Source organism: Mobula birostris, chromosome 30 (assembly GCF_030028105.1).
Source record: "Mobula birostris isolate sMobBir1 chromosome 30, sMobBir1.hap1, whole genome shotgun sequence".
Taxonomy (NCBI): Eukaryota; Metazoa; Chordata; class Chondrichthyes; order Myliobatiformes; family Myliobatidae; genus Mobula; species Mobula birostris.
Window position 1 is genome coordinate 22832 of NC_092399.1, and position 144179 is coordinate 167010.

Below are 144179 nucleotides of genomic sequence, written 5' to 3' on the forward strand. Positions count from 1 at the left end.
CTCATTCCGGGAAACAACTTCTCTGAATCTCATGCCCTGAATCTCACGCACTGAAACTCCTGCCCTGAAACTCCTTCCCTGAATCTCCTGCACTGAAACTCATGCCCTGAATCTCATGCCCTGAATCTCCTGCCCTGAAAATCATGCCCTCAATCTCATATCCTGAATCTCATGCCCTGAAAGTCCTGCCCTGAAACTCCTGTCCTGAAACTCATGCCCTGAATCTCATGCCCTGAAACTCCTGCCCTGAAACGCATGCCCTGAATCTCTTGCCCTGCAACTGCAGCCCTGCAACTGCAGCCCTGAAACCTCAGCCCTGAATCTCATGCCCTGAAACTAAAGCCCTGAATCTCATGCCTTGAAACTCCTGCCCTGAAGCTCCTGCCCTGAATCTCCTGCCCTGAAACTAATGCCCTGAATCACATGCTTGAAACTCCTGCCCTGAAACTCCTGTCCTGAATCTCCTGCCCTGAAACTCATGCCCTGAATCTCATGCCCTGAAACTCCTACCCTGAATCTCCTGCCCTTAAAATCATGCCCTGAATCTCATGCCCTGAAACTCATGCCCTGAATCTCATGCCCTGAAACTCCTACCCTGAATCTCCTGCCCTTAAAATCATGCCCTGAATCTCATGCCCTGAATCTCCTGCACTGAAACTCATGCCCTGAATCTGATGCCCTGAATCTCATGCCTTGAAACTCTTGCCCTGAATCTCATGCCCTGAATCTCCTGCCTTGAAACTCATGCCCTGAATCACATGCCCTGAAAATCCTGCCCAGAAACTACTGCCCTGAATCCTCTGCCCTGAAACTCCAGCCCTGAATCTCCTGCCCTGAAACTAATGCCCTGAATCTCATGCCCTGAAATAACTGCCCTGAATGTCAAGCCCTGAAACCACAGCCCTGAATCTCATGCCCTGAAACTAAAGCCCTGAATCTCATGCCCTGAAACTCCAGCCCTGAAGCTCCTGCCCTGAATCTCCTGCCCTGAAACTAATGCCCTGAATCACATGCACTGAAACTCCTGCCCTGAAACTCCTTCCCTGAATCTCAGGCCCTAATACTCCTGCTTGAAACTCCTGCCCTGAATCTCCTGCACTGAATCTCCCGCCCTGAATATCAGGCCCTGAAACACCTGCCCTGAATCTCATGCCCTGAAACACCTGCCCTGAATCTCATGCCCTGAAACTCCTGCCCTCAATCTTTTGCCCTGAAACTCCTGCCCAGAATTTCATGCCATGAAACTCCTGCCCTGAATCTCATGCTCTGAAACACCTGCCCTGAATCTCATGCCCTGAAACTCCTGCCCTGAATCTCATGCCCTGAAACACCTGCCCTGAATCTCATGCCCTAAAACTCCTGCCCTGAATCTCATGCCCTAAAAATTCTGTTCTGAATCACCTTACCTGAATCTCATGCCCTGAAGTTCCTGCTCTGAAACACCTGCCCTGAATCTCATGCCCTGAAACTCCCGCCCTGAATCTCATGCCCTGAAACTCCTGCCCTCAATCTTTTGCCCTGAAACTCCTGCCCAGAATTTCATGCCATGAAACTCCTGTCCTGAATCTCATGCCCTGAAACACCTGCCCTGAATCTCATGCCCTGAAACTCCTGCCCTGAATCTCATGCCCTGAAACACCTGCCCTGAATCTCATGCCCTAAAACTCCTGCCCTGAATCTCATGCCCTGAAAATTCTGCTCTGAATCACATTACCTGAATCTCATGCCCTGAAGTTCCCTGCTCTGAAATACCAGCCCTGAATCTAATGCCCTTAATCTCATGCCTGAAGCTCCTGCCCCGAATCTTCTGCCCTGAATTTACATGCCCTGAAACACCTGCCCTGAATCTCATGCCCTGAAAAAACTGCCCTGAATCTCCTTACTTGAATCTCATGCCCTGAAGCTCCTGCTCTGAAACTCCAAGCCCTGAATCTCTTGCCCTGAATCTCCTGCCTTGAAACTCATGCCCTGAATCTATTGCCCTAAATCTAATGCCCTTAATCTCATGCCCTGAAGCTCCTGCCCTGAATCTCCTGCCCTGAATTTACATGCCCTGAAACACCTGCCCCTGAATCTCATGCCCTGAAAAAACTGCCCTGAATCTCCTTACTTGAATCTCATGCCCTGAAGCTCCTGCTCTGAAACTCCAGCTCTGAATCTCTTGCCCTGAATCTCCTGCCTTGAAACTCATGCCCTGAATCTATTGCCCTGATTCTTATGCCCTGAATCGCCAGCCCTGAATCTCATTCCGGGAAACAACTTCTCTGAATCTCATGCCCTGAATCTCACGCACTGAAACTCCTGCCCTGAAACTCCTTCCCTGAATCTCCTGCACTGAAACTCATGCCCTGAATCTCATGCCCTGAATCTCCTGCCCTGAAAATCATGCCCTCATCTCATATCCTGAATCTCATGCCCTGAAACTCCTGCCCTGAAACTCCTGTCCTGAAACTCATGCCCTGAATCTCATGCCCTGAAACTCCTGCCCTGAAACGCATGCCCTGAATCTCTTGCCCTGCAACTGCAGCCCTGCAACTGCAGCCCTGAAACCCTCAGCCCTGAATCTCATGCCCTGAAACTAAAGCCTGAATCTCATGCCTTGAAACTCCTGCCCTGAAGCTCCTGCCCTGAATCTCCTGCCCTGAAACTAATGCCCTGAATCACATGCTTGAAACTCCTGCCCTGAAACTCCTGTCCTGAATCTCCTGCCCTGAAACTCATGCCCTGAATCTCATGCCCTGAAACTCCTACCCTGAATCTCCTGCCCTTAAAATCATGCCCTGAATCTCATGCCTGAAACTCAATGCCCTGAATCTCATGCCCTGAAACTCCTACCCTGAATCTCCTGCCCTTAAAATCATGCCCCTGAATCTCATGCCCTGAATCTCCTGCACTGAAACTCATGCCCTGAATCTGATGCCCTGAATCTCATGCCTTGAAACTCTTGCCCTGAATCTCATGCCCTGAATCTCCTGCCTTGAAACTCATGCCCTGAATCACATGCCCTGAAAATCCTGCCCAGAAACTACTGCCCTGAATCCTCTGCCCTGAAACTCCAGCCCTGAATCTCCTGCCCTGAAACTAATGCCCTGAATCTCATGCTCTGAAATAACTGCCCTGAATGTCAAGCCCTGAAACCACAGCCCCTGAATCTCATGCCCTGAAACTAAAGCCCTGAATCTCATGCCCTGAAACTCCAGCCCTGAAGCTCCTGCCCTGAATCTCCTGCCCTGAAACTAATGCCCTGAATCACATGCACTGAAACTCCTGCCCTGAAACTCCTTCCCTGAATCTCAGGCCCTAATACTCCTGCTTGAAACTCCTGCCCTGAATCTCCTGCACTGAATCTCCCGCCCTGAATATCAGGCCCTGAAACACCTGCCCTGAATCTCATGCCCTGAAACACCTGCCCTGAATCTCATGCCCTGAAACTCCTGCCCTCAATCTTTTTGCCCTGAAACTCCTGCCCAGAATTTCATGCCATGAAACTCCTGCCCTGAATCTCATGCTCTGAAACACCTGCCCTGAATCTCATGCCCTAAAACTCCTGCCCTGAATCTCATGCCCTGAAAATTCTGTTCTGAATCACCTTACCTGAATCTCATGCCCTGAAGTTCCTGCTCTGAAACACCTGCCCTGAATCTCATGCCCTGAACTCCCGCCCTGAATCTCATGCCCTGAAACTCCTGCCCTCAATCTTTTGCCCTGAAACTCCTGCCCAGAATTTCATGCCATGAAACTCCTGTCCTGAATCTCATGCCCTGAAACACCTGCCCTGAATCTCATGCCCTGAAACTCCTGCCCTGAATCTCATGCCCTGAAACACCTGCCCTGAATCTCATGCCCTGAAACTCCTGCCCTGAATCTCATGCCCTGAAACACCTGCCCTGAATCTCATGCCCTAAAACTCCTGCCTGAATCTCATGCCCTGAAAATTCTGCTCTGAATCACATTACCTGAATCTCATGCCCTGAAGTTCCTGCTCTGAAATACCAGCCCTGAATCTAATGCCCTTAATCTCATGCCCTGAAGCTCCTGCCCCGAATCTTCTGCCCTGAATTTACATGCCTGAAACACCTGCCCTGAATCTCATGCCCTGAAAAAACTGCCCTGAATCTCCTTATTTGAATCTCATGCCCTGAAGCTCCTGCTCTGAAACTCCAGCCCTGAATCTCTTGCCCTGAATCTCCTGCCTTGAAACTCATGCCCTGAATCTATTGCCCTGAATCTAATGCCCTTAATCTCATGCCCTGAAGCTCCTGCCCTGAATCTCCTGCCCTGAATTTACATGCCCTGAAACACCTGCCCTGAATCTCATGCCTGAAAAAACTGCCCTGAATCTCCTTACTTGAATCTCATGCCCTGAAGCCCCCTGCTCTGAAACTCCAGCTCTGAATCTCTTGCCCTGAATCTCCTGCCTTGAAACTCATGCCCTGAATCTATTGCCTGATTCTTATGCCCTGAATCGCCAGCCCTGAATCTCATTCCGGGAAACAACTTCTCTGAATCTCATGCCCTGAATCTCACGCACTGAAACATCTGCCCTGAAACTCCTACCCTGAATCTCAGGCCCTGAAACTCCTGCCCTGAAACTTCCTTCCCTGAATCTCCTGCACTGAAACTCATGCCCTGAATCTCATGCCCTGAATCTCCTGCCCTGAAAATCATGCCCTCAATCTCATAGCCTGAATCTCATGCCCTGAAAACTCCTGCCCTGAAACTGCTGTCCTGAAACTCATGCCCTGAATCTCATGCCCTGAAACTCCTGCCCTGAAACGCATGCGCTGAATCTCTTGCCCTGCAACTGCAGCCCTGAAACCTCAGCCCTGAATCTCATGCCCTGAAACTAAAGCCCTGAATCTCATGCCTTGAAACTTCTGCCCTGAAGCTCCTGCCCTGAATCTCCTGCCCTGAAACTAATGCCCTGAATCACATGCTTGAAACTCCTGCCCTGAAACTCCTGTCCTGAATCTCTTGCCCTGAAACTCATGCCCTGAATCTCATGCCCTGAAACTCCTACCCTGAATCTCCTGCCCTTAAAATCATGCCCTGAATCTCATGACCTGAATCTCCTGCACTGAAACTCATGCCCTGAATCTGATGCCCTGAAAATCATGCCCTGAATCTCATGCCTTGAAACTCTTGCCCTGAATCTCATGCCCTGAATCTCCTGCCCTGAAACTCATGCCCTGAATCACATGCCCTGAAAATCCTGCCCAGAAACTACTGCCCTGAATCCTCTGCCTGAAACTCCAGCCCTGAATCACCTGCCCTGAAACTAATGCCCTGAATCACATGCCCTGAATCTCATGCCTGAAACAACTGCCCTGAATGGTCAAGCCCTGAAACCACAGCCCTGAATCTCATGCCCTGAAAACTAAAGCCCTGAATCTCATGCCCTGAAACTCCAGCCCTGAAGCTCCTGCCCTGAATCTCCTGCCCTGAAACTAATGCCCTGAATCACATGCCCTGAATCTCATGCGCTGAAACAACTGCCCTGAATGTCAAGCACTGAAACCACAGCCCTGAATCTCATGCCCTGAAACTAAAGCCCTGAATCTCATGCCCTGAAACGCCAGCCCTGAAGCTCCTGCCCTGAATCTCCTGCCCTGAAACTAATGCCCTGAATTCACATGCACTGAAACTCCTGCCCTGAAACTCCTTCCCTGAATCTCAGGCCCTAATACTCCTGCTTGAAACTCTGCCCTGAATCTCCTGCACTGAAACTCCCGCCCTGAATCTCAGGCCTGAAACACCTGCCCTGAATCTCATGCCCTGAAACTCCTGCCCTGAATCTCATGCCCTGAAACACCTGTCCTGAATCTCATGCCCTGAAACTCCTGCCTCAATCTTTAGCCCTGAAACTCCTGCCAGAATTTCATGCCATGAATCTCCTGTCCTGAATCTCATGCCCTGAAACACCTGCCCAGAATCTCATGCCCTGAAACTCCTGCCCTGAATCTCATGCCCTGAAACACCTGCCCTGAATCTCATGCCCTAAAACTCCTGCCCTGAATCTCATGCCCTGAAATTTCTGTTCTGAATCACCTTACCTGAATCTCATACCCTGAAGTTCCTGCTCTGAAATACCAGCCCTGAATCTCATGCCCTGAATCTCCTGCCTTGAAGTTCATGCCCTGAATCTAATGCCCTTAATCTCATGCCCTGAAGCTCCTGCCCTGAATCTCCTGGCCTGAATTTACATGCCTGAAACACCTGCCCTGAATCTCATGCCCTGAAAATGCTGCCCTGAATCTCCTTACTTGAATCTCATGCCCTGAAGCTCCTGCTCTGAAACTCCAGCCCTGAATCTCTTGCCCTGAATCTCCTGCCTTGAAACTCATGCCCTGAATCTATTGCCCTGAATCTTATGCCCTGAATCGCCAGCCCTGAATCTCATTCCGGAAACAACTTCTCTGAATCTCATGCCCTGAATCTCACGCACTGAAACATCTGCCCTGAAACTCCTACCCTGAATCTCAGGCCCTGAAACTCCTGCCCTGAAACTCCTTCCCTGAATCTCCTGCCACTGAAACTCATGCCCTGAATCTCATGCCCTGAATCTCCTGCCCTGAAAATCATGCCCTGAATCTCATAGCCTGAATCTCATGCCCTGAAACTCCTGCCCTGAAACTCCTCTCCTGAAACACTCAGCCCTGAATCTCATGCCCTGAAACTAAAGCCCTGAATCTCATGCCTTGAAAACTCCTGCCCTGAAGCTCCTGCCCTGAATCTCCTGCCCTGAAACTAATGCCCTGAATCACATGCTTGAAACTCCTGCCCTGAAACTCCTGTCCTGAATCTCCTGCCCCGAAACTCATGCCCTGAATCTCATGCCCTGAAACTCCTACCCTGAATCTCCTGCCCTTAAAATCATGCCTGAATCTCATGCTCTGAATCTCCTGCACTGAAACTCATGCCCTGAATCTCATGCCCTGAATCTCCTGCCCCTGAAAATCATGCCCTCAATCTCATATCCTGAATCTCATGCCCTGAAACTCCTGCCCTGAAACTCCTGTCCTGAAACTCATGCCCTGAATCTCATGCCCTGAAACTCCTGCCCTGAAAACGCATGCCCTGAATCTCTTGCCCTGCAACTGCAGCCCTGCAACTGCAGCCCTGAAACCTCAGCCCTGAATCTCATGCCCTGAAACTAAAGCCCTGAATCTCATGCCTTGAAACTCCGGCCCTGAAGCTCCTGCGCTGAATCTCCTGCCCTGAAACTAATGCCCTGAACTCACATGCTTGAAACTCCTGCCCTGAAACTCCTGTCCTGAATCTCCTGCCCTGAAACTCATGCCCTGAATCTCATGCCCTGAAACTCCTACCCTGAATCTCCTGCCCTTAAAATCATGCCCTGAATCTCATGCCCTGAATCTCCTGCACTGAAACTCATGCCCTGAATCTGATGCCCTGAATCTCATGCCTTGAAACTCTTGCCCTGAATCTCATGCCCTGAATCTCCTGCCTTGAAACTCATGCCCTGAATCACATGCCCTGAAAATCCTGCCCAGAAACTACTGCCCTGAATCCTCTGCCCTGAAAACTCCAGCCTGAATCTCCTGCCCTCAAACTAATGCCCTGAATCTCATGCCCTGAAATAACTGCCCTGAATGTCAAGCCCTGAAACCACAGCCCTGAATCTCATGCCCTGAAACTAAAGCCCTGAATCTCATGCCCTGAAACTCCAGCCCTGAAGCTCCTGCCCTGAATCTCCTGCCCTGAAACTAATGCCCTGAATCACATGCACTGAAACTCCTGCCCTGAAACTCCTTCCCTGAATCTCAGGCCCTAATACTCCTGCTTGAAATTCCTGCCCTGAATCTCCTGCACTGAATCTCCCGCCCTGAATATCAGGCCCTGAAACACCTGCCCCTGAATTCTCATGCCCTGAAACTCCTGCCCTGAATCTCATGCCCTGAAACTCCTGCCCTCAATCTTTTGCCCTGAAACTCCTGCCCAGAATTTCATGCCATGAAACTCCTGCCCTGAATCTCATGCTCTGAAACACCTGCCCTGAATCTCATGCTCTGAAACTCCTGCCCTGAATCTCATGCCCTGAAACACCTGCCCTGAATCTCATGCCCTAAAACTCCTGCCCTGAATCTCATGCCCTGAAAATTCTGTTCTGAATCACCTTACCTGAATCTCATGCCCTGAAGTTCCTGCTCTGAAACACCTGCCCTGAATCTCATGCCCTGAAACTCCTGCCCTGAATCTCATGCCCTGAAACTCCTTCCCTCAATCTTTTGCCTGAAACTCCTGCCCAGAATTTCATGCCATGAAACTCCTGTCCTGAATCTCATGCCCTGAAACACCTGCCCTGAATCTCATGCCCTGAAACTCCTGCCCTGAATCTCATGCCCTGAAACACCTGCCCTGAATCTCATGCCCTAAAACTCCTGCCCTGAATCTCATGCCCTGAAAATTCTGCTCTGAATCACATTACCTGAATCTCATGCCCTGAAGTTCCTGCTCTGAAATACCAGCCCTGAATCTCATGCCCTGAATCTCCTGCCTTGAAGTCATGCCCTGAATCTAATGCCCTTAATCTCATGCCCTGAAGCTCCTGCCCCGAATCTCCTGCCCTGAATTTACATGCCCTGAAACACCTGCCCTGAATCTCATGCCCTGAAAAAACTGCCCTGAATCTCCTTACTTGAATCTCATGCCCTGAAGCTCCTGCTCTGAAACTCCAGCCCTGAATCTCTTGCCCTGAATCTCCTGCCTTGAAACTCATGCCCTGAATCTATTGCCCTGTATCTAATGCCCTTAATCTCATGCCCTGAAACTCCTGCCCTGAATCTCCTGCCCTGAATTTACATGCCCTGAAACACCTGCCCTGAATCTCATGCCCTGAAAAAACTGCCCTGAATCTCCTTACTTGAATCTCATGCCCTGAAGCTCCTGCTCTGAAACTCCAGCTCTGAATCTCTTGCCCTGAATCTCCTGCCTTGAAACTCATGCCCTGAATCTATTGCCCTGATTCTTATGCCCTGAATCGCCAGCCCTGAATCTCATTCCGGGAAACAACTTCTCTGAATCTCATGCCCTGAATCTCACGCACTGAAACATCTGCCCTGAAACTCCTACCCTGAATCTCAGGCCCTGAAACTCCTGCCCTGAAACTCCTTCCCTGAATCTCCTGCACTGAAACTCATGCCCTGAATCTCATGCCCTGAATCTCCTGCCCTGAAAATCATGCCCTCAATCTCACAGCCTGAATCTCATGCCCTGAAACTCCTGCCCTGAAACTCCTGTCCTGAAACTCATGCCCTGAATCTCATGCCCTGAAACTCCTGCCCTGAAACGCATGCCCTGAATCTCTTGCCCTGCAACTGCAGCCCTGCAACTGCAGCCCTGAAACCTCAGTCCTGAATCTCATACCCTGAAACTAAAGCCCTGAATCTCATGCCTTGAAACTCCTGCCCTGAAGCTCCTGCCCTGAATCTCCTGCCCTGAAACTAATGCCCTGAATCACATGCTTGAAACTCCTGCCCTGAAACTCCTGTCCTGAATCTCCTGCCCTGAAACTCATGCCCTGAATCTCATGCCCTGAAACTCCTACCCTGAATCTCATGCCCTGAATCTCATGCCCTGAATCTCCTGCCCTGAAACTCATGCCCTGAATCACATGCCCTGAAAATCCTGCCCAGAAACTACTGCCCTGAATCCTCTGCCCTGAAACTCCAGCCCTGAATCACCTGCCCTGAAACTAATGCCCTGAATCACATGCCCTGAATCTCATGCCCTGAAACAACTGCCCTGAATGTCAAGCCCTGAAACCACAGCCCTGAATCTCATGCCCTGAAACTAAAGCCCTGAATCTCATGCCCTGAAACTCCAGCCCTGAAGCTCCTGCCCTGAATCTCCTGCCCTGAAACTAATGCCCTGAATCACATGCACTGAAACTCCTGCCCTGAATCTCCTGCACTGAAACTCCCGCCCTGAATCTCAGGCCCTGAAACACCTGCCCTGAATCTCATGACCTGAAACTCCTGCCCTGAATCTCATGCCCTGAAACTCCTGCCCTCAATCTTTTGCCCTGAAACTCATGCCCAGAATTTCATGCCATGAAACTCCTGTCCTGAATCTCATGCCCTGAAACACCTGCCCTAAATCTCATGCCCTGAAACTCCTGCCCTGAAGCTCTTGCCCTGAATCTCCTGCCCTGAATTTACATGCCCTGAAACACCTGCCCTGAATCTCATGCCCTGAAAATGCTGCCCTGAATCTCCTTACTTGAATCTCATGCCCTGAAGCTCCTGCTCTGAAACTCCAGCCCTGAATCTCTTGCCCTGAATCTCCTGCCTTGAAACTCATGCCCTGAATCTATTGCCCTGAATCTTATGCCCTGAATCGCCAGCCCTGAATCTCATTCCGGGAAACAACTTCTCTGAATCTCATGCCCTGAATCTCACGCACTGAAACATCTGCCCTGAAACTCCTACCCTGAATCTCAGGCCCTGAAACTCCTGCCCTGAAACTCCTTCCCTGAATCTTCTGCCCTGAAACTCTTGCCCTGAATCTCATGCCCTTAAACATCTGCGCTGAATATCATGCCCTGAAAATCCTGCCCTGAATCTCATGCCCTGAAACTCCTTCCCTGAATCTCATGCCCTGAAACTCCTGACTTGAATCTCATGCACTGAAACTCCCGCCCTGAAATTCCTTCCCTGAATCTCAGGGCCTTATACTCCTGCTCTGTAACTCCTGCCCTGAATCTCATGCCCTGAAACTCCTGCCTTGAAACTCCTGCCATGAATCTCAAGCCCTGAAACTCCTGCCCTGAAACTCCTCCCCTGAAACTCCTGCCTTGAAACTCCTGCCTTGAATCCCAAGCCTTGAATCTCTTGCCCTGAACCTCCTGCCCTGATACTCCAGCCCTGAATCTCATGCCCTGAATCTCCTTCCCTGAATTTCATGCCCTGAAACTCTTGCCCTGAATCTCCTGTCCTGAATCGCCAGTGCAGATACTCTTCACTGAATCTCATGCCCTGAATCTCCTTCCCTGAATCGCATGCTCTGAAACTCCTGACCTGAATCACATGCACTGAAACTCCTGCACTGAAACTCCCGCCCTGAATCTCAGGCCCTGAAACCCCTGCCCTGAATAGCATGCCCTGAAACTCCTGCCCTGAATCTCATGCCCTGAAACTCCTGCCCTCAATCTCTTGCCCTGAAACTCCTGCGCAGAATTTCATGCCATGAAACTCCTGCCCTGAATCTAATGCCCTGAATCTCATGCCCTGAAACACCTGCCCTGAATCTCATGCCCTGAAAATTCTGCTCTGAATCACCTTACCTGAATCTCATTCCCTGAAGATCCTGCTCTGAAACACCAGCCCTGAATTTCATGCCCTGAATCTCATGCCTTGAAGTTCATGCCCTGAATCTAATGCCCTTAATCTCATGCCTTGAAGCTCCTGCCCTGAATCTCCTGCCCTGAATTTGCATGCCCTGAAACACCTGCCCTGAATCTCATGCCCTGAAAATGCTGACCTGAATCTTCTTACCTGAATCTCATACCCTGAAGCTCCTGCTCTGAAACTCCAGCCCTGAATCTCTTGCCCTGAATCTCCTGCCTTGAAACTCATGCCCTGAATCTATTGCCCTGAATCTCATGCCCTGAATCGCCAGCCCTGAATCTCATTCCGGGAAACAACTTCTCTGAATCTCATGCCCTGAATCTCATGCCCTGAATCTCATGCACTGAAACTTCTGCCCTGAAACTCCTACCCTGAATCTCAGGCCCTGAAACTCCTGCCCTGAAACTCCTTCCCTGAATCTCCTGCCCTGAAACTCCTGCCCTGAATCTCATGTCCTTAAACACCTGCGCTGTATATCATGCCCTGAAAATCCTGCCCTGAATCTCATGCCCTGAATCTCCTTCCCTGAATCTCATGCCCTGAAACTCCTACTTGAATCTCATGCACTGAAACTCCTGTCCTGAAACTCCTTCCCTGAATCTCAGGTCCTTATACTCCTGCTCTGTAACTCCTGCCCTGAATCTCATGCCCTGAATCTCCTGACCTGAATCTCATGCACTGAAACTCCTTCCCTGAATCTTAGGACCTGATACTCCTGCACTGTAACTCCTGACCTGAATCACATGTACTGAAACGCCTGCCCTGAATCTCCTTCCATGAATCTCAGGCCCTGATACTCCTGCACTGAAACTCCTGCCCTGAGTCTTCTGCACTGAAACTCCAGCCCTGAATCTCATGCCCTGAAACACCTACCCTTAATCTCATGCCCTGAATCTCCTGCCCTTAACCTCCTGCCCTGTATCTCCAGCGCTGAAACTCATGCCCTTAAACTCCTGCCCTAAAACTCCTGCCATGAATCTCATGCCCTGAAACTCCTGCCCTGAAACTCCTCCCCTGAAACTCCTGCCTTGAAACTCCTGCCTTGAATCTCAAGCCCTGAAATTCCTGCCCTGAACCTCCTGCCCTGATACTCCAGCCCTGAATCTCATGCCCTGGATCTCCTGCCCTTAATCTCCTACCCGGAAACTACTGCCCTGAAACACCTGCCCAGACTCTCTTGCCCTGAATCTCCTGCCCTGAAACTGCTGCTCTGAACTTCCAGCCCTATAATTCCTCCCCTGAAACTCCTGCCTTGAAACTCCTTCCTTGAATCTCAAGCCCTGAATCTCCTGCCCTGAACTTCCTGCCCTGAATTTCCTGCCCTGATATTCCGGCCCTGAATCTCATGCCCTGAAACTCCTGCCCTTAATCTCCTACCCGGAAACTACTGCCTTGAAACACCTGCCCAGACTCTCTTGCCCTGAATGTCCAGCCCTGAAACTCCTGCCCTGAATCTCCTACCCTTAACCTCCCGCGCTGAAACTCCAGCCCTGTATCTCCAGCGCTGAAACTCATGCCCTTAAACTCCTACTCTGAAACTCCTGCCATGAACCTTATGCCCTGAAACATCTGCCCAGAAACTCCTGCTGTGAAATTCTTCTACAGAATCTCTTGCCCTGAATCTCCAGCCCTGAAACTCCTGCCCTGAAACTCCTCCCCTGAAATTCCTGCCCTGGAACTGCTGCTCTGAATTTCCAGCCCTGAAACTCATGCCCTGAATGTCCTGCCCTGAAACTCCCGATCTGAATCTCCTGCCCTGAAACCCATGTCCTGAAAGTGCTGCCCTGAAACTCCCACCCTGAAACGCTGCCCTGAATCTCCTGCCCTTAACCTCCTGCCCTGAAACTCCTGCCCTGTATCTCCAGCGTTGAAGCTCATGCCCTGAAACTCCTGTCGTGAAATTCCTGGACTGAATCTCTTGCTCTGAATCTCCAGCCCTGAAACTCCTGCCTTGAAACTGCTGCTCTGAACTTCCAGCCCTGAAACTCCTGCCCTGAAACTCCTGCCCTGAAACTCCTGCCCTGAATCTCCTGCCCCGAACCTCCTGCCCTGAATCTCCTGACCTTGTACCCCGGCCCTGAATCTCATGCCCTGAAACTCCTTCCCTGAAACTCCTGCCCTTAATCTCCTACCCGGAAACTACTGCCCTGAAACACCTGCCCTGAAACTCCTGCCACGAATCTCCTTCCCTGAAACTCCTGCACTGAAACCCCTGCCCTGAACCTCCTGCCTTGAATCTCCAGCCCTGAAACTCCTGCCCTGAAACTGCTGCTCTGAATTTCCAGCGCTTGAACTCATGCCCTGAAACTCTTGCTCTGAATCTCCTGACCTGAAACTCCTGCCCTGATTCTCCTGCCCTGAAACACCTGAATATGGCAGTACTGCAATTGTTTGTTTGACTTGAATATAATGTATTCAGTATTATTCTAACTTTTTTTTGATTCATAATATATATCTTCATGTACTCTGTATTCTATGTGGAAATTAATTAATAAAAATATTGAAACAGAAAAAAAATCTCATTGCTCTCAGAATTGCATGCCTCTCATTATCTTGGTCCATGGGATAAACAGCAGCCCAGCCTGACCAACCCTGGTCGGGTCACCTCGGAGAAGGTGTCTAATGATTAAAGACACAAAACACCCAATGACCACAGCTTACATTACTGATGATGTTTCCCAGTGCACACCCAGTTCATTAAGCCAAGTGGTGTCGTACCACAATAATGAAAGGCTTGGGCCACATTAAAGTGGCTCTACTACGCTACCCTATACACTACAGCACGTCATACCTCACCACTTTCTCTCCCAGACCCACATATACATCCGCCAGGCCTACCATCAAATGTAATCCTAAGGTCCAAGGGGGTACACACTATTAATCAGAGACATACCCCGATTAACTTGGACACACTTCCACAAACCTGCAGCCACTACACTACACTATCCACCAGAGCCCCATATCCTCACCACACAAAACTCCACAACCTTAACTCTCCCAACCCCACATATACATCCACTAGCCCTAAACTCTAATGTAATCCAAAGGTCCAAGGGGGCACACACCCCTATTAACCCTAGGCACATCCCGATCCCGATTAACACTGGCCACACCCCTACAAACACGCTGACTTGTGTAAGGAGGAGCAAGATCCTATAAAGGCAAGAGTTGGACCTGGTTATCGAAGGTGTGGATCAAATCGAAGTGGCAGTGTTGCATGACACTGAATCTCAAGTGATGAGATCAAGAAGCACAAGAGGAATGGTATTCCCACTACCCAAATATTTTCACTCTAACCCTATTCCATGAGGAAGAATGCATCCCTACCCTACTCCTAAACATAACATCTTCATGCCTCTAACACACCCCATAATCCTGAGACCCCTCCGCACTCTTGGGGTTCAAGTTACATAACAGATTCCATTCTCCCCTCTCTCCCCTACGGGGCGGCCTGCAGCCTCAACTCCCAGCCCTACCCCTAAACCTAGCATCTGCACCCCTCCTATACACCCTCATGAAGCCAAGCCCTCTCCCCACCAGAGGCCATGCATTAGGGTTAAGGTTAGGATGACCTCCGCACTTTCCACTGGGATCGCTCCCTATATGGCTCCCTTCTCCATTCCTCCCTCCTGGTACTTATATTTGCACGTGGAACAAGTGTCACATATGTCTTTACAACTCTTCCCTCACTACCATTCAGTGCCCCAAACAGTCCTTGAAGGCAAGGCGACATTTTATCTGGCAGTCTACGGGGGTCATCTACTGCATCCGGTGCTCCCAGAGTGGTCTCTTGTATATTGGTGAGGCCTGATGTAAATTGGGAGACTGTTTCCCCGAGCTGCTATGTTACATCCACCAGAAAATTAGGGATCTCCTGGTGGCCATCCATTTCAATTCTGGTCCCCGTTCTATTCTGACATGTCAATCCATGGTCTCCTCTACTGCAGTGATGAATCCACATTCCGGTTGGAGAAGCAAAGCCTTCACAGCACGCTGGAGGAACTCAGCAGGTCGGGCACCGTCAATGGAAACGATGAGCCGACGTTTTGAAGGGTTCCGGCCCGAACGTCGACTCATCATTTCCATTGATGCTGCCCGACCTGCTGAGTTCCTCCAGCGTGCTGTGAGTGTTGCTTTGATCCCAGCATCTGCAGATTATTTTGTGTTTGTGAAGCAAAACCTTATATTGTCTGGGAAGCTTCCAACCCGATGGCATGAACATCTTTCTTGAACTGCTGGTAATTACACCCCCCCCCCCAAACTCTCCTTCACCATTCTGGTTCCTGTTTCACCTTATCTCCTTACCTCCCTCTTCCCCTTCTTCCATGGTCTACTACCTTCCCACTTCTCCAGCTTTTACCTCTTTCACCAGCTGTTTACTTCAGGCCCCATCCCAACCGCCCCCCTCCCCAATTTCTTCTTTTTTCCCCAGTCTCGATGAAGGGTCTCGGGCCGAAATGTCGACTGCTTACTCTTTTCCATAAGTTCTAAGTCCCTCCAGGATTTTGTGTGCGTTGCTTGGAATTCCAGCATCTGCAGATTTTCTCTTGCTGGACATTCTGCTGTCATTGCACTGAGTATGCGAACTTCAATGTCTTCCCCTCAGTATATTCCAATATAAAGGGCTTGATTTATGGTGTTTTTCCCGCCTTACACGGTGGAATATTCCATTTTTTCTATTTATTTAGTAGTGGGGATGTCTAAATATATGTGCGCATATATATACACATGCACACACAAATATTACATATGTATCTATTATTAAGTAAATGGAATATCCCACCGTATTCCTCCTGATTGTGGGGTGCATCATTCTGATTCATGTGTAGTCTTGTTAACTTTGTGGGAAATTAAAGATGGTGCCCAAAAAAACGGTGCAGTTCACTCCCAGTAGGGGAGAGAGATTAAATGATCAAACTGCCAAGAGTTCACACTGGTCAAAGTGTGGAACTGTTGTTGTATTTTCTGGTAGATATCTTCTAGTAAATAGTGGCAGTTCTTTTTTCATTATCTTCGCTCATTTTTGTAAGCTTGATTGTTTTCATGCGTGGAATAAACACCATTACAAGAAAGTACCATATGACTCAAGCCATCTTTCCTTTGATCATTAACCCACAATGTAACAGAATTAGCAGGTTAATTACCAATGTCTTTCACCGCCAAAGATTTGACAGATGAAGAACATGTCCGAAATAACTGCAGTCAACTTGCCTTCTTCTTCAGTCTGCAGAAAGTCATGCAGGAAATTCAAGGGAAATTCACCCAGAGTGGTAACTGCTTGGAATTCACTTACACAGGGAGAGCAAGGGGTGTACAGCAGGGATAGATTTTAAAGGGTTATCATGGGACAGAGAAACTGGCAAAGATCAGCTGGGCTGAGTTGACTCCCTACAGTATACCGGGTGTGTTACAGATTCACTAAGTACCCAAGACAGAGTTTAAAATAGAATCAATTTATTTGTCACAGATCTAAAATATTAAACTCCAGTCCCATTAAAGGTGAACATCAGCTGAAGAAGCTCTCCCCATGCCCAGTGACCAGGGGGCAGAACCGGGTGTGATGAGCAGCAGCAATAATTGCAGAGTTGCACACCAACAGTCACATTGAACTTGCCTCTGGATTCAACAACTGTCATGGTTAAATATCAACATGCAACTTATTTAAATTTTTTCCCCAGTATGAACTCGGTAGTGTGTCATAAGGTGAGATGACCGAGTGAATCCCTTTCCACATTCAGAGCAGGTGAACGGCCTCTCCCCAGTGTGAACTCGCTGATGTACCTTCAGCTGAAATGATTGAGTGAATCCCTTCCCACAGTCTGAGCAGGTGAACGGTTTCTCCCCAGTGTGAACTGACTGGTGTGCCAATAGGTGAGATGACCGAGTGAATCCTTTCCCACACTCAGAGCAGATGAACGGCCTCTCTCCAGTGTGAACTCGCTGATGCAGCTTCAGTTGAGATGACTGACTGAATCTCCGCCCACAGTCTAAGCAGGTGAATGGCCTCATTCCAGTGTGAATTGACTGGTGTGCCCGTAAGTGAGATGACTGAGGAAATCCCTTCCCACAGTCTGAGCAGGTGTACGGCCTCTCCCCAGTGTGAACTGACTGGTGTGCCAGTAGGTGAGATGACCGAGTGAATCCCTTCCCGCAGTCTGAGCAGATGAAAGGCCTCTCCCCAGTGTGAACTTGCTTATGTTCCTTCAGTTGAGATGACTGAGTGAATGCCTTCCCACAGTCTGAGCAGATGAAAGGCCTCTCCCCAGTGTGAACTCGCTGGTGTGTCTGCAGGTGGAATGAACGAGTGAATGCCTTCCCACAGTCTGAGCAGGTGAATGGTCTCTCCCCAGTGTGAACTAACTGGTGTGCCAGTAGGTCAGATGACCGAGTGAATCCTTTCCCACATTCTGAACAGGTGAATGGCCTCTCCCCAGTGTGAACTTGCTGGTGTGTCTGTAGGTGGGATAACCGAGTGAATGCCTTCCCACAGTCTGAGCAGGCGAACGGCCTCTCCCCAATGTGAACTGACTGGTGTACTAATAGGTGAGATGACCGAGTGAATCCCTTCCCACAGTCTGAGCAGATGAACGGCCTCTCACCAGTGTGAACTCGCTGATGTACCTTCAGCTGAGATGACTGAGTGAATCCCTTTCCACAGTCTAAGCAGATGAATGGCCTCTCGCCAGTGTGAACTCGCTGGTGTACTTTCAGTTGAAATGACCGAGGAAACCTCTTCCCGCAATCTGAGCAGACGAATGGCATCTCCCCAGTGTGAATTGACTGATGTGTCTGTAAGTGAGATGACCGAGTGAATCCCTTCCCACAGTCTGAGCAGATGAATGGCCTCTCCCCAGTGTGAATTCGCTGATGTACCTTCAGTTGAGATGATTGAGTGAATCCCTTCCCACAATCCGAGCAGATGAATGGCCTCTCCCCAGTGTGAACTCGCTGGTGTACCTTCAGTTGAAATGACCGAGGAAATCCCTTGCCGCAGTCTGAGCAGGTGAACGGCCTCTCCCCAGTGTGAATTTGCTTATGTTCCTTGAGTTGAGAAGACCGAGTGAATCCCTTCCCACAGTCTGAGCAGGTGAACGGCCTCTCCCCAGTGTGAATTCTCTGGTGTGTCTGCAGGTGAAATAGCCGAGTGAATGCCTTCCCACAGTCTGAGCAGGTGAACGGCTTCTCCCCAGTGTGAATTGACTGATGTGCCAATAGGTCAGATGACCGAGTGAATCCCTTCCCACAGTCTGAACAAGTGAATGGCCTCTCCCCAGTGTGAACTCGCTGGTGTGTCTGCAGGTGGGATGACCGAGTGAATCCCTTCCCACAGTCTGAGCAAGTGAATGGCCTCTCCCCAGTGTGAACTTGCTGGTGTGTCTGCAGGTAGGATGACTGAGTGAATGCCTTCCCACAGTCTGAACACATAAAAGATCTCTCCCCATTGTGATCTGATTGGTGTGCTTGTTGGTTGCATAACTGAGTGAATTGCTTCCCACACACAGAACAGGTTGATGGAGTCTGCTCAGTGTGAACTCGCTGGTGTGTCGTTAGGTGGGATGACAGAATAAATCCCTTCCCACGGTCTGAGCAGGTGAACGACATCTCCCCACTGTGAACTGACTAGTGTGCCAATAGGTCAGATGACTGAGTGAATCCCTTTCTAGTTTGAGCAGGTGAATGGCCTCTCCCCAGTGTGTACTCACTAATCAGTCAGCAAATCAGATGTCTGAGTGAATCACTTTCCACATTCTGAGCAAGTGAAATCACTGGTGTGTCTGTAGGTGGCACGACTGAGTGAATCCCTTCCTACTGTCTGAGCAGGTGAACGGCCTCTCCCCAGTGTGAAATTACTCATGCATCAGCAGATGCGATGACTGAATGGATCTCTTTCCATGCACGGAACAGTTGAATGGTCTCCCTCCTTTCAAATTCACTGGTGTGTCTGTAAGTGGGCTGAGTAAGTGACTCTTCCCTCACATGGAACAGGTGAACGGCCTCTCACTGTGAATTTTCTGATGTATCTCCAGCTTGGATGACAGAGTCGAACCACTCCTAGACACACAGTAGGTGAATGGCCTCTCCCCACTGTGAAGTCACTGGTGTACCTGCAGGTCTGCTGACTGAGTGAATTTCCTTCCACATTATGAGAATGATATCTCCCTGCTATCGATTCTCTAGCAAATCAAGTCAAGTGTATGACATAGTAAATCCCTTACACAGTCAATACAGTTGAAGAACTGATCTGAAGTGAACAAATGCTGGTGTGTTCTCAGCACCCCAGTTCCAGTGGGTTTCATTGAGTTACAACAGAAAACTTCATTTCAGACACAAAACACGTTTCCAGCTGGGATGAAATATTTCTTCATCTTCAAGGATTAACAACAGATATATTGGTGTTACACAGGAACATCTGGTCACTCCTTCAATAATTTGAAGACTAAAATGTTCAAAACAGGTGAGTACATCCAAACCTCACCACTATCCTGACCACAGATTCAGGTTCTCCTTGCTACGACTGCTGCGCTCTCTTCTTAAGCATCTCCTCTTCCACTCTCAAGGATTGGTGATATTCAAGTGCTGGTAAACTAACACACACTACAGAACTGACATGTTGTTATGTCTGAGATTTCCGTACATAAATTCTTTGCCGTTTCTAACCTTTAAAAAGAGTAATAAAAGACATACATGGGTGAAGGACTATATTGCAGATGAGATCATTTTAGTTTCTATGGTGAGCTTTGACTTCACACTGTTACAGTAAGGTTTAACCCCAGTTGGAGGAACAACTCCTCAATCTTCCATCTGGGTACAGTGCAGGCATCCAGACTAATCATCACATTCTCTAACTGTTTTCCAGTCTGTATCAGAATGGGCTATTTCTACCCAATATCAATCTGTGAATTTGCTCAGTTTGTCTCTCCCCCCATTAGTATTATTTCAAGTTCTGTTCATGTCCCACAGTGCTACAAAGAGCACTTGATATTACATGGCTGACCCTGGAGATTTTCTATTGACCTTGACCTCCTCCTCCACCCAGATGATTGATTCTGATCAACTCACCAATGGCAATGCCAATGAATACAAAGGGAAACTGATTAGACTTTCTCAATGGAGATTGGTAATCTGCATATCTTTGCAATTGAATGCTACAGGTCACTTGTTGTCCTGGACAAAGGTGCCTGATATGAATATGAAATTGGGACAAAACATGTTCTCACAGGTAGAAAGGTCCAGGACCAGCGGAGGTAGAGCAGAGTAACACACTCAAAATGTTGGAGGAACTCAACAGGTTAGGAAGCATCTATGGAAATACATAGAGAGTCAATGTTTCAGGCCAAGAACCTTCCTCAGGACTTGAAAGGAAAGGGGAAATAGCCTGAAAAAGAAGGTAGGAGTGGGAAACGAGTACAAGCTAGAAAGTGATAAGTGGACAAGAGCAAATCTGCTGAAGCTGGAAATCCAAGCAACACACACAAAATGCTGGAGGAACTCAGCAGGCCAGGCAGCATCTATGGAAAAGAGTACAGTTGACGTTTTGGGCCAAGACCCTTCAGCAGGACTGGAGAAAAAAAGCTGAGGAGTAGATTTAAAGGTTGGGAGGGGAGAGAGACACGGGTGATAGGTGAAACCTGAAGGGGAAGGGCTGAAGTAAAGAGCTGAGAAGTTGATTGGTGAAAGAGAGAGATAGATTGGTTGGAGAAGGGGGAGTCTGATAGAAGAGGACAGAAGGCCATGGAAAAAAGAAAAGGGGGGAGGAGCACCAGAGGAAGGTGACGGGCGGGCAAGGAGTTAAGGTAAGAGAGGGAAAAAGGAATGGGGAATGGTGAAGGAGGGAGGGGAGGCATCACCAGAAGTTTGAGAAGTCGATGTTCATGCCATCAGGTTAAAGGCTACCCAGACAGAATATAAGGTGTTGTTCTTCCAACAGTGTGGCCTCATCACGATAGTGTTGGAGGCCATGTATAGACATATTGGAACGGGAATGGGAAGTGGAATTAAAATGGGTGGCCACTGGGAGAACCTGGTGAAGCAGTCTCCCAATCTACATCGGATCTCACCGATATACAGGAACACTGGACACAGTCTATGACTACAACAGACTCAAAGATGAAGTGTCGCCTCACCTGGACAGACTGTTTGGGGCCCTGAATGGCAGTGACGGGCAGGAGTAGCATTTGTTCCGCTTGCAGGGATAAGTGCCAGGATAGAGTTCAGTGGGGAGGAGCAAATGCGACAAGGGAGTTGGGTAGGGAGCGATCCCTGCAGAAAGCAGAAAGTGATAGGAGGGAAAGATGTGTTTGGTGGTGGGATCCTGTTCATTAGAGGATAAGCAACCAGTGCAGAGTACTCCTGTGGCTATTCCCCTCAACAGCAATTTGGACACTGTTGGGTGGGGGAGGGGGGGTGACCTAGCAGAGGAAAGCCACAGTAGTCAGGTCTCTGGCACTGAGTCTAGTTCTTTGGCTCAGAAAGGAAGTGGGGAGAAGAGGTGAGTTGTAGTGATAGGAAATTTGTTGGTTAGGGGAACAGAAATGAGGTTCTGTGGACGAGAACCAGGGAGGTACAATAATATAGTAGCACAAAGCTTTGCAGTACCAGCAACCCGGGTTCCTTCCAGCTAGCTTTCTTCCCCTCCTCACACCATTTTATTCTGGTATCTTTTCTCTTTTCTCCACAGTCCTGAAGAAGGGTCTCAGCCCAAAATGTCGACTGTTTATTCATTTCCAAAGATGCTGCCTGACCTTCTGAGTTCCTCCAACATTTTGTGTATATTGGTTTGGATTTCCAGCAGCTGCAGACTTTTTTGTGTTTATCATCTCCTGGCACTGCCTATAAAGAGTTTATATATTCTCGCCATGACCACATGGGTTTCCTCTGGGTGCTCTAGTTTTCTCCCAAATTCCAAAGACGTACTGTTTAGTAGGTTAATTGGCCATTGTAAATCGTCCCACGATTAAACTAGGGTTAAATCAGGAGTTGCTGGGTGGCATGGCTTGAAGGACCAGAATAGTCTATTCTGTGCTGTATCTCAATAAATAAATGAGAATCCAGGATGGCTTGTTGCCTTCCGGATGCCAGGGTCAGGAACATCTCAGAGTGAGTCCACAGCATCAAGTCGGGAGTGAGCAGCCAGAGGTCATGGTACACGTTAATATCAATGTCATGTATAGGATTTGTGACGAGGTCCTGCAAAGTGAGATCAGGAAGTTATGCATTAAGTTAAAGGACAGAACCTCCAGAGTTGTGATCTCAGGACTGCTAACCATGCCTTGTGCTAGAGAGGGCATCAGATTTTTGGATTGCTGGGGTCTCTTCCAGGTAAGGTGGGACTTGTACAGAAGGGATGGTTTGCACCTGAACTGGATGGGGCAAATATCCTAGTGGAAATGTTTGCTGTTGCTGCATGGGGGAGGGGGTATGGAGGGAGATGATGTTAAGCCTACATACCAAGTTGGGAATCAAAAGGCTGAGCATAGCGGGGCTAATGTTTTGAGCTACGTATGCAAGGAGTATTTTAGGAAAGGCAATGAGCAACACCTGGAATAATGAGTTTGTAGCCCTTAGTAAGACTTGGTTGCAGGAGGGGCAAGACTGGCAGTTCTGTGTTCTGGGATTCCATTGTTTTAGATGTGATAGAGCAGAAGGGGTAGTATTACTAGTCATGGCAGTGCTTCATCAAAATGGACTGGGGAGCTCATCTAGTGAGGCCTTATGGGTAGAACTACGGAGTAAGAAAGGTATGATCATGTTTATGGGATTATGCTACAGACCACCCAACAGTCCACAGAATTTAGAGGAGCAAATTTATAGATATCGCAAACTATTGCAAGAAGCATAAAGTTCTGATAGTAGGCGATTCTAACTGACCACATATTGAATTGTATTGAGTATAGGAAACATTAATGAGCCCTAATTTGGAGTATTGTGGGCAGTTCTGGTCAACTAACTACAGGAAAGATGAAAATAATCCAAGAGGGACCAATATTCTTGTGGGCAGGTTTGCTGGAGCTGTTGGAAGTGGTTTAAACTAATATGGCGGGGGAATGGGAACCAGGATGACAGAGCTGAAGATGAACCAGCAGATTTACAAGCAGATGATGGGTGTAACATGAATCTAAGGAAGGACAAGCCAGTGATTAGGTACAAATGCAGGCAGAGCAAAGAGTTAAATCGTACACACAGGCAAAATTCAAAAGGGCGAAGAATGAAGGACTAAAGGTGCGGTATTTAAAGAAGCGTAACATTTGGAATAAGGTGGACGAACTTGTGGCGTAATTAGATATTGGTCGGTATGATGTTATGGGCATTATTGAGTTGTGGCTAAAAGAAGGCCATAGTTGGGAACTTAACATCAAAGGATATACTTTCTATCGAAAGGACAGGCAGAAAGGCATATGCGGTGGAGTGGCTCTATTGGTAAGAGATGGAGTTACATCTTTAGAAAGAGGTGACACAGGGTCACAGAATGTTGAATATTTGTGGGTGAGGTTAAGAAATTGCAAGGGTAAAGAAACCATATAGAGGCCTCCAAATAATAACCAAGATGTGGGGTTCAGATGGCAAAGGGACCTGGAAAAGGCATGTAATAAGGGTAGTGTCACAATTGTAATGGAGGACTTCAATATGCAAGGGGATTGGGAAAATCAGTTCGGTGTCGGATCGCAAGAGAGGGAATTTGCTGAATGCTTACAAGATAGATTTTTAAAGCAGTTTGTGCTTGAGCCTACTAGGGGAAAGACTGTCTTAGACTGGGTGTAGTGCAGTAACCCAGATTTATTAGGAGCTTAATGTAAAGGAGCTTTTAAGAGGCAGTGATCATAATATGATTGAATTCATACTACAATTTGAGAGGGAGAGGCATAAGTCATATGTATCAGTATTATAACGGAATAAAGGGAATTACAGAGGCACGAAAGAGGTGCTTGCCCAGGTGGATTGGAGGAGGATACTGGTGGGGATGACGGCAGAGCAGAGGTGGCTGAAATTTCTGGGAATAGTTCACAAGGCACAGGATAGATATGTCTCACAGAAGCAGTTCTCAAATGGCAGGGGTAGGCAACTGTGGCTGACAAGGGAAGTTAAGGACTGCAAAAAGCCAAAGAAAAGGCATATAAGGTATCAAAAGTGAGTGGGAAGTTGGATGATTAGGAAGGTTTTAAAATCCAACAAAAGGCAACTAAAAAAGCTGTAAGGGAAAAGATGAAATATGAGGGTAAACTAGCCAACAGTATAAAGCAGGATACGAAACTTTTTTTCAGTTATACAAAGAGTAAAAGGGAGGTGAGAGTTGATATTGGACGACTGGAAAATGATGCTGCTGAGGTAGTAATGAAGGACAAAGAAATGGCAGATGAACCTAACAATACTTTGCATCATTCTCCACTGTTTAAGACATTAGCAGTGTGTCAGATGTCTGTGCGTGTCAGGGAGCAGGAGTGTGTGCCATTGCTATTACAAAGGAAAAAGGGCTAGGCAAACTTGAAGCTCTTAAGGTGGATAAATCACCTCAACCAGGTGGACTACATCTCAAAGTCCTCAGAGAGGTTACTGAAGTCACGACTGGGCATGATCTTTCAAGAATCACTTGATTCTGGCATGATCCTGGAGGACTGGAAAATTGCAACTGTCAATCCACTCTTGAAGAAGGGAGGAAGGCAAAAGAAAGGAAATTACAGGCCAGTTAGCCTAACCACAGTGGTTGGGAAAGTGCCAGAGTCTATTACTAAGGATGAGGTTTCAAGGTACTTGGAGACTGGTGATAAAATAAGTCAAAGTCAGCATGGCTTCTGCAAAGGGAAATCTTGCCTGACAAATCTGTTGGAGTTCTTCAAGGAAGTAACATGCAGCATGGACAAAGGAGAGGTAGTAGATGTCATTTATTTGGATTTTCAGAAGGTGTTTGATAAGGTGTCATATGAGGCTGCTTAACCAGATAAAATCCTATGGCATTACAGGAAAGATACTGGCATGGATAGTGGAATAGCTGACAGGCAGGAGGCAGCGAGTGGGAATAAAGGGCTTTTTCTGGTTGGCTGCCAGTGACTAGTGGTGCTTCTCAGGGACCAGTGTTAGGACCGCTACTTTTCACATTGCTTGTCAATGATTTAGATAATGGAATTGTGGCAAAGTTTGTGGATGACATGAAGACAGGTGGAGGGGCAGGTAATGCTAAGGAAGCAATGCGATTACAGCAGGACAGACAAATTGGAAGAATGGGAAAAAAGTGGCAGATGGAATACAGTGTTGGGAAATGTATGACAATGCATTTTGGTAAAAGGAACAATAGTGCAGACTATTATCGAAATGGGGAGAAGGTTCGAACATCAGAGGTGCAGAGGGACTTAGAAGTCCTTGTGCAAGACTCCCAGAAGGTTAATTTACAGGTTGAGTCTCTGGTAAAGAAGGTAAATGCAATGTTGGCATTATTCCAAGGAGATAATGCTGAGGCTTTATAAGACACTAGTCAGGCTGCACTTAGAGTATTGTCAACAGTTTTGGGCCCCATATCTCAGAAAGGATGTGTTGTCAGTTGTCATTGGAGAGACTCCAGAGGAGATTCATGAGGATGATTCCGGGAATGAAGCAGTTAACATATGAGGAGTGTTTGGCAGCTTTGGGCCAGTACTCATTGGAATTTAGAAGAATGCAGGGGGATTTCATTGAAACCTACTGAATGTTGAAAGGACTAGATAAGGTGAAGGTGGAGAGGATATTGCATATAAGACCATAAGACATAGGAGAAGAATTACACCATTTGATCATTCAACCATGGCTGTTCCTATTTTCCCTTCCTCAGCCCTACTCCCCAGCCTTCTCAGCAAAACCTTTGATGTCGTATCTAATCAAGAAACTATCAAGCTTTGCTTTAAATACCCCCAATGACCTGGCCTCTATAGCTGCCTCTGGTAATAAATTCCACAAATTCACTACCCCCGGCTAAAGAAATTTCTCCGCATCTGTTTTAAATGGACACCCCTATATCCTGAGGCTGGGTGCCTTCTTGTCCTCGACTTCCCCAGCATGGGAAACTTCCTTTCCACATCTACTCTACCTTGGCCGTTCAACATTCAGAGACGCCTCCTCCCCCCAATTCCTTCTAAATTCCAGTGAGTACAGACCTACAGCTATCAAACATTCCTCGTATGATAACCCTTTCATCCCCGGAATCACCCTTGTGACCTTCCTCTGAACCCTCTCCAATGCCAGAACATCGTTTCTTAAATAAGGAACACAAAACTGTTCACAATACTCAAGGTGAGGCCTCATCACTGCCTTATAAAGCCTCAGCATCACATCTCTGTTCTTATATTCTAGGCCTCTTGAAATGAATGCTAACATTGCATTTGCCTTCCTCACCACCGACTCTACCTGCAAGTTAACCTTCAAGGTGTTGTGCACAAGGGCTCCCAAGTCCCTTTGTTTCTCAGATTTTTGGATTTTCTCCCCATTTAGAAAACAATCTGCACATTTATTTCTATTACCAAAATGCATGACCATTTGCCACTCTCTTGCCCATTCTCCTAAACTAAGTCCTTCTGCAACCTAGCACTACCTCAACACTACCTGCCTCTCCACCAATCTTTATATTGTCTGCAAACTTGGCAACAAAGCCATCTATTCCATAATCTAAATCACTGAAATACAACACCGACCTCTGCAGAACACCACTAGTCTCTGGTAGCCAACCAGAAAAGGATCCTTTTATTTCCCACTTGCTGCCTCCTACCAATTAGCCAAAGCTCCAACCATACCAGTAGCTTTCCTGTAATACCATGGCCTCAAAACTTGGTAAGAAGCCCAATGTGTGACATCTTGTCAAAGGCTTTCTGAAAGTCCCAATATACATCTGTTGCATCCCCTCAATCCTACATGTAATCTCCTCAAAGAATAACAACAGGTTCATCAGGGAAGATTTTCCCTTAAGGAAACCATGTTAACTTTGTCTTATCTTGTCCTGTGTCACCAAGTACTCCATTGCCTCATCCTTAACAATTGACTCCAATGTCTTCCCAACCACTGAGGTCAAACTAACTGGTCTATATTTTTCTTTCTGCTGCCTTCCTCCTTTCTTAGAGTGGAGTGACATTTGCATTAGGGTTTCTTATGGTGGGGGCACCCAGAACTAGAGGGCACAGAATCAAAATTGAAGGGTGACCTGTTAGAACTGAGGTAAGGAGAATTCTTATTAGCCAGAGGGTAGTGAATCTGTGAATGCTCTACCACAGACTGTGGAGGAGGCCAAGTATGGGTATATTTAAAGCGGAAGTTGATAGTTTCCTGATTGGTCAGGCATCAAAGTATATGGTGAGAAGACAGATCTATGGGGTTGAGTGGAATCCGTGATCAGCCATGATGAAATGATGGAGCATACTTGATGGGCTGAATGGACTAATTCAGCTCCTATGTCTTAGTGTCTAATATGATTGAAAGGGTGTAGAGAAAATTTGCAAGGATGTTGCCAAGACTTGAAGACTTGTGTTATAGGGAAATGTTGAATAGGTTAGGACTTTATTCTTTAGAATGGAGAAGACTGAAGGGACATTTAATAGAGGTATACAAAATTATGTAAGGTAAATGCAGGTAAGGTTTTTCCACTGAGGTTGAATGAGACTACAACTGGGGTTCATGTGTTAAAGGTGAATGGTGAAATGCTTTAAAGGAAATATGAAGGGGGATACCTTCATTTTGTGGTGAGAGTGTGGAACGAGCTTCTACTCATGGTGGATACAAATTCGATTTCACCATTTAAGTGAAATTTGGATAGGTACATTGACAAGAGTGGCATGGAAGCCTATGGTCCGATGCAGGTAAATGGGATGAGGCAGATTAATGGTTCAGCATATACCAGATGGGCCACAGAGTCTGTTTCAATGCTGCAGTACAAACACAAGAAAATCTGTAGATGCTAGAAATCTAAGCAACACAAACAAAATGCTGGAGGAACTCAGCAGGCCAGGTAGCATCTATGGAAAAGAATAAGCTGTCCACTTTTTGTACCCAGATCCTTCATCAGGAATAGAGAGAAAAAAAGAGGTCTGATCAATAAGGTGAGAGGCAGGGAAGGAAGAAATAACAAGGTGATAGGTGAAACCGAGAGGAGGGAGGGGTGAAGTAAAGAACTGGGAAGTTGATTCGTGAAAGAGATAAAGAACTGGGGAAGGGGAAATTTGATGAGAGGGCAGAAGACCATGGATAAAGGGAAGGAAGAAGAACACCAGAGGTGATGGGCAGGTAAGGAGATAAGTTGAGAGAGGAAAATGAGAATTGGGGAATGGGGAATACCGTAAATTTGAGAAATCGATGTTCATGCCATCATGTTAGAGGCTACCCATACAGAATACAAGGTGTTACTCCTCTAATCTGAGTTTGACTTTTTTGCGGCAGTAGAGGAGGCCATGGGCTGACAGGTCTTTCCAGGTGAGGCAACACTTCACCTGTGCATCTGTTGGGGTCACCAACTGTATCTGGTGCTCCCAGTATGGCCAACCCAACATAGATTGGGAGCACCTACGCTCTGTTTGCCAGAAAAAGCAGGATCTCCCAGTGGCCATCCATTTCAATTCTGACATGTCAGGCGATGGCCTCATCTACTGTCATGATGAGGCCACACTCATATTGGAGGAGCAACACCTTATATTCTGTCTGGGTAGCCTCCAACCTGATGGCATAAACATTGATTTCTCAAACTTCTGGTAATTGCCCCTCCCCTCTCCTTCACCATTCTCGTTTCCCCTCTCACCTTATCTCCTTACCTGCCCGTCACCTCTCTCTGGTGCTCTTCCCTCTTCCCCTTCTTCCATGGTCTTCTACCCTCTCCTATGAGAGTCCCCCTTCTCCAGTCCTTTATCTCTTTCACCAAACAACTTCCCAGCTCTTTACTTCACTCCCCCTCCCAGTTTCACCTAGTACTTCTTCCTCCCCTCCCCCACCTTCTTACTCTGATCTCACCTTTTTTTTCCCCAGTCCTGAGAAGGGTCTTGGCCCGAAACGTCGACTGTTTATTCTTTTCCATAGATGCTGCCTGACCTGCTGAGTTCTCCAGTATTGTGTGCGTTGTTCAGTGCCTGACTGATCTGCCGCGGCCCGAGCAACGCGCATGCGCTATTGAAATGGCGCCAGCACCATCCCTACTCAGGAAAAAACTCATTAGGCTAAGAGACCGCGGTGTGTCCGGAATCTGCAGCAGTTGTTCGTCATTCGCGGTGCGGCCGTGGATACTGATGAAACTCCCGCCCAGAGCCCCACTCATACCTGCTACCATCCTCCAGAGCCTTTTGTCCACTGAGCGCATGCGCGATCTCTGACCTTTGGCGTATGCGCACTTGTTCTGTGGGTTACCGACGGCGAGTTCTGATCTGCGAAGATTTCTGGGTAAACGAGGTGCCATTCTCTATTCGTACTCATTCCGCTATATATGTGTCTACATTCAAATGAAACATAGCTCCTCTGAGGCCTATGTGCAAAAACCAGTACATTAGGCCATTCAGACCATCGAACCTTCTCCAACTTTCCATCATGGCTGATCCCGGATCCCACTCAACCTGCCTTCTCGACATATCCTTTGATGCCCTGACCAATCAGGAAAACTATCAACTTCCGCTTTAAATAAAGCTACGGACTTGGCCTCCACTGCAGTCTGTGGCACAGCATTCCATAGGTTCACTGCTCCCTGACTTTAAAAAATCCTCCTTACCTCTGTTCTAAAAGCTTGCCCCTCAATTTTGAAACTGTGTCCTCCAGTTCTGGATACCCCCACCATAGGAAACATTCCCTCCGTATCTACCTTATCTAGTCCTTTCAACATTCAAGATTGTTTATTGTCATTTCCCGTACACAAGTGTAAAGGAGAAAGAACTATTTCTTACTCCAGTTCTGATACAGTGCCAAAAATCCAGTAAGATAAAGAACAAAATTAATATAAATACATAAAAGCACCAGTTCCTCTCTGCCACATCCCTCAAAACCAGGCAATGTTTTTATGTGTGAAACTCAACAGCTAACGCAGCAGACTCCCACACACAATCTACTCAATACTAACAGGCACTCTGTGTGTCAAAGGTCAAAGTCCAATACATTTGCAAGTGCAGGTATGAAACAAAAACAAGAGATGCTGCAGATACTCAAAATATAGAGAAATGCACATGCAAAATGCTGGAGAAATTAAGCAGGTCATGCAGCATCTGCAGATAAATAGCCAAGGCTTCACGTTGAACCCCTTCACCGGTTTCTAGATGCTGCGTGACCTGCTAAGTTTATCCAGCATTTTGCAAAAATAAAACAACAGTTTTTCAGTAAACTACTTTCCAAATTTTGCTGATCTTTCATTTGTAGCCACATCCTTCTGCTTTGCTTCCCTTTCCTTCCCCATAGACTCATCCCCACACCACTTTCTTGAGCCCCAAATTTCTGCCCAATGCGAAATGCCCAATTTGGTTTATAACCCTGCTCCACTGAAAATTTATCAAATGGCTGCCCATTCTGCTCTCATACTTTAGAGGAGAGTATAAACCAGCTGTGTAAGGTACAGTGATTGTGACCCAAAAACATTGAAAACAGCAGGAAGCAGGAGTTTCCTTGACCCGTAATATTCTTCCTTGGCCCAGAGCCCTAAGGAATGTGGAATATTTGGGACAAATAAACAGTGAGCTCATCTTCTGCAGTCTGCATAAAGTCACGGAGGAAATTCAAGGTAAAACCCTTCACCAACAGATTAGTGACCAGTTGCAACCTGTCATCACAGGGAGAACAAGGGGTGGACAGCAGGGGTGGATTTAAAAGCACTGATGTGGTACACAGGGACCAGATGGGATAAGTGGCCTCTCTACTGTATATTGGGCATGTGGCAGAGATAGTAAACATCTGAGACACAGGACTTCAACTAGAACTGATTTTTTTGTCACAGATTTACAGTATTAAACAGCAGTCTAATATAAGGCTAACATCAGCAGAACAAACCACTCCAATGCTTAGTAACCAGAGTTCTGTTCTGGATTTGACGAACAGCTGTAAGAACTGCAGAATCTGACATCAATAACCCCTTGTGAACTTGCAACTAGATACAGTCACCAAGGCTGTTAAAAATTTAACATGCCACTTATTTGAACTTCCTCCCTGAAATGAATTTGCTGATACTTCAGAAGTGTTGTTTCTACTTATTGCAAACTCATTGGAGTCTTCCAAGGTGCGTACACTGAGTGAATCCCTTCCCACACTTGGAAGAGGTGTAAGGCTATTCCCCTGCATGAACTGGCTGGTGTTTCAGGAGCTCAGGTAACTAAACGAATCCCTTCCCAAATAGAAACATAGAAAACCTAGAGCACAGTACAGGTCCTTCGGCCCACAATGATGTGCCGAACATGTACTTATTTTAGAAATTAGCTAGGGTTACCCATAGCCCTCTATTTTTCTAAGCTCCATGTACCTATTTGTCACGTACCCCGTGACGGGGATAAAGAAACCAGCAGAAATGGAAAACACTTTGGAGTCTCGTATTACTATAAACTACTAATATTTATTAGTAATTACGCAATACAGTAATATCAATGTAAATAAACAACACAGGTTAGCAATGAATATATATATATATGAGTACGTAAATCAGTAAGTGTGGAAATATATGTATGGAAACCAAGCTTCATTAAGTCTAGGGGTAAAAAGGTACAGTCTTACAATGTTGACTAAAGTTCAGTTCAGTGCAGTTCATGGTATTTAGTTGAATAGCGATGGGGAGAGAGAGAGAGAGAGAGAGAGAGAGAGAGGGGCAGTTGAGTCTTCAGGTGAGCTGTTGCCGTCGATCTTCTTGTCGTCCTCCGAAATCCTTCACAAGTCACCGACTGTGACTTTAATCAGGGGGACCGGTTTTCCTGTGGTGGAGCTATCACCCCGGCAAGGGTGGACACATAGACAACTCCCCACCAGTCAACCCCTTCTTCAGCGGTGGAATAGCAATTTGGATCGATCCACTTGATCGATCCTCCAAAACCCACTTTTTTCTGTGGGCACAACAATGCTCATTCAGTGTCCAGATCATGTGGCTGAGGTCTGTATCATCTGACCTCCCACTTATTTCACCAGGCTGAGCATCACCTGTCATTCAAAGAGTCCCTCCTTCCTTTGTCTGCAAACAAGTGCACAAGCAGGCAACAAGTCCTTGAAAGTAACATCAATAATGTCAATAAAATCAATAATCAATAATGTGGCCACACATTTTAATTCCACATCCCATTCCCATTCTGATATCGCAAACACGGGGAATTCTGCAAGTGCTGGAAATTCAAGCAACACACATCAAAGTTGCTGGTGAATGCAGCAGGCCAGGCAGCATCTCTAGGAAGAGGTACAGTCGACGTTTCGGGCCGAGACCCTTCGTCAGGACTAACTGAAAGAAGAGCTAGTAAGAGATTTGAAAGTGGGACGGGGAGGGGGAGATCAAAAATGATAGGAGAAGACAGGTGGGGGAGGGATGGAGCCAAGAGCTGGACACTTGATTGGCAAAAAGGGATATGAGAGGATCATGGGACAGGAAGCACAGGGAGAAAGAAAAGGGGGATGGGGGGAAAACCCAGAGGATGGACAAGGGGTATAGTCAGAGGGACAGAGGGAGAAAAAGGAGAGAGAGAGAGAGAGAGAGAGAGAGAAAGAATGTGTATATATAAATAAATAACAGATGGGGTACAAGGGGGAGGTGGGGCATTAGCGGAAGTTTGAGAAGTCAATTAAATGGGTGAGGTTGTGTTGGGGGCCTGACTGATAGAGACTGTTGTTAGGTGCCAGAGACCATTCCTGAACTAACTCCTGGAATCAGATTCACTTCTTTCACCTCCCTCTCCTTTCTCAATTGCCGGAGGCAAACTGTCAACAAACAAAATACTATTCCGGGGCACCAGCATTCTGGCAGGCAGGTTTGCCTCTGCAACACGGGTGTGTTTAAACTAAGTAGTAGGGGGGAGGGGACGAACTGGAAATATAAGGATGGTGATAAAGGGAAAGTGAGAATAAGAGAAGTTAAGAAAGACAGCAGAATCAACAGAGCAGAAAGCTCAAGAAGGGATCGTACAGTATGGCCAAGTGAAATAGGAATTGATATGGGGGGTGAGGGGAGTAATGAATTAAACTTATTATATATGAATGCACGGAGTATAAGAAATAAAGTGGATGGGCTTGAGGCGCAGTTGGAAATTGGGAAGTATGATGTTGTGGGAATAACAGAGACATGGCTTCAAGTAGACAGGGCCTGGGAAATGAATATTCAAGGGTATACGTCCAATCGAAAGGACAGACTGATGGGCAGAGGGGGTGGGGTGGCTCTGTTGGTGAGGAATGATATTCAGTCCCTTGCGAGGGGGGACATAGAATCAGGAGACTAGAGTCAGTATGGATAGAACTGAAAAATTCTAAGGGTAGAAAGACCCTAATGGGAGTTATCTACAGGCCCCCAAACAGTAGTCTGGATGTAAGGTGTAAGTTGAATCAAGAGTTAAAATTGGCATGTTGCAAAGGTAATGCTACAGTTGTTATGGGGGATTTCAACATGCAGGTAGACTGGAGGAATCAGGTTGGTACTGGACCCCAAGAAAGGGAGTTTGTGGAGTCCCTCCGAGATGGATTTTTAGAACAGCTTGTACTGGAGCCTACCAGAGAGAACGCAATTCTAGATTTAGTGTTGTGCAATGAACCGGATTTGATCAGGGACCTCGAGGTAAAGGAGCCATTAGGAGGTAGTGACCATAATTTGATAAGTTTTAATCTACAATTTGAGAGAGAGAAGGGAAACTTGGAAGCATCAGTATTACAGTTGAACAAAGGGAACTATGGTGCTATGAGGGAGGAGCTGGCCAAAGTTCAATGGAAAAAGACCCTAGCAGGGATGACAGTGGAACAGCAATGGCAAGTGTTTCTGGGAATAATGCGGAAGGTGCAGGATCAGTTTGTTCCAAAGAGGAAGAAAGATCCTAAGGGGAGTAAGGGGAGGCCGTGGCTGACAAGGGAAGTAATGGACAGTATAAAAATAAAAGAGAAGTAACATAGCAAAGACGAGTGGGAAGCCGAAGGATTGGGAAACTTTTAAAGAGCAACAGAAGGTAACTAAAAAGGCAATACACAGAGAAAAAATGAGGTATATGAAGGTAAACTAGCCAAGAATATAAAGGAGCATAGTAAAAGCTTCTTTAGCTATGTGAAAAGGGAAAAAATAGTTAAGACCAAAATTGGGCCCTTGAAGACAGAAACGGGTGAACTTATGGGGAACAAGGAAATGGCAGACGATTTGAACAGGTACTTTCGATCTGTCTTCACTAGAGAAGACACAAATAATCTCCCAGGTATAATAGTGGCCAAAGGACCTAGGGTAATGGATGAACTGAAGAAAATTTATATTAGGCAGGAAATGGTGTTGGATAGACTGTTGGGTCTGAAGGCTGGTAAGTCCCCGGGACCTGATGGTCTGCATCCCAGGGTACTTAAGGAGGTGGCTTTAGAAATCGTGGACGCATTGGTAATCATTTTCCAATGTTCTATAGATTCAGGATCAGTTCCTGTGGATTGGAGGGTGGCTAATGTTGTCCCTCTCTTCAAGAAGGGAGAAAGAGAGAAAACAGGGAATTATAGACCGGTTAGCCTGACGTCAGTGGTGGGAAAGATGCTGGAGTTAATTATAAAAGATGAAATTACGACACATCTGGATAACAGTAACAGGATCGGTCCGAGTCAGCATGGATTTACGAAGGGGAAATCGTGCTTGACTAATCTTCTGGAATTTTTTGAGGATGTAACTATGAAAATGGACAAGGGACAGCCAGTGGATGTAGTGTACCTGGACTTTCAGAAAGCTTTTGATAAAGTCCCACATAGGAGATTAGTGGACAAAATTAGGGCACATGGTATTGGGGACTGAGTAGTGACATGGATTGAAAATTGGCTGGCTGACAGAAAAGAAAGAGTAGCGATTAACGGGTCCCTTTCGGAATGGCAGGCAGTGACCAGTGGGGTACCGCAGGGTTCAGTGCTGGGACCGCAGCTGTTTACAATATATATTAATGATTTAGATGAGGAAATTAAAAGTAACATTAGCCAATTTGCCGATGACACAAAGCTGGGTGGAATGTGAAATGTGAGGAGGATGTTACAAGAATGCAGGGTGACTTGGACAGGCTGGGTGAGTGGGCAGATGCATGGCAGATGCAGTTTAATGTGGATAAATGTGAGGTTATCCACTTTGGTGGTAAGAACAGGAGAGCAGATTATTATCTAAATGGAGTCAAGTTAGGAAAAGGGGAAGCACAACGAGATCTAAGTGTTCTTGTACATCAGTCACTGAAAGCAAGCATGCAAGTACAGCAGGCAGTGAAGAAATCTAATGGCATGCTAGCCTTCATAACAAGGGGAATTGAGTATAAGAGCAAAGAGGTCCTTCTGCAGCTGTAGAGGGCCCTGGTGAGACCACACCTGGAGTACTGTGTGCTGTTCTGGTCTCCAGATTTGAGGAAGGACATTCTTGCTATTGAGGGAATGCAGCGTAGGTTCACAAGGTTAATTCCCGGGATGGCGGGACTGTCATATGTCGAAAGATTGGAGCGACTGGGCTTGTATACTCTGGAATTTAGAAGGCTGAGAGGGGATCTTATTGAAACATATATTATTAAGGGATTGGACATGCTGGAGGCAGGAAGCATGTTCCCGCTGATGGGTGAGTCCAGAACCAGAGGCCACAGTTTAGGAATAAGGGGTAGGCCATTTAGAATGGAGTTGAGGAAAAACTTTTTCACCCAGAGAGTGGTGGATATATGGAATACTCTGCCCCAGAAGGCTGTGGAGGCCAAGTCTCTGGATGCTTTCAAGAAAGAGACGGATAGAGATCTTAAAGATAGCGGAATCAAAGGTTATGGGGATAAGGCAGGAACTGGATACTGATTGTGGATGATCAGCCATAATCACAGTGAATGGCGGTGCTGGCTGGAAGGGCCGAATGGCCTACTCCTGCACCTATTGTCTATTGTCTATTCCCTATTCTCAGTTCCTTCACCTCCGCTGCATCTATTTCCAGGATATGGCTTTCCTTTCCAGGACATCAGAGATCCTCCTTCTTCAAAGAATGGAGTTTCCCTTCCTCCACCACAGATGCTGCCCTCACCTGCATCCCCTCCTTTTCCCGCTGCCTTAACAGTGATAGAATTCCTCTTGGTCTTATGCGTCTCTGCATCCAACACATCATTCTCCGCAGCTTCCGCCATCTCCAAAGGATCCTGCCACTATACAGATCTTCACCACCACCCCCTCCCTCAGTGCCCCTCCTTCTTCCCTTTCTCACACAGTCCACTTTCCTGGCCTAGCAAGTTCCTTTCTCTCCAGCTCTTTACTTTTCTCACCCACCTGGCTTCAACTATCACCTTCTGGCTATCCTCCTTCTCCTGTCCCCACCTTTTTTAAAATTCCGGCGTCTTTCTCCCTTCTTTCTCAATTCTGATGAAGGGCCTCAGTCGAAACGTTGACTGTTTATTCATTTCCATAGATACTGCCTGATATACTGAGTTCCTTCAGCATTTTGCGCGTATTACTCTGGATTTGCAGCATCCGCAGAATTTCTTGTGTTTGTGATTGCATCTTAAATTATGGCATTTGATGTTTAAAAATGAACTTTTGATTCAGAAATCCTAATTTCCCACCTTGAGGCTCTCCACCCGAAATGTCTCGTGTTCATTTCTCCGCAAGACCTGCTGAGTTCCTCCTGACTTTTGTGTTTTGCTTCAGATCCCAGCATCTGTCGCTTGCGTCTTTATTTTTCTACGTAATGTTCAAGATTAGTCAGCGCATGATTGGGGAGTTCTTAAAGGTAATAACTATAGGCGGCTCTTTTAGGGTATATTTCCAGTTCTTGCTGCAAACCCCACCATCCATGTTGTATCACCCCCACGAACCCTTTCAGCCGGGAAGCGACAGTGGAAACAGCGGATTGGCGGAAAGTGCCGAAGGTAAGGAGACACGGTCGGCGTTTGGCGGAAAGTGCCGAAGGTAAGCGAAGAGTGACCGGAAATTGACGGAAAGCACTGAACGGAAGAGAGGAGTTGAAGGAATCTTTCTGTGTCGACATCTAGAATCCGGGAGTCGCCGACAATGGGAGCTTGTCTGGGTATCTGCTCTCTGGCCAGCTGTGTGAGTACCGTAATCCCGGGAAAGCTCAAGGAATCTGTTTAGGGGGGAAGGGGCTAAAGGCTGTGGACTGGGATCGATGTACCTCCTTGTCCCTCAACCCCGGGCCTGCCTCTTTCCCTCTCACTCCCTACTTCTCTCATCCAAACCTGCTGGGCCTTTCTCTTTCCCCTCCTCTCCCCAGCCAACCCCAAACTACGGACCCATCGGTTTAAAGGTCCTTTCGCCATTTTCTGACCCCAGATCACAATCCACACAATCTTAACCCAGTATTCATCTTCTATTTTCATTTTAATCGTCAGTTTTCCGCAGGAATCGGGAACCTGCATCATACACTGCAGCTTTGTTGAAACTTTCACTTCCTGATCGAAGAAATTTTGTTTGAATTCCTTGTAAATAGTTTCAGTGTTTCTTTTTATGGAGAACACTTGTGGTGCCGCAGCGTTTTAGTTGGATGAGTATGAGCTTGCAATTTTCTTCATTCTCAGATCATGATGCCAAGTGTTGCATTAGACAGGTGACTATTTTTCCTTTATTGGGAGTTTTGGCCTTTTCAAGGAATGCTACTTTTCATTCCGTACTCGAGTGTAGATGGAGTGAATGCATCTCATTGTCATGTTACCAGTGTTATTCCTAGTGCAGCTCACCCAATCTCATTTTTTTCACCTCGATATCCCTAACTTCTTAGTTGAGTTACTGACCTGAAGTTACTTGTGCCCTGATGTTTTGAAAAATGTTTCTCCTTGCCCTGTCACAGATTTTAATCAATGGAAAATAAGGAACAAACTACTGGATGAACTCAACAGGCCAGGCTGCAAGAGGTAGTTGACGTTTCAGTTGAGGATGTCAACCTGAAACGGTGACCAGACTATTACCTTCACTGATGTTGGTTGACCTGCTGAGTTCCTCCAACGTTTTGTGCTTTGGCTCCAGATTCTAGCAGCTGTAGCCTTTTGTGTTGCTTATGGATATGTCAGTCTGTAAATGGTAAATCAAGGATTATATGGTAAATGTGTTAATTCAAGGAGTTGTGCAGCATTGAACAGACCTTTCAGCCCACCACATCTGTGCTGACCCTCATGTCTATCTGTGCTAGTCCCACTTGTCTCCACTAATTCCAAATCCCTCTATGCTCTGTTCATTGAAGTATCTGTCAAGATGCCTCTTAAGTGTTGTTACTGTTCCTGCCTCCTCCTCCACCACCACGTCATTACACCATGGTGGGAGAGTCTAGGACAAGAAGGCTCAGCCTCAGGATAGAGGGGCGCCCTTTCAAAACAGATGCAGGAAAAATTTCTTTCGCCAAAGGGTGGTGAATTTGTGGAATTTGTTGCCACATGCAGCTGTGGAAGCCAGGTCATTGGGTGTATTTAAGGCAGAGATTGATAGGTTCTTGATTGGACATGGCATCAAAGGTTACAGAGAGAAGGCTGGGACTGGGGTTGAGGAGGAAATAAAATCAAAAGGATCAGCCATGATTGAATGGCAGAGCAGACTCGATGGGGCAGTTGGCCTAATTCTGCTCCTATGTCTTATGGTCTGATTAATGATGATCAACTACTCTTAGTCTGAAAAACTTTTGCCTCTAAACTACTTCCCCTCTTATTTTCCATCACTTTAAGCCTGTGCCTTTAGCTTTGGACATACTATGGGAACTACACACTGACTATCAACCTATCTATGCCTATTTAGAATCAAAATCAGATCTATTATTACTGATATATGATGTGAAATTTGTTGTTAGCAGCAGCAGTAAAATCAAAAGACATATATAAATAACACAAAAAAGGGATAATGAGGTAGTGTTTATGGACTGTTCAGAAATCTGATAGTGAAGCAGATGAAGCTGTTCCTAAATCATTGAGTGTTGCTCTTCAGTAGCTTCTCCCTGATTGTAGCAATGTGAAGGGGGCATATCTCAGATGCTGAGGCTCCTTAATAATGGATGCCTCCTTGAGGCATGGCCTATTGAAGATATCCTTGACAATGTTAAGTTCACAACCCTCTGCACCCTCTTAAGATTGTGTGCACTGAGGGTCCATATCAGTCAGGATACTCTCTATCATGTATCTATAGAAATTTGTAAGTATCCATGGTGACATACTACATCTCAAATTCCTAACAAAGCAGAGCTGCTGATGTCTTCTTCATTATTGCATCAGTTTGTTGGGCTCAGGGTAGATTGTCACAGATGTAACTTCAGAAACTTAAAGTTGCTCAGCTTTTCCTTCACTGACCCCTCAATGAAGGCTGGTGTATGTTGTTTCTACTTCCCATTCTTGACATTCATAGTCACTTCCTTGGCCTTATTCTTATAATTTTGTCATGTCAACACTCAGCCCAAGCTTTTCCAATTTCTCCTGGTAACTCAAGCTCTCCAATCCAGGCAACTTCCTTGTGAATCATTTCTGCATCCTCTCTAACTTAATTAGATCCTTCCTTAAGTGTGTTGACCAGAACTGCACAGTAAGGGCAGCCCAACAAACATAAAATTTGATACATTGATCCATCATACTAAAATTACAATTTTAAAATAAAATCAATATTTGTGCTGATTTTAATTATTTAACCAAGTTATTTAAAAAAAAACCGTGCAGGTGACAGAAACCTATTTGAAGTAGCAAGCAAGATAGTGACATCTTGCAGATTAGGAACCATTTGAAAACTACAACTCTTGTTGGGAGTGAGTCACTGCTTGAGTCAATAAAAATAAAGGAGGTGTAAGTGGAGTGGGGCAGTGTTAGGAGGCCAGTATATAAATCCCATCAGGGTTTTTTTTACAGTTGCAATTTTTTAACTTTACCCACAAGGATTCTACATCTTTTGATTTTTAATTTTGCCCCATGTCACACTTCGACTCAACCCACTGACTGCAATTTTGCCCCACTGTCTGCCTGTCCTTCCTGATGGTCTCACTACACATGACATCTACTTGTATACCAATTGCTGCATCCTCAGCCCTATTATTCTGATTTCCATCTCCCTGTCAAATTAGTTTAAACCCTCTCTAGCAGCTCTAGCAAACCTGCCTGCAAGGATATTTGTCCCCATTGAGACAAATAACCCATCATTTTTGTACAAGCCATGTTGAAATACAATGTTGGAAAGTGTATGGTCATGGAGACTATTATTTAGATGGGGAGAGAATTCAAAATGCACAAATGCACAGGGACTTGGGAGTCCTTGTGCAGTATACCCTGAAGATTAACCTCCAGGTTGAGTCAGTGGTGAAGACGGCAAAGGCAATGTTGGCATTCATTTCTAGAGGTATAGAATATAAGAGCAGCAATGTGATGTTCAGGCTCTATAAGGCACGTGACACCACACTTGGGAATATTGTGGGCAGTTTTGGGTTCCTTATTTTGGAAAGGATATACTGACGTTGGAGAGGGTTCAGAGAAGATTCACAAGAATGATTCCAGGAGTGAAAGAGTTACCATATGGGGAACACACACAAAATGCTGGTGGAACGCAGCAGTCCAGGCAGCATCTACAGGAAGAGGTACAGTCGATGTTTCGGGCTGGGACCCTTCGGCAGGACTAACTGATAGAAGAGATAGTAAGAGATTTGAAAGTGGGAGGGGGAGATCCGAAATGATAAGAGAAGACAGGAGGGTGAGGGATGGAGCTAAGAGATGGAAAGTTGATTGTCAAAAGGGATACAAGGCTGCAGAAGGGAGAGAATCATGGGACAGGAGGCCTAGGGAGAAAGAAAGGGGGAGGGGAGCACCAGAGGAAGATATAGTAAGAGGGACAGAGGGAGAAAAAAGACAGAGAAAGGAAGGGGAAAAAAATAAATAAATAAGGGATGGGGTTAGAAGGGGATGAGGGACATTAATGGAAATTAGAGAAATCAATGTTCATGCCATCAGGTTGGAGGCTACCCAGATGGAATATAAGGTGTTGTTCCTCCAACCTGAGTGTGGCTTCATCTTGACAGTAGAGGAGGCCATGGATGGACATATCAGAATGGGAATGGGGAACGTCTGGCAGCTCTTAGGCTACATTCCCTGGAGTTCAGTAGAATGAGGGGGGATCTCATAGAAACATTCCAAATGTTAAAAGGTCTGAACAGATCAGATATGGCAAAGTTATTTCCCATGGTAGGGGTGTTCAGGACAAGAGGGCATGACTTCAGGATTGAAGATGTCCATTTAGAACAGAGATGTGGAAAAATTACTTTAGTCAGAGGGTGGTAAATCTGTGGAATTTGTTGCCACGAGTGGCTGTGAAGGCCGTCATTGAGTGCATTTAGGCAGAGATAGATAGGTTCTTGATTAACCAGGGCATTAAAGGGTATGGGGAGAAGGCAAGGGAGTGGGGATGACTGGGAGAATTGGATCAGCCCATGATTGAATGGCAGAGCAGACTCGATAAGCTGAATGGCCTACTTCTGCTCCTATATCTTATGGTTTTCTGCAGAATAGATCTCAATGATCTAGAAATCTGAAACCTTGACCCTTGCACCAATTCCTCAGCCGCACATTTATCTACCAAATTATCCTATTCTTATCCTCACTACTGGAGTGTCATCCTTTGTGTAAAAATAATGTTTCCCCTTAAGCTCAAATTAAACTTTCCCTTCTCACCTTAAACCTGCGCTCTCTAGTTCTTGATTCCTCAACTCTTGGGGGGGGGGGGAGGTAAAAAAAGGAGTACATTCATACTATCTATGCCCCAAGTGAATTTATACTTCTTAAGATCACTTGTCAGTTTCCTATGGTGTAAGGAATAAAGTCCAAGCCTCTCCCGAGAATGCAGAAGCTCAAATCTTGGCAATATCCTTGTAGATATTTTCTGCACTCTTTCCAGTTTAATAACATCTTTCTTATAGCAGGATAGCTGAAACTGAACACAAGTGTGACCTCACCTGTGTCCTGTATAATGGCACAGTCACCTCCCAACTGTTATACTTAGTGCCCTGATTTATAAAGGCTTGTGTGGAAAAAGCTTTCTTCACCACTCTGTGACTTCACTTTCAGTGAATTATTTACTTGTACTCCAAGGTTCCTCTGTTCTACAACACTCCCCAGGGCCCTGCCATTCACTGTGAAAGTCTTGCCTTCATTGGGCTTTTCAAAATGCACTTATCCAAAATAAACTCCATCCACCATTTCTCAGCTCAGTTACTCAGCCGATCAAGATCAGCTAACTTACTAACTATACCTCGTGTGATATTGTACCTCAAGATTTCGTTTAGCTGTAATATGGCAGTGGACAGTCAAGTCAGTGTGGAAATGTGAATTGGAACAGGGAGATCCTGGCTGGCTCAGCAGACAGTGAAGTTCCTCTCTGAAATAGTCTCCGAATTTGCATCTGGTGACACCGATGTAAAAGAGACTACATTAGGAGCATGACTACCTAACCTGCTGAGCTCCTCTAATGCTTCTTTTGAATAACAATAGCCTATAGTGTACAAGATAACGAGAGGCATTATCGTTTGGATAGTCAGAGACTTTTCCGCAGGGCTAAGATGGCTAGCACGAGAGGGCATAGTTTTAAGGTGCTTGGAAGTAGGTACGGAAGAGATGGCAGGGGTAAGTTTTTTATGCAGAGAGTGGTGAGTGCGTGGAATGGGCTACTGGTGGCGGCGGTGGAGGTGGGAACGATAGGGTCTTTCAAGGGACTCCTGGACGGCTGCATAGAGCTTAGAAAAATAGAGGGTATGTGTAAAGCCTAGGTAGTTCTTCAAGGGTTGATTGATAAGTTCGTGGCCGAAGGTAGAAGGAGTCAATTTCAGAAAATCTAGTACATCTATTTTTCAACAAAGGCCCCTCCTACATGTACACACTTAGTCCAGCGGTCGTGGAGCATACGGATCCCTTCTTTGTAGAAGTGGTCCACAGCAGGGGTGAATGATAAGTTTGTGGCCTAAGGTAGAAGGAGATGAGTTATTAACTTTTCTGCATTATCACTCAGAGAGTTGAACTGAACGTGCATGTGATGAGAGTGTCTTGGACCTCCAGGTGGTCCACAGCAGGGGTGATTGATAAGTTTGTGGCCTAAGGTAGGAGGAGACAGTTATACAGCTCTCGTTACATGCACGTGCAGTTCAACTCTTTGAGTGAAAATGCAGAAAGTTTGAAGTTAATAACTCATCTCCTCCTACCTTAGGCCACGAACTTAGCAATCACCCCTGCTGTGGACCACTTCTGGAGGTCCAAAACACCGATTTCTACAAAGAAGGGATCCGTGTGCTCCACGACCGCTGGACTAAGTGTGTAAAGGAAGGAGGGGACTATGTTGAAAAATAAATGTGCTATGTTTTCTAAAATTGACTCCTTCTACCTTAGGCCACGAACTTATCAATCACCCCTCGTAAGGCAGGGACATGTTCGGCACAGCTTTGTGAGCTGAAGGGCCTATATTGTGCTGTATGTTTTCTATGTTTCTGTACTGCTGTGTGATGGGTGTTGGACAGAGGCTGGTGGTTGATAGGTGGAACCATGTGGAGAGGGGATGATAGGCAGGTGAAACTAGGTGGGTGGAGGGGGATGGGAGCAGTGAGCAACAGCGGAAGAAATCTAGGTGGGTGGGGAGTGTGTGTGTGTGTATGTTAGTGTTAGAGGGGGAGAGGTGGAGAACACGAAGAACAGGCAAGTCAGGAATGGGGAAAAAAATTAAAGGACAAGCATCCTCTGGAAATGACTGCTGCCTAAATCTCAACCCACAACCCCCTCCCCACACCTCCATGTCCTCCTCCCACACATACTCGTCAACCACCTCAATTTCTTTTCCCTTTCTGTAGTATTTTCATTCCCATTCCCAGCCCTTTCTGGTCCCACTAATCAGCTAGCAGCATTGATCCCACCTCATTCGTTCTAGCAATCTTTTAAGGGTCAATTTTATTTGCCATATACATTTATGTATGTTTGTCTTGGTATGTTGGCACTATATGTAACAAAAAACAATGTTCAACAACTGTAAAGAATTAAAATATAAAGTTAGGGGTTGAAGTGCAGATAAGGAATAAAATGGACATAAATATAGAAATACTGGCATGCATTTATATTGTTCAAAGTTTAGAATGAATTTTATTATCAAAGTACATATATGTCACCACAAATCCCTGAGATTTATTTTCTTGCAGGCATACTCAGTAAATCTATAGATCAATGAAAGAGTGCCCAATAATGACTTTCAAATAGAGTGCAGAAGACAACAAACTATATAAATACAAAAAGAAGGGGAAAAAAAGCAATAAATAGTGAGAACTTGAGATGAAGAGTACTTGAAAATGAATCCATTGATTGTGGAACATTTCAATGATGGGGCAAGTGAAGTTATCACCTTTGGTTCAAGAGCCTGATGGTTGAGGAGTAGCAACTGTACCTGAACCTGGTGGTGTGAGGCCTGTACCACCTTCTTGATGGCACCAGCAAGATGACAGCATGTCCTGGGTTGTGGAAATCCCTGATGATGATGATAGTCATACTCATAGTCATAGTCATACTTTATTGCTCCCGAGGGAAGTTGGGTGCTGCTTCCCTGTGACAGCATTTCACATAGATGTACTCAATGGTTGTGAAACCCCTTGTAACGCGCTGTAATGTTTCACTGATAAGGCTAGTGTAATGGCTTCTCTGTATTGTTCACTGCTGAGGTAACAGTTTCTCTGTAGCAGCAGTGTTTGGGTTATGGTTGGTGATAACAGGACTGTGGTATGCATGTTAGCCAATCAGAGATTGCCAATCTTTGCTCTGTCTTGTGAATCTGGAAGGAAGTTTTTCACGGTCTTTGTTGAGGAGAGATGAAGAGGGAAGACGCGTGTGGAGAGAGCTGGTAGACCACCGGACTGAGTGGACTGGGGTCCGAGGGTCTGAAGGTTGATGGTGGTGGCAGAATGACGACTGAGTGAGCTCCAACGTGCACTTTTGACTTTTCCTTGAACTGGGCCCTTTTTTTATTATCATTACTAACCCTACATTCAGATTGAGATTTATAAAGTTCAGTCATTTAATTGCATATGGTGTACTGTCTGATATTTTCTGTTGTGGGTTGGGCGGTACATAACACAGCATCCACACAAACGTGATTTCTTAGTTTGGCAGGGCCAAAGGCTGTAATCCCCTAGAAGAACACGAGCTGGGCGATCCTGAGGTTTACATCCTTTTTACTGGGCATCTCTAGAAGTGGGAAGTGGATTCTTAAACCCTCTAATAGCCACTGGCCTCTGCACTTAGAAAACCAACTTTTCTCTGACTTTGTATGTCTAGAGTATTTATGACTTTGGTCCTGCCATGAGATTGGGATGTCACACTCACTCAAACCCTGGTTTGTGTGAATGCTGTGTGATTTACTGCCCTGCAATAAAATAACAGGTTGGTCAATGCATACAATTATAAAGAAGTATATTTATGAATGTTAACTGAAGAGTTAGTAAAGAAAAAAAACAAAAAGGGCCCATTACAAGTAAACAGTCAAATGTGCACGGGTGGAAGCTCACATTTTGCAAAAGCCATCTTTGCCAATCCTAATAGACCTCCGCGCCTTGGCTCCATCGAATCACGTTTTCCCACTGGATCGAATCCTACGACTGGTTCTCTCCAGCGTCTTCTCTTCATCTCCCACTGAACAAAGACAAAGTCCCACTCCAGTGTCAGTCACTGCTGCTCCCCCAGCCTTCTCTAGAACCTTCTGCCCATTCCACTCTCCTGATTGGATGACCCACATTCCTAAGCATCCCTTATCTTTAACAGTAACCCAAATACTGCTTCTATAGAAAGACCATTACATAACATACCATACAACATTAGCAGTAAAACCGTTACTAGGGCATTACACTCCCCCCCCCCCACCAAAATAACACAGTTTTGAAAGGAATTTTGTGATGTCAGAACTTCCAATCCATTTGTAAATGGTAGTGACATATCTCACTAGGGAGATGGACATAACACTCTGTTCCCCCAGTGCGACATAGGTTAGCCTATTTGGGGGTGTCCTGACTCTTGAGACCTCTTGATTCTATCATCTACTCCTTTAGTTTCAGATACTCCTTGGGATCTTTTCTGTCTATGTGGAGAGGCCTCCCCCTGTCCATTCCTCATGCCTTCCAGCAACTAAGGTTCCCCTGTAACTTGGCTGAGCTCAGCTCCATTCCCAGTTACTTTAGAGCCCAGTCTCCCTTCATTGTCTAGCTGCAAGCCTACCCACCCATTACTAATCCTCCTCGTTTCATCTGCATCAGCGTGGGGAGGTTTGGGTATCACTTCATCAATTATTGGGGAGTTTGCATATACCACACCCCCATTTCCTCATTCTCTGAGTCCATAGTCATAGTCATAGTCAGTCATACTTTATTGATCCCGAGAGAAACTGGGTTTTGTTACGGTTGCACCAACCAAGAATAGAGTATAAATATAGCAATATAAAACCATAAAAAATTAAATAATAATATGTAAATTATGCCAGGAAATGTCCAGGACCAGCCTATTGGCTCAGGGTGTCTGACCGTCCAAGGGAGAAGTTGTAAAGTTTGATGGCCACAGGCTGGGATGACTTCCTATGACGCTCAGTGTTGCATCTCGGTAGAATGAGTTTCTGGCTGAAAGTACTCCTGTGCCCAACCAGTACTTTATGTAGTGAATGGGAGACATTGTCCAAGATGGCATGCAACTTGGACAGCATCCTGTTTTCAGACACCACCGTCAGAGAGTCCAGTTCCATCCCCACAATATCACTGGCCTTACAAATGAGTTTGTACATCATTCAATGGTTAAGTCCCTTCCAGGCCTCCCCACTGCTTGTCCTTCTGTTCTCTCACATTGCTGCAGAGTCCTGTTTTAGGTGTAGGGTCCATGTCAGGCTCTGGGTCAACACATACCTCTTGTCCTAGAGGTAGAAGGTGGTTCCAGTGGAGAATCCTGACAGGTCCATTCCCAGAAAACTGACAAGTTTGGCATTTGAATCTCCACTATGCAAGGCGTAGCCACCCAGTGGTCAGCCAACTTATGCTTCCCAGGTAGCCCCAAATTCTTTATGTGAACTGTCTCCAGGCATCAGTTGGGAGAACCTAATCTTTTGATCATATCTCCTCTTATTTCCTTGATTCTGCCTGGTAGCAGAGGCCTCTGTTAGTTCATAAGCCTTTTGTAATTCCCTCCTCATGTCAGACACATAGTTAAGTTTAGTCTTCTGTAGCAAATATTCCCCACTAGTCCCAAAACAGAGGTCAATGCCCAAACATCCAATAATATGGCGAATATCCTGTAGTTTTATTCTGTGTAGAGTTGTAGTGGTGGATCAGATGCCCAATATGCTGACTCCATTATTCTTAATGATGATATCCAGGGTTCTGAGCATGACGAGCAATGTCTAGTTGGGGATTACCCTGCAGATGATGAGGCATAGTCCTGGGCTTCTCAACTCCAAGCACGTTCAGTAACTCATGTATGAGCCTACTCTCAAAATCCCTTCTTTGATTGCTATGCATCCATCTGGGAAGGCCATAATGAACGAAATACTTTTCCCGTAACACTTTGGCCACAGTGGGTACCCTCTGATCCTTTGTAAGGAAGGCTTGAGCATATCTGATGTAGTGATCAGTAATAACCAAGACATTTGCAGTGTTGCTGGAATCTGACTCTGTAGAGAGGAAATCCATACACACCAGATCAAGTGGCCCCGCACTCTGCAAATGGGATAAAGGATCAGCCCTCATAGGCACCGTCTTCCTCCAAATGCATTGAATGCACGATTACAGTACTCCTCTACCTCAGACTTCATTCGGGGCCAGTAGAACCAGTCTCTGACCAATCCATAGGTCTTGTTAAACCCCAAATGACCTGAGTCTTCATGAAATGCTTTCAACACATGCCTAGGCTTGTCTGGAGGCGACGTGACCTGGTATAGAATCTGGTTCCTTAACTCCAATCTGGGCCATTCTCTCAGTAGTAGAGACATTGTAGAGTGTCTAATCTTGTCCGCTGGGCCATCTTCCCTTTCACAACTGCTGACCAAACGGTACCTGTGCAAGCATGATCTCGCTGAGCAGTGGACACTTTCCCAGAACTCAATTCGGGCAACTGCTTTGTCTTCAGAACAATCAGGTTGCAGTAAGCTTGTGAACGGGCACCAGCAGAAACTCCCAAATGATCAAACGGTCGATTCTGCTCTTGCCTGTCCTCTGCCTTCTCTGTGATAGAAAACTGACACATTGCTTTGATTCTAGGGGCAGGAACGCTTTCCCACTCTCTGTCCCTGTCCAGCCCTTCACGTGCAAGTCGGGACAATGCATCTGCATCAATGTTCTGACTCCCTGGCCAGTACTTCAGGCAGAAATTATAGGAAGACAACGCTGCTAGCCATTGATGGCCTGTGGCATCCAATTTTGCTGTGGTCAGGATATAATTTAATAGGTTGTTGTCCGTCCTCACCTTGAACTTGACACCATATAGATAGTCACTTAGCTTATCCACCATAGCCCATTTCTATGCCAGGAACACCTACTTGTGTGTGGGGTAGCTTTGCTTAAGAGGGTGACAGATTCCAACTGACAAACACGACAGGTCTCAACCCTGTGCCCTGATCCTGATATAGAACACCCTTAAGCCCTCTCTGCTGGCATCTGTATGCAGTACATACAGCAACCGGGGTCTGCAAAAGCCAACGCGGCAGCACCTTCAGCAACTAAAAGGCCTCTTCACATTTCGCATACCATTTTGCTCCAAGAGGGTCTGAAGGGTTGAGATAATCTTTACCATCCTCTCCTTTCGTCCTCCTCCCTTTCTTCCCCAAAGGAGGGTAACCGCACAGAAACTGATTTAAAGGGTGACTCACTTCATTGTAGTCCTTCACGGACCTCCAATAGTACCCACAGAATCCAAAGAATGAGTGCAGGGTGCTCACAGTCTGAGGCTTTGGCCATGTGGTCATCACCTCTATCTTGTATCCTTAGCTACTCCAGACTGTGAGACTATGTGCCCAACATACTTGACAGACGTTTTGCAGAACTGGCACTTGTCCAGGAAAAGTTTTAACCCTTCAGCTTTCAGGTAGCCCAGCACCTTCAGTAGCCTTGCATCATGTTCCTCCAAGGTGGCCCGAACACCGAGATCATCCAGGTACACCAACACCTTAAGCGAATTCATATCCCCCACAGTTTTCTTCACAACACACTGAAAAGTTGCCGGTGCTCCCGATATGCCCTGGGGCATCCTTTCAAACTGGAAGTGTCCCAGTGGACATATGAATGCCACCTTCTCTTTGTCAGCCTCACTCATGGGTATCTGATAATACCCACTCCTCAAATCCGGCACACCGAATCACTTCGCACCACCCAGTCAGGCCAATGTGTCCTTGATTCTTGGGACCATATACTGGTCAGGGGCTGTGCACCTGTTCAGAGTCCGATAGGTCACACACATCCATACCTTCCCATTTTTCTTCCTGGCCACCACTATTGGAGACACATAGGGGTTTCTGGACTCAGTGATGATCCCAGCTTCTTTCAGCTTTTGTAGATGCTGCTGAATGTTCTCTACTTCTGCAGGTGCCAGTCGCTGTGACTTTCTCTGAACAGGGTGTTCTCTGTCACTTGGGTGGTGTCGTGAGTGTTCTTGGAACAACCTACATCAAATTTGTCAGTAGAAAAGACATCTTCTAGCTTCAACATCTCCTCTATCAGCCTCTTCTTCTGACCTTCACATACCAGGAAGTCCCCAAAGTTGAATGAGTCGGCAGTCAACTTTCCCTTTTCGGAGAGAGTTTCTCCCTGGCTTGTCTCACAGGGACATTAGACTTTGCAGTCACCCGCCTGAGGGTGACCTCTCTCTCTGAGGTCTTCCTGACAATCACTGTCATCCTGTTCACCTGTATAACCAAGGGCTTCTGCAGTTCGGGCCTCACCAGTACCCCAGCAGGTATGCATGACTCCTGTTTGTGGTCTTCTAGAGCATCCACCAAGAGCGCCTTGGCATCAGGCATTCCGGGAAATTTGGAGTTTCCCGTCATTCTAGCTACTTTCCCAGGCCATAACGTGACTGGTTTGGACTGGATATACCACACAGTCCCTCATTTATGCTCATCATGCGGCCACGCACTTCCTCAAAAGCAGCTTGGAAAACGGTGAGTGGACAGTGTTTTCAGAAAGCTCTCTCCAACCTTCTTGAAGGCTCCTGCCAGCCTCCTCACAATAGGAGTATTTGTCCCCACAAGAATTGAAGCTTTGCCCTTTTTGACCGGGTCAGGACAAACCAATTCTACTGTATCAAGGACCTCAGCTACTCCCACATCTGCCTCCGAAAACTAGCAAGTAACATCACTTGGGTGGTCATCCATACTAAGACCCCAGATCTCTAGCGCACTGAGTAGCATAAATGGTAAACGCGTCAAATACTGGTTGTAAAACGAATGGTAGAGCAGAGTAACCTGAGAGTCTGTCTCAGGTATGGCTCTGGCATTAATACCCTCGATCCGTAGCGATACACTGGAGCTTGGCCCCATTATTCTTTCAGGAATACGATTTTTTGCTTTTGGGTGTTCCTTCATATATTACTTGGAACGTGTTCGCCCTGAGACGTCAGGCCGTTCTCTCACTAAATCCTAGAATCATAGAAATCTATAGCACATTACAGGCCCTCTGGCCCACAATGTTGTGCCATCCATGTAACCTACTCTAGAAAATGCCTAGCATTTCCCTATGGCAGCGCCCTCTATTTTTCTAAGCTCCGTGTAACTACCTAAGAGTCTCTTAAAAGACCCTGTTGTATCCGCCTCTTCCACTGTGGCTGGCAGTACAATCCACACATCCACCACTCTCTATGTAAAAATAAAAACTTACCTCTGACATCCCCCTTGTACCTGCTTTAACATTACTTCATGGCTCTTGAGCTCAATCCCATGATTGATAAAGGCCATCACACCATACACTTTCTTAACACTGTCAACCCGCGCAGCAGCTTTGAGTGTCCTTTGGACATGGACCCCAAGATCTTGCTGATCCTCCACACTGCCAAGAGTCTTACCATTAATATTACATTCTGTCTTCACATTTGACCTACCCAAATGAACTACTTTACACTTACAACAGGAATTCTGCAGATGCTGGAAATTCAAGCAACACACATCAAAGTTGCTGGTGAACGCAGCAGGCCAGGCAGCATCTGTAGGAAGAGGTGCAGTCGACGTTTCAGGCCGAGACCCTTCGTCAGGACTAACTGAACGAAGAGTGAGTAAGGGATTTGAAAGTTGGAGGGGGAGGGGGAGATCCAAAATGATAGGAGAAGACAGGAGGGGGAGGGATAGAGCCAAGAGCTGGCCAAGAGGGGACCTTTTGCCTATCACCTGTCCAGCTCTTGGCTCTATCCCTCCCCCTCCTGTCTTCTCCTATCATTTTGGATCTACCCCTCCCCCTCCAACTTTCAAATCCCTTACTCACTCTTCTTTCAGTTAGTCTTGACGAAGGGTCTCGGCCTGAAGCGTCGACTGCACCTCTTCCTACAGATGCTGCCTGGCTTGCTGCATTCACCAGCAACTTTGATGTGTGTTACTTTACACTTATCTGGGTTGAACTCTATCTGCTACTTCTCAACCCAGTTCTGCATCGTATCAATGTCCCGCTGTAACCTCTGACAATCCTTCAGACTGTCCACAACAACCCCAACTTTTGTGTCATCAGCAAACTTATTAACCCACCCTTCTACTTCCTCATCCAGGTAATTTATAAAAATCACAAAGAGGAGGGGATCCCAGAACAGATTCCTTCGAAACACCACTGGTCGTTGTCTTCCATACAGAATACGAACTATCTACAACCACCTTCTGTGGGCAAGCCAATTTTGGATCCATAAAGCAAGGTCTCCTTGGATCCCATGCCTCATTACTTTCTGAATGAGCCTTGCATGGGGAACCTTATCAAATACCTTACTGAAATCATTATACACTACATCCACTGCTCTATCTTCATCAATGTGTTTTGTTACATTCTCAAAGAATTCAATTAGGTGCGAAAGGCACGACCTGCCCTTGATAATCAGGGTTGTGCCCTGACTATCCCTAATCAGATTATGTCTTTCCAAATGCTCATAAATCCTACCTCTCAGGATCTCCTCCAATAACTTGCCCATGATTGAAGTAAGACACACTGGTCTATAATTTCCTGGGTTATCTCTACTCTGTTTCTTGAACAAGGGATCGACATTTGCAACTTTCTAATCCTCTGATACTTCTCCCGCCCTATCAATGGTGCAAAGATTGTCGCCAGAGTCTTAGCAATCTCTCTCGCTTCCCACAGTAGCCTGGGGTATATCTCGTCCGGTCCCGGTGAATTATTTAACTTAATGCCTTTCAACAGCTCCAGCACGTCCTCTTTCTTAATGTCCGTGCACTCAAGCATTTCAGTCTGCTGTAAATCATCTCCACAATTGCCAAGGTCCTTTTCACTGGTGAATACTGAGTCAAGGTATTCATTAAGTACCGCCGGTATCTCCTCTGGCTCCATGCACGTTTCCACTATTGCACCTGATTGGTCCTATTCTCACACGGCTCCTCCTTTTACTCTCAACATACTTATAGAATGCTTTGGGGTTTTCCTTAATCCTGCTTGCCAAGGCCTTCTCATGGCCCCTTCTAGCTCTCCTAATTTCATTCTTGAGCTACTTCCTGACACTTCTAATTTTCTAGATCTCTAACAGTACCTAGTTTTTTGAACCTTTTCTAAGGTTTTCTTCTTAACTAGATTTTCTACATTCTTTGTACATCATGGTTCTTTTACCCTACCATCCTTTCCCTGCCTCAATGAAAACATGCCTATGCAGAGACCCTCACTGGGTCTCTTCTAAGTTTGTCAACATCTCTCTCCGCTTAGGTACCCGGAGGCTCACTTTCCGAAGGTTTTCCTGGCCTGAAGTGTCCCTCTTCCCCACGATTATAGCAGACAATACTGATCATTCCCCTTCTCCCGGGACCCCGTTCACTTGCAGCCCTCTGCTTAATCCGTCCCCTCAGGGGTTCCAACCCCCTTTTGGTTTTGTCATGTGGGGTGGCCGCACCTGCCGATGACAACCAGGGCATTTCAGTTCTAAACTCTGCAATAAGCTCCTTTACCACTTCTGGAGGTGGGCTACCAGGGGTCAATTCAGCAACGGGGGCTACCACTGAGGACTGTACCCTGCCGACGGAGGTCACCCACGCCTCCGTCACATTCTCCTCCTCTCTTACTTCTCTGATCAGCTTGACCAACAAGGGAGGGGGCGCATCTTACAAGACGTTCAGTGACCCCAAGTGATCACATCCTGTGATTGTGCACCTTTCCACCACTTGGTCCATTCTTAACTGATTCACCTCAGCAGTTGGAATGGCAGCCCCCCCCCCCCCCCCAATGCCACAAGCAACTCAACTGTCTCTATAGCCAAAAAATGTAGGTGGAAGTTTTCTCTCCCTGGTCCTGAAACATGTTCTGAATCCCTATTGGGCTTCCCACTGCGCCAAATACATTTTCTAGCGCTTGCATGTAGCCTGCGGACGTAGCCAAAGGTATTTGTGTCCTTAAGGATCTCACTATGTCAGCAGCCGAAGGACCACTCAGACTCTCTACCAGTTGCTGATTTTTCACATCATCATTGCAGTACCACTCATCCAGCATCTGAGAGGTCTGCTGCACCCAAGTCTCATACTCCTCTTCCCTGTTGGGGGTGGGCGTTATCCCCAAGAACATTCTGAGCCTACGATAACTGGGACTTTCCACCTGGGCACCGCCATTTATTTGCCAGGGAGGTAAGGACCGATACTAATTCAGAATGCTCACCTCGCATTGAAGGGCTCATTAAACCTTCCAAATCAGACCACTCCTTCCGATCACTCCGCGGCAGCAAGATCAACTTGTCTCTAAAGTCCAGCTAGGGGAAACTCGGCGTCCAATTTAGTGTGTGACATTGTTTGACATAGGTGATGTAGAATGCTAGTGTGTGACGGTCTTGTTTGATGAAGGTGATTTGGAATGCTAGTGTGTGACGGTGTTGTTTGATGAAGGTGATTTGGAATGCTAGTGTGTGACGGTGTTGTTTGATGAAGGTGATGTGGAATGCTAGTGTGTGACGGTGTTGTTTGATGAAGGTGATTTGGAATGCTAGTGTGTGACGGTGTTTGATGAAGGTGATGTAGAATGCGATTGTGTGACGGTGTTGTTTAATAACGATGAGTGCTGGTGTGTGACAAAGGTGACGCAGAGCTTTGTGCTCAAGTTTCATAAACATCAACAATAAGATTCAATACTTGCCTGACGAAGGGTCTCGGCCTGAAACGTCGACTGCACCTCTTCCTAGAGATGCTGCCTGGCCTGCTGCGTTCACCAGCAACTTTTATGTGTGTTGCTTGAATTTCCAGCATCTGCAGAATTCCTGTTGTTTTCAATACTTGCCTGCAAGTTTTGAGCTATAATTTATGTGAAATGCATTTTTGTTGTATCAGATTCTACTATAATGCAAATTATTATCTTAGAATCAGAAATTGGAAGTTTTTTGCAGTATAATTTTGTTTGCATTTTGTGTTTCAGGCTTCTTGTCTGTGTGGGAGTGCACCATGTCTACTTTCAGGATGCTGTCCTTCTACCAGGAACTCTGTGGTGACCCGCCTCATCTATGCATTTTTCTTACTCCTTGGAACAATTGTCTCTGTTATTATGATAGTGCCTGGGATGGAAACCCATCTGAGAAAGGTACACTTATGTAAAGTTTAACATTCATACATGTCCACCTCATCATATTTCATGTGACTGTGCTAAAATATACTTTGATGAAAGCCGGGAATCTATAAGTATCTCGCGATTAAAATTATCTTTCTTTTTGTTCTGTACCTAGAACCTTGATCCCAGATTTTCAAGTCATTTATTGATTTAATCTTTTTTTAATTTCATGCCATTTAGAAAAAAACATTTATTAGTGGCAACTGAGCAATATTGAATTTCATACCATGTTGAATTTCATGTCATAGTATCAATCTCTGCATCTACCATGAGGCATCACTGTAAAGGCTTAGCACTTCAAGCACTGTCCATTATTCTCTAAACAAGTGCTAGTTGTAATGTAGCACTTGCATTTTGAATTAGTCTGCCACAGATTAATATGCATTGCATGGGCTGACACTTGAGCAAACCTGTATGTTAGTCATATCTGCATGAAATATAGATTGAGGCCAGGTGCACAAGAAGAATATTCTCAAGAACACAGAATAATTCAGTACAGGTCCTTTGGCCTAACCTGTTCTGCTAACCTCTCAGTTTACCCAAAGATCAATCTAATCCTTTCTTACCACATAGCCTTCATTTCCTTTCATCCATGTGCCCATCTAAGAGTCTCATAAATGTCCCTAATTTATTTGCCTATACCACCACCCTTGGCAGTGAGTTCCACAACTCTTGGCAGTTAGTTCCACTACTCCCTGTATTTTGAAAGAAAAAGGTGAGGGATGTCATTTATAACATAAACCAACCCTGCCACCAACCAATACTGAAGTATGCTGTTTATATGAACTGGCTCTGAGTTTAGAACTGTTTCCTTCACTAAACTCCATCCATTAGCTAACGAGGAGCATTGGATACCTTCAAAATGTCAAAAGTGGTTCATGAAGGCAAGTTTGTTCATTCATGCTACTGAACCAGTTGAAATGAGATAGATCATGAACAGCCTCACTACCTATGGGCAACTCAGAAATGGTTTAGTTACAGTGACAGCAGTTCAACTTCACTCCTCACCTCTGGTTCTGTGTGTGTATAGTTTGTAAGTTCTTTGTGTGGGTTTCCTCCCACACCACTATAAATTGCCCCTAAAGGCAGACTGTGGGGGACATTAATGGGGATGGAGAAAGGGGGTATGAATAAAATGGTATATGTGTTCTTGATGGGCATGGTTTTGCCAGTTTGAAGAGTTTGTTTTAGTGAAGTAAAAGCTTATGCCTGAGAAAGAATATCAGTCTTGCTGCCTTCAGTGTAATAACTGATCCTTGCTGTTCAACTGATGTGTGATGACACAATGAGCACTTTTAGGAGCATGAAACAAATTGACTGAATCATTATTTTTGAGGAAAGGCCTCATGTTGAAGGGAAAATTTCATAACATCCATATTGTGATCTAATGCCTAAGTATACAGTTCCTCATTTTTTTTGAGGCATATACTGCCCTAAATTTCCTAGAGTAAATTAATTTCCTTTTGAAAACAAGATACTCGCATCATTCACAGTTCCAAGCACAGTCTTGTTTTTAGTATTAGAAGAGTGAGGTAAGCTTGTTTTGTTGTCTAATCAAATGCCATGGGGATGTTTTGCAACATTAATTAGTGTTAGTTAACACTAACATGTGGGACTGGCAGCTTAATTTTCCTGGGTTCTGTCGTTTTAGACATGATAGAGTGGAGGGATTAAAGGGGGAGGGGTGGCATTGCTAGTCAGTGAAAATTTTACTGCAGTGCTCAGTCAGGGCAGACTGGAGAGCTCATCTCGGGAGGCTTTATGTATAGAACTGAGGAATAAGAAAGTGATAACTACGTTAATGTGCTTATATTTTAGACCACTCACAGTCCACAGCATTTAGAGCAAATTTGTAGAGAGATCGCAGGCGGTTGCAAGAAACAAGGTTGTGATAGGTGATTTTACCTTTCCACATATTGACTGGGACCCCGCCCCCCCCCTCCCCCCCCCACCACCACCCATACAGTGAAATGGCTGGGTGGGAAAAAGTTCATCAAATGCGTTCAGTAAAGTTTCCTTAATCAGAATATAGATGTCTCAACTAGAGGACATGTGATACTGCATGTTACTCCACTTTTTAAGAAGGGAGGAAGGCAAAAGAAAGGCAATTATAGGCCAGTTAGCTTAACCTCAGTGGTTGGGAAGGTGTTGGAGTCTATTATTAAGGATGAGGTTTCGGGGTACTTGGAGACTAATGATAAAATAAGCCGAAGTCAGCATGATTTTTGTAAAGGGAAATCTAGCCTGACAAACCTGTTTGACTTCTTTGAGGAAGTAACAAGCAGGGTGGCCAAAGGAGAGGCAGTGGATGTCATTTACTTGGATTTTCAAAAGGTATTTGGTAAGATGCCACACATGAGGCTGCTTAACAAGATAAAATCCTTTAGCGTTACAGGAAAGATACTAACATGGGTAGAGGAATGGCTGACAGGCAGGAGGCAGCGAGTGGAAATAAAAGGGGCCTTTTCTAGTTGGCTGCCAGTGACTAGTGGTGTTCCTTGGGTCAGTATTGGGACCGCTACTTTTCACATTGTCAGTGATTTGTATAATGGAATCACTGCCTTGTGGTAAAGTTTGCAGATGATGCAAAGGTAGGTGGAGGGGTAGGTAGTGCTGAGGAAGCAATGTGACTGCAGCAGGACTTAGACGAATTGGAAGAATGGGCAAAAAAAGTGGCAGATGGCATACAGTGTTGGGAAATGTATGCTAATACATTTTGGTAAAAGGAACAATAGTGCAGACTATTATCTAAATGAGGAGAAAATTCAAACATCGGAGGTGCAGAGGGACTTGGCAGTCCTGGTATAAGACTCTCAAAAGGTTAATTTATAGGTCGAGTCTGTGGTAAAGAAGGCAAATGTGATGTTGGCATTTGTTTCAATGGGAATAGAATATGTTACGTACCCCGTAACTGGGTTGCCAAACCAGCAGAAATGGATCACTCAGTTGGAGTCTGGATTACTAGAACTAAGAAAGTTTTATTAAAGAAACAAGCAACACAGGACTCTAATCAAAAGGATAATGAATGCAACAGTTCAGCAATGATAAACATACATGTACACAGAATTAAGATAACAGGATCAATCAAGCTCTATCGTTGTCTAGGGGTAAATGACCAGTTTCAAAGTGACGCAAAGTTCAGTTCAATTTAGTTCAGTTCAGTTCGCAGTAATCGCTGCCGTGGCGATGGACAGTGGGGGGAAGGAGAGAGAGAGCAAAACGAATGAATATTCAAAAATGGCTTCCACACAGACCTTCGCAGTCAGCTTTCGGGCGAGTCCTTTGTGATGTCATCTGAGGTCACCGACCGTGACCCCTCCGTTTCCCAATACGATCGTTTCTCTGCAGTGAACCCGGCACCCAGGCAAGGGTGGACACACACCAGGTTCCCACCGATCGTGCCTTTCCACCCTGAGCGTCTATGGCCTGGTCCCGCAACTGGCCTTCCAGAACTTCCCACCGACTTGTGAGAGACGCACCGCTTCCAGGGTCTCGTTACCTTGGGGGTCGTGTGTGTCCTGCCTTAGCAAACCTGTCCCTTTTTATCCCCCTGCTGGGGTATCGCCTGTCCATCACTTCAAACAGTTCAGGGTTCAAAGGGGGAGCCGATCTTGACAGCTCTCTCCTTCCGTTACTCTCTCCCGTCCATTCATTAACATCTCCAAATGTTGCTTCATTGTTTCCTTATCTCTGTCTCTCCTGAAGACAGGTGGCAGACCAACTGCTGATCCCACTGGTGCCAGCACAGGACAGCTAACATCTTAATCTATGTGTATTCTTGTCACACTTCCCCCCTTTAAGGATTTTTACCGGGGTAAAAATTACAAACATGAATACATTATTTGATACACACAAATACACATCTTTATCAGCTATTTGGCTAACACAGCAAATTTGAAGTTGTCAACACCTGACAGACAGTCAGCCATCACATTTTCTGTTCCTTTTATATGTGTTATTAATAATCCCTTAGACCAGGCTCCAACTTAGCAAACTTCATAGTGGCCAAAAAGACTGATGAATTGCGATCAATGTAACCTCTCATTGGGTTTCATCCCGGACCACAATAACAAGGGTCGTCCCATTCCAACTTAGTTTTCTCTCGCAAGGGCTTAGTGGGAGGGGGAGGGATAGTAACCGCAGAGTTATTGCAAAACCTCCTACAGTACCCCACCATCTCCAAGAGCCTTCTGAGGGCCCTCTTGTCTGTCGGGGTTGGGATGTCTGAGATAGCCCACACTTTAGCTTGCATCGCTGCCAGCTGCCCCTGTGTCACCACAATTCCCAGGTAAGTGACCTTCGTGTGGCCAAACTCATTTTTTTCAAGGTTCACTATCAAGCTGGCTTCAGACAGCCGTATTACATCGCCAATACACACCTCTGTGTTTGTCAGCCCTTTAGTCACTGAAATACTCATTCTATAGGGGTGCTGCTCGCTGGGCTGGCCTAGTGTAACAAACACCACCCAACGTCCCAGTTCTTTGCATCGCCTCAGGACAATCAAACACACGTGTGCGAGTCGTTTAATTACTTCTCCTAAAGAGTCGCTTTGTTCGGGGATTAAGGGAGAGACCTTATCAGCAGAGCTGGTCAAAACAATAGCCTTCTCCCATCTGGTCGATACCATACTCATCTTTTCAAAATGGTTTTTTTCTCTTATCAGGGGGACCCTAGCTTCATTGATTTCCGCGCTAACACCGACTAGGTTTGTTAGCATATCAAAAGCCTGTGACCGTCTCAGTTCGCGTTGGCCATAATCAATAACATCCTTCCTCCGGTGCAGCCGGTAAACCTCTTTCATGATTCCACCAACTGTTTCCTCCAGCACCGCAAAATGTCCACCGGGGGGTACCTTGTGGGCCAGGTTAAAAATCTCATCCCCATAACTCTTTTGCACCACCCCCCATTCCTCATCTGCGGGTACGGTACTTGGTCTCCCTTTCTTTCTTAGCACTTCCTCCTCCACACAATAGCCTACTAGTTCCCTTGTTAATTCTGCGTCAGAGAGAACTGTCTCTGCCAAATCCATCAGCTCCTCGTCTCGCTCTTGTGCCTGTATAAAGTCCTTCCTGGCTAATGCTAGGTCTGTGTCAGCTCCCTCACTACCTCTTGCTTCAGTACACTCCTTCTTTTCACTTTCTACCTGCTTCTTGTACAAGGCTGGCAGAAACGCCTCAGCTAAATTTACTACCGCAGTCCCGTGATGAACCTGTGAGTCCATGGGCGGAGCCTCAATGCTGGCAGGCTGACCTGTCAATCTCATGGCTGGGAACACGATTCCCCCGGCGAGGTCATTACCGAGCAAGACTTCCACACCTTTCATCAGTAATTCGGGCCTCACCCCGATCATGACTAGTCCAGAGACCAGGTTGCTTCGTAAGTGTACCTGGTGCAAAGGGACGGCCTCTGTCCCTTCCCCAATACCTTTGACCTTGACCTCCCCAGTCTGGGTCTCTGAGCTAAACTCCTATACACCCTTCAGTATCAGTGACTGACACGCTCCCGTGTCTCTCCAGATCCGCACTGGAAGTGGTTTTAACCCCTCCTTCACTGACACCAATCCGGCCGAGATAAACTTCTCGCGCCCTTCCTGAACTTGGGCAGACCTGTCCTCTCCTAGCGGTTCGTTTACCAGCTCGATACAGCCAGTCAAAATCGCCGTTTTTCCTTTTCCCGTCTCCTTCTTTGGGGCAAAGCACCTGGACGCAAAGTGTCCGACTTTCCCGCAATTATAATAGACGACCCCAGGAGACTTCCTACGAGACTGCTCCCGGTCTACCTTATCCTTCTCACTAGTCCCCGGCTTACTTTCTGACCTTTCTGGTGGACTCTCCCCGCCGTCCTGACTACCCTTCTGGTAGCCTTTACTCAGGGCAAACCTCATTTTATGCATCAACGCATACTCATCCGCTAACTTAGCAGTTGCGGCTAATGTGGCTGCCTCTTTCTCATCTAGGTAGGGTCTCATACCCTCAGGAACACAACCTTTAAACTGCTCAATCAGGATCAGCTGTAGCAGTCTGTCATAATCCCCCTCTACCCCCTTCGAGGCGCACCAACGCTCACAATATGTCTGCATCTCACGAGCAAACTCTAAATACGTGCGGTCCCACTGCTTCCTCGCATTCCGGAACCTCTGCCGGTATGCCTCCGGGACCAACTCATAAATCCTGAGGATGGCCTCTTTCACCACCTCATTCCTCTGGGCATCTTCCGCGGACAAAGCTGAGTAAGCTTCTTGGGCTTTCCCTTTCAGTACACTCTGAGCAAAACAGCCCACTTATCCCTCGGCCAGTCCTGACTTGTAGCAACTTTTTCGAAATGGAGAAAGTACTGATCCACGCCGGTATCGTCAAATGGGGGAACCAGCCTAACCTCCTGGGTCGCCCGGAACTCTCCACCTTGGTTTGGCACGGGCCCCTGCTCTGCCTTTATCCTTAACTTGTCCAGCTCGAATTCCCTTTCCCTCTGCCTCTCTCTCTCTTCTCGCTCCCATTGCCTCTCTTTCTCTTCTCTCTCCAACTGTTTCTCTCTCTCTCTCTCTCTCTCTCTCTCTCTCTCTCTCTCTCTTGCCTTTCTAACTCTCTCTCTTTCTCCCGCCTTTCTAACTGCTTCTCTTCGTGTTCTAACTGCCGTACCCGGAACTCGTGCTTGAGTCTCAGTTTTTCAAGCTGCACCTGTACCGCGTCTCCAGCAGGTTTTTCAATAGACACCACCTCCAGCTCGCCTTGGGGAAACACACCTTTAGATACATAGTGCTCTACGATAGCTCTGTGTATCTCCTCTCTCCTCATTGTCGACTTCCCCTTAGCAAGATTCAACCGTTTGGCCACAGCTACCAATTCCGATTTCCTGGCATCCTGTAATGCCTCCAAGGTCGGCGCCTTTATAAATTCCTCAGCCTCCATTTCTGCTGTTTGTCTTTTCTTTCTTTCAGGAATTTTGACCCAATCAATTTACTCCGTCCCAAATTTAGCGTTCAAAATCGCGGATGAGAACCCCACTTATGTTACGTACCCCGTAACTGGGTTGCCAAACCAGCAGAAATGGATCACTCAGTTGGAGTCTGGATTACTAGAACTAGGAAAGTTTTATTAAAGAAACAAGCAACACAGTACTCTAATCAAAAGGATAATGAATGCAACAGTTCAGCAATGATAAACATACATGTACACAGAATTAAGATAACAGGATCAATCAAGCTCTATCGTTGTCTAGGGGTAAATGACCAGTTTCAAAGTGACGCAAAGTTCAGTTCAATTTAGTTCAGTTCAGTTCGCAGTAATCGTTGCCGTGGCGATGGACAGTGGGGGGAAGGAGAGAGAGAGCAAAACGAATGAATATTCAAAAATGGCTTCCACACAGACCTTCGCAGTCAGCTTTCGGGCGAGTCCTTTGTGATGTCATCTGAGGTCACCGACCGTGACCCCTCCGTTTCCCAATACGATCGTTTCTCTGCAGTGAACCCGGCACCCAGGCAAGGGTGGACACACACCAGGTTCCCACCGATCGTGCCTTTCCACCCTGAGCGTCTATGGCCTGGTCCCGCAACTGGCCTTCCAAAACTTCCCACCGACTTGTGAGAGACGCACCGCTTCCAGGGTCTCGTTACCTCGGGTGTCGTGTGTGTCCTGCCTAAGCGAACCTGTCCCTTTTTATCCCCCTGCTGGGGTATCGCCTGTCCATCACTTCAAACAGTTCAGGGTTCAAAGGGGGAGCCGATCTTGACAGCTCTCTCTCCCGTCCCTTCATTAACATCTCCAAATGTTGCTCCATTGTTTTCCTTATCTCTCTCTCTCTCCTGAAGACAGGTGGCAGACCAACTACTGATCCCACTGGTGCCAGCACAGGACAGCTAACATCTTAATCTATGTGTATTCTTGTCACAAATATAAATGGAAGGAGATAATGCTGAGGCTTTATAAGACACTAGTCAGGGTGCACCTGGAGTACTCTCAGCAGTTTTGGGCCCCAAATCTTAGAAAGGACGTGTTATCGTTGGAGAGAGTCCAAAGGAGGTTCATGAGGATGATTCTGGGAATGAAGGGGTTAACATATGAGGAACGTTTGGTAGCTTTGGCCTGTACTTACCGGAATGTAGAAGAATGTGGCCATATCTCATTGAAACCTATTGAATGTGGAGAGGATGTTTCCTGTGGTGGGGTATCCAGAATTAGAGGGCATAGCCTCAAAATTGAGGGGCAACCTTTTAGAACAGAGTTTTTTTAGCCAGAAAATAGTGAATCTGTTGAATGCTCTGCCACACACTGTGGTGGAGGCTAGTTCCGTGGGTATATTTAAAGTGGAAATTGATAGTTTCCTGATTGGTCAGGGTATCAAGGGATATGGTGAGAAGGCAGGTGTATTGGGTTGAGTGGGATCCGGGATCAGTCATGATGGAATGGTGGAGCAGACTCGAGGGGCTGAATGGCCTAATTTTGTTCCGATGTCTTATAGTCTTCTGGTCATGCATTTCTTATTAGGAGACAAGGCAGGTGACAGAAGTTCGTGTAGGGAAACACTTTGCATCTAGTGATGATAATGACATTAGTTTCAAGATAATTATGGAAAAGGATAGATCTAGTCCTTTTGTTGAGACTAAATTAGACAAAGGCTAACTTCGATGGTAACGGGTTGGATCTGGCAAGTGTGGATTGGGACAGGTTGTTTTCTGGCAAATACGTAGTTGGTAAGATGTAAGCCTTCAAAAGTGGAATTTTGAGAGTATAGAGTTTGTATGTTCCTGTCAAAATAAAAGGCAAGGATAACAGGTTTAAGGAACCTTGGTTTTTGAGAGATATTAAGCCCCTATTTAAGAAAAATGAGGTGCATAGCAGGTAGGAGCAATGAAGCTTGAGTGTAAGAAAACACTGAAGGAAATCAGGAGGGCTAAAAGAACACATGAGGTTGCTCTAGCAGACAAGGTGAAGGAGAATCCTCAGGGCTTCCAGATATGTCCACAGCAAGTAAAAACACACATCCCTTGGTACATTGTTATTCTTTGGGTTTTTTTGTATGTTACAGTGTGGCATCACTGTAACATTAAATAGACTATTAAATAGTTCCCGAGAATGTCCCTTGCTTTTACAATCTATCTGGTTATGATCTTTCACCTTGTTTACCTGTACTTCCTTTGTAGCTGTTACACTTAATTTTGCATTGTTATTATTTTACCTAGTTTTGCCTCAGTGCACTGTGTAACGATCATATCACTGTGTATAAACAGTATGCTTCTCACTGTATCTCGGTATATTTGACAATAATAAAACAATTTTTAATACATGCAAGGATAATAATGAGCAGCATTAATATGTGCATCGCCTTCATGTTTTTATATAGTGTAATAAAGAGTATGGGTGACAGGGTGGAGGTATGTCTCTACCAAAGGAGGTATAAGCTGCTTCTTCCCTCTGCCAGCTGCAGGTCACCCTTGGGCAAGGTGTAGCACCTGCTTAGCTCCCCTATCAGGGCCATGTGAAGCCATGGGAGCAGCTGCTGCGTATCACAAGTCCTGGTTATGCGACCACTGATGCCAAACAGACAGTTTCTGAAGAGTTGATAATGACTGGGGTCACCCATCTTGTAAAGACACTGCCCTGAGGAAGGCAATGGCAAACCACTTCTTGAAGCCAAATTTTCCAAGCACAGTCATGGTCATTGAGACCATGATTGCCTGCATCGTACGACATGGCGCATGATGATGATAATGAATAAAGATCCATCCTTATTAAAACTCATGTTTATTCTCTTTTTTTAAAATTTAGAGATATTTAGAGATAAAGTGCAGAAAAAGCGCTTCTGGACCAACGAGCTGCACCACCCAGCAACCCATGCATTTAACCCTAGCCTAATCATGGGACAATTTATAATGACTAATTAATCTACTGACTGGTGTGACTTTGGACTGTAGGAGGAAACTGGAGCACCAGGAGGAAACCCACACATTGGCAGGGAGGAAGATTCAAACTTGTTAAAGATGACTTTGAAATTGAACTCTGAGCTCTGCCCCAAGTTGAAATAACATTGTGCTTACCTCTTCACCACTGTGGCACCCAAATTGTTTTAAATTTATCCAGCTTTTATATTAATTTATTTGTTTTTAAAAACATTTTGATTTCTCTCCAGTATTAATGTAGTTGGCACTGATAAAACAAAGTTTCTACAGTTGCAGCACAGTCACTTTTGCAATAACCCAAATCTGTTTAAAGCTACTAAAATTCTTTGAATGTCATAAATTTTTTGCCTTGACCATATTTATTTGGTCACTCTCTCATTTGCTGGTTATGATTTTCTCAAGAATAGTTTGGCGCATTTTTCTTATTTTCTGTGTTAAATAGATTGCTCCCTGAATTTGTGTACCTTGTAATGTAAAAAAAATCTATTTCGGCACTGTTCTTGAAATTTGATCTGTGCAAGCATGAAATTCCTGAAATTTTGAGTTATTGAAGAGTGCCAAGAACATTTCACATGGGTCCTGGCAGCAGAATTGCACCCCAGCAGTAAAATGATTCTGAATCATGCATTATTGAAAATGCATGACTTTTTAATCTGATAGATGAAAGTCTCCTTTTTGAAGTTCAAAGTAAATTTATTATAGAAGTACATTCATGTTACTGTATACAACACTGAGATTTATTTTCTTACTGTCATTCACAGTAAGTACAAAGAAGCACATTAGAATCAGTGAAAGACCACACTCAACAAGATGGACAAGCAATCAAAGGTTCAAAGGTCCAACTTAATGTCAGAGAAATGTATACAATATACATCCTGAAATGCTTTTTCTTCGCAAACATCCACGAAAACAGAGAAGTGCCCCAAAGAATGAACAACAGATAAACATAAGAACCCCAAAGTCCCCACCAGTTCCCCTCCCTCCTGCGCGTAAATGTGAAAAAGACCAACGGTGCAAGAGAAAAAAGATAAAAGCGATAAATATCAAGAAAATGAGATGAAGAGTAGAAAGTAACAGGTTCAGCAGGTCAGGCAGCATCCATGGAAGTGAATGGACAGTCGCCATTTTGGGCAAGACCCTTCTACAGGACTGGAAAGGAAGGGGGAATATGCCCCCTTTTTATTCTGGCATCTCCTTTCCTGAAGAAGGGTTGGCCCAAAATGTTGACTGTTTCCATAGATCCTGCCTGACCTGCTGAGTATCTCCAGCATTTTTTGTATATTACTTAATGTTTTACTTCCTTCAATGAAATACAAAAAAAAATTCTCTAACATTTAATATTTTGGAAAATGAAGGTTTTGGAAATCTAAGATTTGCTCTTTTCTACTGACATACTAATGCAGGTGACATAAAATAAACATCAAAACAAAATTTATATAAAAAATCTAGGGTGCCCAAGACTTTTACAGAGTACTGTATGCTTCGGACTCAGTTATGTAGTTAAGTGGATATGATAACTTACCTAGCAAGAGACTGCTACTTAACTAGTTATTTTTTAAATCTCTTGTTACAGATTCCTGGATTTTGTGAAGGAAGTTCAAGCATTCCTTTCATTCAGGGCCGTGTCAACTGTAACATCATTGTGGGTTACAAATCTGTTTATCGCATATGCTTTGGTCTGGCTGCTTTCTTCTTCTTGTTTGCCTTACTGATGATTCAAGTGAAAAGCAGTAAAGGTCCAAGAGGTGTTCTACAGAATGGGTGAGCCACTTCAGATGAAAGAAACTTATTTCTTCAGAATCTTTAGTAATAGCATCAGATATGGAATTTGCCAGATCTTATGTACATCACAAAATCACATTCTGACCAGTGTACAGCAAAAGGTTAAAAGTTAAATATATTAAAGATAGGGACATTTCAAAATAGAGAAGGCCACGTTTGGGGTTCAATTGCATTAAAGTTCAAAGTAAATTTATTATCAAAGTACATGTTGTTGTTGTTGGGTGCCATCAAGTTGTTGTCGACTCATGACGACCTTATGGATAGTTGCCCTAAGTGAGTTTCAATCCTCGCAAAGGCGGCTCATTGTTGATAATGTTGCATTCGTAGCTCTGCTTATGGTGTCCGTCCATCTGATTGGCAGCCTTCCTCTCTTCTGTTGTCCTCCACCTTGCCCAGAATGATATCCTTTTTCAGGGAGCTGTTTCTTTGTATGATGTGCTGAAAGTACGATTGGCGGAGTCTTGTCATTTGAGTCTCCTGAGAGAGACGTGGTTTGATCTTGTTGAGGACCAATTTGTTTGTTCTTTGAGAGGTCCACGAGATGCATATGTCACATACACAACCCTGAGATTGATTTTCTTGTGGGCATACTTAATAAATTCATAATAGAATAATAACCATAATAGAATCAATGAAAGACTGCACCAATTTGTGCATTCAATCAGTGTGCAAAAGACAACAAACTGTACAAATACAAAACGAAAGAAATAATAAATAAGTAAGTAATAAATATCAAGAACATGAGATGAGGATTCCTTGAAAGTGAGTCTTTAGGTTGTGGGAACATTTCAATAATGGGTCAAGTGAATTTGAGTGAAGTTATCCCCTTTGATTAAGAGCCTGATGGTTGAAGATTGGCAAGTGTACCTGAACCTGGTAGTGTGAATACCATAGTGTGAAGACGCCTATACTATCTTCCTGATAGCAGCAGCGAGAAGAGAGCATGACCTGGGTGGTGGGAGGGTTGCTGATGGATGTTGCTTTCCTGCACCAATACTTAATGGTAGGGAGGGCTTTACCTTTGATGGACTGGGCCATATCCACTACTTTTTGTAAGATTATCCGTTCAAGGGCATTGCTGTTTCCACACCAGGCTGTGATGCAGCCAGCCAATATTCTCTCCATGACTCATTTATAGAAGTTTTTAGATGTCATGCTGAATCTTCGCAAACTCCTAGGAAGTAGAGCCACTGCTGTGCTTTCTTTGTAATTGCACTTGTGTGCTGCACCCAGGGCAGGTCCTCTGAAATGAGAATGCTGAGGAATTTAATGTTGTTGACCCTCTCCACCTCTAATCCTCTGATGTAGTCTAGTACATGGACCTCTGGTTTCCTCCTCCTGAAGTCAGTAATCAGTTCTTTGGCCTTGCTGACATGAGTAAGGGGTTGTTTTAGCACTATTCAGCCAGATTTTTAATCTTCTTCCTATGTGCTTATTTATCACCACCGTTGATTTGGCTTAATACAGTGCTGTTGTCAGCAAACTTGAATATGACATTGGAGCTGTGCTTAGCCACACAGTCATAAATGTAAAGTGAGTAGAGCAGATGTTTAGTCAAATCTGAATAAAACTTGGGAGACCAGCTTCTTATAGTTACCACAGTTTATTGCGCACCCCCCTGCAGGAGTTTGAGACCCAGTTGTCAGAGGGAAGGCACGTAAGTACTGCCACCATCCGACAAGTGGGCCCACTCTCTTCAGTTACAGACATATATTTATACATAGTAAGCCCCATACATTACTGTTGCAAGATGCTATCTGAACTAGTACGCCACCAAGTCTGTTGGTGCGAAACTTAGCTACAGATAAGAGAGTCTGCTAGATCAAGGCTCAATTACAGATGGATGTGCTGTCCAGTCCTTATCAGTTATTCCCTTTGCTAGGCCCTGACTTAATTACAGATGGATGTTCCTTCCTGTCCTTATCAGTGAGTCCTCCTCCTCCTACTCAAACGAGGGTATAATGTACAATGTTATCAAACTCTCAATGTCTCTCTGCAAGCTGAGGAGAACTGGTAATGAGCCTGTCTTAGCTGGCTCCTGAAGGCAGAGTTCACTTCAGTTCAAAAATTCCTATTCAGTCCCAATTATTGTTTTAGCCAGAGGTTACATAGATTCAAAATGATTTTGTTATATCCCTAATTCCTCACAGGGGCTGAGCACCAGCTTTGTGGTGCACCTGTGCTGATGGAGGTTGTGGAGGAGATGTTGTTGCCAATCCAAAATGACTGGGGTCTGCGAGTAAAGAAGTTGAGGATCCAATTGCACAAAGAGGTATTGAAGCCAAGGTCTTGAAGCTTATTGGTTAGTTTTGATGGGGTGATGGTATTGAAATCCAAGCTGTAGTCATTAAAGAGCATCCTGATGTATGCATCTTTTGCTGCCCAGATGCTTCAGGATTGAGTGAAGATAGTGTATGTTGTGGACCTGTTGCTCTGGTAGGCAAATTGGAGGGAATACAAGTCGCACCTCAGGCAGGAGTTGAAATGTTTCATCACCAGCCTCTCAAAACACTTCATCACTGTGGATGTAAGTACTACTGGATGATAGTTACTGAGGCAGGTTTCTGCGTTCTTCTGAAGCATTGGTATAATTGAAGCCTTTTTGAAGCAGGTTAGTACCTCAGACTGCAGAAGCAAGAGGTTAAAGATCTCTGAACACTCCAGCCAGTTGATCAGAATAGGTCTTTAGTACCCTGTCAGAACCAGATGCTTTTCGTGGGTTCACCCTTCTGAAGGCTGCTTGCACATCGGCCTCAAAGACTGAAATCACAAGATCATCGGGAACTGTGGGTGTTCGTGATGGTACCACCATGTTTTAATGGTCCAAGTGAGCATGGAGGGCATTCTGCTCATCCAGAAGCAAAGCCCTGTTGTTGCCTATGTTTCTTGATTTCACTTTATAACAGGTGACAGCATTCAAGCCCTGCCACAACAGTCAAGCGTCACTGGTTGATTCAAGTTTAGTCCAGAATTGCGAATTCATCCATGAGATGGCTTTCCAGAGATTGTACCTCGACCCCTTGTGACTTCAAGTCAAATCAAGTCACTTTTTATTGCCATTTCGACCATAACTGCTGGTACAGTACACAGTAAAAACGAGACAACGTTTTTCAGGACCATGGTGCTACATGAAACAATACAAAAACTGCACTGGACTACGTAAAACAACACAAAAACTACACTAGACTACAGACCTTTCTTGGTCATCAGATTTAAGTGCCTCTGATCTGGCCCTCGGTAGATTGCGGTTCTCATGGTTCATCCAGGGCTTTTGGTTAGGGATCAAAGATGCAAGTAAGATAGGTAATTTCACACTTCAGTGTGTCCAAATTTGTTTTCCAGCCAATAACATTGTCTGTGCTGTAACTTAGGCAACATGGTAGCCAATTCTCAACATCCTCAAATTGTGGTATGAGATAAGCAAAGTAATTTGATTTAGAATTTGTTTGAGAGAAGTATTGCTTGAGATGAAGAACATAGCTGCTGTAATGAAACTGTGGATCTAATAAACCATGAAGCATAGTCCTCCTGAATATGCTCTATCTATATGGGCATCTGATTATATCAACCTATGGAAATAACCCGACAGAACTAAGTCTGCTATACAAAAGGATAATATTGCACTTGCAGAATGCTTGAATTAAAGATCAAAGTGCTGAATTACTCAAAGGTGACAGCATAAGTAAAGTCCTAAACATTTATTACACCTACAGAACAAGGCCTTTGCCCAAGGACATTAACACCAATCTTCAAGTACCCATTTACACGAATTATGTACTATCTCTGTGTTGTTCTTCCCAGAGTACAACGTTCACCCACAGCCAAGGAGAAATTTTGTCATTAATCCACTAACCTGTATGTTTTTGGGATGTGGGAAGATCTTGGAGGAAACCCACGGAGTCACAAGGAGAACATGCAAACTCCTCAAAGGAATTTGGGATTGACCCTGAGTTGCTGGATCTGTAAGGCAGTGACTCAACTAGCTCTACCACTCTACATGAAAAGTTTAGAGATGAATATCTTTTCATTAAAAAAATGAGGAAAAAACAAGAAAGGTCTGCTTTTACATTGTGCTATTTTTTTCTAGAATGATGATTGAAAACTTTTGGATTTTGTGGCTTTTTTTCATCTCTCTATTCCTTATCTCTTGGGATATTTTTAGGGTATAATATCATTTGTCTCTGAAATCTGAGTTTAATAAGGAAATTATGGAAATTGAGTGATAGACATGTTTTACATGGACCTCAGTAAGGCTTTTCACAAGGTCCTGCATGGTAAAGTGTTCCAGAAATTCTAAATAGATGGATAAGGCACAAGGGATCTTAAGGCATTTTGACAAACTATATCCAAAATTGGCTAGGTGATAAGGAGGCAAATTATATTGGTGATGGATATTTCTCTGACTGGTAATCTATATCAAGTGATGTACCACGGGAGTTGGCACTGGGGCTTTTGTTGTTTGTAATGATGACCTAGATACAAATGTAGTGGGTATGAGTAATAATTTGGTTGACAACACAAAAAGTGGTGGAGTCTTTGATAAAAAGGCAGTTGTTTTAAAATACAGTGAGTCATGGGTTATAGAAACATAGAAAACCTATAGCACAATGCAGGTCCTTCAGCCCACAAAGCTGTGCCGAACATATCCCTACCTTAGAACTACCTAGGTTTTACTTATAGCCCTCTATTTTTCTAAGCTCCATGTAGCTGTCCAGGAGTCTCTTAAAAGACCCTATCGTTTCTGTCTCCACCACCGCCACCGGCAGCCCATTCCACACACTCACCACTCTCTGCGTAAAAAAACTTATCCCTGACATCTCCTCTGTACCTACGTCCAAGCACCATAAAACTGTGCCCTCTCGTGCTAGCCATTTCAGCCCTGGGAAAAAGCCTCTGACTATCCACATGATCAATGCCTCTCAATAGCTTGTACACGTCCATCAGGTCACCTGTCATCCTGCGTCGCTCCAAGGAGAAAAGGCCGAGTTCACTCAACCTATTCTCATAAGGTATGCTCCCAGTCTAGGCAACATCGTTGTAAGTCTCCTCTACACCCTTTCTATGGTTTCCACGTCCTCCCTGTAGTGAGGCGACCAAAATTGAGCACAGTACTCCAAGTCGAGTCTGACCAGCGCCCTATATAGCTGCAACATTACCTCTCGGCTACTAAACTCAATCCCACGATTGATGAAGGCCAATGCACTGTATGCCTTCTTAACCACAGAGTCAACCTGTATCACAGCTTTGAGTGTCCTGTGGACTCAGACCCCAGGATCCCTCTGATCCTCCACACTGCCAAAAGTCTTACCGTTAATAATATATCTGCCATCATATTTGACCTACCGAAATGAATCACCTCACACTTATCTGGGTTGAACTCCATCTGCCACTTCTCAGCCCAGCTTTGCATCCTATCAATGTCCCGTTGTAACCTCTGACAGCCCTCCACACTATCCGCAACACCCCCAACTTTTGTGTCATCAGCAAATTTACTAACCCATCCCTCCACTTCCTCATCCAGGTCATTTATAAAAATCACAAAGAGTAGGGGTCCCAGAACAGATCCCCGAGGCACACTACTGGTCACCGGCCTCCATGCAGAATATGACCTGTCTACAACCACTTTTTTGCCTTCTGTGGGCAAGCCAGTTCTGGATCCACAAAGCAATGTCGCCTTGGATCCCATGCCTCCTTACTTTCTCAATAAGCCTTGCATGGGGTACCTTATCATATGCCTTGCTAAAATCCTTATGCACTACATCTGTGGCTCTACCTTCATCAATGTGTTTAGTCACATCCTCAAAAAATTCAATCAGGCTCATAAGGCATGACCTGCCCTTGACAAAGCCATGCTGACTATTCCTAATCATATTATGCCTCTCCAAATGTTCATAAATCCTGCCACTCAGGATCTTCTCCATCAACTTACCAACCACTCAAGTAAGACTCACTGGCCCATAAATGGTATTTGTACAAGTACATAGGAGTAAAGAGATGTGGGCAAATGGAATTAATATAGACAGACATCATGATTGGTGTAGTTAAGATGGGCCTAGAGGGCTAGTTTCAGTGCCGTACATTTTTATAGAAAAGTTTTTTTCCAGAGAGTAGTGCATCTCTGGAATTCTCTGCCTTAGAATGTGGTGGTAGCCAAAGATATATTTAAGGTGGCAATAGATGATCCTTAATTCCTCAAGTTTTCCAATATTTGAAGCTGGCACGGAAGAGGAGATAAGGCCAGCATAGATGGACTATGATCATACTGAGTGACGGGGCAAGCTTGAGGGACAGATGGACTATTCCTGTTCCATTGTTGTTATGTGTACTCTTGCTATTTTAAATAAGCTTTACTATCCTCTTGGTGGTAATGAGCATATTTCATTTGTGAGCATAATGCCTCTAATGGCTCTTCTAGGTTCTGGTTCTTCAAATTCCTGGCCTTGGTGGGAATTACTGTTGGTGCTTTCTTCATTCCTGAGGGGACATTTACAACAGGTATTGTAAAAAATCATCTTTATGCAAAGAAATTCATATGAAAGTTCTTTGTAATGCATTAATATATAATATGGCTATGTTAAAATTAGTAAAAAGCAAGCAATCATCATTTGTTCTCTTCATGAGGTTCAGTCCATAAGTATGTAGACCAGCAATCAGTGGATCAGATATTTAATTTCTTCAGGTTTGTGAAAATAAGATGATGGCCAGAATGTCTGTTTATGTTTTCACCCCTAATGGAAGTGTTGGGTGAAATACGTTTAAAACTATAACCCTAATAGCCTATTTTTTTTCTCTCCCTCTGCAATCTATGGTGGAACAGGCTGGAACAACTGAATGATTAGTAAGTTTGCAGATGACATGAAAGTTGGTGGTGTTATGGATAGCAAGGAAGATTGTTTAAGCTACAACAAGACATAGATGGGATAGATAGTTGGGTGGAACATTTGCAGATATGATTTAATCTTAACAAATGAGAGGTGATGCACTTTTGAGAAATCAAATAGGGTTATGTCACACATATCTATATGGTAGGGGACCAAGGATAATTGATGAACAGAGGGACCTTGAGGTTCAAGTCTATTGTTCCTTGAAAGTGGCAGCACAGGTTGATAGAGAACTAAAGAAAGGATATTGCATGCTTGTTTTCAAGGGTTGGCACATAGAGTTTTAAGTTGGGATGTCATGTTGTAGTTGTACTAAACCTTGGTTAGGCCACACTTGGAATAATGTATGCAATTCTGGTTTTGGCACCATAGGAAGAGTATAATTGTACTGGAGCAAGTGCAGAGGAGATTCACTCAAGATATCTCCAGAATTGAAGGAGGTTAGTCATAGGGAAAGATTACGTAAATTGGGCATATTTTCCAAGCCCAAAAAAAAGGGAATGATTTCATAAATGTATATAAAATTGTAGGAGGTTTAGACAGGGTAGATAGAATCTTATCCCTTTGTAAGAAAATCAAAAGCAAGAGGGCATAAATTTAAAGTGAGAGAAATAAGGTTTAAAGGAGATTACAAGGGAAAGGTCTTTATTTCACAATCAGAATCAGGTTTATTATCACCAGCATGTGGTGTGAAATTTGTTAACTTAGCTGCAGCAGTTCAATGCAATACATAATCTAGCAGAGAGAAAAAAATAATTAATAAGATAAAACATAATAATAAAAAAACAAGTAAATCTATTACGTAGATTGAATAGATTTAAAAAAGTACAAAAACAGAAATACTGTATATTTAAAAAAAAAAGTGAGGTAGTGTCCAAAGCGTCAATGTCCATTTAGAAATCAGATGGCAGCGGAGAAGAAGCTGTTCCTGAATAATACAAAGAATGGCTGATTACTGCCAGAGTGGGCAGTGGAATTGGACACAATCGCTATGTTTATGAGACATACAGAGAGGCACTTGAGTAGGTGAGGAATAGATGGATTTGGCCCTAAGAGTTTTTCGAGAAAGTTACCAGGAAAGTGGATAAAGGCAAGGCAGTAGATGTTGTCCTCTTGGACTTTAGTCAGGCATTTGACAAGGTCCTATATGGGAAGCTGATCAAGAAGGTTCAGTCGCTCAAGGTTCAGGATGAGATAGTAAATTGGTGAGACATTAGCTTTGTGGGAGAAGCCAGAGAGAGGTAGCAGAGGTTTGCCTCTATGACTGGAGGTCTGTGACTAGTGGTGTGTACAGAGATCAGTGCTGGATTCTTTGTTGTTTGCATCTATATCAATAAACTGGATGATAATGTGTTTAACTGGCAGATGACACTAAGATTGGGGGTTAGTGGACAGTGAGGAAGGCTATCGTGGCTTGCAGAGGGATCTGCATCAGCTGGAAAAAAATGGGCTGAAAAATGGCAGATGGAACTTAATGCAGACAAGTATGAGATTTTGCACTTGGGTAGGCCCAACCAGGGTAGGTTTTACAGTGAATGGTAGGGCACTGAGGAGTGTGAAAGAACAAAGGCATCTGGGAATACAGATCCATAATTAGATGAAAATGGCGTCACAGGTAGATAGGGTTGTAAAGAAAGCTTTTGGCACATTAGCCTTCATAAATCAATGTACTGAGTACAGAAGATGGGATGGTATGTTGAAGTTGTGTAAGACGTTGGTGAGGCCTAATTTGGAGTATTGTGTGTAGTTTCGGTCTCCGACCTTCAGAAAAGATGTAAACAAGTTTAAAACAGTGCAGAGAAAATTTACGAAGATATTGCTGGATCTGGGGGGCTTGAAATATAAAGGAAGATTGAATATGTTAGGATTGTACTCTTTAGAAGGTAGAAGATTGAGAGGAAGTTTGATGGAGGTATGCAAAATTATGTGGGGTATAGTTAGGGTTAATGCAAGCAAGCTTTTTCCACTAAGTTTGGGTGGGACTACAACCAGAGGTCATGGATTAAGGGTGAAAGGTGAGAAGTTTAAGGGGAACATGAGGGGAAGTTTCTTCACTCAGAGGTGTGTGAGAGTGTGGAATGAGTTGCCAGCACAAGTGGTGCATGTGAGCTCAATTTGAACATTTAAGAGAAGTTTGGTAGGGCTATGGAGGGCTACGGTCCTGGTGCAGGTCGATGGGTCCTAGGCAGTTTAAATGGTTTTGGCTTGGACTAGATGGGCCAGAGGGTCTGTTTCTGCACTGTGCTTCTCTATAATTCCAAATGGGATTAGTGTAGATGAGTGTAAAAGTCAGTATTGACATGGTGGGTTGAAGGATCTTTTCTGTGCTGTACACCTCCATGATAATCCTATTACTATCCTCCACTCCTTTCCAAATCCATAGGCACTCAGTTTTCAAAATCAATTACCAAATCAGGAACAGGAATATGAAATGATTTTTTTTTAAAGATCCTGAATGCAACTTCACAAATCAGCTAACTCGGTGCAGGCTGAGAAGCATCCAGAGGTGACTATCAATGTTGCCTTAGGAACTCCAGCTCAAGATTTTTCCTTGAGGTTTACTCCCGAAGCCTTCCCCATCGTAACTATATATTTTTGTGAAGCGCTGCACATTCTTTTTAGTCATTGGTGAGACAATATTGTCTTTCTTCATCAGCTATTTCTTTATTTTTGTTTTCTTCAGTATGGTTCTACTTTGGTGTGGTTGGAGCTTTCTGCTTTATTCTCATCCAACTGATTCTTCTTATCGATTTTGCTCACTCCTGGAGTCAGTCGTGGGTTCAGAACATGGAAGATGGCAACAACAGATGCTGGTTTGCTGGTATGTTAAAATAAATAATTAATTTTATTCCCTGTTGTTTTCTTTATCTGTGTGTATGAAGGCAGAGCAGCATTTAATAAGAGGTTAGCCATTTGAACACAAATATAATTTCTGTTATTTTTGTTTTAATCCTCAGTGTACTAAAGCCAAATGCCTGCAAAAAATGGAGCTGAAGTTTAGCTCATTGTATTGGTAATTTATAATGTGGACCCAGTTAGACATGACTGTGAATACATATGTCAGGCTTATCCTTGTTGGGCATTGAGTACAAGAGGCGGCACATCGTGCTACAGGTGTACAAATTGTTGGTGAGACTGCACTTTGAATATTGTGTGCATCTCTGATTGTCATACTATAGGGAAGAAGTGTTTGAGCCATAGAGCATGCAGAAACCATCTACACTGATGTTACTGGGACTGGATGGTTTGAGAGTTAGGAGAGACCAGGTCAGTTAACTCCATTCAGGTTAGTGGTGAGGTATGACTGGTAGGGAGAGAGTTCACTTCCAGATCATTTACATTTTCTGTTAATTAGGTTACAAATACTTCTGAAATTACTACGTTCATTTATACATCTTCTCTGCTCTTCTGTTGCAGCTTTATTTATATGTACGGCCTTCAACTATCTTGTCTCACTGGCTGCAGTGGTGGTTTTCTATGTTTTTTACACTAAGCCTGATGACTGTGCAATAAATAAAGCCTTCATAAGTCTGAATCTCATCTTCTGCGTCATTGTCTCTGTTGTGTCCATCTTACCAAAGGTTCAGGTAAGAAAACAAAACATGGATTTGTAGTCATTGTGTGGATTACTTGTACAAATAATTCACCATCTGTTTCATGACAGCTTTTCTTAAGCTTCCTTCTCTGAAAGGTCTTGGGATGTTTTGCCAAATTAAAGTCACCATGTCGGTGTAAGCATGATGGTGTATTATATCAAAACATAAAGAGCTGTTCAAGCTTATTTTGTAGGTTCAATAGAATCAATTGCATGTCTTCCACCAGGTTTAAGTTCAATTTTTTTAAAGTTGGTTGAGGTTAGTCAGCATAGTCTATATAGTCTTTGCGTCCTTTAAATGCTTCAAGTGATTTCTACATTCTGGGGTTACTTGAAGAGAGATTTTACTCCTGAATGCCGCTCAACATTTTTGTCCATCTTTAAAATCTTTAGTTTGTTTGGTTACCTGCAGTTAATAGTTATAATCTTGTGCCATATACTGTATCCTGTCACTGGTCTTGAAGTGAGTAGTGAATTTAATTCTGAAGAGCAACGCTTGTCTCTATTCACCTCTGAACACGTGTATCCTTTGTCCTGAAATGTGCTATCCCTCCACCAAGTATAAGCAATTTTCACACATTATAAAGTTTTATTTTTCTTAACCAAGAGTTAGTAGTTGCCAGTGGAAACAACTCCCTGAGCGTGTGATTCACTACAGATTGAGGTTTATCATAAGGAAAATAAGCTATCACATTCAAAATGAAAATCATAAGCTGAAAGAAAAACTAGGATAAACAAGAGATTCTGCAGATGCTGGAAATTCAGAGGAACACACACAAAATGTTAGGATCGCAGCAGATCAAGCAACATCAACAGATGGGAATAAACAGGTTGATGTTTCAGGCCGAAGCCCTTCATCATCATGTCCTGCTTGAAGCATCTTGGTCCAAAATTTTTACTGTTTACTCCCGTCTATAGATGCCTAACCTGCTGAGTTCCTCCAGTATTTAGCGCAAGGAAGGATTTGGATTAAAGTTTCAAGTGCAATCAGTCCAACCCTCTTAATTCAATGGAGTGTCAATCTGAAGTATGAAAAAGTAAATTTGTATGGCACTATCGATAAGCTTGCAGATTCTTAGCACACTTTGTAGCCAATTGAGTACTAACAATATTTTTTATTTATTTGAGGTACAGCATGAAATAGGCCCTTCTGGCCCATCGAGCTGTGGCACCCAGCAACCCCTGATTTAACGCTAGCCAAATCACAGGACAATTTACAATGACCAATTAACCTATTATCCCGTATGTCTTTGGACTGTGGGAGGAAATCGGAGCACCCAGAGAAAATCCATGCATTCCACAGGGAGAATATAGAGACTCTCTACAGATGACATTGGAATTAAACTCCAAACTCTGATCCCCCAAGCTGTAATAGCATCATGCTTACAGTGGCACCTAATTGTTCTATTTTGTAATGTGGGGTATTTCACATTTTCTGCTCCAACATGCTTCATAGGAGCACCGTGAATAAGTGTTCTTCCACCAGCATTTGAGTGCTAAGAAGCTCAAATACTCACTGCTGTTCAAGTGCTGGCAGCGGTGTCATTCAGCTGATGACTGAATATTCAGAATTTCTTCTAAGTTTCTCAGCCAACCTTGGCAAGTGGCTGTGAGCTTTTAATGAAAAATGTAGTAACCCTGGGAAATATCCATTATAAAATCATGGGAAACTAAAATCTATTCCAGGTTAAACTGGTAACTCCAAACTGCACTATTGGCTACATTTAAGGATACATTTTGTTAGTCCTGACGAAGGGTCTCGGCCTGAAACGTCGACTGCACCTCTTCCTACAGATGCTGCCTGGCCTGCTGCGTTCACCAGCAACTTTGATGTGTGTTGCTTGAATTTCCAGCATCTGCAGAATTCCTGTTTGCATTTTGTAATTCTCTGGGTCAGTGATAGGTCTATCTGTACGGTACTGACAAATGTTCATAGGCTTTTTTGTTTGCTTGATAAAAAGCTAATCTCATAAACAGTGAACCTTTTAATTGAAGCATGGAGCTATAACAACTAATTAGTTTTTTTTAAGTTGATGCTGGGAGTGATAATGTACTTAAAAGAGTCTATTGTGCCATCGTGATTGCTTCAGGTCTTTGGTGGAGCCATTCAATTAATCCTATTCTCTGAATTTCCTCCACCTATTTCTTTTCAGTTCCCTTTCGATAGTTACTGTTGAAACTGCTTTCACCACATGTTCATCTATCATGTTCCCATTGACAGAGGATGCATCAGATTAGAGAAGTAAAGATAGGACTTAAAGGCTGTTGTGGGACAAAATGTGTTCCAATTCGTAGGGCACTGGCACTAGTAATAAGGGAGGAACAAGCTGTGTGGAGACAATTGTTCTGACAAGGAGCTTAAATAGGATTATAAACAGCTTGAAACAAGTTAGTGGGGGAGAGGATTCTAGTGACAGGAGGTTTAATAAATCAAAAGTGAGGTGCACAGGATATTAAATTGGAAATGAGAATTAAAGTATGACAGGAAGAGACCGAAAATATTAGTAACCTGGTTGTAGGGTGTCCAGAACTGTGAACTCAGTATTCTTAGTTATTCCATTTTGTAAAAGAGTAGGCAAAAAGGAAAAGGAGGGAGAATAACATTGTTAGAGCATTGCTAATCAAGGAAGGCATCAGTATGCGGGTAAATAATGATAGAGAGCAGTGGAACATGTTTGTGTGGAAATTAAAATGGACAAGTTGAAATTTATTAAGTTGGAAATGACAGATAAGTTAATCTAATACTTTGTATCAGCCTTCATGCTGGAGAACACTGTAAATATCCCATGGATAATTGCCTTGTTTCAAGTAACATGGGGTAATTTGTAACAATTCAGAATTATAAGGATATTGGAAAAAGTAATGTTTCTAAAAGTCTTCAGGGCTTGATGGCATGCAGAGAAGTGTTGCTGGCAAGATATTGGACTTTTAGGTTCAAGGAAGAAATAACTAATCATTTAGACAAACTTAGTGCAGTCAAATTAAATCAATGTAATTTTATGAAAGGAAAATCAGATTTGTCAGATTTAGTAGAGCCCTGTTTGGATAATACAAGTAGAGCTAATAGAGGAGAAACTGTAGATGCTAAATGCCTTTTAGAAATCCAGATATACTCTCAGGTACCACATAAATGGCTATTGGAGAAGATAAGAGTTCACTGTATTGGGGAGATTGTTAACATGAACTAAAACCTGGTTATCACGTGGAAAACAGAGTCAGAATAAGGTGGCCTTTTTCTCCTTTTTTCAAAGAAATTTCTCTGCATCTCTGTTTTGAAAGGTGCCCCTCTATCCTGAGGCTGTGCCCTCTTGTCCTGGACTCTCCCACAATGAGAAACATTCTTTTCACATCTACTCAACATTCGAAAGGTTTCAATGAGATCCGCCCCCCATCCTTCCAAATTCCAGTGAGTACAGACCCAGAGCCATCAAACGTTCCTCGTATGTTAACCCTTTCATTCCTGAAATCATCCTTGTGAACTTCCTCTGGACCCTCTCCAATGCCAGCACATCCTTTCTAAGGTGAGGAGCCCAAAACTGTTCACAATACTCAAGATGAGGCCTCTCCAGTGCCTTATAAAACCTCAGCATCACATTGTATTCTAGACCTCTTGAAATGAATGCTAACATGGCATTTGCCTTCCTCACCACCGACTCAACCTGCAAGTTAACCTTCAGGGTGATCTGCACGAGGACTCCCAAGTCCCTCTACGTCTCAGATTCCTGGATTTTCTCCCTGTTTAGAAAATAGTCTGCTCTTTTATTTCTACTACCAAAGTGCATAACCATGCATTTTCTAACATTGTATTTCATTTGCCACTTTCTTGCCAATTTTCCTAATCTGTCCAAATCCGTCTGCATCTTACCTGTTTCCTCAACACTACCTGCACCTCAACCAATCGTCGTATCATCTGCAAACTTGGCAATAAAGCCATCTATTCCATCATCTAAATCATTGATATACAGCATAAATAGAAGTGGTCCCAACACCAACCCCTGCGGAACACCACTAGTCACTGACAGCCAACCAAAACAGGATACTTTTATTCCCACTTGCTGCCTCTTACCAATCAGCCAATACTCTAACCATGGTAGTAATTTTCCTGTAATACCATGGGCTCTTAACTTAGTAAGCAGCCTCATGTGTGGCACCTTGTCAAAGGCCTTCTGAAAGTCAAAATATACAACATCCACTGCATCCCCTTTATCTATCCTACTTGTAATATCCTCAAAGAATTCCAACAGGTTCATCAGGCAGGATTTTCCCTTAAGGGAACTATGCTGGCTTTGTACTATCTTGTTCTGTGTCAGCAAGTACTCCATCACCTCATCCTTAACAATTGACGGCAGCATCTTCCCAACCACTGAGGTCAGGCTAACTGGTTTATAATTTCCTTTCTGCTGCCTTCCTCCTTTCTTAAAGAGTAGAGTAACATTTGCAATTTTCCAGTTAGAGATACAAGCAGTTTTTCAATGTCATGAAAACAGGTGGAAAGGTGTTCTGCATTGATTATATTTATGCAAACAGCATTCTGGCCTTTATTGCAAGTGGTAGGAGTTAAGAAATAAAAGTGGGCTTTAACTTGGACAAGTGTAAAATGTGGCAATTTGGTAAATTAAATCAAGGTAAGTCTTGCACAGCAGGTGGGCTGATTCCGGAGAGTTCTGTACAACAGAGAGATTTAGGACTATAGTAACATGGGTGACACAGACATTGTGGTAAAGGAAGTATTTGGCACATTTACCTTGATTGGTTAGGGTATTTGAGTACGAGAGTTGGTATGTCATATTTCAACTTCACCAAATGTCGGTGAGACCACACTTGGAGCATCATGTGTAGTTATGGCTGCTGAGCTATAGGACGGATACCATTAAGCTGGAAAGGGTGCAGAAAAGATTTGCAAGGATGTTACCAGAACAAGGAGGGCTTGAATAATAAGAAGAGACTGGATAGCTAGGTGTTTTTTCCCTCGCACATACTGTAGAAGGCTGAACAGTGACCTTATGGAGGTGTTATAAAATCGTACAGTCATTGAGTATTTTAATAAAAGTATAGCACAGAAACAGGCCCCTCAGCCCATCTAGTCCATGATGAACCACTTAAACTGTCTACTCCTATCGACCTGCACTGGGGCCATAGCCGTCCATACCTATCATCCATGTACCAATCCAAACCTCTTAAACATTGAAATCAAGTTTGCATGCACCACTTGCGCTGGCAACTTGTTCCACACTCTAACAATCCTTGGTGTGAAGAACTTTCCCCTCATGTTCCCCTTAAACTTTTCACCTTTTACCCTTAACCCATGACCTCTAGTTGTCGTCCCATCTAATCTCTTTGGAAAAAGCCTGCTTGCATATACCTTATCAATACCTCTCATAATTTTCTATACCTCTATCAAATCTCCTCTCAGTCTTCTATGTTACAAGGAATAAAATCCTAACCTATTCAATCTTTCCATATACAGTTGTAAGAAAAAGTTTGTGAACCCTTTGCGATTACCTGATTTTCTGGATTACTTACTCATAAAATGTGACCTGATCTGTCAGGCAAGATCAGGAAACAATGCGGACTTTGACTTATTTTGTAATTAGTCTCCAAGTACCTCAAAACCTCAGCCGTAACAATAGACTCCAGGACTCTCCCAACCACTGAGGTTAGGCTAACTGTCCCATAATTTCCTTTCTTTTGCCTTCCTCCCTTCTTAAAGAGTGGATTGATATTTGCAATCTTCCAGTCCTCCAGGGCCAAGCCAGAATCAAATGAAAGATCATGATCAATGTATCTGTTATCTCTTCAGCAACCTCTTTCAGCACTCTGGGATGTAATCCATCTGGCCCAGGTGACTTATCCACCTTTGAGTTTGCCTGGCAATTTTTTCCTTTAAGATAGCAATGGCACTCAGTCCTTCTCCCTGACACTCATGGACCTCTGGCACATTGCTCGTGTCTTCCACAGTGAAGACAGATGCAAATTACCCATTAAGTTTTACCTGCCATTTCTTTGTCCCCCATTACTGCCTCACCAGCATCATTTTCAAGTGGTCCAATATCAACTCTCAACCTCCCTGTTACTCTTTATATAACTGAAAAAACTTTTGGTATCCTGCTTTATGTTATTGGCTAGTCTGCCCTTATATTTCATCTTTTCCCTCCTTATAGCTTTTTTACTTGCCTTTTATTGGATTTTAAAAGCTTCCCAATTATTCAACTTCCCACTCGCTTTTGCTACCTATATGGTCCTTTCCTTGGCTTTTATGCGGTCCTGAACTTCCTTTGTCAGCCACGGTTGCTTACCACTGCCATTTGAGAACCATCTCTGTGGGACGTATCTGTCCTGCGCCTTGTGAACATATCTCAGAATCTTCATGTGCTGCCGTCACCCCTGTCCAGTATTCTCCTCCAATCCACCTAGGCAAGCTCCTCTCTCATACCTCTGTAATTCCCTTTATTCCATTGCGATACTGATGCATGTGAGTTATGTTTTTCCCTCTCAAACTGCAGTATGAATTCTATCATAGTATGACCACTGCTTCCTAAGGGTTCTTTTACGTTAAGCTTCATAATAAAATCTGGGTTATTACACAACACCCAATCTGAGATAGCCTTTCAAAGGTTTCAAATGTACATTTAATGTCAGAGAAATGTATACAACATACACCCTGAAATTCTTATTCTTCGCAAACATCCATGAAGACAGAAGAGTGTTCCAAAGAATGAATGACAGTTAAATGTTAGAACCCCAAAGTTCCCCCCCATTACCCCCACCCATGCATATGCAGCAGCAAAGCAATGATGACCCCCCCACACCAGCAAAGAAGCATCATTGCCCTCCACCGAGCACTCAAGTGTGCAGCAGAGCATCAAAAAAGACACAGACTTGCAGTACCCCAAAGACTACTTGTTCACCCAGTATTCGACATACCACAGGCTCTATCTCTCCCTAATAAGGGAAAAAGAGGTGTCCCTGTTTCATAGCGAGAGGGGAGACGTAACGAACAACTCGCTAATTTACGATGTTAAAAGTCCGTTGCGTTGTTTTTTCCGAGCTCTGTGCCCAAAGGACACAGAGCTGTTTTCGACCTTCCATCTCCCAGGACACACCAGTTTCCTGTGCCGGTACTGACCTCGAGTCCGCCCACCTCCAGAGCCACGAAATCCCAGCACCCTGAAGGTGCCCTAGTCTTCTAGGTTATATCTTTGGCATAGCAAAAGGACCAAATTCAGCATGTAACTCCAGGTCAGGGTCTTCAAAAGAACCCTGAAAGGGAAAAATAGAGATATTAAAGATAGAAATAGAGCTGTTTCTGAGGATACAAGCAAAGGAGTCGCTGTTGGGCGCAATGGTTCTCCTAAGTTCCTCCCTATGTATGCTCAAGCACAAGCTGATCTAAAAAGTCATCTTGTAGGCATTCAACAAATTCCCTCATTTGCGATCCTACAACAACCTGATTTTCCCAATTCCCTTGCATATTGAAGTCACCCATTACAATTGTGTCACTACCCCTTTTACATGCCTTTTCCAGCTCCCATTGCAATCTCAACCTCACATCTTGGCTACTATTTGGAGGCCCATATATGATTCCCATCATAAGACCATAAAATATAAGAGCAGAAGTCAGCCGTTCGGCCCATTGAGTCTGCTCCGCCATTCAATCAAGGGCTGATCCAATTCTTCCAGTCATCCCCACTCCCCTTCCTTCACCCCATACCCTTTCATGCCCTGGCTAATCAAGAACCTATCTATCTCTGCCTTAAATGCATCCAATAACTTGGCCTCCACAGTCACTCGTGGCAGCAAATTCCACAGATTTACCACCCTCTAACTAGAGTAATTTCTCTGCATCTCTGTTCTAAATTTATGTCCTTCAATCCTGAAGTCATGCCCTCTTGTCCTAGACTCCCCTACTATCAGAAATAACTTTGCTATATCTAATCTGTTCAGGCCTTTTAACATTCGGAATGTTTCTGTGAGATTCACCCCCCCCCCCCCCCCCAATTCTCCTGAACGCCAGGGAATACAGCCCAAGAACTGCCAGACGTTCCTCATATGGAAACAACAGGAATTCTGCAGATGCTGGAAATTTAAGCAACACACATCAAAGTTGCTGGTGAACGCAGCAGGCCACGCAGCATCTCTAGGAAGAGGTACAGTCGATGTTTCAGGCCGAGACCCTTCGTCAGGACTAACTGAAGGAAGAGTTAGTAAGAGATTTGAGAGGGGCAGGGGGAGATCCAAAATGATAGGAGAAGACAGGAGGGGGAGGGATGGAGCCAGGAGCTGGACAGGTGATTGGCAAAGGGGATATGAGAGGATCATGGGACTTCCCGTTTCTACCTCCTACCCAAAATCCACAAACCTACCTGTCCTGGCAGACCTATTGTCTCAGCTTGCTCCTGCCCCACCGAACTCTTTTCTGCATACCTTGACATGGTTTCTGGTGTCTGTCCACCACTTTTTCTTCGCTACATCGACGACTGCATTGGCGCTGCTTCCTGCACGAATGCTGAGCTTGTTGACTTTCTTAACTTTGCCTCCAATTTTCACCTGCCCTCAAGTTTACCTGGTCCATTTCCGACACCTCCCTCCCCTTTCTAGATCTTTCTGTCTATATCTCTGGAGACAGCTTATCCACTGATGTCTACTATAAGCCTACTGACTCTCACAGCTATCTGGACTATTCCTCTTCTCACCGTGTCTCTTGCAAAAATGCCATCCCCTTCTCGCAATTCCTCCGTCTCTGCCGCATCTGCTCTCAGGATGAGGCTTTTCATTCCAGGATGAGGGAGATGTCCTCCTTTTTTAAAGAAAGGGGCTTCCCTTCCTCCACCATCAACTCTGCTCTCAAACGCATCTCCCCCATTTCACGCACATCTGCTCTCACTCCATCCTCCCACCACCCCACTAGGAATAGGGTTCTCCTGGTCCTCACCTACCACCCCACCAGCCTCCGGGTCCAACATATTATTCTCCGTAACTTCCGCCACCTCCAACAGGATCCCACCACTAAACACATCTTTCCCTCCCCCCCCCCCCCACTTTCCGCAGGGATCGCTCCTTACGCGACTCCCTTGTCCATCCATCCCCCCCTCCATCCCTCCCCACGGATCTCCCTCCTGGCACTTATCCTTGTAAGCGGAACAAGTACTACACATGCCCTTACATTTCCTCCCTTACCACCATTCAGGGCCCCAGACAGTCCTTCCAGGTGAGGCGACACTTCACCTGTGAGTCGGCTGGGGTGATATACTGCATCCGGTGCTCCCAGTGTGGCCTTCTATATATTGGCGAGACCCGATGCAGACTGGGAGATCGTTTTGCTGAACACCTACGCTCTGTCCGCCAGAGAAAGCAGGATCTCCCAGTGGCCACACATTTTAATTCCACATCCCATTCCCATTCTGACATGTCTATCCATAGCCTCCTCTACTGTAAAGATAAGCCACACTCAGGTTGGAGAAACAACACCTTATAGATAGATAGATAGATATACTTTATTAATCCCGAGGGAAATTTGGTTTCGTTACAGCCGCACCAACCAAGAATAGAGCATAAATATAGCGATACAAAGACCACCAACAATCAAACAACAAAATGCAAACTATGCCAGATGGAAAATAAGTCCAGGACCAGTCTATTGGCTCAGGGTGTCTGACCCTCCACGGGAGAAGCTGCACGTTCAATGGCCACAGGCAGGAACAACCTCCCGTGCCGCCAAGTGTTGTATCACGGTGGAATATGGCCGAAGTCCAACAGTAAAAAGTTCAATATCCAGTCTGCAAACACATTCTTCGATTGTAATATACCCCGGATTGCACCATCCGTTGTTAGCCAGAACAGTAAGCACCGAACTCCTTCACGCTTACCGCTCTCAGTGCACTTCTGGTCAGCTGGAACGGTATTACCCACCGAACTCCCCATCTTCAAAGGTCTCTGTTGTCTCGACCCAGTCCTCTTTCCTCGGCTTTGTGATCCTCCTCTGTGTGTTTTCCTCCGAATTTCAGCGGGGGTGTCCACCGCTCTGTTCGCTAAGCTGGCCGGTCTTTGCTGATCCGTGAAATACACAATGTGACCTTGCTTCAGTCCCGCGTGTCAGGATGTAACCATTTCCAGTGCTAAAGAAAACCCAAATAAAACTCTCTCTACCAGCATGTTAGAGAGGGTGCAGCTTGACGTGTTACCGTGAGAAAAAAATTCAAAAAATAATGTAAATTAAAAAGTAAGAAGAAAGTAAGAATAGATCGGAATGGCTGTACCAGGCTGCATGCACGACCAGTGCAAGTGCACTCCGTCTGGGTAGCCTCCAACCTGATGGCATGAACATTGACTTCTCTAACTTCCGCTAATGCCCCACCTCCCCCTCGTATCCCATCCGTTATTTATTTATATACACACATTCTTTCTCTCTCTCCTTTTTCTCCCTCTGTCCCTCTGACTATACCCCTTGCCCATCCTCTGGGCTTTTCCCCCCTTTTCCTTCTCCCTGGGCCTCCTGTCCCATGATCCTCTCATATCCCTTTTGCCAATCACCTGTCCAGCTCTTGGCTCCATCCCTCCCCCTCCTGTCTTCTCCTATCATTTTGGATCTCCCCCTCCCCCTCCCACTTTCAAATCCCTTACTCACTCTTCCTTCAGTTAGTCCTGACGAAGGGTCTCGGCCTGAAACGTCGACTATACCTCTTCCTAGAGATGCTGCCTGGCCTGCTGCGTTCACCAGCAACTTCGAGGTGTGTTCCTCATATAGTAATTCTTTCATTCCTGGAATCATTCTCGTGGTAACCCTTTCATTCCTGAGATCATTTTCGTAATGGTTTTTTTACCCTTGCAATCTCTTAACACCATCCACAAAGATTCAACACCCCATGTCACCTCTTTCATTGCCACTCCACTGCCTATGCCTTCTTGCCTGTCCTTTCAACAGAAAATATATCCTTTGATGTTAAGCTCACAACTAGGGCCTTCTTACAGCCATGACTCAGTAATGCCCACAACGTCATACCGACCAATCTCTAATTACGCCATGAGTTTGTCCACCTTATTCCAAATGCTATGTGCCTTGAAATACAACACCTTCAGTCCTGCATTCTTCACCCTTTTGAATTTTGCCTGTGTGATACAATTTAACTCTTTGTTCTGTCTACATTTATACCTAATCATTGGCTTGTCCTTCCTTTCATCAATGTTACTCTCATCATCTGCTTGTTAACCTGCTGGCTCATATTCAGCTCTATCATACTCATTCCCATCCCCCTGCCATATTAGTTTAAATCTCTCCCAAAACTCTGGTAAACTTGCCCGCAATATTGGTTCCCCTCGGATTCAAGTGCAACCCGTCCCTTTTGTACAAGTCATACCTGCCCCAGAAGAGGTTCCTATTATCCAGAAATCTGAATCCCTGCCCCCTGCTCCAATTCTTCAGCCATGCATTTATCTGCCACCTCATTCTATTCCTATCCTCACCCATTTATCTGTCTTCTGTAGCTTTTCCTACGATACTTGTTACATTAAAATATACTCAGCGTAGGATATTAGTTGCACAATGCTCAACCTTTTGATTCCTGACTTTCTCTGAGATCTTAATATCTGTGTCCACAACCTCTCCACTATCTGTTCTGACATTCTGGTTCCCAACCCCCTGCAACTCTCATTTAAAACACCGTGCAGCACGAGCAAGCCCTCCCGCTGGGGTATTAGACCCTTCCAGTTCAGGTGAGAACTGTCTTCTGTACAGGTCCCACCTTCCCTGGAAGAGAGCCCAATGATCCAAAAATCTTATGCCTTCCCTCATACACCAACACTTTAGCCACATGTTAAACTGTATAATATCCTTATTCTGGCCTCACAAGCACATGGCATGGATAGTAACCCTGAGATCATAACTCTGGAGGTCCTGCCCTTTAAATTAACATCTAACTCCTTGAACTCACTTTTCAGAACATCATGAAAGTTATAGGAAGGGTGATTGGTCAGTTTTTCTCTCATGGGAGGAAGTCTAAAACTAAAGGACAAAGATTCCAAGTACAAAGTAAACTTATTATCAAGTGCATATATGTCACATATATAACTGAGAGCTTCATTTTCTTGAGGGCATACTCAATAAATCCAGACTGTAGTTATAACCATAATAGAATCAATGAAAGACTGCACCAATCTGGTTATCCAACCAATGTGCAGAGAACAGCAAACTGTGCAAATACAAAAAGAAATAATAATAAAAGGCAGCCGTTAGTCTTGTGAGACCATGGATCTGTGCCTGGAAAGTCTTCACTCTCCAGGGCGCAGGCCTGGGCAAGGTTGTATGGAAGACCAGCAGTTGCCCATGCTGCAAGTCTCCCCTCTCCATGACACCAATGTTGTCCAAGGGAAGGGCATTAGGACCCATACAGCTTGGTACCAGTGTCGTCGCAGAGCAATGTGTGTTTAAGTGCCTTGCTCAAGGACACAACGCGTTGCCTGAGCTGGTGCTCGAACTCACAACCTTCAGGTCGCTAGTCCAATGCCCTAACCACTTGGCCACGTGCCCACATAAAAAGAAATAATAATAGAAAATAAATAAGCAATAAATATTGAGAACATGAGATGAAGAGTCCTTGAAAGTGAGTCCATAGGTTTTCTGAACATTTCAATAATGGAGAAGTGAATCTGAGTGATTCAAGAGCCTTTGGTTCAAGAGTCTGATGGTTGAGAGGTAATAACTGTTCCTGAACCTGGTGGTCTGAGTCCTGAGGCTCCTGTACCACTTTCCTGATGGCGGTAGTGAGAAGAGAGCATGACCTGGGTGGTGGGGGTCCCTAGTGATGGATGCTGCTTTCTATTATAACGCTTTGTGTAGATATGCTCAATGGTGAGGATGGATTGACCCATGATGGACTGGGCCATATCCACTACTTTTTTTTTTAAAGATTTTCCACTCAAGAGCATGGGTACTTCCATACTAGGCTGTGAGGCAGCCAGTCAATATACTCTTCACCACACATCTATAGGAGTTTGTCAAAGTTTTAGATGTCATGCTGGATCTTCACAAACTCCTAAAGAAGTAGAATTTTCTATTTTATACCTTTTCAGAGTATTTAATAGCATGTTCTTTACCCAAAGTATTGCTTCATATTAGTATAGAATCGGTATGAAATTAGATATCTGCACTATTTACAGAACATTGTTTACCAGTGCATTGCTTTGTTCTTGTTGTATTGCTGCAGGAAGCTCAACCTCATTCAGGTTTGCTCCAAGCTTCTGTCATTACTCTTTATACCATGTATGTGACCTGGTCAGCCATGACCAATGAACCGGGTAAGTTTAGCTTCTGTCATTACTCTTTACACCATGTATGTATAACACCTGGGTGCCAGGGTCTGCTCAGATCAGGTCCTCAGCATTCTTAAGTAGGAGGGTGAGCTGGCAGAGGTAGTGGTCCATATAGGTACCAATGACATGGGTAGGAAGAAGGACGAGGTTCTGCAAAGTAAGTTTAGGGAATTAGTTGCTAAGTTAAATTTCAATGAGTACAGACCCAGAGTCATCAAATATTCCTTGTATGATAACCCTTTCATTCCTGGAATCATCTTTGTGAACCTCCTCTAGACCCTCTCCAATGTCAGCACATCTTTTCTAAGATGAGGGGCCCAAAACTGTTCACGATACTCAAGGTGAAGCATCACCACGTATTGACTAGGACTCCCATACGGTAAAGGGACTAGATGGGATAGAGTTTGTCAAATGAGTTCAGGAAAATTTCCTTAATCAGTACATAAAACTCTCAACTAGAGAGAGTGCGATAATAGATCTCTGATTAGGAGACGGGGCAGGTAACCGATGTTTGTGTAGGGGAACACTTTGCATCTAATGATCATGATGTCATTAGTTTCAAGATAATTGTGGAAAAGGACAGGTCTGGTCCTTGGGTTGAGATTCTAAATTGGAGAAAGACTAATTTTGATGGTATCAGAAAGGATGTAACAAGTGCGAATTGGGACAGGCTGTTTTTTGTTCTTAGTAAGTGGGAGGCTTTCAAAAGTGCAATTTTGAGAGTATAAAGCCTATATGTGCCTATCAGAACAAAAGGCAAGATATCATCATCATCATCACCATCATTAATGATCACTCGTAGTCATGTATGATTCTTCTGGTGGTTGATCTGGTCACTTGTGGAGCACGGATCAGCCTCTTCAGTCATCTCAGGACCCACAAGTCCTATTGCAGTGTTGTCATTGAAGTGGTGGTGGATGTAGTTGGTTGCGCCTTTCCCAGTCTCTCCTTACGTTGAAGCCACTTAGTCACAGCAGCATAGTGGAGGTATTCTTCGAAATGTGTAGTCCCCTAGCAGATAGTCCTTCTCCAGCTTTTCCTATCCGATACTAATTTCTCCCATCCATTCAGGTTAATGTGGCACTTCCTCAGGTGGAACTTTGATATTGTCCTTGAACTGCTTTTTCTGCCCTCCAGGAGTGTACTTTGCATCCTTGAGTTGTCGAACAGGAGTTGTTTAGGGAGGCGGGTGTCAGGCATATGGATGATGTGGCCAACCCATTGCATTTGATGTTGAGTCACGATTGTGGCTGTGGAGTTAATGTTAGCTTCCTCCAGGATTCTGGAGTTAGTACACCTGTTCTTTCAGCTAACTCTCAGAATCTTTCAGAGGCATCTTTGATGGTAAGTTTCTAGGGATTTTATGTGCCTGCTGTATGTTGTCCATGACTCTGCTCCATACAGGAATGAGGGGTGGACTATAGCTTTACAGACCAGAAGCTTAGTGTTGGTCTTGCTATATAGATCTTCAAAAACCCTCTTTCTAAACCTGGCAAAAGCTCCACTCGCACAACCTAATCTGTGATTTATTTCAAGTTCAATGTTGGCTCTTGAAGAAAGAAGGCTACCAAGATATGGGAAATGATCTGTGTTCTCCAGAGGGATGTTGTCAACTTTAATAGTTGGAGGTTTAGGAGCTTGATCTGGATGTTTTAAATCAAGTCCCAGGAGCTTGTATGCTCTGGAAAAAGCATCCGTTATGCACTGTAGACCCTCTTCAGAGTGGGCTACAGTGGCATTGTCGTCCGTGTATTGGAGCTCCATGATGGAAGTAGATGACACCTTGCTCTTTTCCTTGAACTTGTTCATGTTAAAGAGCCCCCCATCTGTCCTATAGAGAATCTGGGCTTCTTGTGGGAGGTCTTGTTTTCTGAAGTGAAGAATGGTTGCAATGAAAATGGTAAACAGAATTGGGGCAATGATGCACCCCTGTTTGACCCTGGTCTCAACCTTGAAAGGTGCTGTTTCAGAGCCGCTGCTGCTGATAACTGTTGCACTCATATCATTGTATAAGAACTGCAGATTCTTGAGATATTTCTGTGGGCGCCCAATTTTAGACATTACCTGTCAAAGGGCAGGACGATTTCCAGAGTCAAGTGCTTTTGTAAAGTCTATGAAGGCCATATAAAGTGCTTTCTCCTGCAATTAATGTGCTGTAAAAATCATGTCAGATGTTCCTCTGGCTGGATAGAAACCACACTGAGACTCAGGCAGGAGATCTTCTGCCAGAGGTGAAAGCTGGTCACATAAAATTTGGATGAGTATCTTTCCTGTTGAGGAGAGGAGAGAGATCCCCCTATAATTACTGCAGTCAGTTTTGTCACCCTTTTTAAAGAGTATGACAATCAGGATGTCCCTGAGTTCAGCTGGAATTTTCTCCTTGTCGCAGATCTTGACAAGTAGGTCATGGATATGATTTAAAAGTTCTTTACCACTTCCCTTAAGGATTTCTGCTGGAATTCCATCAGACCCTGTGGCCTTGTTGTTCCTAAACTTCTTGCAAGCTGTCTGCACCTCTTTAATACTAGGAAGCTTACTCATGTCATCCTTCATGGGTCGTTGTGGGAGCTGGTTGATGACTTGAATATCAACAGTGATGTTACAATTAAGTAGCTCCTGAAATGATAATGACAATGAAATAGAAGAGCTAATCAACAACAAAAGGAAAGCTTTCTGTGCCTGGCAGAAGGACATCAACTGCAAGGCAAAAAGAAAAGCCCACTCCAAAGCTAAGGCCGTAGTCCAGCATAGAGTAAGGGAAATAGAGAATTAGTGCTGGACTGAGAGGACCCTAGAAATACAGCAGCTTGCTGACTCTGGTGAGTATCAGGGGTTTCTTTATTGCCATTGAGGCAGTGTATGGCCCAAACCATCGTGGCCTAAACCTTCTTCACTCTAAAGATGGAGAAGGCAAGATAACAGGTTTAGGGACCCTTGGTTTTCGAGCGACATTGAGACCCTGATTAAGGAAAAGAGGTGCATAGCAGGTATAGGCATGAATATAAGAAATTCCAACGAGCATTTAAGAAAGAAAACAGGAAGACTGAATGAAAGCGTGAGATTGTTTTAGCAGACAAAGTAAAGGACAATTTACATATATGCTAAGAGCAAAATGATTGCAAGGGGGAAAATTTGTACTTTGGAAGATCAGGATGGTAATCCATGTGTGGAGTCAAAAGAAATGGGGGAGATCTTAAATGGACTTTTGCACCTGTATTTGCTCAGGAGACAGACACTGAGTCTATAGAAGTGAGGCAAAGCAACAGCGAGATCATGAACCCTGTACAGATTACAGAGATGGAGGTGTTTGCTGTCTTGAGGCAAATCAGGGTGGACAACTCCCCAGGGTTTGAAAAGGTGTTCCGTTGGACCCTGTGGGAGACAAGTGCAGAAATTGCAAGAGCCCTAGCTGAGATATTTAAATCATACTTAGCAACAGGTAAGGTACTGGAGGATTGGAGGATAGCTAATATTTGCTGTTTAAGAAAGGTTCTGAGGACGTCCAAGAAATTATAGGCCGGTAAGCCTGACATCAGTAGTGGGAAAGTTATTAGAAGGTTTTCTAAGGGACCAGATATATAAGTATTTTGACAGACTGGGAATAGGGATAGTCAGCATGGCTTTATGCATGGTAGTTCATGTCTAAACAATGTTATAAAGTTTTTTGAAGATGTTACCAAAAATGCTGATGAAGGGAAGGCAGTGGTTGTTGTCCGGCAGGTACTTGACAATATCCCACATGGAAGGTCAGTCAAGAAGCATCAGTTGATTGGCATTCAATGAGGTAGTAAATTGGATTAGAAATTGAGATGGTCCTGAACCTGGAAGACCAGTGGACCACTCTTAGTCTGGCCTGTACCCTTTGATCTATTTGGCATGGATGACCCTATCAAGAGCCAAAGCATAAAGCCCTGACTCCAGCCATAATAGCTTTCTGGACCCAACGACAAGGGAGTAATATGGTTAACTAGATCAGCAAGTTAGTGGATGACACTAGGATTAGAGGTGTGGTAGACAGCAAGGAAGACTATGAAAGCTTGCGGGATCTGGAGCTGGATAAAATGGCTGAACAAGTGGCAGATAGAACTTAATGTGAACAAGCGTGGGGTGTAGCATTCTGGGAGAACCAACCAAAGTAGGTCTTACACATTAGGGTTAGGGTTGGGGCCTATCTTTACACAACTCCTTAGTGGTAGGGCACTGAGGAGTGCAGTAGAACAAAGGAATCTGGGAATACAGGTGCATGATTCACTGAAAGTGGTGTCAGAGCTAGATAGGGTTGTAATGAAAGCTTTGGGCACATTGGCCTTCATAGTTCAAATATTGAATACAGAATTGGAATGATATGCTGAAGTTGTACAAGGTGTTAGTGAGGCCTAATTTGGAGTATGGTGTGCAGCTTTGGTCACCTACCTGCAGGAATGATGTAAGTAAGGTTGAAAGAGTTCAGAGAAAATTTACAAGGACGTTGCCAGTCCTAGAGAACCTGAGTGAATAGGTTAGAAATTTGTTTCATAAGACCATAAGGTATAGGAGCAGAATTAGGCCATTTGGCCTATCAAGTCTGCTGTGCCATTTCATCATGGCTGATCCAGTTTTCCTCTCGGCCCCAGTCTTCCGCCTTCTCCCTGTATCCCTTCATGCCCTAACCAATCAAGAATCTATTAACCTCTGCCTTAAAAACTTGGCCTCCATAGCTGCCCATGGTAAAGAATTCCACAGATTTGTCAAATTGCTCCTCATCTCCATTCTAAAAGGACACCCATCTATTCTGAGGCTGTGTCCTCTAGCCTTAGACTCACCCACCACAGGAAATATCCTCTCCACATACACTCTATCATTTCGTAGAACGTAGAGGATTGAGGGGAGATTTGATCGAGGTATACAAAATTGAGTGGTAAGCAGGCATTATCATCCCACTGACATTGAGTGAGACTAGAACTAGAGGTTATGGGTTAAGTGTGAAAGGTGAAATGTTTAAGGGGAACATGAGGGGACCCTCTTCACTCAGAGTGGTGAGAGTGTGGAATGAGCTGCCAGCGCAGGTGGTGAATGCGATTTTGATTTTAATGTTTGAGAAGCTTGGATAAGTACATGGATGGGAGGGGTATGGAGGGCTTTGGACCGTCAGCCGGTCAATGGCACTAGGAAGTTTAAATATTTGGCATGTACTAGATGGGCTGAAGGACCTGTTTCTGTGAGGTAGTTTTTTATGACTGAATCTATGTGACCCAATCAGCCCTGACCAATGAACCAGGTAAGTTTAACAGAGCATTATAGCAGTGTTTCTATATCAGGGAGAACACAACTATTTTTAAATATATAGCTGCTGTTTTTTTTCTTTTTACCCCTGATTCAGCATTTCTCAGATTTTTAATTTCTTTGTTATGGAATGATGTAATGAAAACCTGGAACAAACCTGTTTGATCTATCTTAACATTGTGCAATGGATTACATTACTACACCACCTTCAGTTCTAAAAGAAAGTTAGAGGTGGAACAAGGTTTTAAATAAAATGGAATAAAAGGAAGATTGAAGCTTAATCTCTCCTTTATCCCATTTTACTTAGAAATCAAAGAAAGCAATGAGAAAACATTTTGCACAGATGTATTTCAATTTTTGAAACATATTAAATCATTAGTTCATTAAAACTGATTCATTGAATTTCTACTGTGGTTCAGTGCAAGACTGTATTTATGAAGTTAGGTCAACAACTTAAACAAAATAAAACACAAAGCCATTTCAAGACTTGCCGGCACTGGGGTATTCTGGTAGACTGAATTCAACTGGAGTCTGAAATAAGGTTGGGCAGTCTTAATCCAATTCCTATTTAAAGAAGTCTACATGATAAATATTACTTGCAATTTCACTTTGGTGGAGACAATCATGTCAGCTTGGTAAGAACTGAAAGTATTCTCCATGTCAGCTTGGTAAGAACTAAAAGTATTTTTTGTGTATAATTTTATGGAGTATTTTCTGCAGATTCGGTGTAACATTGTTAAACTTTTTTTTAAAAAAGGGCAATGGTCACTGTTCACTTTTGTTTATCAGTGTATTAAGAAATAATCCTGTTCTAACACTATTTACTGTTTATCCTATAGACAGAAATTGCAACCCTAGTTTGCTGAGTATTGTCCATCAAATTACCAGCAATTCAACAGTTGCACCACCCTCCAGTCAAGTGGTCCAGTGGTGGGATGCCCAGAGCATCGTTGGATTGGTCATCTTTCTTAGCTGTGTGCTTTATTCAAGGTCAGGTTCTCCATGCCTTTTGTTTTATTCTCCAAGTAAAAGGGTCCTCATATATCTTAACACTTTCACTGGTTCAGGTCTGTAAAATATTTCATCACCTAATAAATAATAATCAGTAGATACATATTAATCTAGGCATCTACTAATTGTTGTTTATTTGGTGATGAAATATTATTCCCAGATCATAGTTCAAACTTAACCTCCTTTGTTACTCTGGGGTCAGACTTGTCAGTGAGTTGTGTAGTGTATGTACCAATGTCACAGGTAGTGGTCTCCTTTGATACTCTGGGGTCAGGCACATCAGTGGGTTGTGCATTTACATTCTGTTGAATCTCCATCTATTTTCTGATCCTTAGGGTTCTTCCAGGATTCAAAAATGGCGAGCAGTCTTAATTCCAATATTTCAGTGTTTTAGAGTACAACCAAATACTAAGCAAACTAAATAAAGAGTTGAGAAATGATACTAATAGGGGAATTAATGCTAAGGCAAAAGAATAAAGATGGCACTTCTGAAAAAGATATCACTTCTATAGATAAGATAAAGAAATTCCTTAGATAGGAATAAATAAATTAATATGCTACATAATTAAAACAATTACATCACATGGGTAATATGCTAATATTTAGCCAATGAAAAATGAAAAATGGTGCTAAACTGTTATTTAGCTGCTGTACCACTTTCTGCCAATGAGTGTGAAAAAATACGAATTTGTTTAAAAAGTACAAACCCGGATGAAGGGTCTCTGCTCGAAATGTTGAATGTACTTTTTTCCATTGATGCTGCCTGGCCTGCTGAGTCCCTCCAACACTTTATGTGTATTGCCTGGTTTTCTGCATCTACAAATTTTCTCTTGTTTGTTATTAAAAAACACAGTGGTTTCCAACAATACCATTGTTGGAGGTAGTGGTCTCCTTTGTTACTCTGGGGACAGGTGTATCAGTGAGTTGTGCAATGTACGTTTCTGTCAGTAGTAACAGAACGGTGTAGATAGTATGAAAAATATGGTATTTCTAGCTTGCTATGTCTTTACCTTAATATATAGTGGCATTGAAGATAAACAGTCTAAATACATTTTTTAAGTAAAATGTGTTAATTAGCTTAAATATATTTATTCAGCGCTGGATTTGCAAAGTAACTTTCTTTCTCTTTAGTACTTCGCCAATCTTCCTCAGTATTTTTCATATCCCAATGTAACCAAAACATAATATTTCCCAGGAAAAACAACTTATTGTGGATTATTCTTTTAGTTTCTTTTGTACATTTTAAATATGAACTTGTTTTCAGTATACTGGAAATTGAGGGTGACTTGATGTGAAGCAAAGGACAGATCAATTATTGACAATCAATTCAGCTACCTTGTCTAGCTTTTTCTGGGCAGCTTTATATCTGAACTCCTCAATCCAGACTTTGACAACTCATTCCTTTCGTTATCATTAGAAGTCAAACGTAACTTTTACATTTTGAATTACTCTGGTGGTCTTTAAATTTTAACAGTAGAGAAAAAAATGGCCAGAGAATGAGAAATGAAGCAAAATTAAATTTTAAGTACTACATGGCACAATAATATAGTGGTTATTATAATGCTTTACAGTGCCAGCTGTAAGATTGGAGTTCAAGTACCACTGCTATCTAACAGGAGTTTATATGTTCTCTTTATAACCATATGTGCTTCTGGGTGCTTCAGTTTTCTCCCACGTTCAAAAAATGTATTGGTTAGGGATAGTAAATGGCACCAGAAGCATAATGACACTTGCGGGCTGCCCCCAGTACATCATTGACTGTGTGGGTTGTTGACACAAGCGACGTGTTTCACTGTATGTTTGAATGTACATGTGACAAATAAGGCTAATCTTTTATCTTTTAGCAGGTAAAAGTTTATAGATTGAGATTTTTTTAAAAATGTCACATGAAATGTTCTTTTTTCAATTGCATTCTTTGATGGTATAAACCTTTTTTGTATGTCTGCAGTATCCGATCTTCCAGCAATACTCAAGTTAACAAGCTGATGATGACTGAAGAAGGTGAAGGACCACTGACAGACACCTCTTCTCCCCATGAAGAGGGTGTTCATCGAGCCGTGGATAATGAACAGGATGCAGTCACTTACAGCTACTCCTTCTTTCACTTCTGCCTTTTCCTGGCATCTCTGTACATTATGATGACGCTTACTAATTGGTACAGGCAAGTGTCATTGTTAGCATTAATAACTGTGCCTTCTGCCCTGCTGTAAACTGCATAAAACTGAAGCTCATGATGCTGTTTTCAGAAGAGCTTTAAAATGTAATTTCCATGGTTTTGTTTTGTAATTCTTTGAAGGAAGATCCTACTACTTCTGGTAGATTGTTCTGTGAAGCCAGAGAACTTCCTGGAGGAAAGACTGAAATTGAAAGAGTAAAGCACATCCCAGGGAGAGCACAAAGCTGGTGTTGTTATCTCCTGACCATTCAGTACAGCAGTGAACCACATTCACTTGAAGAATGGACTAGTGGTTCATTTATTATGGCTAGGTTAACTGGTTCAAAATTCAGGATTGTTTAATGAATTTTTCAGTGCACAGGTATAAAGGGGAATGAAATAATTGTTACTCCAGATCTGATGCAGCCCAGAAAAAAGCACAATAAGATAAAGAAAACAATAATTAAACACAGTAAATTTAAATGCATAAGGTAGTTTATATAAACTGAGTATGTGTATGTAATGACACTCCATACAGGAGTGTCTGTACATGACAGGAATGATGAAGTAGTGAAGAGTAATTGGTCTTAGCAGGGGAACATTTAAAAAAAAATTTCCAGGGTTGTTGCTCCTCATTGTTCTTTAATGACTCACCTCGAGAGTGTGAGTATGCATGTCAAATCAGAACCAAATACAGTAGGTCCTGGCTGAGCAGTCTGAATTTTGCAATTTCCTGTCGGCAGTGGAGGTGGAACGATCGCTGCTCCCTAGGTGAGCACCTTTCATATTTCCTGTTCTTTTGTTTATCTTCCGATGTACCTGTAGTTATTTAAGTTATAAAAATCAATTGTTTGAGGTAAATTTATAGAAATCACTGTTGTTAGACAGTTTTATTTCTTGCTCAGATTATTTTCCAGCATGTGCATGAATTTAATTTATTTAGACAATAGACAATAGGTGCAGGAGTGGGCCACTTGGCCCTTTGAGCCAGCACCGCCATTCACTGTGATCATGGCTGATCATCCACTATCAGTATCCAGTTCCTGCCTTATCCCCATAACCTTTGATTCTGCTATCTTTAAGAGCTCTATCCATCTCTTTTTTGAAAACATCCAGAGACTTGGCCTCCACAGCCTTCTGGGGCAGAGCATTCCATATATCCACCACTCTCTGGGTGAAAAAGTTTTTCCTGAACTCCGTTCTAAATGGCCTACCCCTAATTCTTAAACTGTGGCCTCTAGTTCTGGACTCACCCATCAGCGGGAACGTGTTTCCTGCCTGCAGCATGTCCAATCCCTTAATAATCTTTTATGTTTCAATAAAACCCCCTCTCAGCCTTCTAAATTCCAGAGCATACAAGCCCAGACGCTCCAATCTTTCGACATATGACAGTTCCGCCATTCCGGGAATTAACCTTGTGAACCTACGCTGCACTCCCTCAATAGCAAGGATGTCCTTCCTCAAATTTGTAGATCAAAACTGCACATAGTACTCCAGGTGTGGTCTGACCAGGGCCCTGTACAGCTGCAGAAGGACCTCTTTGCTCTTATATTCCCCTTGTTATGAAGGCCAGCATGCCATTAGCTTTCTTCACTGCCTGCTGTACTTGCATGCTTGCTTTCAGTGACTGATGTACAAGAACACCTAGATCTCGTTGTGCTTCCCCTTTTCCTAACTTGACTCCATTTAGATAATAATCTGCCTTCCTGTTCTTACCACCAAAGTGGATAACCTCACATTTATCCACATTAAACTGCATCTGCCCACTCACCCAGCCTGTCCAAGTCACCCTGCATTCTCATAACATCCTCCTCACATTTCACACTACCACCCAGCTTTGTGTCATCGGCAAATTTGCTAATGTTACTTTTAATTCCCTCATCTAAATCATTAATATATATTGTTAGATTGTTAATATATATTGTTAGAGGGAGTTAGATATGGCCCTTGTGGCTAAGGGGATCGGGGGTATGGAGGGAAGGCTGGTGCAGGGTTCTGAGTTGGATGATCAGCCATGATCATACTGAATGGCGGTGCAGGCTCGAAGGGCCGAATGGCCTACTCCTGCACCTATTTTCTATGTTTCTATTGTAAACAGCTGCGGTCCCAGCACTGAACCCTGCGGTACCCAACTGGTCCCCGCCTGCCATTCCGAAAGGGACCCGTTAATCGCTACTCTTTGTTTTCTGTCAGCCAGCCAATTTTCAATTTTTATTCCTTGTGCTTATTTTTTTCCAGTCCCAACTCTGATTACTCAACACTGCAGAGTACCTGGCCGGCTGTTTGGGTGAAGATCTCTTCAAGTTGGGTTGGACTCCTGTTGTACCTGTGGACGCTGGTTGCTCCTGTCACACTGCCAGATCGTGATTTCACTTAAACAGAAGAGTACTGGTTGGAACTACTTCCCTTTTGTTGATTTGTACCTTTGCCTTTCAGCTGAGTTCACTTAGTGTATTCACTATAGATAAACCTCATGGTAACTTTATTATCTTAATACTGAACTTTAAGTAATCCTTGCAGAATTGAAGTTCCATGTCAAACTAAGTTAGTAATTTTTTTCTTGGGCATTTGCAGTGCAATTTTTTGTTACCTTTTTGCTGCTTTCAAATCTCTGTAATGGGATTTCTGCACGTTTTATGGATAATTGCTTCCCCTCCCACCACATTTTCTTGATAATAATAGTCATGTTTGAAGCAGATAGGCATAATAATATATTGAAATTTCTTGCACTTTTTGCAAATCACGCCTTTTTACATTATTGAATCCTGTGCCCACATGATAACTGCCTGTGGAATATGATCATGTTCTAATTACACCCATCTGCCCTTGGATATGCTGCCACCAGCAGGGAGATCCATTTACTACATGGAGATTTGTAAATATGCAGCAGCACTTAAAATGGAATTATAAAGGTAAGGTGAATTGTATGGTGCTTTAAGGAGTTGTGTGCTCTAACAAGACACCTGTTAACATAACTCTGCTTCTTCTCAAGAATACACCTGTACTTCTCTCCCAGGGACAATACCACAGCCTTTAAAAGTAAAATATTCTTATTTTGCTTACCCCCAAATGGCAGATATAATTTTATCTCCAAAATTGTATCAAATATCTACATGTTATTAATTAAAATGGATGGTTATTGGTATTTTTTCAGTATTTATTTGAAGGATTTCCATGAACCGAATTTTGAGGAATGTCCTGTGATGAAGGAAACATGTTACTTTTTGGCAGACTGTGTAGAGATATGTCAAAGCATGAATTTATTTATCCATAAGATGAATGGAATGAAATGGTATGCAGAAAGCTGAAGTGTTTACTGTGTGGTTTAGAAAGAACAAATTGCTGGAAATAACATAGGATGGAAAGTTTTAAAGGATTTTTTTAGTAATTCATAGAAATTGCTTTAAATTATGCATTATATACATGCATTATAGAATACAAATAGGTAAAAAAGGAGAATCCTCACTGACAGTACTTTAAACTGAATAAATAACTGATCTCTGATATGTTCAAATTTGCACTTATTTTGTTAGAGGTAATGACAGTACTGAGAAGATAAGATTCAGTTAGTCTGGCTCCTAGCGTAACTGATTTCTATAGGAGTGAACAGTGGAATGGTGCATGGGTATTTAATGTTGGTGATTTAATTCCCTCCACATTGGACTCCTTAAGCAAGAATGTTTTTTTTTCAGATAATTCTAATGTTGGAAAGGAAATGTTTTCTACGCAGTGTTTAGCTTTCTTTCATAATGGGTATCTTGGAAGATGGGAAACTTAAATATTTTTGTGTATGTAGATATAACAACAGTGTTCCTGATCTCATGTGTCGATGGAATTTTGGATAATCTTGTGCAAGCAACTCTGTAGGAAGTTGCTGTTTACTTTTGAACCCTCCTCTGCATATGAAATCATTTGAAAAATGGAAAATCTTTTGCTTTTATTTTCCCTTGTGCATTGTAAGAGGAAAGTATCAGAAGTAGTTACATTGTACGTATTGCACCAATTATTATGTAGTAATCTAATACAATTCACTGAATTTATGCAACATGGTATCTACCGATACTTGTAGTGAACTCAAAAAATGCTGGATTGATTATGTCTACCACATTTAAATATTCCTTATTGTGGCAAATGCCTAAATGATTTTGTTATATAACATAGAATGATCTTGACATTTTGTATCAAACATGGTATCTTTGTAGCTATCATGATTTTTCTGTATCTAATTAAACAGGAATTATTAAAGTCAGTTATAAAGTAATCTTTATTTGACACCATTTACGATTGGCTTCCAATGCTTTAAAATGTGGCTATTTCAGAAGAGCCATGACTGGTGCAGGTCATTTGTTGAGGACAATGAATTATTGGAGTCTTAGAAAACATACAAATTGCAATGTCAAAAGGCCATTTTTACATACATGTAACTTGTATGCAGTGCATTGCTACGGCCAATTACGGTTGACTTTTGAAGGAAGCCTATCATAAACAGAAGGAATAATTTTTTTTTGTAATTTTCTTTATATTTACTTATTTGTAGGTCTCATCATTCTCCCATTTTAGAGATGATTTTACTGTGTGTATTATTTTGTATAATAAAATCTTTACAGTGATGGTATAACTCCAAGCAGAGAAGTGAAGTGTCTTTGAATGGACATAATCAGCAGTTCATGTACAAACCCCATTTCCAGAAAAGTTGGGATATTTTCCAAAATGCAATAAAAACAAAAATCTGTGATATGTTAATTCACGTGAACCTTTATTTAACTGACAAAAGTACAAAGAAAAGATTTCCAATAGTTTTACTGACCAACTTAATTGTATTTTGTAAATATACACAAATTTAGAATTTGATGGCTGCAATACACTCAACCAAAGTTGGGACAGAGGCATGTTTACCATTGTGTTACATCACCTTTCCTTTTAATAACACTTTTTAATCGTTTTGGAACTGAGGATACTAATTGTAGTAGATTTGCAACTGAAAATTTTGTCCATTCTTGCTTGATATAAGACTTCAGCTACTCAACAGTCCATGGTCTCCGTTGTCTGACATACATTTTCAATAGGAGATAGATCTGGACTGGCAGCAGGCCAGTCAATCTACAAAGCCACACTGTTGTAGCCCGTGCAGAATGTGGTCTGGCATTGTCCTGCTGAAATAAACATGGACGTCCCAGGAAGAGATGTTGCCTTGATGGCAACATATGTCTCTCTAAAATCCTAATATACGCCTCAGAGTCAATGGTACCTTCACATGCATGCAACTCACCCATGTTGTGGGCACTGATGCACCCCCATACCATCACAGATGCTGGCTTTTGCACCTTTCGCTGATAACAATTTGGATGGTCATTTTCATCTTTGGCACAGAGAACTCGATGCCCATTTTTTTCCGAAAACTAGCTGAAATGTGGACTCATCTGACCACAGCACACAGATCCACAGTCTTTCAATCCATCTGAGGTGAGCTCGGGCCCAGAGAACTCGCCGGCGTTTCTGCATAGAGTTGATGTATGGCTTCCTCCTTGCGTAATACAGTTTCAAGTTGCATTTCTGGATGCAGCGAGGGACTGTGTTGAGTGACAATGGTTTTCCGAAGTACTCCCAAGCCCAGGTGGCTATAATTGTCACAGTAGCATGACTTTTCTGTGTACTTTTCAATCTTATTTTAACTCTGTCCCAACTTTTGTTGAGTGTGTTGCAGACATCAAATTCTAAATTTGTGTATATTTACAAAATACAATTAAGTTGGTCAGTATTTTGTCAGTTAAATAAAGGTTCACGTGAATTAACATATCACAGATTTTTGTTTTTATTACATTTTGGAAAATATCCTAACTTTTCTGGAAATGGGGTTTGTAGAAGGATGTTGTCATTTCAATATGATCATGAATGCCAGTACAAAGCATTTCTGATCTGAAATCTATCCACTTCCTAAAATTATCTCTCTAGATCCTCCCTTCTTTTCATCCTTCTTAATTATCTTGCTTGAATCCACATCAACTGTGACTGAGGTGCAATGAAATGATTGTCTGCCTTCCACATTTTATTATGGGTACGATGGATTTTTTACTTCAGATTTTTTAGATAAGGCAGTTTACTTTTCACCTCATTAAATAGTCTATTCTAACTAGCAACAGGTTTGAAATGTCTGCTCATGAATATCTGAAACTCTCAAGGTATAAAGCTTAATTTTCTTACTGAACAGAGGGCTGTCTGGCTTTTGGTTCAGTTTTATTTGGCAGCATCTGCTAAGTGCTTTGATCTTCTAAAGTGAGTTCTTCTGATCTAACAATGACACAGATTGGAAATTCACCAGCTGATGATACCTCAGTACCTATATGTCAGCCATGGCTCAGTTGGTAAAACCATTGCTTCAGTACTACTGCTTCCTGTGCTTTCTTTCTGGATTGAGGATGATATAGTGTACTTCAATTCATTTTTTAAAAATTTGAGGTGCTGAAGCTAGTATTCTAAAGCTAGGATGATGCAACTGTGGCTGACAAGGGAAGACGAATCCAACATAAAAGCAAAAGAGAGGGCATAAAATAGAGCAAAAAGTAGTGAAAAGTTAAAGGATTGGGAAACTTATTAAAAACCAACCCTAACCCTAAGCAACTGAAAAGCCATGGAGAGATGAAATATGAAGGTAAGCTAGTCAACAGTATCAAAGAGCATACCGAAAGTTATTTTCATACATAGTAAAAGAAGTGACAGTAGGTATTCGACCAATGGAAAATGACACTGGAGGGGTAGTAATGGGGCACAAGGAAATGGCGGATGAACTGTATAAGTATTTTGCATTATTCTTTATTGTGGAAAATGCTAGCAGTATGCTGAAAGTTCAAGAGTATCAGGAGGTAGAAGTGAGTGCTATTACTCGGTTGGGAAGCTGAAAGGTCTGAAGGTAGATAAGTCACCTGGACCAGGTGGACTACACCCTAAGATTCTGAAAGAGGTAGCCGTGAAGAGATTGTAGAGACATTAGTAATGATCTTTCAAGAATCACTTGATTCTGGAATGTTTCCGGAGGACTGGAAAATTACATATGTCATTCAATTCTTCAAAAAGAGGAGGGATAGAAGACAGGAAATTAAAGGCCAGTTAGCCTTATCTCAGTGATTATGAAGGTGTTTGAGTTGATTGTTAAGGATGTGGTTTTGACGTACTTGGAGGCACATGGTAAAATAGGCCAATGTCAACATGGTTTCCATAAGACCGTAAGACATAGCAGCAAAATTAGGTCATTTGGCCCACTGAGTCTACTCCGCCATTCAATCATGGCTGATCCCTTTTATCCCCTTCTCAGCCCCACTCCCCAGCCTTCTCCCCATAATCTTTGATGCCGTGTCCAATCAAGAACCTATCAACCTATCTACCCGGAAACCTGGCCTCCACAGCTGTGGTTGGTAGTGAATTCCACAAATTCACCACCCTCTGACTGAAGAAATTTCTCTGCATCTTTGTTTTAAATGGACTCCCCTCTATCCTGAGGCTGTGCCCTCTTGTTGTAGATACCCCCACCATGGGAAACATCCTTTCCACATCTACTCTGTTTAGGCCTTTCAACATTCAAAAGGTTTCAGCGAGTACAAGCCCAGAGTCATCAAACATTTCTCATATGATAACCCTTTCATTCCCGGAATCATCCTTGTCAACCTCCTCTGAGCCCTCTCCAATGCCAGCACATGCCTTCTTAGATAAAGAGTCCAAAATTGTTCACAATGCTCGTGATGAGACCTCATGAGTACCTGTTAAAGCCTCAGCATCACATTCTTGCTCTTATATTCTAGACCTCTTGAAATGAATGCTAACATTGCATATGCCTTCCTCACCACGGACCTTACCTGCAAGATAACTTTTGGGAGACCTTGTACAGAACACCCTAAGTCCCTTTACATCTCAGATTTTTGGCTTTTCTCCCTGCTTTGAAAATTGTCTGCATATTTATTTCTACTACCAAAGTGCATGACCATGTATTTTCCAACATTATATTTTGTTTGCCACTTTCTCACCCATTCTCCTAATCTGTCTAAGTCTTTCTGTGGCCTATCTCTTTCCTCAACACTACCTGCACCTCCTCCAATCTTTGTATCATCTTCAAACTTGGCAACAAAGCCATCTATTCCATCATCTAAATCATTGATATGCAGCATAAAAAGAAGCAGTCCCAACAGCAACCCCTGCATAACACCACTAGTCACTGGCAGACAACCAGAAAAGGATTCTTTTATTCCCACTTGCTGCCTCCTACCAATCAGCCAATGCTTTAACCATGTTAGTAACTTTCCTGTGACACCATGGGCTCTTAACTTGGTAAGAAGCTTCATACGTGGCACCTTGTCAAAGGCCTTCTGAAAATCAAAATATACAACATCCACTACATCCCCTTTATTTATCCTGCTTGTAACTTCCTCATAGAATTCCAACAGGTTCGTCAGGCAAGATTTTCCCTTAAGGAAACCATGCTGACTTTGTCTTATCTTGTCCTGTGTCACCAAGTACTCCATAACCTCATCCTTAACAATTGACTCCCAACCACTGAAGTCAGGCTAACTGGTTATAATTTTCTTTCTGCTGCCTCCCTCCTTTCTTAAAGAATGGAGTGACATTTGCAATTTTCCAGTCCTCGGGAACCATGCCAGAGATCTTAAGGGAAAATCTTGCATGACAAATCTGTTGGAATTCTTTGAAGAAATAGCAAGCAGGATAGACAAAGGTGAATCAGTGGATGTTGTGCATTTGGGATTTTCAGAAGGCCTTTGACAGGTTGCCACACATGAAGTTGCTTCACAAGTTAGAGCCAATGGTATTACAGGAAATATACTAACATGAATGGAGCAGTGGCTGATTGGCATGAGGCAAAGAATGGGAATATAGGGAGTTTTTTCTGACTATTGAGGTTCCACAGCAGTAGATATTAGGACCACTTCTTTTTACTTTGTATGTCAATGATCTGGATGATGAAATTGATACCGTTGTAGCCAAGTTGTGAATGATATTAAGATAAATGGAGGTGCAGGTAGTGTTGAGGAAGCAGGGAGGTTGCCAAAGGAATTGGACAGATTAGGAAAATGGGCAAGACGTGGCAAATATGATACAGTATCAGGAATTCTATGGTCATGCAATTTTGGTAGAAGGAATAAAAGCATAGACGATTTTCTAAACAGGGAAAAATTCAAAAATCTGATGTGTAAAGGGAGTCCTCGTGCAAGATTCCATAAAGATTAATTTGTAGGTTGAATCTGTGGTGAGGAACGCAACTGCAAAGTTAGCATTTATTTCAAGAGGACTAGAATATAAAAGCAAGAATGTGATGCTCAAGTTTTTAAAGCATTAGTGAAGTCTCAGTTGGAGTATTGTGAGCAGCTTTGGGCTCCTTATTTAAGAAAGGATGAGCTGACAGTGGAGAGAGTTCAGAAGAGGTTCACCAGACTGATTCCAGGATTTAAAGGCTTATTGTATGAGGGGTGATTGATGGCTCTGGGCCTTTACTTGCAAGAATTTGGAAGAATGGGGGGGGGGGGAATCTCATTGAAATCAATTGAATGTTGACAGGCCTAGATAGAATGGATGCGGAGAGGATGTTTCCTATGGGGTGGGAGTCTAGAACCAGAAGTCATGACCTCAGAATAAAGGGACATCACATTAGAACAGAGATGATGAAGGATTTCTGTAGCCAAAGCGTGGTGAATATGTGGAATTCGTTGTCACAGGCAGCTGTGGAGGCCAAGTCATTGGGAGTATTTAGTGCGGAGGTTAATAGATTTTTGATTAATCGGTGTGAAAGGTTACAGGTAGAAGGCAGGAGAATGATATTGAGAGGGAAATGGATCAGCCATAATGGTCAAGCAGACTTAATGGGCCAAATGACCTAATTCTGCTCTTCTGTCTTATGGTTTTATGAAATGGTAAAAGTATATGGTGGTGCACTCTATCCATCTGCCATTTACATAGACGGATAAGTCCCCGGGGCCTGATGGAATATTCTCCAGGCTGCTCCACGAGGTGAGGGAAGAGATTGCTGAGCCTCTGGCTAGGATCTTTATGTCTTCGTTGTCCACGGGAATGGTATCGGAGGATTGGAGGGAGGCGAATGTTGTCCCCTTGTTCAAAAAAGGTAGTAGGGATAGTCCGGGTAATTATAGACCAATGAGCCTTACATCTGTGGTGGGAAAGCTGTTGGAAAAGATTCTTAGAGATAGGATCTATGGGCATTTAGGGAATCATGGTCTGATCAGGGACAATCAGCATGGCTTTGTGAAGGGTAGATCGTGTCTAACAAGCCTGATATTTGAGGAGGTGACCAGGCATATAGGTGAGGGTAGTGCAGTGAATATGATCTACATGGATTTTAGTAAGGCATTTGACAAGGTTCCACACGGTAGGCTTATTCAGAAAGTCGGAAGGCATGGGATCCAGGGAAGTTTGGCCAGGTGGATTCAGAATTGGCTTGCCTGCAGAAGGCAGAGGGTTATGGTGGAGGGAGTACATTCAGACTGGAGGATTGTGACTAGTGGTGTCCCACAGGGATCTGTTCTGGGACCTCTTCATGATTTTCATTAATGACCCGGATGTGGGGGTAGAAGGGTGGGTAGGCCAGTTTGCAGACGACACAAAGGTTGGTGGTGGTGTAGATAGTGTAGAGTATTGTCGAAGATTGCAGAGAGATACTGATAGGATGCAGAAGTGGGCAGAGAAGTGGCAGATGGAGTTCAACTCGGAAAAGTGTGAGGTGGTACACTTTGGAAAGACAAACTCCAAGGCAGAGTACAAAGTAAATGGCAGGATACTTGGTAGTGTGGAGGAGCAGAGGGATCTGGGGTTACATGTCCACAGATCGCTGAAAGTTGCCTCATGGGTAGATAGGGTAGTTAAGAAAGCTTATGGGGTGTTAGCTTCCATAAGTCAAGGGATAGAGTTTAAGAGTTGTGATGTCATGATGCAGCTCTATAAAACTCTGGTTAGGCCACACTTGGAGTATTGTGTCCAGTTCTGGTCACCTCACTATAGGAAGGATGTGGAAACATTGGAAAGGGTACAGAGGAGATTTACCAGGATGCTGCCTTGTTTAGAGCTATGATCAGAGATTAAGGGAGCTAGGGCTTTACTCTTTGGAGAGAAGGAGGATGAGAGGAGACATGATAGAGGTGTACAAGATATTAAGAGGAATAGGTAGAGTGGATAGCCAGCGCCTCTTCCCCAGGGCACCACTGCTCAATACAAGAGGACATGGGGTTGAGAGGGTGAACAGCTTTAAGTTTCTTGGCATAAACATCACCAAAGATCTCACATGGTCTGTACATACCAGCTGTGTGGTTTAAAAGGTGCAACAGCGCCTCTTTCACCTCAGACAGTTGAAGAAGTTTGGTATGGGCCCTCAAATTCTAAGAACTTTCTATAGGGGCACAATTGAGAGTATTCTGCCTGATATGGGAAGTGTACTTCCCTCAATCATAGGACTCTGCAGAGAGTGGTGCGGACAGCCCAGCACATCTGTAGATGTGAACTTCCCACTATTCAGGACATTGATAAAGACAGGTATGTAAAAAGGGTCCAAAGGATCATTGGAGACCCGATTCACCACAGCCACAAATTGTCCCAACTGCTACCATCCGGGAAGCAGTACAGCAGCACAAAAGCCAGGACCTACAGGCTCTGGGACAGCTTCTTCCACCAAACCATCAGACTGCTTAATTCATGCTGACGCAATTGTATTTCTATGTTATACTGACTATCCTGTTGTACATAATATTATAAATTGCTATAATTGCACATTGCACATTTAAATGGAGACGTAACATAAATATTTTAACTTCTCATTTATATGAAGGATGTAAGTAATAAAATCAATTCAATTCAATTCAATTTCCTTTGAACTTTGATCATCAATCTCGTTGGCTTTTGTTGTAATAGACACTGACTACCAGAAGGGGTCACTATTGTCTGCATTATTTAATCTACAGTAGCTTTTCTGTTTGAAAAAAAATCCTTTTGTCAAATAAAAACAAATTCATCCATGGTGTAAGATTACATTAGAAAGCACAATACTCAGCCCTTCATTTACCTTGGTTCTTCAGATCCTATTCAAAATACTTCTGTTCCTTTTTCCCTATCCAACTTTCCCTTAAACTAGTCACAGCTGTTTTCCCCAGCCGTTCCCTCTGACAGTGAATTCCACATTCTCAGTACACTACCTAAAAGCCGGTTCACCTAAATTCTTAATGCATTTTATGGATACTGTAAAACCAAGGCCCATGGTTTTATCACTAGACAAAGTTCTTTTATATATCTACTTAACAAAACCTGCATAATTTAAAAACCCTGGTTTTGGTCACTAGATGGCTTAGTCTTCTCCATAACAAAGATCCAAACTCTGTTCAGTCATTTTAGTGTGAAGCAAGAAAAAGTGCAACTGACCAAGATCCTCATTCCATTGTCCATGTGTCATCCAATACATCTGTGTTAGCACTTTTTGTTTGATGTGTAATTCAATCTATTATTGATAACACTGCCAACATTTTCAAGTATAATCCAATCTTTTTGTGGTTCATTCTATCCACAGAACATGCGTAATTGAATTATCATTGGTTCATTCACAGTCTGAGTCATTCAATTTATTATCATCATCTTTAATTCTTGATCAAACCATCCTTCTGTGGTCATAACATGAGCAACATTGTTCACATCTCCATCATTCACCTGGGCTCAGTGACTTACATGTGAGTTATTTCCTTTGGCATAGATCTCATACCTGTGCCTTTTATTACTCAGTCCCTCTGTCTCTATGGTATTATAAGGACATAAGAGCAGCAGGTCACTTGTCATCATTTGCAGAGTCACAGAGCACCACAGCACAGGCCCTTCAGCCCATCCAGTCTGTGATAGCCTGGTTTTCTGCCTAGTCCCATCTACCTGCACCAGGACCATAGCCCTCCATACCTCTCTCATCCATGTAACTATCCAAATTTCTGAATGTTACAACTGGACCTGTATCTATTTCTTCCACTGGCAACTTATTCTACACTTGCACCACCCTCTGGGTGAAGAAGATCCCCCTCAGATTCCCCTTCAATATTTCACCTTTCACACTTAACTTATGACCTCTAGTGGAAAACAGCCTGCAAGCATTTACCCTAGCTATGCCTCTCATAATTTTATATACTTCCTCTCATTCTCCTATACTCCTAACCTATTCAACCTACCCTGATCTCTCTATAAATCAATACTGCCAAGGTCCACAAACCAAATGTCCACGAGGTAATGGAGTAGAATTAGGCTATTTGGTCCAGCAAGCCTGCTCCATCAGTCCATCACGGCTGATTTATTGTCCCTTTCAACCCCATTCTCCTGCCTTCTCCTTGCAAACTTTGATGTCCTTGCCAATGAAGGAACTATCAACCTCCGCTTTAAATATACCTAATGATTTGGTCTCCTCATCCATGTATGGCAATGAATTCCATAGAAACACCACCCTCTGGCTAACTTTTCTGTTCTGCTGAAGGAACTTTGATCTGAAACATTAACTATACTGGTCTTTCCACAGATCTGCCTGACCTGCAGAGTGAAGCTTTTTCTGTTTTTACTACCATTTCTACCTGTACAACCAATTTCCTGAGGCAGAGTCTTCCAGCATACTAACTATCAAGGATGCTTTCACACAAATCTCATTTCTTTCTCCCCAATTCCCATCAATTTCCCATAGCCTCACCTACACACCAGGGGTAGTGTACAGTGGCCAATTAACTTACGAAACGATACCATGTTAGGATGAGCAAACCAGAGCACCTGGATGAAACCCATGGGGTCACAGAAGGAACATACAAGCTCCACACAGAATGCACTGAATGTCAGGACTGAAGCTGGCTATAGGACACTGAGAGAACATATTCAAGTCATAACTTTAAAGTGAACTCCATCTATAAGATATAGGAGCAGAATTAGGCCAGTTGGCCCAGCGAGTCTGCTCTGCCATTTGATCATACCTGATCCATTTCTCTCTCAGCCCCAAGCTCGTTTGTGCTTCCCATATCCCTTCATGCCTGGACTAATCAAGAATCCATCAACTTCTGCCTTAAATACACCCAATGATACAGTCTAGTCTCCACAGCCGCCTGTGCTAATAAATTCCACATATTCACCATACTTTGGCTAAAGGAAATCCTCCTCTTTGCTCTAAATGGATGTCCCTCTATCATGAGGCTGTGCCCTCTGGCCTTAGGCTCCCCTACCATAGGAAACCTCCACTCCAAGTCTACTGTATCAAGGCTTTTCAACATTCTATAGGCTTTAATGAGATCCCCCCTCATTCTTCTGAATTTCTGTTAATAGATGGCCAGAGCCATCAAATGCTTCTCATATGACAAGCGTTTCAATCTTGGAATCAATTTCATGAACGTCCTTTGAAATCTCTCCAATGTTAGCACATCCTTTCTTACATAAGGGGCCCAAAACTGCTCACAATACTCCAAATGAGGCCTTACCAGTGCCTTATAAACCCTTAACATTACGTCCTTGCTTTCATATACTCGTCCTGTTGAAATGAATGCTAACATTGCATTTGTCTTCCTCACCATCAACTCAACCTGTAAATTATCCTTTAGTAAACCCTACATGAGGACTCCCAAGTCCCATTGCACCTCAGATCTTGGAATTTTATCTCCATTTAGAAAATAGTCTGTGCTTTTAATTCTTCTACCAAAGTGCATGAACATACACTTTTTGACACTGTATTCTGTCTGCCACTTCTTAGCCCATTCTCCTAATCTGTTTAAGTCCTTTTGTAGCTTCTCTGCTTCTGCAGCACTAACTGCCCCTCCATCTGTCTACATATCATCCACAAACTTGGCCTTAAAGCCATCAATTTCTTCACCGAAATCATTGACATATAACATAAAAAGAAGCGGCCCTAACACTGACCCATACTGAACACCACTAGTCACCAGCAGTCAACCAAAAAAGGTTCCCTTTATTCCCACACTTTGCCTCCTGCCAATCACACCAATGTTCTATTTATTCTAGTGTCTTTCCTATAATATCATGGGCTGTTAACTTTTAAGCAGCTTCATGTGTGGCACCTTGTCAAATGCCTTCTGAAAATCCAAGTGCACAATATCCACTGACTCTCCTTTGTCTGTTGTTGCTTGTTATTTCTTCAAAGAAATCCAACAGATTTGTCAGGCAAGATTTTCCTTTGAGGAAACTATGCTGACTATGGCCTATTTTATCATGCACCTCCAAATACCCCTAAACCACATTGATTCCAACATTTTCCCTACCACTGAAGTCAGACTAGCTGTCCTGTGATTTCCTTTCATCTGCCTCTCTCCCTTCTTGAAGTGTAGATTGACACTTGAAATTTTCTGGTCCTCCAGACCATGCCAGAATCCACTGATTCTTGAAAGATCGTTACTAGTGCCTCCACAATCTCCTTAGCCATCTCCTTCGGAATTCGGGATCTAGAAGTCATAGCTTAGAAGTGGGCTCTTCAGCCATGATGTCTGTGCAGGATGGATCTTGGCTTCATGACTCTGAGAGATCTGCATGGTGCCTCTTTGCATTTTTAAGTCATACCTTTAAAGTAAGCTCTTCAGCCCATCACATCTGACATTTCGCCCATCAACATCAACCTCATTTTCTCACATTAGGGAAATACCTTCACTTTGCCGATGTAACTGTTTATCTAAGTGTCTCTTGAACATAGGTGTAGGAGCCATGTTTCTGTTTATTATATTTATTAGGTTAACTAGCCTCATTAGTGGGGGTGTGGTAAAAGCAAAGGGGATAAATTACCTACTCTTGCTTATTTCATGGCAGTTTGTAGCTTGGAAACTGTAGAGGTCATATCTATGTTGACCACTTAATGCTGCTTCAAGGTTATATATTTGCTAATTGCTAATAAAGGATCAGAATAAGGAATTTGACTCTTTGGAACAATCATTTCATTGGAGATGAGGGTATATCACACAAGTATAGCAACCCCATTGAGGCTGCACGTTAGTGACAGTTGTTCTGATTTTGGATTAGCTTTTGCCACTACATTTTGTCAGCAAAGATTTCGGCATTTATATCAAATGAACATCAGCACTTGGATGTGTCTGAGAAATTACCAGCTTGGAGCAGCTTGTGGCAAGTAATGACTTTTTTTTTTGTTGTTTTACGCTGTGTTTGGGTTTGAAATACAGTTTTGAAGTGGTCACCGTTGCTGTGTGCAACTGGGTTGGACTGGAAAGCTCTATAGTGATGTTTGCCTGAAGTGTTCGACCCTTGATTCTGTTAAAATAAATTGAAAATAATGTTTCCATTGTTGAAAAGCAATTGTTTAGTCTCGTTTGCGCACTTGGAAGACAAAATGAGGTCAGCTAGAAGCAATGACCTTGAAGTTAAGAGCGAAATTAAGCAGTCATGTGATGTTGAAGGTCAGTTCCTTGGGGGAGATGAAAATATTTACAAAGACTAGGAACAACTGGTGGAACAGCTTCGGAGAGATCAAGATAACAGGCAGAACAGCTTCAAAGGAAGATGGAGGAGCTTAAGTTGCAAGAAGAAATTGCAGCCAAGATGACCAGAGTTAAAGTGCTAAGGGCTTCATCTGCCACGGGTGCTAAATGTGGTCCAGCAGAGCAGTTCTCCGGTGACAATTCCTATGTTGACATGGAATAGAAACAATCCAGCATACTCATTCTCAAGGTAGATACAACTGAGAACTAAAAGTCCATGCGCCATGGGTTTGAACCCCAAGGGATAGTTCAGGATGCTCACTGTCAGCCTGCATCAAGGAGGCACTTTGAAACTATGCCATATCCCGTAGTATGGAGTGCTTCTGAGAACATTGATTGACAGTATGATGACTCTGGTGTTTCAGATGATGAAGATCTAAATGCCACATTGGAAGCGATAGGGACAGGAAAGGAATTAGCAAACATAGTGATGCAACAATGCATTGCATCTCTGCCTGAAAGAGAGACCCACATCTTCGATGGAGATCCACTGCAATATCATTCATTTATGAGAGCTTCCAAGAATACCACTGAAGGCAAGACTGAAGACTATGGCGACCGTGCCTATTTTCTCAAACAGGTCACTGGAGATTACCCTAGAGGACTTGTCAAAAGTTGCGATTAAGCCAGCTGGAAGAAGGATAACTGAGGGCCAAACCTTTATTGCAGGAATGTTCTGGTAGTGAGTAGATAATTACCATGGCCTATATGGAAAAGGCTCTTTCTTGGCCACATATCAAATCAAAAGATGTGAAATCTCTTCAAGATTACAGCCTTTTTCTTAGAAGTTGTTGCAATGCTGTGGAAGACGTGCAGGCCATTCATGAGTTGAACGTACCTGCTAATTGGAAGATTGTCAAAAATAAATTGCCTGATGAACTTAGAAAAGAATGGAGTTTGGCAGCGTATGAACTGCAAGAAAGGCACAGCAGTAAAGTTACTTTCACTGACGTTGTTGATTTTATTGAAAGGCAAGTGAAGATTGTTACATACCAGTGTTTGGGAACGTATACAAGGCTATATTGTCAGCAGTAAGCAAAGGTGTGGACAAAACTGAATCACAGATTCATTCCCGAGCTAAAGGAAGTAGCTTTGCCACTACTGTGGCTACGGTGGAAAGAGAAGCTGAAACTGAGCCCAGAACTGATGAAAAGATGCAGATTCACAACAGGTCATGAATGAAACGAACACAGCAGGGAGTACTGCCCTAGTATTTAGTGGCCTTATGGGCACTGATGATCATGATCGTAAACTTCCTGTAATTCCAGTTCAAGTGAAGGCTAGGAAGAGTAACAAGACAGTGGTTACTTAGATCAAAGAAGTACAGCAATGTTCTGCACACCCAGCCTCATGAACATGCTCAACCTGACAGAAAAAGGAGCACACATTCTCTTATACAATAGGTCAAGAGAAGGTCAAGTGTAGCTATGTAGTTTCAGGATTGGAAGTGGCTGGTTTAGACAATGAAAACTAGTGTGAACTACCTAACATCTATACACAGGAATGTATGCCTGTGTACAAAGCGAACATTCCTTGTCATAGCCGCTGTGGAGGCCAAGCCATTGGGTGCATTTAAGGCAGAGATAGATAGGTTCTTGATTAGCCAGGGCATCAAAGGGTATGGGGAGAAGGCAGGGGAGTTGGGATGACTGGAAGAATTGAATCAGCTATGATTGAATGGTAGAGAAGACTCGATGGGCCAAATGGCCTACTTCTGCTCCTATATCTTATGGTCTTAAGGTCTTATGATCTTCAAGAATGGTTTCACCTGAAGCATCTTTATTTGCCAGACATTGAGCTGAATGTCCCTAAGGCACTGGAGCCATTGCAAGTGATTTGCAGTGTTAGTGATGGACCCTAAGCAACCCTATGCAATGCTGGGTTAACTGTTAATGGCCTGTTGAAAGGAGACCATGATGGTGGAGGAGACCGCTCTCGGCCAGAGCCCACAGCTAATGAGACTTCAGCTTTGCGCTTAGGTGAGCTATTCAAGACAGATCAAGAGGAACAACCTGATTTGGCAGGAGAAGATCACAATCCAGCATAGACTGCTTAGCAAAAGAGGACATTTGTGTAAATGTTGACATTTCATTTTCCTGCGTCTTAGGAGCATGTAGTTGTAATTGTTATAGAATAATAATTAGGGGCTGGAATGTAGCAGCAGCCAACTATTCTCTATTTGCTTGGTATTCTTTGTTGTGCATTTATTGTGTTTTTTATGGTAACTAGTCACATTAATGGGGGCGTGGTAAATATGAAGGGAATAAATTATGCAATCCTGCTTATTTCATGGCAGTTTGTGGGGGGAATGGCGGAGATCATGTCTTTGTTGACAACTTAATATGGCTTCAGGATTGTATGTTTGCTAAGTGCTAATTAAGGATTGAAATAAGAAATTCACCTCTTTGAAACAATCATTTCAACCCTGAGATTCATTTCAGGTGATGGTAGTTAATTAGAATGGAACAGGAATTTTAAAGACCCATTCATATAAAAAAAAGGGCTTGTGTTTATACTACGACTTTCACCTCCTCAGGATTTCCTGTGTGGATCCGAATCATCAATAAATTACATTGGAATTTTAGTCCCTATTTTTCTGTTGGTAGTCTGTACACAACAAGGTTCGACAAATGTTTGTATTTGAACATAGAACATAGAACATAGAATAGTACAGCACAGTACAGGCGCTTCGGCCCACAGTGTTGTGCTGATCCTTAATTCTGCCTCCCATATAACCCTCCACCTTAAATTCCTCAATATACCTGTCTAGTAGTCTCTTAAATTTCACTAGTGTATCTGCTTCCACCACTGACTCAGGCAGTGCATTCCACGCACCAACCACTCTCTGAGTAAAAAACCTTTCTCTAATATCCCCCTTGAACTTCCCACCCCTTACCTTAAAGCCATGTCCTCTTGTACTGAGCAGTGGTGCCCTGGGGAAGAGGCGCTGGCTATCCACTCTATCTATTCCTCTTAGTATCTTGTAGACCTCTATCATGTCTCCTCTCATCCTCCTTCTCTCCAAAGAGTAAAGCCCTAGCTCCCTTAATCTCTGATCATAGCTCTAAACAAGGCAGCATCCTGGTAAATCTCCTCTGTACCCTTTCCAATGCTTCCACATCCTTCCTATAGTGAGGTGACCAGAACTGGACACAGTACTCCAAGTGTGGCCTAACCAGAGTTTTATAGAGCTGCATCATTACCTCACGACACTTAAACTCTATCCCTCAGCTTATGAAGGCTAACACCCCATAAGCTTTCTTAACTACCCTATCTACCTGTGAGGCAACTTTCAGGGATCTGTGGACACGTACCCCCAGATCCCTCTGTTCCTCCACACTTACAAGTATCATGCCATTTACTTTGTACTCTGCCTTGGAGTTTGTCCTTCCAAATTGTACCACCTCACACTTCTCCAGGCTGAACTCCATCTGCCACTTCTCAGCCCACTCCTGCATCCTATCAATGTCTCTCTGCAATCTTTGATAATCCTCTATACTATCTACAACACCACCAACCTTTGTGTCGTCTGCAAACTTGCCAACCCGCCCTTCTACCCCGACATCCAGGTCGTTAATAAAAATCACAAAAAGTAGAGGTCCCAGAACAGATCCTTGTGGGACACCACTAATCACAATCCTCCAATCTGAACGTACTCCCTCCACCACCACCCTCTGCCTTCTGCAGGCAAGCCAATTCTGAATCCACCTGGCCAAACTTCCCTGGATCCCATGCCTTCTGACTTTCTGAATAAGCCTTACATTTGAGGAACAGATGTTGGCCAGGGCACTGAGGGTGTTCCCTGTTTGTTAAAAAAAACCATGGGATCTTTCCCAGCCAATTGTAGAGGGAAATCACTGAGATGGCAGTCAGGAGAATACACCCCACCCACTTCCCACCCCTGCAGCCCTCAGTTTTGTGCTCAGCACCAGTCTATGGGTCATAGGGCAGAATGTTAAGAGCTGAACTAAACTGGTAACATCATCAAAGACCCTCTTCACCCAGAACATTCCTTCTTCTCATTGTTACCATCAGGGAAGAGGCACAGGGGTTTGAAGACGCACTCAATATTTTAGAAACAGCTTCTTTCCTTCTACTATCAGGTTTCTGAACAGCCCATGAATGCTTCCTCACTTTTTGCTCTTTTTTTTCACTACTTATTCATTTACTTTATATATATATATATATATTTCCCATTATAACATACAATAAATTTTTATCAAATTTCATGTAAAATATTCAGTGGCCACTGACTGTATGTCTGTGGTCTTAAGTTGCTGTAGCCCATTAACTTCAAGGTTGAACATGATGTGCATTTGGAGATGCTCTTCTGCACACCGCTGATGTAACGTGTGGTTATTTGAGTTACTGTTGCCTTCCTGTCAGTTTGAATCAGTTTGGCCATTCTCCTCTGACCTTGCTCATCAACAAGGCATTTTCACGCACAGATCTACTGCTCACTGGATGATTTTTGTTTATCGAACCACTCTCTGTAAAATCTAGAGACTATTATGTGTGAAAAATCGGAAGAGTCAGCAGCTCATGAGGTATTCAAACCACCTGATTTGACACCAACAATCAGTCCACACTCACTTAATCACTTAAATTACATTTCTTCCCCATTCTGATGTTTAGTCGGAACAACAACTGAACCTCTTGGCAATGTCTGCATGCTTTTATGCAATGTATTGCTGCCACATGATTAGCTAATTAGATATTTCAAATAACGTACAGGTGTACCTAATGAAATGGCCACGAAGTGAATAATAAACATGATTCTGATTTAAAACTGACACATTTAAACAAGGTATATTCTCAATGACATCACAGAGGTCATGATGTCATTGAGAACAAATACAGTATTTGTGATTCTAGTAGTCTGCTCTAAAAATAATTGTTCCTTTTCTAACTGTTTTGTTCTTCTAACCACTTTTTCTGGATAAGGAGCTGGAGGAGGTGGGGGAGTGTTGCAATGAACAGATAAGGTAGTAAGCGATTTAGTGAAGGGAGTGCTGGCAGCAGTGATAATCAGTGTAGGACATCCCTCGTCTAGCAGGAAGAGTGCAGGAGGATTGAAGCTTTGCGAAACCTGCACAATTGTGATGAGGCATGCTTCATAAGTCATAGAGTTATACAACACAGATCCAGGCCTGATGGCCCAACTCGTCAATACTGACCATATTTCCTGACTGACCTAGTCCCATTTGCCAATGTTTGGCCCATACCTGTCTGAACATTCTTCATCCACATACCTATCCAAATTTTAACATTTAATTTGCATCCACTTCAACAGCTTTCTTTGGAAACTCATTCCATATACCCTCCACCCTCTGTGTGAAAAGGTTGCCCCTCAGGTCCCTTTTAAATATTTCCCCTCGCACCAACATAAAAGCCAAAGGAAGGGCATATAATAGAGCAAAAAATAGTGGGAAGTTAGAGGATTGGGAAGCTTCAAAAAACCAACAGAAGGCAACTAAAAAGTCTTTAAGAAGGAAAAGACGGGATATAAAAGTAAGCTAGCCAATAATATTGAAGAGAGTACCAAAAGTTTCTTCAGATACATAAGGTGTGAAAGAGAAGCAAGAGTGGATATCGGACCATTGGAAAAAGATGCTGCAGAGGTAGTAACGGGCAGCAAAGAAATGGCAGATGAACTGAAGAAGTACTTGCATCAGTCTTTTCTGTGGAAGACTAGCAGTATGGTGGAAATTCCAGGTGTCAGAGGGCATGAAGTGTGTGAAGTTATCATAACTAGACAGAAAGATCTTGGGAAACTGTAAGGTCTGAAGCTAGGTAAGTCACCTGATGTTCTCCTCAGAGTTCTGAAAAAGGTGGCTGAAGAGATCGTGGAAGCATTTGTAATGACCTTTCAAAAATCACTAGATTCTGGAATGGTTTTGGAAGACTGGAAAATTACAAATATCACCCCACTCTTATAGAAGGGAGAGAGGCAGAAGAAAGGAAACTCTGATTAGGAGGTTGTTGGAGTTGATTGTTAATGATGAGGTCTCAGGGTACATGGAGGTACATGATAAAACAGGCTGTATTCAGCATGGTTTTCTTAAGGGAAAATCTTTCCTGAAAAATCAGTTGGAATTCTTTGAAGAAATACCAAGCAGGATAGACAAAGAAGAATCAGTTGATGTGTACTTGGATTTTCAGAAGACCCTTGACATGGTGCCACACATGAGACTGCTTAGCAAGCTATGGGCCCATGGTATTACAGGGAAGATTCTAGCATGGATAAAGCTGTAGCTGATTGGCAGGAGGCAAACAGTGGAAATAAAAGGAGCTTTTTCCAGCTTGCTGCCAGTGACTAGAGGTATTTCACAAGGGTCTACGTTGGGACCGATTCTTTTTATGTTATATGTCAACGATCTGAACAATGATATGTCAATGATGAATTGCTGGTTTGTTGCAAATTTTGCAAACAGTATGAAAATAGGTGGAGAGGCAGGTGGCTTTGAGGAAGTAGAGACTTAGATGGATTAGGAGAATGGGCAAAGAAATGGCAGATGGAATACAGTGTTGGGAAGCATATGGTCATGCACTTTGGAAGAAGAAATGAAAAGGTTGACTATTTTTGAAATGGAGGGATAATACAAAAAAACTGAGGTGCAACGGGACTTCGGAGTCCTTGTGCAGGATGGCCTAAAGGTTACTTTGCAGTTTGAGACTGTGGCGAGGAAGGCAAATGCAATATTAGCATTCATTTCAAGAGAGCTGGAATATAAAAGCAAACATATAATGTTTAGGCTTTTTAAAGCACTAGTGAAGCCTCACTTGGAGTATTGTGAGCAGGTTTGGGCTCCTATCTTGGAAAGGATGTGCTGAAACTGGAGAAGGTTCAAAGGAGGTTCATGAAAATGATTCCAGGATTGAATGGCTTGTCATATGAAGAGCGTTTGATGGCTCTGGGCCTGTATTTACTAGAATTCAGAAGAGTGAGAGGTGACCTCATTGAAACCTATCAAATGGTGAAGGGCCTTGATAGAGTGGATGTAAGAGAATGTTTCCTGTGTTGGGAGGGTCTAAGACCAGAGGACACAGCCTCAGAATAGAGGGGCCACCTTTTCGAATGGCAATGAGGGGGATTTCTTTAGCCAGAGAGTGCTGAATCTGTGGAATTCTTTGCCACAGGTAGCTCAGGAGGCCAAGTTTTTATGTGTATTTAAGGTGAAGGTTGATAGATTGGTCAAGGCATAAATGCATATGGGGAGAAGGCAGGGGATTGGGGCTGAGGGGAAAATTGGATCAGCCATGATGAAATGTCAGAGCAGATGTGATGGGCCAAATGGCCTAATTCTGCTCCTATATCTTATGGTCTTATACCTCAATGCTCTAATTTTAGACTCCTTGTTCTGGGGAACACAAAATAATCTACAGATGCTGGGGTCAAAGCAACACTCACAACACTCTGGAGGAACTCAGCAGGTCAGGCAGCATCCGTGGAAAAGATCGGTCGACGTTTCGGGCCAGAGGGTTCCGGCCCGAAATTTCAACCTATCTTTTCCACGGATGCTGCCTGACCTGCTGAGTTCCTCCAGCGTGTTGTGAACGTTGTCCTGGGGAAGTACTGTGATTAATTGCCTTATCTACACCTCTCATGATTTTATTTATCTCTATAAGGTCTTGCTCAGCCCCCAATGTTCCAGGGAAAAAAGTCTTACCCTATCCAGCCTCTGTTTTTAACTCAAGCCCCACCCCTCCTCAGTCCCGGTAACATCCTCTTCTCCTCTGTACATCCACTCCATCAGCACTTCCTCTGCAAAATTAAAAGAATCATGCACAACAGTTTAATAAACTTCAGCTGAGAGGAACATGGAATTATGAAATGGTGTGGTTGTACAGATGTAGAGTAATGTTTCCTCTTTCAGGAGAATGGAGGAGTTAAAAGCCATAAATGCCTTTTGGCCACTGGAATGCAAACTTCAAGATCTTTTACATACAATGACACAAAAGGAGCCTGTTTGGCCCATTGAGTCCATTTTAACTGCCAGAGGAGCAAAACATCAGTCCCATTTCTACCTCCAATTGTTTCCCTGAACCCCTGCTATTAACTCTCTCCCACACATTAAATCTACTTTGAGCTTTCTTTCCACTAACCTACAATAAGGAGTAATTTGTAGCTGCTAATTAACCTACCTGCAAGACTCCGGGATGCAAAAAGAAACAAAAGGATCAGGACGAAACTCAAATGGACACAGACACCCTGTGGAAGTTTGAAGCTGCAGCACTAATCTCAGTATCACTCAGTCCTCAGAAAGGGGTGTACATATAGTTGAGAAAAATAATATACCTACATGCATTCAAAGGGGACCTAGATAAACACAGGAGGGCGAAAGGAACAAAAAACTATGTTGGTGGAGTTAGATGGAGTAAGGAGGGAAGTGAAGCATGAATTCCAAAATGGACCCGTTGAGCTGAAAGGCCTGATTCAATGCTGTAAAAGTGGTGACGGAGCAGGAATCACAGAAAAGGGAGAACATTAAGTGACATTTTATTTAAAAACTTCTGACTGTGTGCATCTTTAGAGTTCCAATACTTGTCTTTTTCTTGTCTTCAGCTTCCCGATGGCTGCAGTTCTCTCTGTTGTTGGTCCACAGCTTTCTCTGTCTTTCTCTCTCTGCAGTGTCAAGATCAAGGAGCTGATTAACAATGAGCTAGAATTTTGAAAACACATTTTGTTGTGGAATGTAGCAAAAATCCATACAGTTCTGAGAGTCTTCCCTTTATAAATTCCACAAGATGGATAGGGAGACAGCCTAAAGCTAGGAGAAGGTAAAGAAAGTTGCATAAGTAGGAGATGATCAAATTTCTACAGAATTATGAGAAAATTTCTATATGATTTATGGAAGTAATTGTGGTTTCAACTTGCCTTTGGTTTCCTGACACTCTCTCCTTAGAAATTCCTGAAGTCTTAATAGGTTCTCTGTGCTCTGACAGATTAATAACAAACTTACTAACTGGACAAGGCTTTCTTGATGTTAATCTGATAAAACACCTGTTATCATTGAAGTGATTTGTGGCTTTCTTATTGACAGAACACTGAAAAGAAAGGAATATGCATAGAATTCTTGGTGCTGGAATCTCCGCTACACAGTTCAGGAGAAAGGTACTGCTCTTAGAGCTTCCTGTCTTTCATTGGGCAATCATATAACGTAAAACTGAAAATGCTGGAAATACTGACTACCTGTGGGAAGACAAACAGAGTTAATGTTTTAAGATAAAGATGAACAGGGAAGGAAGCAAGGAAAGCTTGTTAAGCCACAGGGAGGGTCAGGGAGGGGGATGTATCTGATAGGGCTGACCATGGGGATAAGCTACGAACAAGTTCAAGATGATCTGATCAGGGAGTGAATGGGAGCAGGTTGAGAGTGAGAAGGTAAGACCATAAGGCATTGGAGCAGATTTAGGCCATTCAGCCCATTGAGTCTGTTCCACCATTTTATCATGGCTAATTTATTCTCCCTCTCAACCCCATTCTCCTGCCTTCTTCCATAATCATTGATGTTTATTTTATTTATTTATTTTGTGATAGAGTACGGAGTCGTCCCTTCCATCCCTTTGAGTCACACTGCCCCAGCTGAAGTCACCAGAGAAAATTACTGGTAGATACAATGTAGCTCCTTTATTTGACAGAACAAGGTACAGCAGGCATTAGATAGAGATGCTTTTGGTCAAAAGGTCTCACTGGCCCCACATGGGGCTCGATCTTTTATGTGCCAAACATCAAAGGACAATTCCATATTTACAATGTATGGACAATCCTTTCTTTGAAACTACATGCAAACTTCACACCTCCTGATTCACATCCCCATCACAGGCATCCAAATGCATTTTAATCAGCATTGTTGGGACTGGGATTCACAGTTTTTAGGAACCCATTGTTCAGAGCTGCACTCCAAATTAAATGCACAATACACTTTCAGATTGAAAACTAGTCGCCAAAGTCAATTGCTAAATGGAAGTGTCCTAAACCCCAAAATCGCTCTAACAGTCCCTCCCCTTGGCCCTCCCGGACAAAAACAAATTTGTACCAGGAAAGGCCAACCTAAAGGAGGATCTACTTAAATAAGGCAGCAAAAATGCCCTGCCTTGGAAATCCTCCCCTCCAGATTATTTTGTGTGCCTCTACATTTACCCTATCATCCCTAATTTCTGCCTATAAAATGCTAAGCAGAGAGATTGTTCCAGAAATTTGAATAATAGTCTTTAGAAATCCAGCTTCATTCGTATTCCTGTTGGCTCTTCCCCTGCAGGCCAATTGCAGCTGAATCATATTCCTTGTCTTCAGCCCTTCGTTCTCTGGTAGCTAAAACTCTCTTTCCATGGGCACCAGCAAGGTAAGTGCATGAAGCACATAAGCCCTCTCAGCAATGTACAGGAAGGGATTGGGAGTGGTCTCCATTTGAATGACTGCAAAGACCTCTGTCCAGTGGCACCCTCTGTCAAACTGTCCAGCTGATCACTGGTCCGACTGCGGAAAGGGCCCAGCTCACTTGTATTCACTCCCCATTCAGACTGGGGATGACTGCCTTCAGATGCCGTGTGCAGTCTTTCTCAGTCTGAAATGCCATCAAAGATGTGGAACTTGCTATCTCTGCTTTAACTTAAATCCCTCCCCATCTATTTTCCCCAATATCTTTTCTGCTCTATGCCATTAAACTAGTCATCTACCTTCTATAACCAACCTTCATTACAGAGTACCATCACTATCACACTTCAGCATGCTATTCACAGGTTTCTGCCATGATCTCAGTGTCTTCTGCCTTCGTGTTTCCTGTGGGTAATGTTTTCATCGGCTGTGGTCAGGTCTCATGTGGCCAGCTTGTGTTCATCTCTTAGGTTCTCTGTAATTACATGGTTACTGGGAGCAACAAGGAGGTGAGTCTTGCAGTTTAACTTGAGCCCAGTGTTTCCACTGGCTGTCTCGCCAAGTCTGCACACAGACACAATGTCACTTGTGAGAAGTACCATCTGTGGTCCTATCCATCTGGGACCAAACCCTCCCCTTTCAAGCAGCACCCTCACCATGACTTGGCTGCCCGGCTGTGGGAGGACTAACTCCTTTTCCTCCGGTTCTCTCTGATCAGTAATGTGCTGCTGTCATATTGCTCTTAAGTAACGGTCGACTAACACAGTCTGGACAATTAACACCTAATCGGATTTTAACGAACCAATCATGGATTACTTAATTGGTAACCAATAGAAATGGCACGTATACACACACACACACACACACACACACACACACACAGAAACACACAAACATACAAACGGACTAATCACAGGACATGTAAAAGATGAACGATGTAGATCACCAACATTTCATTCGTAGAAAATTGCACCGATAATGTTTCCTAGCTGGGTAACGAAACGTCTGCAAGCTAACAAGTCAACTCAGTGAGCCACTCAACAACAACATCCTCAACCCAAGCTACAAATCTTTTCCAACATCTTAAACTTCCCAATTCTCTATCTTTCCACTAATTTTTGCTTTGTTTTATTTTTCTTTTGTTTTTACAATAGCTTTGACTTCACTTGTCTGCCATGGTTGTAAAATTTTGCCATTTGAGTATTTCTTCATTTTTGGAATACATATGTCCTGCACCATCCTCATTTTCCCCAGAAACTCACACCATTGCTGCTCTGCTGACGTCCCTGCCAGCAGCTCCTTCCAATTTACTTTGGCCAACTCCTCTCATACCACTGTAATTTCCCTTACACCAATGAAATATTGCTACATCAGACTTTACTTCCTCCCTATCAAATTTCAAGTTCAGCTCAATCATATTGTGATCACTGGTTCCTAAGGGTTCTTTTACCTCAAGCTCCCTAATCGCGTCTGGTTCTTTACATAACACCCAAACCAGTAAAGCTAATCCCTGATAGACTCAATGGTAAACTGCTCTAAAAAGCCATCTCGTCGGCATTCAACAATCTCACTCTCTTCAGATCCATTACCAACCTGATTTTCCCAATCAACCTGCATCTCCCTTGACTACCATAACAGTGCCCTTTTGACTCACCCTTTCTTCGACATTCCCAGGCATCATCCCTGATGAAGATGGCGGAGTTTATCATTGAAACGTCGGTTATAATCGATACTATATCCGGCTGGAAGCCCGAGAAGAGTTTATTTGTCACATACGCCCAGAAAGCACTAGGTCCTTTTTCAAGTTATATGCTTATTACCTGATTGTTCTTTGTGGGAGTGTAAACAAGATTCAACACTTCCCATGAGTGCTTCAGTCCTTTTACATTACCTGGAAACCATGAAAGATGGTCCATATGGCAAGTTTCTTTTTATCCTGGGATTGGAGAATAACACAACTGAGACAGATGTTAGTAGAAGAGATGTTGATTTTGGCTGTTAGACAAGTCGGTAATCTGTGTTCATCTGCTAAAGAAAATATGATTAGTAGCAGTAGTACAATATTTATGTTTGATTAGTTATAAGAACAAATAACCAATGGAAAATAATAGGTAAAATGATACTTGGATACTAGCTCTTACTGTAACTCTTCCACACAAGCTCACCAACTTGTCTAACTTTTCAGAATATTTAGATTCCCTAATTGATAAACCCATTTAAAATAGACTGGGAATGGGAATGATTGTTTACGGGCTACGTAAAAAATACTACTAAGCAGGTGCAATTTTAACATTCAGTGACATTAGTCTGACATTGAATCTCCCATTTATTTGGGAAATGGGAATAAATGCCTATACTTTAAAACAAAAAACAACTTACAATTATACTTCATTGGAAATGTTCCAAGATGTTTCAAAGGAATATTATTGAATGAATGGGAGAATCAGTTAATATAAGGAGATTTTAGGGCAGGTGAGCAACTGATTAGCAAAAAAATGTAGGCTTTGAAGAACATAAAAGAGAATTGAGATAGGGAGGGGCTAAGAGAGGAAATTGTAGAGCCCATGGCAGCAGACAGACTCTAAGAGGTACATTGTTGTGAGTTCTATCATGGACACAAATCTTCCCACCATCAATGAAATCTTCAAAAGGTGATGCCTCAAGAAGGTAGTATCCATTATGAAGGTCCCCCATGCTCTCTTCCCATTATTGCCATCGGAGGGGGATTGATTTTAAGAACAGGGAGGTTATGCTGCAACTGTACAGGGTGCTGGTGAAGCCTCAGTTGGAGTACTGTGTGCAGTTCTGGTCTCCTTACTTGAAGAAGGGCATACTAGCTTTGAAGGCAGTGCAAAGGAGGTTTACCAGGTTGATGCCAGAGATGAGGGGGTTAGTCTATGAGGAAAGATTGAGTCGCCTGGGTCTGTATTCGCTGGAATTCAGAAGAATGAGAGGAGATCTTATAGAAACATATAAAATTATGAAAGGGGTAGATAAGATAGAGGCAGGAAAGTTGTTTCCACTGGTAGGTGAGACTAGAACTAGGGGAGATAGCCTCAAGATTCGGGGGAGTAAATTTAGGACAGAGATGAGGAGGAACTACTTTTCCCAGAGACTGGTGAATCTGTAGAATTCGCTGCCCAATGAAGCAATGGAGGCTACCTCAGTAAATATATTTAAGAAAAGGTTGGATAGATCTCTGTATGGTAGAGCAATTAAAGGTTATGGGGAAAAGGCAGGTAGAGGGAGATGAGTCCATGGCCAGATCAGCCATGATCTTATTGAATGACGGAGCAGGTTCGACAGGCCAGATAACCTACTCCTGCTTCTATTTCTTAAGTTCTTATACCAGGGCCAGCAGACACATGCAATGTTTTAGGAACAGCCTCTTCCTCTCCTTCAACACTCACAACATGCTGGAGGAACTCAGCAGGTCGGGCAGCATCCGTGGAAAAGATCAGTCGACGTTTTGGGCCAGAACCATGAGGGAGGTGGTAGGCAACTGGGGGAGGGGGCAGAGTGACATACAAATAGAGGAAAGGAGGGGGAGGGAATTACCGGAAGTTGTAGAATTCTATGTTCATACCAAGGGGCTGGATACTACCTAGCCGGTATGTGAGGTGTTGCTCCATATACCATCTCAGTAGTCTCCGACTCTTCCTCTCCTTCATCAGATTTCTGAATGGTCCCTGAATCCATGAACACTACCTCACTATTTTGTTGTCTTTCTGCACTACATGTTAATTTTTATAATATTTTTATTGTAACTTATAGTCATTATTTATGTATTATAAGATACTGCTGCTGCAAAACAACAAATTTTGTGAGTCATTGATAATAAACCTGATTCTGAATTCTGACTGAGGAAATTTGCTATATTATCAAAAGCTCTTACAAATTTCCATAGAGGTGAGATGGTGAATATTCTGGCCTGTTTCAGCACAGCCTGATATGGAGCCTCCAATGCAGAGGATCACAAGAGGCTGCCGAGGATTTTAGACTCAGCCATCTTAATCATGCCATGCCAACCCCTCTACCTATCCTTTTCAATTTTGTCCTCCTTTTGACTCATCCTGTTGACTGTAATTTTGCCATGTCGTTAGCCTCTTCTTGCTAACAGTCTCACTACAGACTACCTCTGTTTCTGAAACAACTATCCCATCCTCAGACTTATCACTCCAGTTTGCATCCCCCTGCCAAATTAATTTAATCCCTCCCAAACAGCTCTAGAAAACCTTCCTGCAAGGATATTGGACTTCCTCAGGTTACTACCCTGGAGGTTCCTGCAATTCAGCTTTCTGTCTAGCTCCCTAAAATCTCTCTTTGGGACCTGCTCAGCTTTCATACCTATATCATTGGTGCCAATATGTATCAAGACTTCTGGCTGCTCCTCCTCCCCCTTTAGAATGCCGTGGATGCGATCCGAGACATTCATGACTCTGGCACCTGGAAGGCAACTTATCACCTGGGTGTTACTCCAACTATGATTCTCCTGTCACTTTTCACCTCTCTTCTCTTCTGAGACACAGTACCAGGTTCAGTGCCAGAGACCCAGTTGCTCCAGATCCCCCAGGTAAGTCATCTCCCTCAACAGTATTCAAAGTGGTGTAATTATTATTGAAGGAATGGCTACAGAGGCTTTTCATTTCTCTTCCTTCTGACATTCATCTGGGCACTCGCGTCCTGCAACCTAGGGGTGACTACATCCCTGTAGCTCCTATCTATCACTTCCTCAGTTTCCCGTATGAGTCGCAGGTCATGGAACTGCAGCTCAAGTTCCTTAACATGTTCTCCGACGAGCTGCAGCTCAGTGCACCTGGTGTAGATGTAGTTATCTGGAAGACAGGAGGTCTCCCAGAGTTCCCATATCTCAAACACACAACAAAGTGGAGAAACTGAAAGACCTTTTATGCTCGCTTTAAAAGGAAGAATAAAACTACAGCTATGAGAATTCCTGCAGCACCCGGTGACCTAGAGTTCTCTATCTCGGAGGCCATCTAGCGGAGTTGTTAAATACATTTTCAATCTCTCATTGCTACAGTTGGAAGTTCCTTAAGACCATAAAATATAGGAACAAAATGAGTCCATTTGGCCCATCAAATCTGCTCCACCATTTCCATCTTTCCTCTCAGCCCCAATCTCCTGCCTCTCCCCTTATCCCTTCATGCCCTGACCAATCAAGATTCTATCAACCTGCCTTAAATATACTGAAAGACTGGCCTCCATAGCTGTCTGTCGCAACAAATTCCACAGATTCTCACTCTCTGGTTGAAGAAATGCTTCTTCATCTCCATTCTAAAAGGACACTTTTCTATTCTGAGGCTATGACCTCTGGTCCTAGACTCTCCCCATCATAGGAAACATCCTCTGCACATCTACTCTAGAAAAGCCTTTCAACATTTAATAGGTTTCCCAATTAGGTCACCCCTCATTCTTCTGAATTCTAGCAAATACAAGCCCAGAGCTTTCAAATACTCTTCATATAACAAGCCGTTCAATTCTGGAATCATTTTCATGAACCTCCTTTGAATCGTCTCCAGTACTAGTACATCTTTTCTGAGATAAGGGGAACAAAAATGCTCACACTATTCCAAGTGAGGTCTCACTTGGACTTTATAAAGCCCTCAACATTACATCCTTGTTTTTATATTCTAGTCCTCTTGAAATGAATGCTAACATAACAGTTGCCTTCCTCACCACTGACTCAACCTACAAATTAACCTTTAGGGAATCCTGCACAGGGACCCCTAAAACCCTTTGCACCCCAGATTTTTGAATTTTCTCTCCTTTTAGAAAATAGTCTACCCTTTTATTTCTTCTACTGAAGTGCATGACTGTACACTTCCTGACACTGTATTCCATCTGCCACTTCTTTTCCTATTCTTCTAATCTGTCTAAGTTCTAAGTTCCCATCTGCTTCAAAAGGGCGACAATTATACCAGTGGCCAAGAAGTGTAGGGTGTGCTGCCTTGGTGACTATCATCCAATAGCTCATTCATCTACGGTGATGAAGTGTTTTGAGTGGTTGATTATGGCTATAATTAAATCTTTTTTCAGCAAGGACCTGGATCCATTGCAATTTGCCTATCACTACAATAGGTCTACGGTGGATGCAATCTCATTTGCTCTTCACGTGGCCTTGGATCACCTGAACAATACAAGTACCTATAGTATGTCAGAACAACACACACACAATGCTGGGGGAGCCCAGCAGGGCAGGCAGCATCTATGGAAGAAAGTACAGTCAACGTTTCAGGCCAAGACCCTTTGGCAGAACTGAATCATGGGCAGTAGCCTCCCCAGCATTCAGGACATCTTCAAGGAGCGATGCCTCAAAAAGTTATCAAGGACCCCCATCATCTATCACATAGGTAGATAGATAGATAGATACTTTATTGATGCCAAAGGAAATTACGGTGTTACAGTAGCATTACAAGTGCTCAGATATACAAAGATTAGAAGAGAATTAAGAAAGAATTAAAAATTAACTTACCTCAAACAGTCTAACAGGAGGAGTTATCTGGCTATAGGTGACACATTATAGAGCCTAATGGCTGAGGTAAGAATTACCTCATATAGTGCTGTTTGGAGCAGCACAGTTGTCTTAGTCAACTACTAAAAGTGCTCCTCTGTTCAGCCAGGGTGGCGTGCCGGGGGGTGAGAAATGCTGGGATTTTCTGTAGGGTCCTTTGTTCTACCACAGTCTCCAGTGTGTCCAATTTGACCCTATGATAGAGCTAACTTTTCTAATCAGTTTATTGAGCCTGTTGGCATCACCTGTGTCAATGCCATTGCCCCAGCACACCACCACTGGTGACAACAGACTGGTAAAATATGTGAAGGAGAAGCTTGCATACTCCAAAGGTTATGCCTTGTTTTCATTGTTACCATCAGGAAGGAAGTATAAGAGCTTGAATGAGTCAGGAACACCTTCTTCCCCTCTGCCATCTGATTTCTGAATGGACATTGAATGCATGAACACTACCTCACTACCTTTTTATTTCTATTTTTGCACTACTTATTTAATTTAACTTTTAAATATATGTATACTTACTGTAATTCACATTATTTTTTCTATTATTATGTATTGCATTGTACTGCTGCCAGGAAGACAACAAATTTCAGGACATATGCCGGTGATATTAAACCTGATTCTGATTTAGGGAGCTAGGGGAGTTTGAGAAGGCAGAGAGATGCACAGACATGGAGGGATTTAAGAACTAAAAACAGTGGTGTTAGTGGTCATGAATCTAATTTGAATATCCATGTTGATGAATGAATGGAATTTAATATGATATTGAATATTTTGCAGTAAGAGATTTTAGAAGGATGCCTGTATTCAACAGACTGAATATGATTGATAATGGAAGAATTAAAAAATACTCAAATTCATTTTTCTCTTATTATGAATGATTGTCATCATTACTTTATACAGAGCTATATCCAACAAAAGCACAGTTATATGTGAAAACCAGTAATGGAATGAGAAAAGGACACTTGCATAATGAAAGCCAGCAGAGCAGGAGAAGATATTTGAGTGAAAATAATCAGCCAATTTGAAACATTGAGCCTTTGAGCTGAGACTAAAATTACACCAGGACACTGAATATTTTGCTTGGATAGAAGATCAGAGATAATTAATTTATCATTTGCACTCTGCCTTATAATCTCCAGACAGCTGGAAATTTGGCAAAAATCTGTATTTAGATCTTTGGTGAAATGAGCCCTTGGTCTCCCAGAGGAAGCAATGGCTGTATGGATGTTTGCAGCTGTGCTAAATAGAGAGATAATGGGAAAAGAAGACAAAACAAACAAAAGACTGGACAGCCCTGTGAGAAACTGCACAAAGAGATTCAGGGAACAATTTACCTACAGAGGCAAAATGGTGAAACCCCAACAATTTGATTTGATTTTCATTTGGAAGGTGCAATTTCACTCTGAAGATATCATGAAATTACTTGTGGATGATATCCTTCATATGGGAATGGTGAGGCTCCATCACTTGATAAATGAACAGACTTACCTTCTATTCCACTGTTAGATACTTTCATTTGCAAAAGTTTTGACATTATTTAGTAACTGTAGTGCACATGCACTAACCATGCAGTAAGGGCTATAGACCTGCATTGTTTGGAAGTGGCTTTAATACAAAGGTTTAACACAGTGCTGAACTGAATTGAAAAGGTTGCCCTGCATTGATCTGATTAATCTGAAATTAACAACATTGCTTGGTGGTTGTTTATCTCCAGGGTTGGATGGAGAAAAGTTGTTTGGCTTTCTGCTTGAGTCACCATGGTTTTTGATGCACTTATGAAGATAGAATATAGTTCATAGCTCTTTGAAAATGGCTACACAGGCCAATAGGGTGATTAAGAAGGCTTATGGAATGCTTGCTTTTATGAGTTGAGGCATTAAGTTTGAAGGTCAAGAGGTTATGTTGCAACTTTATAGAACCCTGGTTGCCCCACTATAGGAAGGATGTTGAGGCTTTGGAGAGGGTTCAGGAAGTTTACCAGATATGCCTGCTTTAAAGGGCATGTGCTATCATGAGAGGCTGGCCAAACACGGATTGCTTTCTCTGGAGTGACAGAAGGTGACGGGAGATCTGATAGAATTTTATAAGATTATGAGAGGCAGAGGTAGAGTAGACAGGGAGTATCTTTATCCCAGGGTGGAAGTGTCTAATATCCTAATACCAGAGGGCATACAACAAAGGTAAAAGAGCGTAGGTTCAAAGGGGAAGTGAGGGGTAAGGCTTTTACTCAGAGAGTTGTGGATACCTGGAATGCACAGCCCGATATGATGGTAGAGGCAAATAGATTAGAAGCTTTTAGATGAGGAAGATGGAGGGATATGGACATTGTGCAGGTAGGAGGGAATAGTTTTTAGGTTATTTTGATTTGATTTTTGCTTGTTTGGCACAATATTGTGAGCTGAAGGGCCTGTTCCTGTGCTTTATTGTTCTATGTTCTATGTTCTATGTTCTAATATATATAGAATTCCTAGAAAAGGTAGCGCAGTAGTTAGTGTAATGTGATTGCAGTGCCAGCAACCTGGGTTTAATTCCCATCACTGTCTATAAGGAGTTTGCATGATCTCCCTGTAGCCACATGGGATTCCTTTGCATGCTCGGTTTCCTCCCACTTTTCAAAGATGTACAAGGTAGTAGGTTAATTGGTCACATGAGTGTAATTGGGCAGTGTGGGTTCATTAGGCCAGAAGGACCTGTTACCTTGCTTATCTTGAAATAAAATAAATAAATATTAATCCTGTGTAAATGCAAGAATAATGAAACACATTCAAGATGGAAGATGCATATGACAAAGAAGAAGCAGGGGGAATGATGATGTTCCTAAGCTTTTGAATCTTATGAAGTCATGATTCTGGGAGTTTCTGTCATTGTAAACTTAGTTACGTATAGATGCTTAGATTTATAAAGAAGTAGACCATAGAAGAAAACATCTCAAACCCCTGAGTCCATGCTCACTAAGAACCACCACTAATTTTATCTTTACCCCACTTTATATTCTCCCTGCATTTTCTTCAATTTGCCCTTGATTTTGCTGCTCACCTACACCTTAGGAGCAATTACAATGGCCTTTACTTGATGGAGACAGCCAAAATAGCATGAATGTTACCTGATAAATAAATGCAACAAGTGTTAGCCTCTGACATTAATGTGTGGAATTCATAAATTTCATGACTTGATTTATTTGCTTGCTTCTCAATTGTGGATGAGATTATTTTTTAATCAGTATTCATTGTCCACAGGGAAATCTTTCATCTGTCAACTCCTTTGCAATGTCCTTTTGAAGACAACTGTTGAATATGTTTCCAACCTTTCAAGCAGTGTAATTAAGCTCCTAATATTTCTTAATCTCTTTGATGGTTATTTAACCAATAATATTAAAATTTCAGCAACTGAAACCGATTGAATATTGAAAGACCTGGGTAGAGTGGACATGGAGAGGATGTTTCCTATAGTGGGGGTGTCTAAGATCGGAGGGCACGCCTCAGAACTGTGAACGTACCTTTAGAACACGAGGGGCCATTTCTATAACCAAAGAGCAGTGTATCTTCAGAACTCATTTCCATAGACGGCTCTGGAAACCAAGTCATTGGGGATATTTAAAGTGGAGGTTGGTAGGTTCTTGATTAGTAAGGGTGTCAGGGGTATTTGGGGTAGAAGGCAGGAGAATGGCGTTGAGAGGGATAATAAATCAACCATGATGGAATAGCAGAGCAATCTTGTTGGGTTGAATGGCCTAATTCTGCTCCTATGTCTTATGGTCTTATGGTAACTTCACTCTTAAGATATTGGCAAGTGTTTCTCCCCCTTACTTAAACCCTTCATGATTTTGCACATCTGTATCAAACCCTTTAGACTTAATGGAGAACCACTTTGCTTTCTTCAATCAGTCCATATAAATGTTAGTCTTCATTCCAGAAGCCTGGAATATGGAATCTTAGTCTTTATAATTGAATATCATGCTAAGCATACTCTCCAAACCTTTCAGGAAGCTCTGATTACACGTTTGTACTTTAATCCATTGTGCACCAGTGCCCTGTGCTTCATCACATGTCAGTGACCGATTATGTCATTAGGCTTTGGTAGAGTTTCAGAAATCAGCATCCCATCTTGTGATTCAACTTTCTGAGTGTTTACCTCTTCTATGGCTTCATGTTTCCAACTGCCTATTTTAGGTGGAATATATAGGTAGAATTCAAAGATGGAATTTTCGGTTTCTTCAGTCTGCTTTCATCTTTTATAATGACAGCAGCCTGTTTCAGGTCAATGTTTCCCCCAACATGACATGAAAGGTATTTCCTTTGCATTACATGTGGAAATATGAATAATTCTTTTTTTTTGCTGAACCACAATGCTCTCTGTTCCATGGGAAGAAAATCCAGAATATCTACATACACATCATGATGGATGTGGAGAGTATGGAAAAGTCATCGGAAAATATTCCAACAAGGGGATAGGGAAAACTGCATAGCAACAAGTAAACATCAGAGGCTAGGATTACTCAAACATTGAAGTGATGGAATCTTAACAGATGATGAATATATTTAATTAACAACTTCTGAAAGCCTCAGAAAGAAATTGGCACCAGGCTCCATATAAAAAGAAACAGTGCCTATGAATTGTGTGTACATGCATTCCTTAAATGATAGCTCTCTTCTCTTGAGTCAAAAGGGAATAAAAAGTCTGTTAGCTCTGTGAATAACATCATTTTCCATATGATTTAATATTAAAGCTGCTTTAGGAGCTTGAGAAGGACATACAGATACAGAAGGCACTGGCGTGGAGGGCTATCAACGACATGAAGGAAATCTGGAAGTTGAACCTGACCAGAGGGCTTAAAGAGAGGATCTTCATAGCAGTCATAGAGTCCATTCTCACGTACGGATGTGAAACGTGGACACTCACCAAGACTATGCAAAAGTCTCTAGATGGTTGCATTACATGAATGCTCCGGATGGCTCTTGACGTGAGTTGGCAACAGCACATGACAAACATCGAGCTCTATGACAGCCTACCGATGCTCACCACTAAAATCAAGGCAAGAAGACTGCAACTAATGATGCACTGTCTACGCCACCCCGAGCTACCTGCCAGCCTAGTCATCATATGGGAGCCCAAGCACGGAAGGATGAACCCTGGGCACCCTCCCAAGACTATAGTCAACACGCTCCTAGAAGACAGCGGTGCGGCTAATATAGATGAACTGAACACACTGTTGAGGGCGAGGAAGAAGTGGAGAGTCGTCATCGTGCCCGACGCCGGACCCCTAGGCCTGAGTCGATGTAGTAGTAGTAATCTCTGAAGAGAATAGAGAGTGTTAGCTCCACAGTTAGGATCGATTAACAAGTTCAATTCTGCATAATTCTTAAAAGTCTTTAATGATTACTTTGACATGGTATTACGACATGGCCTGGTATGGACACACTAATTCCCATGGTACTCCTGTATGGGCTGGTATGGAAGCACCAATGCCTATGGTACTCCCACAAGGCACTCTGCACAGCTTGATATGGTAATACCAATACCCATGGTACTACTACATGGCCTGGTATGGAAACTTCAGTATCCATGGTATTTCTACATAGCCAGGTATGGAAACATCAGTACCTATAGCACTACTACATGGTCTGGCATGGAAACATCAGTATCCATGGTTTTCCCCCATGGTCTGGTATAGAAACATCAGTGCCTATAGTACTCCTACATGTCCAGGTATGGAAACATCAGTATCCGTTAAGGGTAAATTTGTGGTTTAAAAAAAGGCAAATGCAATGTTGGTATTTATTTCAAGGGGAATAGAATATAAGATGCCCATATTGAGTTCATAAATCAATCTGTAATGTTCACATCAATCCTACATCACATTCACGCAAGTAACTAGCCTTTACAAGTTGGTTTGCCACCAACAAAAAGCATTAATATTAACTGGTGAAGGTAAAACCTGTTTGAAATCAATATTGTATTTCCTTTTTTGAAGTAGATGTCATATTTGAAAATATTTGTTATTGTAATATTCCATTCCTGGCTTGATGTTGTCTACCTTACTTATGCATTGGAGCAACTGGGAACTTGGATCATCCGTGTTTACTCATCGCTGTTACCTGCTGTATGAACTCTGAACAATAAGGCATGTGTCTTTCAAAGTACAGTGTGGCTCCCCTCATATTCCTGTCAAGGTTAACTTTGAGGTTTGGGAGTCAGTAATGAGTGGTATCCATGAATGGCTTTTGTTCCATGTTCAACTCTTCCACTATCTCCATCGCTGATCCCTGAAATTCCAGTGGTCCAGTCAGTACCAGGAGCAGGCCACAGTGATGAGGTTTATTGCAGGTCAGCGACGCTTGTTTAAAAGTACCGAAGGGACAAGCAGGGCCATTGTCGGGGCAGCCATTGTTGGGAGTAGGCCAATGGTGAGAGTAGGAGTGTCAGGCTTTGGCTCAAAAGAGGTGTTGGCTCTGAGTAAGCTTCTGTTAAGGTTTCCTTTTTTCCCTTTCTTACTGTACCTAGTGTAGTAACTAGCTGTTATGTATTCTTCATGCTGGATGTTGGAGTCCTGGGAGACCCAGAATCTCCCAAGGAATCACATCTACATGAAGCGCATCCAATTGCAGCTCCTTGAAGACCGTGTTAAGGATCTGGAGCAGCAGCTGGATGACCATCAACTTGTATGGGAGATTGAGGAGATAATTGATCAGAGTTACAGGGAAGTAGTCACCCCTAAGTTGCAGGAGGCAAGTACTTGGGAGACTGTCAGGAGAAATAGAAATGTGAATAGGCAGTTGGTATAGAGCAACCCTGAAGCCATTCCTCTCAATGAGTAGTATACCATTTTGGATACTCTTGTGGGGGATGACCTCTCAGGGGATTGCCATGGAGGCCAGGTAACTGGCACAGAGCACAGGTCTGTGGTGCAGAAGGGAAAGAGGTAAAAGAGGGGAGTGATAGTGATAGGAGATTCAATAGTCAGGGAAACAGACAGGAGATTCTATAGATGTGAACGGGACACCCGGATGGTATGTTGCCTCCCTAGTGCCAGGTAGAGAGCTAGGTAGAAAACTGAGAAGCAGGATATCCAGGGTAGCAATTTCTGGATTGCTGCCTATGCAACACGCCAGTGAGGGTAGAAGCAGGATGTTTTGGCAGATTAATGTGTGGATGAGAAGCTGGTACAGGGGCAGGGCTTCAGGTTCTTGGATCATTGGCATCTCTTCTGGGGGAGGTATGACCTGTTCAAAAGTGACGGGTTGCACCTAAACCCAAGGGTGACGAATATTCTTGTGAGCAAGTTTGTCAAAGCTGTTGGGGAGAGCTTAAACTAATTTGGCAGGGGGTGTGAACCAGAGTGAAGGGACTCAGGATAGGATGGATGGAAAAAAAGCCAAGGTAGTATGCAGTCAGACTGTCAGGAAGGGCAGGCAGGTGATAGGACAAAATTGCAGCCAGCAGGGTGATTATCAGTGTATTCGGGGTGCAGAATCAAAACTGTAGCAAATATAGTACTCAAAGCCTTAAATCTCAATGCACAAAGTAGAAGAAACAAGATGGATGATCTTGTTGCACTATCACAGATTGTCAGGTATGATGTTATGGCCATCACTGAATCATGGCTGAAGGATGGTTGTAGTTGGGAACTGAATGTCTAAGGTTATACATTGTATCGGAGGGAGAGGAAGATAGATAAAGCAGGTGGTGTGGCTCTGCTGGTAAAGAATGGCATCAAATCGGTAGAAAGATATTGGATTGGAAGATATTGAATTCTTGTGGGTTGAATTAAAAAGCAGCAAGGGTAAAAAGGCCCTGATGGGAGTTATATACAGTAGCTGGGACGTGGACCACAGATTACAACAGGAAATAGAAAAGGCATGTCAAAAGGGCAATGCTATGATAGTCATGGGAGATTTTAACATGCAGGTCAATTGGGAAAATTAGGTTGGTAATAGATCTCAAGAGAGTGAGTTTGTTGAATACCTTTGAGGTGGTTTTTTTAGAACATTTTGTCATTGAGCCCTCTGGGGGATCAGCTATACTCAATTGGGTGTTATGCAATGAATCAGAGGTAATTAGGGAACTTAAGGTAAAAGAACCGTTAGGAAACAATGGTCAGAATATGTCTGAGTTCAACTTGAAACTTGATAGGGAGAAAGTAAATTCTGACGTAGCAGTATTTCAGTGAAGTAAAGGAAATCACAGTGGTATGAGAGAGGAATTGGTCAAGGTAAATTGGAAGGAGCTGTTGGCAGGGATGTCAGCAGAGCAGCAATGGTGTGAGTTTCTGGGAAAAATGAGGAAGGTGCAGGATAGATGTATTTCAAAGAGAAAGAAATACTCCAATGGAAAAATAGTACAACTATGGCTGACAAGGGAAGTCAAAGCTAATGTAAAAACAAAAGAGAAGGGATACAACAACACAAAAATTAGTGGTAAGCCAGAGGATTGGGAATCTTTAAAAAATCTACAGAGAGCAACTAAAGGAATCATTAGGAGGAAAAAGATGAAATATGAAAGCAAGCTACCAAACAATATCAAAGTGAATAGTAAGAGCTTTTTAAAGTATGTAAAAAATAAAAAGATGAGAGTAGATATAGGACTGCCAGACAATGAGGCTGGAGAAATAATAATGGGGGACAAGGAGATGGCAGATGAACTAAGTGAGTATTTTGCATCAGTCTTCACTAGCAGTGTGCCAGATGCAGTTACTATTACAAGGGAGAAGGTGCTCAAAAAGATGAAAAAACTAAGAGTATATAAATCACCCGGAGCAGATGAACTGCACCATAGGGCTCTGAAAGAGGTAGCGATAGAGATTGTGGAGGCATTAGTGGTGATCTATCAAGAATCATTGGACCCTAGCATGGTTCCAGAGGACTGGAAAATTGTAAATGTCACTGCACTATTTAAGAAAGAGGGAGGCAGCAGAAAGGAAATTACAGACCAGTTAGTCTGACTTCAGTGGTTAGGAAGATGTTGCCGTCAATTGTTAAGGATGAGGTTATGGAATACTTGGTGACACAGGACAAGATAGGACAAAGTCAGCACGGTTTCCTTAAGGGAAAATCTTGCCTGATGAATCTGCTGGAATTCTTTGAGGAGATTGCAAATAGGATAAATAAAGTGGATGCTGTATATTTGGACTTTCAGAAGGCCTTTGGCAAGGTGCCACACATGAGGCTGCTTACCAAGTTAAGTATCCATGGTATTACAGGAAAATTACTAACATGGTCAGAGCAACACACATCAAAGTTGCTGGTGAACGCAGCAGGCCAAGCAGCATCTGTAGGAAGAGGTGCAGTCGACGTTTCAGGCCATTTCAGAACTCTTCCTTCAGCATCTGCAGAATTCCTGTTGTTAACATGGTCAGAGCATTGGCTGATTGGTAGGAGACAGTGAGTGGGATTGAAATTATCCTTTTCTGGTTGGCTGCCAGTGACTAGTAGTGTTCCACAGGGGTTGGTGTTGGGACCACTTCTTTTTATGGTGTATGTCAATAATTTAGATGATGGAATAGATGGCTTTGTTGCTAAGTTTGCAGATGATACAACAATTGGAGGAGGGGCAGGTAGTGTGGAAGAAACAGGTAGGCTGCAGAAGGACTTAGACAGATTAGGAGAATGGGCAAGTAAGTGACAAATGAAATACAAAGTTGGAAAATGGATGGTCATGCACTTTGGTAGTAGAAATAAATGTACAGACTATTTTTTAAATGGGGAGAAAATCTAAAAATCTGAGACGCAAAGGGACTTAGGAGTCCTTGTGCAGAACATACTAAAGGTTAATTTGCAGGTTGAGTCAGTAGTGAAGAAAACAAACACAAAGTTAACATTCATTGTAAGAGGTCTAGAATAAATAAAAAGGCATCCGTTAGTCTTGCGAGACCATGGATCTACACTTGGAAAGTCTTCACTCTCCAGGGTGCAGGCCTGGGCAATGTTGTATGGAAGACTGGCAGTTGCCCATGCTGTAAGTCTCTCCTTTTTACGACACCGATGTTGTCCAAGGGCAGGGCAAGGGCCGATACAGCTTGGCAACCGTGTCATTGCAGAGCACTGTGTGGTTAAGTGCCTTGCTCAAGGACACAACACTCTGGGGATCGAACTCATGACCTTCAGATCGCTAGTCCAATGCCTTAACCACTTAGCCACGTGTCCACACAGGTCTAGAATACTACAGCAGAAATATGATGCTGAGGCTTTGTGTATTGTGAACAGTTCTGGGCTCCTCATCTAAGAAAAGAGATGCTGGCATTGGAGAGGTTTCAAAGGAGGTTTATAAGGATGATTCTGGGAATGAAAGGGTTATCATATGAGGAATGTTTGATAGCACTGGTCTGTACTCGCTGGAATATAGAAGGATGAAGGGAGATCGCATTGAAACCTTTTGAATGTTGAAAAGCCTACACAGAGTAGAATGTGGAAAGGATCTTCCTTCTGGTGGAGGAGTCTAGGACAGGAGGAACCAGCCTCAGGATAGAGCAGTGTCCAATTACAACAGAGACGTGGAGAAATTTCTTTAGCCAGAGGGTAGTGAATTTGTAGAATTTATTTCCACAGGCAGCTGTGGAGGCCAAGTCATTGGGTGCATTTAAGGCAGAGCTTGATAAATTCTTGATTGAACACTGCATCAAACATTACAGGGAGAAGGCTAGGGAGTGGGGCTGAGGAGGGAAAAAAGGATCAGCCATGATTGAATGGTAGAGCAGACTTGATGGACCAAATGGCCTAATTCTACTCCTATGTTTTAAGGTCTTATGGTATAAGTTTATAGCACTGGCCAGAGATAAACAGAGTAGCACCACATTGAGCCCATCTGTGTGTTCAATGAATCAGCAACCAATATCACAACAGCTGAATAGTGATTTCAAATTCACACTTTTGCTAACACAGGTATTTTGCATTACCTTATATAACCAAGAAAGTGATTAAAGATGGAAGTAAAGAATGACAGTGTTTTGGATATTGGACCTGGCAGTGAAAGGGCAAAACTGCAAAGATTTGCAGAACTAGGTTTCAATGAAAGAAAAGTGAACACAATTAAGGTGGTGACTGAAAAGGAGTATGAAATTCATACCTTAGAAGTTCAAGACACTTTTTTGACAAAAATATGTTTATTCCAACTTCTATATTACAATAGCACTACAACAAAAACACTAGAAGACAATGATGATAACTAACACAAACGAAATTAAAATATTCCCATCCAGATCTAGGAAGCATTCAGCTCCTCTGGTGCCCAATAGTTCTGGAACTCCTCCATGGTACTTTGGACACCATTTGTTCTTTCTCCAGGGTTACCTGGAAAATTACCAGGCAGTCGGCCTGGGTGGAGTCCTTGGTAAATGAACGCCTCTCGGTCAGGGTACTGAATCCTGACAGTTGCTCATAAGTACACAAGTAGTTTGAATGAGAGTAACAAGTCAGAAAGAAAGGATGCAGATTGAAATTAATCAACTAAAATATCAACCAGTATCAGAATCACAAAGAAGATGGGTGAGAATAACAAAATCTGCTTTCTTAAATGCAAGCAGTGTAACAAGTCCAACAGCCCTGGTATTCCCAGTACTAATCAGGGCTGAAACTACGCAACAAGGTGGTCTCAGGAAGCATAGTGGGAAGAATGATCCCTGCTCATTCCATAAAGAAGCTGGATATATACTGTATGTAGCCTCCAAACTAATGGCATGAACATCAATTTCTACA

At 43.4% G+C, this 144179-nt stretch overlaps 2 protein-coding genes across 2 annotated transcripts; one reads left to right on the forward strand and one right to left on the reverse strand.

The window, feature by feature from the left end:
- Positions 1-16834: 16834 nt before the first annotated feature.
- LOC140190491 (uncharacterized) lies at positions 16835-29652 on the reverse strand. Its single transcript, XM_072247117.1, has 2 exons — positions 29622-29652; positions 16835-20027 (listed from the first exon to the last, which is right to left on the reverse strand). Exon 2 carries the CDS (start codon positions 18969-18971, stop codon positions 17031-17033), a length of 1941 nt encoding a protein of 646 aa, XP_072103218.1. The 5' UTR covers positions 18972-20027; positions 29622-29652; the 3' UTR covers positions 16835-17030.
- A 7744-nt stretch (positions 29653-37396) lies between these two features.
- Positions 37397-103329, forward strand: LOC140190647 (serine incorporator 1-like). The gene is made up of 10 exons (XM_072247405.1): positions 37397-37517; positions 55006-55167; positions 66663-66850; positions 73287-73366; positions 76436-76573; positions 77170-77339; positions 90547-90637; positions 96754-96904; positions 98874-99086; positions 101319-103329. Exons 1-10 carry the CDS (start codon positions 37479-37481, stop codon positions 101455-101457), a joined length of 1371 nt encoding a protein of 456 aa, XP_072103506.1. The 5' UTR covers positions 37397-37478; the 3' UTR covers positions 101458-103329.
- Positions 103330-144179: the final 40850 nt, after the last annotated feature.

Coding starts and splice junctions, on each gene's coding strand:
- LOC140190647 (XM_072247405.1), top strand. CDS start 37,479: ATGGGAGCTTGTCTGGGTATCTGCTCTCTGGCCAGCTGT. Junction 96,905..98,873: donor AGCTGTGTGCTTTATTCAAG/GTCAGGTTCTCC, acceptor GTATGTCTGCAG/TATCCGATCTTCCAGCAATA. Junction 99,087..101,318: donor ACGCTTACTAATTGGTACAG/GCAAGTGTCATT, acceptor ATTTTTTTCCAG/TCCCAACTCTGATTACTCAA.
- LOC140190491 (XM_072247117.1), bottom strand. CDS start 18,971: ATGTCGTTCACCTGCTCAGACCGTGGGAAGGGATTTATTCTGTCATCC.